The following is a 144,179-nucleotide window of genomic DNA, read 5'->3' as shown; positions in this document are numbered from 1 at the left end:
ATTTACGGCTCAAGTTCAGCCACTAGCTGTCGGGGCTGTTCCTGCCGTTGGCTTACTTCCATATGACGTGTGAGAGGGGGGGGGGGGTTGAATACAAACTTGTTAGCTCGGGGTTTTGGGCTGGATTTTGGCCATTAAGCTGGACTTTGTTGTGCAAGGTTAGCCAGCAAAAGATGTACCAATTTTACCGGGACGGGGTCCCAGGATTTTTTTTTTCCGAGTAGACCCAACTCGGAGCTGACCCAGGTCAGCTTTTGCTGCGTGAAGGCTGCCAACGAAATTTGACTTTGATAAACTGACTTGAAGGCTGTTTTGAATATTTAATTTCAATTTTAGCCCGTTTACTTGTCTTATTATCTGGGTTATTTCATTTTGACGCGTTACTTTCAACCAATTTGCTTCCAAACTCTTTAAGAAGGTTGGCATTTTCCATTGACTTTTGACTTTTGACTTTTGACTTTTGACTTTCGACTTTCGACTTTCGACTTTCGACTTTCGACTTTCGACTTTTGACTTTTGACTTTTGACTTTTGACTTTTGACTTTTGACTATTGACTTTTGACTTTTGACTATTGACTTTTGACTTTTGACTTTTGACTTTTGACTTTTGACTTTTGACTTTTGACTTTTGACTTTTGACTTTTGACTTTTGACTTTTGACTTTTGATTTTTGACTTTTGACTTTTGACTTTTGACTTTTGACTTTTGACTTTTGACTTTTGACTTTTGACTTTTGACTTTTGACTTTTGACTTTTGACTTTTGACTTTTGACTTTTGACTTTTGACTTTTGACTTTTGACTTTTGACTTTTGACTTTTGACTTTTGACTTTTGACTTTTGACTTTTGACTATTGACTTTTGACTTTTGACTTTTGACTATTGACTTTTGACTTTTGACTTTTGACTTTTGACTTTTGACTTTTGACTTTTGACTTTTGACTTTTGACTTTTGACTTTTGACTTTTGACTTTTGACTTTTGACTTTTGACTTTTGACTTTTGACTTTTGACTTTTGACTTTTGACTTTTGACTTTTGACTTTTGACTTTGACTTTGACTTTGACTTTTGACTTTTGACTTTTGACTTTTGACTTTTGACTTTTGACTTTTGACTTTTGACTTTTGACTTTTGACTTTTGACTTTTGACTTTTGACTTTTGACTTTTGACTTTTGACTTTTGACTTTTGACTTTTGACTTTTGACTTTTGACTTTTGACTTTTGACTTTTGACTTTGACTTTTGACTTTTGACTTTGACTTTTGACTTTTGACTTTTGACTTTTGACTTTTGACTTTTGACTTTTGACTTTTGACTTTTGACTTTTGACTTTTGACTTTTGACTTTTGACTTTTGACTTTTGACTTTTGACTTTTGACTTTTGACTTTTGACTTTTGACTTTTGACTTTTGACTTTTGACTTTTGACTGATTTGATTGGTTTGACTGATGAAGATTGGTCATTGGTCATTGGTCATTGGTCATTGGTCATTGGTCATTGGTCATTGGTCATTGGTCATTGGTCATTGGTCATTGGTCATTGGTCATTGGTCATTGGTCATTGGTCATTGGTTATTGGTTTTTTAGGATTTAAAGATTTGAAAATATCAAAAAGATAAATAAGTTTCAAGGATTTGAAGATTTGAAGATTTGAAGATTTGAAGATTTGAAGATTTGAAGATTTGAAGATTTGAAGATTTAAAGATTTGAAGATTTGAAGATTTGAAGATTTGAAGATTTGAAGATTTGAAGATTTGAAGATTTGAAGATTTGAAGATTTGAAGATTTGAAGATTTGAAGATTTGAAGATTTGAAGATTTGAAGATTTGAAGATTTGAAGATTTGAAGATTTGAAGATTTGAAGATTTGAAGATTGGAAGATTTGAAGATTTGAAGATTTGAAGATTTGAAGATTTGAAGATTTGAAGATTTGAAGATTTGAAGATTTGAAGATTTGAAGATTTGAAGATTTGAAGATTTGAAGATTTGAAGATTTGAAGATTTGAAGATTTGAAGATTTAAAGATTTGAAGATTTGAAGATTTGAAGATTTGAAGATTTGAAGATTTGAAGATTTGAAGATTTGAAGATTTGAAGATTTGAAGATTTGAAGATTTGAAGATTTGAAGATTTGAAGATTTGAAGATTTGAAGATTTGAAGATTTGAAGATTTGAAGATTTGAAGATTTGAAGATTTGAAGATTTGAAGATTTGAAGATTTGAAGATTTGAAGATTTGAAGATTTGAAGATTTGAAGATTTGAAGATTTGAAGATTTGAAGATTTGAAAATTTAAAGATTTATTTAGTTCCAAATTTTGGACCTTAAATTGACATAACAACACAAATTCATAACTCTCTGGTTACTGCACCCAAAACTTTCCACAAACCTGCACGAGCGTCGAAAATCGCGCTAATTTCCCCAGAGCGGGACAAGTTTTCCAATCGAACTAATTCAATCCTCTTACGGTCATCGTTAGCGTTTAATTTGGGCAAGCATCCGCAAATTTTAGAGCCGCTTAGGGGCTGCGCAAATATGACCACAGACGTGGGCACCACCTTCTGATGGCCGAGAGGAGCAAGTTTTCCGCCACGCGTGTGTACGTGAAATTTGCACCGGAGAGTGCATCATATGAGTTGGGGAATGTTTTTTGGGCAGTGCTGCCAGATTTGGTAATGTTTGAAATTATCTATTTGGAAAATTAATTTAAAAACGGTAAAATTTCAGCGATTAAAATCTAAAATAACGTATTTAAAGAATTAATTGGAAGTGTTGCCAGTTTTAGAAATTTTGGAAATTTCGACAAATAAAAATCAAATCTTCCAACACTGCCTAAAACATTCCAGAACCTTCGAAGGAACGCGTAACAAAGTCCAAAAGATCGAACGTCTTGTGAGAGAGAGATAGTAAAACCTGCCAATCGAGGCAAATTTCGCATCCAAAGATGGTGATGAGAGGTTTCCATGTACTTCTCAAGAAGTAAATTTCCAGCAAACTCAAGCATATGTGAAAGATCTGCCACCCTAAAACGTGATTAGGCACACCTTCGAGAAGGAAGGTCTATTTGAGCTGCTACAGTGAATGTTTGAAGAAGGGAAATAAACGATTGATTTAAGGTGTATTTGCAAAAAACAGCAATATTTTTAATGATAAATCATCACAATTAAAATTAAGTCGACGTTGTTCAATGATATCAAGAAAACAATCCAAACAATTTTAATAAATCCAAAATTATCTAATGACAGGGTTGCCAGATAATCAAATTATGTTATATCTCAAATATCTTTCAGTCGATGAAAAAGTAGTCATTTGCATTAAAAATAGCAATAACAAACATTGAAAGAATCATTGAATTGCTCTTAAGTATTGATGTTTAAAGACAGTGTTGCCAAACTGTACCAATTTAATTTATCAAATTCATATATTCAGCGATTAAAATTTTTGTCACAAATAAAATAATTCAAACACTACACATTTAGGTTTAGATTTCCTATTGCAGGGTTGCCAGATCTTCACATTTTGTGTTTGCTCAAAATCTGTCAAATAATGGTAAAATTTTGAATTAAAATTAGAAACTCCAGCCTATTTTTTTCATTTTACATTGGTTAATCAATACAGTGTTGCCAGATAAGCTTACCTATTTAAAGCGACCTATGATAATATTTTTATCGAAATTAAATACATCCAGCATTATATTTTTTTTCATAAATTCCCCTTTTATCATAATGTCTGATTACAGTGTTGCCAAAAAATCAAATTTTATATCATAACAAAAAAAAAGTATTTCAAACAAATTATTAGCGAAACACAGAAAGTTTGTTCTGGAAGGACATGAATAAATTAATCTTAAGAGTTCATTAAATCTGACAAGGTTGCCAGATTTTCAAATTATTGTTTTATATACCTTAGACGCAAACAACACTAATTTAGTTAAAATTGAAGAAATTCAGAAATTTAAGCTCACATTAACATAAAAAAAGAGAAAATTCTTCAACTAAGAGATCCAAAACTCTACCTTATAAAAATTCCTTTCCCAATGTTTCAGCTTCCTCTCCCCACCTTGAGCTTATGTTAATGGGCAAATTCTAAATCTCATCAATCTACATATCATTCCATCGTCGTCTCTCAAGTTGCTCGTTTGTCCAAGATTTACCCCCTCCACTCCTTGAAATTCTGCTACATTTCCCTCCATGACAAGCTCCGTGCCTTGCTCTGTGATTAGAGTAACTGGGTCAGGATCGTAAATCAGACATTAGAATCGGAATTGGAATTGTATTTTACAGTTTGGTCCGGCACATCGCCGGGCAGCTCCTTTCGGACGTAAACAACTCTCCAGGAAGAGGCGGTTCCACTGACCACGACGACGACGACGACGAACATGTTGTTGTTCACCGTTGTGTTGAGGTGGTCAAGGAATCCGGTTGCTGGAACAGGGTTGAATTTTTGAAAATATCCAAAGGACCTAAAAAGTAAAAGAACTCAAAATTTGCTAAATTGAAAAAAAAAACAAAATTTCAAAACGTTAATATAAATTGCCTTCGAAAACAAATCATTAAAAAGATATTTTTTTACTTATTAGAGAAGCTTACAGAATATGGACAGGAAAGTTAAAAATAAAATAGAGATAAAGAAAAGGGTTAAACAATTGAAAAAAGCCAAACAATATGACATGAAGAGAAAAAAATTTCAAAGAATGATCGAGAACAATCTTCAATGAACGGAAAAGTTGGAATGTCTAAATAGTAAATATTCAAATTTACAGGAACTAAAAAGAAAGAAAACATTGTAAAGATTTGAGCAAAAAAGAAAAGGACAAAATAAGACAGTATAGGTTAGGTCCTGAACTTAAATAATAATTTTTATTCACTTTGATATAATTTTATAATGATCAAATATAAATTTCAAAATATGAAAAGATCATGGAAGATTAAAAAAAACACAATTAGACTGAATAAAAACATGTTACTTGCAAAAATTAATCTGCGAAATAAGTAAAAAAAAACAATGTATTTTTATTGTATTACGAACAAACATTAAGAAAGGTCAAAATTGCAAAACTTATATTTAAAATGGTTGAAATTAGTAAAAGATAAATAATTGAAAGAAGCCAGGTTCTGAAAAATTTACATAAAATGTTTAAAACATTGGACGTGTGTTCAAAATTTGAAATAGGTAAAAAATTTATAAAGGGCAAAAATCGAAAAAGATAAAAAAAAATAAAAAGAAGAACAATGGAACGTAAAAAAATGATAAACTAAAAAAATCGAATATAAAATTTGATAAAAGTTAGAAAATTAATATGGTTAAAAAAGATAAAAAGCTAAAAATTGAAAAAGGCAAACATTTAAAAGGCGAAAAATTGATAAAGTTGGTTAAAAAAGGTAAAAACTTTAAAAAACATATCAGAAATTGAAAAAAGTCTGAATTCGAAAATGGCAAAGATCATGATTTGAAACTGGTCAAAATTTTGAAAAAGGTCACTAATTTAAAGAAAAAAGTCAAAAACTTTGAACGGTCGAAAATTGTAAAACTTCAAAAGGGCCAAATTAAAAAAAAAAGTCAAGTTTCTGTGTAGAAACTAAGGTGAAATGAGATATTTAATGCTAAATAAGCAAACATTATGAAAGGCCAACTTCATCTTAAAGTTTGGACAAAAAATGAAAAAGGGCGAAAATGGAAAATATTGAAAATATTGAAAAAGATCAAAAATTGAAAAAGGTCATAAAGTGAAAAGGTCATAAATTGAAAAATATCAAATATTGAGAAATTAAAAAAAAAACAGAAAAGGTCAAAAATTGAAAAAAGTCAAAAATGGAAAAAGGCAAAATATTGTAAAAAAAAAACAATTAAAAAGATCAAAAACTTACAAGGGACAAATATTGAAAAAATCAACAATTGAAAATGATAATTATTGAAAAAGGTAAAAAAATTTAAAATGTGAGGTCAATGATTGGAAAAGGTCAAAAATTGAAAAGGTCAAAATATAAAAATGGTCAAAAAATTAAAAGAGTAAAAATATTGAAAAGATCAACAATTAACTAGGTCAAAAAAATTTAAAAGGAAAAAATTTAAAAATTGACAAAAGTAAAAACTGGAAATGGTAACAAAATTAAAAAATTCAAATTGCAAACGTCAAATATTGAAAAAATCAACAATTAAAAAAGTCAAAAAATGAAAAAGGTAGAAAATGACATTAAAAAAGTCAATAACTGAAAATGTAAAATTCAAAAAGGTCAATAATGAAAAAAGATAAGATATTGAAATTGAAAAGGTCAAAAATAGAAAAAGGTAACAAATTTGAAAGAGTAAAAAAAATTCAAACATTGAAAAAGGTTAAAAAAATTACAAAGGTCAAATATTGAAAAAAAAGATCAATATTCAAAAAGGACAAAAATTGAATACTTTTAAAAAAATTAAAAAGTAAAAAGTTTACAAAGGTCCAAAATTTTAAAAGATCATAAAAATGAAAAAGGTCAAAAATTTAAAAGTATAATAACTCTTAATAAGTCAGAAAATAGAAAAAGATAAAAAAAATAAAAAAGGTCAAAAAATTTAAAAAGGTCCAAAATTTAAAAGGTGAAAAATTGTAAAAAGTCAAACATTGAAAAAGGCCACAAAATTGAAAAATGTTATAGAGAAAAAAAGTCAAAATTGAAAAAAAAAGTCAAAAATTGATAAAGGGTAAAAATTGGATATCGTAAAAAATGAAAAAGGCTAAAATACTGGAAAAATTTACAATAGAAAAGTCGAAAATAGAAAAAGGTTATAAAAATTGACAAGGGTCAAAAATTGAAAATGTCACAAAATTGAAAAATGACAAACATTGAAAAAGGTCAAACATTAAAAAAGGTCGATGATTCAAAAACATATAAAATTGGAAATGATCACAAATTGACAAAGGTAAACTATTTAAAAATGCCATAGATTGAAACAGATCAAAAATTGAAAATGGAAAAAAATTAAAAATGGGTAATGATGAAATAAGGTTAAAAATTGAAAAAGGTTCAAAATTGAAAAGGGTAAAAAATTCAAAAATGTCGCAAATTTAAAAATTTCAGAAGGTCAAAAATGGAAAAAGGTAAAAAAATGACAAGAGCCAAAAATTGCAAAATTCCACAAAATTGAAAAATTATAAACATTGAAAAAGGTCAAACATTTTTAAAGGTTGAAAATTCAAAATAAGTCGAAAATTGGAAAAGATCAAAAATAGACAAAGGTCAAATTTTGAACAATGTTATAGATTGAAAAAGGTCAAAAATTGAAAAAGGAAAAATTTAAAAAGATAAAATATTGAAAAAATCAACAATTGAAAATTTCAAAATTTGAAAAAGGTCAAAAATTGATCAGGGCAAAAAATTGAAAAATGACAAACATTGAAAAGTTCAAACATGAAAAAAGGTCAAAAATTCAAAAAAAGTCAAAAATTGGAAAAGATCAAAATTTGAAAAAGGTCAAAAATTGAAAAATCTCAAAAACTGAACTGCCCATGTTCGCAAAAATGTCCCGTATGCAAAAACAGCAAGCTGAGAAAAAACGCATTTGAAGTTTGTCCCATACATAAGGCTACGTGTTAAGTTTTCGCAAAAAAACTGGATTTCCTCCTGATTCCTAGAACAATGTACTGGATGTTATAGGCTCTTTCAAAAGAGCACACAATTTTGAACCAAACTGCATCAAAAACTCGAAATCGATAAAAATGCATATGGGACATTTATGCGATCAGGGGCAGCGAAGAAGGCCAAACATTGAAAGTTCATAAATTGATAAAGATATAAAATAAAAAGGTAGAAAATTGAAAAAGAACAAACATTTAAAAGAGGTTGAAAATTAAAAAAAGGTCAAAAATACAAGAGATCAAAAAATCATACAGCGTGGAAAATGTTGTATTTTTGAATAATTTGATAATCAGCCAAAAATCACAAGAAATCAGAAGCCAAAATGGTTTAAATATTGAATTACATAAAAAAAAAAGATCTTTGAAAAGGTCAAAACGATAATGATCCAGTCAAAGGGGCAAATCTTAAAAAGGACAAAAGTTGGCAAAATTAAATAAATATCAACATGAAAAGTTGAAAAACATTGAGAACATCCGAAAAATCTAAAATAGAAAATGTCAAAGTTTGTCAGACGTTTCAAACCCGTTACAAACCGCCTTCAACCTTTTCTAACACAGTTCAACAAAAAATCAAATGTTTCTTATCTCTGAGACGAGAATATGTGTTCCTAGTAGAATTTTGCCTGCTGAATCCGAATCCGGGTCCCGAATTGCTCCAAATGGTCCCAATTTTGAGATACACCCGTTTGAAATGTTAGTTTAGGCTAATATTAGCTACTTTGTCGACTATTTTACAAAAGAACTATTGAATAAACAACTAAACCAATACATGTATCTTAAAGTACACGTTTTTCCCTTTCTGAAACACCCCTGTTATTTTAAATTTGATTGTTTCTACGCATATTTATAGCCATTTGAAAATTAGAATTTGACTTGCATGCAAGTTGGAAAAACTTGAATGAGAACCAACTGAAAATATAATTTTAAAATGGCTATAAATATGCGTAGAAACAATCAAATTTAAAATAACAGGGGTGTTTCAGAAAGGAGAAAACGGGAACTTTAAGATACATGTATTGGTTTAGTTGTTTATTCAATGGTTCTTTTGTAAAATAGTCAACAAAGTAGCTAATTTTAGCCTAAACTAACATTTCAAACGGGTGTATCTCAAAATTGGGACCATTTGGAGCAATTCCGGACCCGGATTCGGATTCAGCAGGCAAAATTCTACTAGGAACACATATTCTCGTCTCAGAGACAAAATCTTGTTGGACTGTGTAATCTAATCTAATCTAATCTAATCGAACACAAGCGCAGCCAGTCCGAAGAAAGCATCCTGGAAGAACTTGTGGTAAGATTTCGCCTCAAGTCCTTTCTTGTCAATATTAATGATTACAGTACATCCGAGTTACCCCGAAAATGTATAGCAAAAAAAAATATTGAAAAATATTGTATTTTTGAATAATTTGATAGTCAGCCAAAATCTCAAAAGATCAGAAGCCAAATTTTTTTAAATAATGAATTAGATAAAAAAAAGATCTTTGAAAAGGTCGAAAAGGTTTAAAGGTTCAAAAAATAACAAACATAAAGAAAGGGTATTCATATTCAGAGATCCATACAAAAAGGCAAATCTTTAAAAAAAGTTATCATTTAAACGGCAAAATCGAATAAATATTAACATGAAAATATGACAATTATTGAGAACATCCGAAAATTGATAAAAATAAGACAAAATGTCAAAGTTTGACACTTGATTCATACCCATTACAAACCGCCTTCAACCTTTTCCCATCAAAACTCCAGGATTATCTGCATCGTGTTGATTCGACAACACGACGACGGACTCCCGGATTAATCCGGACCATCGTCCAGCCTGCCCGTCTGGCCGTATTTATGTGACATGCGCTGCAGATGTCGTTAGTAGGGAACCCTGGGAAACATGGACTCGGGCCGCAACCGGCAGCAGCTGCTGTGTTGTGTTCGCTCCGGGTAATGCATTTAATTATGGTCTCATGGAAGCGCCTTCCTTCCGCGCCAAGGAGGAGTGAAATAATTTACTACTGCCTGGCAGAAGAAAGGGGGGGGGGCATTGACGTGTGGCCATAATTTTGCACGTGATTTTACAGCTCCTTCGAGGAGAGCAGCAGCGAAACGCCTTAAGGTAGGCCACGTGTGAGTGCTAATCAGTACGCCTCGAAGTAGGCCGATGGTGGAAGACGATGACGACGATGGGATAAGTTGTCTACAATTAGAGTAATGGGCCAGCAAGAGCCGAAGATCTGGGGAAGATGACCGTTGGAGTGATATATTGGCTTGAGTTGGGGGTTGTCCCACTTTATGTGACGGTTGGACCGAAGCGGTTGTTAAAAGTTTGATAAATGGCAAGAGTAGACTGTTGTTTTCAATGCATCATCAAAAACGATAAAAACGATAACAAAGTGAAGTACTGAAAACTGAAGTTTTCTCTAACCAACTTTAAGAAATTCCCCCCACGTAAACAAATTAAAGCAAAGCTAAATCGCTTCGCTTAACACTTCCACCGCAAAAAGAGCGCAAGAGGAAAACGCCAGCAAAAAAGGGAAGCTAAAGCTCATCTCACTTTATTGTGCTCTCTCGTGTCAGTGTCACATTATGCATACATACATGAGCCTTAAGGGAGTGGAAGGAGGTGAGACATGTTTACGTTGGCAAAGCAGCTCATCTGGCAAGGCCAGAAGCATCCGTGGGTGGAGCTAAGTAAATTTTTCCATTTTCATTACCCTTACACAAACACACACAGGAAAACGACGGCGAGGACCGTCGTCGACGCTTTCCCAGATTAATGCACAATCCCTTTGCCGCTTCCTAGCGAGCTGGGAGGTCCCTTGGGTGTTGGGAACACTTTACAAGGGTTGGGGTTTCAAAATTTGCTGAAACCAGCTTTTTTAACGTTTTGATCGTTTTTATCGTTTCTTATCGTATATATCGTTTTTGATCGTTTTTGCATTTTCGAACTAAATTTTCAAACCCCAGCATCGCAACGAGTTTCCCGCTCGATTCGCGCCGATTCTTCGCCGTAAAACCGTCCTTCCCGGTTGACCAGCGATGACCATGTCGTTTTTCGCCCGGGAAAAAAGCCAAAGGAATAGAATTACACTAATCGAATTAGTTCCGGACCACCACCGGCATCTCGGTGCCTCTGCCCTCACGATGAAAGAGGAGCTTTAATTTGCCATCGGCGGCGGCGTCCGCCACCACCACGTCAGTGATGTGACCACGAAGATGGATTCGATTCCTGGGAAGGATGGCCACAACGCGACGCCGAGGTTGTCTCTCTTTTGGCATCGCGCGTAATTGAATGAAAATAATGTAACGTAAATATGCAGCTTTTATTGAATCACATTAATTAAAGGAAAATAGAGAAAACGGAGAAAAAGACGAGACCAGAGCAGTGATGCCAACCAAACATGGGTCCGGAAAATTTATGGTCAATCAGGCGAAATCGCTGATGCAGTTCTCGGGCTGCGTGGTCAAAGCCAATCGCCATTTGTTTGTCCCCTCCGTTCAATGTGTCTTGAAGATACACTCGGGTCTTCCGGCACCGTTTGTTGAGAGTTGGTCCGATCTGGCAACACTGTAAAACAAGGGACATGAGAGTAGGTACACCACAACGATTACGGATTAGTGATAAACATGTTACGGATCTTTGGCGAGAACAGATTCTGGAATCTAATATCAAACTAAAAACTAAAAACTTAAAACTAAAAATTAAAAACTAAAAACTAAAAACCAGGCCCGTAGCCAGGGGGGGGGGCTTCCGGGCTGCAGCCCCCCCCGAAATTTTTTCCAATTTTTTTTAAAATTGAACTACCTTAAAAAAATCTTAAATCAATGATTGTGTGTTCTCTTCCCAGAAATAATTTGTAAGATAGAGAATCAAGAATTGATTGATCAAACTAAGTAATTTGCCTGTCCATTGCCGGGCTCAGTTTTTGTAGATTATGGATCCAAAATTTGGATATTTAAAAATTGAGCTGCAGATTTGAACATTGTTCCATTCAGTAACATCTCATTTATCTTGTAGTTTTAGCATTACATTGGTTAGGATGGTCCAAATCTGGGCTTACTTGGGGCTATCCCTGAAATCAAAGATTTACGCATCACTAGCCTAAGTTCCAAAATTTGAGCTTTTTCTGACCACTGACCACCAAGTTTGGGCAAAATCGTCAAATTGTATGGAGAAAAGCAACTGTTTCAGTTTTTGACCAATGGAAGGCGCAATAACTATCCAGTTCTTATCAATTTTCAGAACTAATATCTTCTTTAAATTTGGAAAAACTTTCCCGAAGACACCTTATTTTTGGGTTTTTTGCTAAAAAGTTATTAACCTTCGAAAATAGCAATTTCCTAGCGGACTGCTCTAAGGGGCTACATAGAAATAATTACCGTCATCTGGGGCAAATCGGGACTACAGTCTGAATAGGGACAGCAAAAATCCTTAGATCTTGTTGTCTTATTTTTGATTGAAGAACTTAAGTATGACCCCTGAAGAACCATAAAATAATTTAGAATTTTTGGATTCAATGTGGCGGTCAAAATGGAGGTCAAGAAATATTTCTGGTGTTTTTTTTAAAGGTCTAATAAACCAAATTTCCAGATTTTGCTTTTTGGGTGCTTTTGAAACCGTCAGGGGTATTAAAAAACACCCAAAAAGCAAAAACTTGGTGTATTGGACCATTAAAAAACAGATGCCGAATTTGATGTTAAAAACAAGCAAATAAATCATGCCGATTTCATTTGTTCCTGATTTGGTTATCCGAAGTCCTTCGAACTTCGGATAATCGAAACTTTGGATAATCGAGGCTTCGGCTAGTCGAATTTGGATTGTAAAATTAATAGCCCTCCTTTATTTGCATTAAAACCTTTAAACTGTTAATACATGTTTTTCTCTACATTTTTCAAAATTTATCATAATTTCTCAAAAATATTTAGATTTTGTTTTCAAAAACGAAAGCATTTAATATGAAAAACATTTGAGTGAATTTTGACTATTATCAGAAATACAATTCTAATTTTATCGTTTTGGTTTTAAGAATATGGTTAGTTACATATCTAAGACCTTAGAGAAAAATGCTTGAGAAATATCCTTGTGTATTTTTTTATTACTTTTTCGTAAACCTTTTTTCCGAAACCACTCGTCAAAAATGCTTTCTTTTGGTCACATTTTTTAGTTTCCACCGTGGCCAATCTCCAATTTTTATTTAATATATCAAAAATCGGAAGATCAACTAAGTGAATACTTATTATCAACTAATTTTCACTTTGTGCATGAGCTTGCGATTTTAAAGGAAGAAATAAAATGATAAAAATATTCAAAACGTTATAAAAATTAAGCTTGGATTCAAAACTCTGAAATTAAATTAATTAAACATCACTTTCAAATTATATAATTTCTGATCAATAATTCATTTTTAAACTATTTAATTTCTATTTTTTGGATTTTACAGATTAGAATTTGCATTTTGAAAATTTTAAAATTTCTTTATTATTTTTTTTATAATTTCTTATTTCTGAATATCAATTGTAAATATTTTCCAAAGTTTATGTTGCCACCTTTTCAAAATGGGCCAAAAAACAGAGAACAAATACAATATTTAAAAAAAAATAGCTTCACAATTTTAATGGAAATAACTTATTTCGATTAAGTCTTTTTAGGACCAGCGACCAGGTCGGTCCGGAAAACAAATTTGAAATGTTTTTCCTGCTTTGACAATCATATACGACATGTTTGGGCTCGTTTAAAAATATTTAGAATTTTTGTAACATGTCGCGGAACCGCGGAAAGTTTTCTCACGAAAAAGGATTTCGCCATCAGCTAGATATTTTGAAAACTAATGATGCAAAACAACTGTACTGATTTAAAGTGTGTTTTGAACACTTTTAAAATAATAAAACCAAAGCTTGTAGTTTTGATTTGTAACCCTCTCAACTTTGGTCAGAGTTTAGTGACATAAACTTCAGAATAATATTCGCAACGGCGTATTGAAGATTTAAAAATTTGTCACTTTCAAATTTCTAAATTTTCATAATTTTTGATTTAAATTTTTTTGGTATAAGACAAAGAAATGCTAGAAATCGAAAATAAAAATATGAAAAACATAAAAAAATTATGATAGCAATTCAACAGAATAATATCAAAAAATCTGAAATTCCAAAAATAAAAAATCTATAACTGAAAAATTAATAAAATAATTGATACTTAAGAAATCCTAAACTAAAAAAAATATCATTTTAAAATTAAGTAATTCAAAATCCAATAAATTATGTTTTTTCAATCTTAATTTTTGGATGCTATTTTTATGTTTGAATTCTAGTATTCCTAAATTATTTTATATTTACCAGAAAATTAAGTAATTTTTGTAATGGCTTTTCCCTTATTTCAGCATTTTTAGATTCAGCGTTTTGATAGTCAGCTTCATGAGGCAATTCTTCAATATTATTTAAGCGAATACATTATTTTCAAACGTTATTTTCAGTCGCATCCAAATAAACAAATCAAAATCTCATCAACACATATTGCTCCCGAAGAAATATCAAACGACGCTTTTTGTTTCTGTTCCTTTTCAGCTGCGTACCGCTTAAGAGAAGTCTTTTCGTAAACCTTTTCTTGACCGTTCCTTGAGATTTTTTTGTATGGAGTTTTAAGAGTCTCCGTACTACAGGACATTTTTTAAAATTTTTGTTTGAAAGTAAAATATAGTTCTTGTAGCAAAATTCAGACTAAGATTTGTTTTACAGGAAAAATGTAATTGATTTAAGAATTCTTACATAAAGTATTCTTTACTTTTAAAACAAAAATTTAAGATAATAATTACACATGATAATTTCAAAAAAATCAGAAATTCCAAAAATGAAAAAAATCAAATACATAAAAAAATATAAAATAATTACAACTAAAAAAATCCTTAAATTATAAAAAAAATGTTTTTATCATATTTAAATAAAGATATTCAAAAAATAATTTTCAATCATTTCAATAAATTATGTTTTAATAATCTTATTTTTTTGATGCTTCGAATATTGGTATGTTTGAATTCAAGTGCAGACTAAGATTAGATTTACAGGATAAAACTAATCAATTTATGAATTCTTACATAAATTTTTCTTTATTTTTAATTTAGCAACGTTTCGTAAATATAAAATTTCTAAACCATAAAATGTGCAGGATTTTGTTCCTAGAGTCAAGATATTGCTTGAACAAACATCGATTTTAATAAATGGTTGCAATCCTAAATTATTAAACATGTATATAGATTAAAATTTTATTAAAAAATTATCTTTAGAATTGAGATCTGATTAAATTTTTTGTCATGTTTTAAAATTTTATTTTTGCTCAAATTCTGGACCAATTTTCAGAATACAATGAGTAATGAATTTGAAAATGGCGTTTAGTCGGAATATTAAAGTTAAACATGATTCGTTTTGATTTTTGATGCAATCGAGGAAAATTTTAACGGTTACATATGCATTTAAAAATGGTTACATATGCATTATTAACAACTTTTCCAGTGAATATTTTGGCGTTAAAAATTAATTTAATACATTTTATCTAAATTTTTTAACACATTAAAACTAAACACAGGCACTGATTTTTTTTCTTCAAATATATATTTATTATAGGCCTACACAGAAAAAAAATGTGAATTTACTCGACACGGAAAAAATGAATCACATGTAAACTCAGTTGATGTAAACTTGTATTCCTATAATTAATTCGACGTAATTTTTTTTTGTTGCCATGGAGACACTTCAGAAGCTGAAATTTCAACGATTATATTTTTTTGTATTTCATTAAAATTATTTATTTTTGAGAGCACCAGGAGCTTCGCAAAATATAAAATGGCTTCAATAGCTTAGAACAATTAAAATAAAACATTGTTTAAGTTTGTTTATAAAATTTTAAGAAAAACAAATATTCCAGTTATGAGTTTTATGTTGTGCTAGAAAAAATGAAAAATGTTAGATAAACCATCACAATTATCACACAGCTGAAAATGTAAATCCAGATGGTTTAAAATTTATCTCAGTATAAAATACAGAAAACATAATACTTATGGTTAGATAAATCGATATTTCTTTTAAAAAAAAATTATGCTTTCAAAAATTTGATTCAAGTTAAGTATATTTTAAATTTAGCGACGTTTATCACGAAATTGGATTACAATTAAACAATTCAAGAAAATGTAAAAAAACACTTTCTCTACTCCTTTAATACAAACTAGCTGTTAAAATAAAGAAAAAAAATGACGAACGAGTTTCTTCAATAAATACATTGATAACTTAATATGAAAATCTTCGAAAACTTTTTTGCATACATTACATTACATTCATCTCAATAATTATACCACAAACCAAGTGATGGTATAAATGATTTGCTGATTTTTATACTCCTTGAATTTTTGCACCCAAGCCCCCCCCGAACAAAAATCCTGGCTACGGCCCTGCTAAAAACTAAAAACTAAAAACTAAAAACTAAAAACTAAAAACTAAAAACTAAAAACTAAAAACTAAAAACTAAAAACTAAAAACTAAAAACTAAAAACTAAAAACTAAAAACTAAAAACTAAAAACTAAAAACTAAAAACTAAAAACTAAAAACTAAAAACTAAAAACTAAAAACTAAAAACTAAAAACTAAAAACTAAAAACTAAAAACTAAAAACTAAAAACTAAAAACTAAAAACTAAAAACTAAAAACTAAAATCTAAAAACGATTAAACACGATAAAAACGATTAAAAAGATAAAACGGATAAAAACGATAAAAACGATAAAACCGATGAAAACGATAAAAATGATGAAACCGATGAAAACTTTTAAAACGATAAAAACGATTTAAACGATTAAAACGATTAAAACGGATAAAAACGATAAAAACGATAAAAACGATAAAAACGATAAAAACGATAAAAACGATAAAAACGATAAAAACGATAAAAACGATAAAAACGATAAAACCGATGAAAACGATAAAAATGATGAAAACTATATAAACGATAAAAACTATTTAAACGATTAAAACTATTTAAACGATTTAAACGATTAAAACGGATAAAAACGATAAAAACGATGAAAACAATAAAAACGAAAAAAACGATAAAAACGATAAAAACGATAAAAACGATAAAAATGATAAAAATGATAAAAACGATAAAAACAATAAAAACAATAAAAACAATAAAAAATATAAAAACGATAAAAACGATAAAAATGATAAAAGCGATAAAAATGGTAAAAACGTTAAAAACGATTCAAACGATAAAAACAAAAAAAAATGATAAAACGAATAAAACGATGAAAAGGATTTAAATGAACAAGTCTTTAAAAACGATAAAATCGATAAAAATGACAAAAATGACAAAAATGACAAAAATGACAAAAATGACAAAAATGACAAAAATGACAAAAATGACAAAAATGACAAAAATGACAAAAATGACAAAAATGACAAAAATGACAAAAATGACAAAAATGACAAAATGACAAAAATGACAAAAATGACAAAAATGACAAAAATGACAAAATGACAAAAATGACAAAAATGACAAAAATGACAAAAATGACAAAAATGACAAAAATGACAAAAATGACAAAAATGACAAAAATGACAAAAATGACAAAAATGACAAAAATGACAAAAATGACAAAAATGACAAAAATGACAAAAATGACAAAAATGACAAAAATGACAATAATGACAATAATGACAAAAATGACAATAATGACAATAATGACAATAATGACAAAAATGACAAAAATGACAAAAATGACAAAAATGACAAAAAAGACAAAAAAGACAAAAAAGACAAAAAAGACAAAAAAGACAGAAAAGACAAAAATGACAAAAATGATAATATTGTCAAGATAGGGGAAAAAACATAAATGTAGTGCTGCCTTTCAACACCAAAAACATCTTGCCTCATTTGAAGCGTCTCAATTTCAGTGACAGAAAGAAAAAATGCTCCGAAATTGCGGCCAGGAATGCCACGATTGAAGGCAATTGAGTGGAACGAACAGTATCGAATCCTTTGGATGTTTGCTCTATTGGAAGACAATTTGGAGACTTTCTTTTGACAGGTTATGAAGACATGAGCGTTAGAATACGGCAAAAAAAATTTGAAATATTTTATTTATTCAAATTAATGGTTATTACTAAATTTTGAAGTGTATTTTTTTTCCAAAAGGGAACATATTTTTAAAACATTCCCACTTATTCAAAACAATTGACATCACCTTTCGTTACAAACTAGCTGACAAAAGGGTGAAAACAGAACTTCGATACCCACCCGAATGTTGTCCCAAACTCATCACTTCCAGCGAAAATCAGTCACCCCGAATTTATCGAACTCGTTTAGGATTTGTACTCGAAAAGTTTCTTTTCTTCGTCGCCATTTTCCCCCCAACCTCTGCAACATTTTCGTTCGAGGATGCAGTTGGGGCACAAAAGTTTGCCTCACCTCATCGGAAGAGTGCACACAGAATGCATTCCGGGGGAAAAAAAACTTTTCCCCTCACTCTCTGGAACCTTACGTGGGAAAGTTTAGATAATGTGCAGAAGGCGTGCAGGGCTTCCAGTGTTCCAGAATATGCAAACGTCTTTTTTTTCGGGGAAGGGGTGGAAGGATATTCCGTTCTCTTCTAACTCGGAAAAGACCAACTTTTCTGAAAACTAGAAAACAACAAAAAAACGAGCAAAAAAGAAACCTGAATGGCAAACATTCCTTCTCAGTGCTTTTATTAGCATCGCTCCTCTCAATAATTTACTGCGCCAGAGTCTGACTGCTGCAAAATTCCTAGCGATCTTCGCTCGGTTTGACGGTGGAATCTAATTTTGCGAAGCTTTTCCTTAGTTTTTGTTTTCTTGGGCGAAATTAGTTCGCCGGAAGCTGCACCTCCCGAGCGGAGTCGAATAATATGCTGGTTTAGGTTGGGAAAAAAATCCATGAGGAAACTGATTACTCACGTAAAACGCTTTGTAGGTTTCCAAACTGTTTTTGGACAAAGTTTAAAAAATCTTTGAGGCTTTTAAAGTCTTTGAGTCGTCATATTTCTCAAGTCTCCAAATTAGTCACGTCTTTAAGTCGTCAAGTCTTCACATTCTTCAAGTCTTTAAATTCTTCAAGTAGTCAAGTCTTCAAACCTTCAAGTCTTGTTTTCCAATGTTTTCCAATGTTTCCAAGACTTTAAATTTTAAAGTATGAAGTCCGTACAAGAAGTAAGCAAATTGTCAAAAGACAAAAAATTGTAAATATTTCCATTTTACCAGTTCTCTAAATTTCATGTGTTCAAGCTGTCTTGTATTTTTGTCTTTAAAATTGCAAATTCTGATAAAGTAGTACTTTTGAAGACTATACTAGAACTTAAAAAAATTAAACTTTTGAAGATCAACAAACTTATTAAGTCTTCCAAGTAATTACAGACAGTTTTGTAAAATAAGTTTTTCAAGTTTGTCAAGTCAAAGTCTACTAGTTTGCCATAATTTGAACTTTAAGAATGAAGTCCGTTGTAGAAGTAAGCAAGTTGTGTAAAGAAATAATTTTTAAATGGTTTCAACAGCTTGGTGTTTGAGTATTCTAAGTTTGGTTTGTTCATGTTCGCTAGTCTTATTGTTGATTATGTTTGGAATTTTCCGAAATCAGTCTTTTGTAATGTTCATGCTTGGAGAAATTTATAAATTTGGAAAAATTATTGATACAAAGGTTAGGTTCGCTGTTCCAGTTTGGTCAGTGCCTAATTCTGATAATATTTAAGATTTGATCTTGAAATCGAGCTATTTATTAGCACACTGTTCTGTCAAATCCTTGTCAAACTACTTGAAATACTCTCTCTCTCTCTTTCTCTCTCTCTCTCTCTTTCTCTCTCTCTCTCTCTCTCTCTCTCTCTCTCTCTCTCTCTCTCTCTCTCTCTCTCTCTCTCTCTCTCTCTCTCTCTCTTTCTCTCTTTCACTTCCGGTTATATTTGTATTTTTATTAACTACTTTTCGGACTAATTCCGAAGACAACAAGTTTTACTCTTTTTTTCTAAGTCAAACCCTTTCTGAGCTCAAATGGCAACAAACTTTCCTTGGACACACTGTTTATTTCAAATTAATTTTGGACGTCGTGGTCAAATTCTCAAATCAACAATTTTTGGACTTTTATCTTTAGTCAGAATTGTTCTTAGTGACATTCTTCGTTCAAAATCTTTCGAACAGACTTTTGGTCATGTTTTACGCACAAATTTTGGTAAGACTTTCGGTAAGATTCTTCATACCTTTAAGTCAAGGTCTTTTTGGACACATGCATTGGTCAAATGTATCTTAGTCACACTCTTTGGACAAGCCATGTGTATTTTTTTTCAAGACACGCTCTTTGGTCAAAGTCTTCAGTCAAATTCTTCTTAGACACACCCTTTGTTCAAACTGTTTTTGGGCACACTTTATTTATTGAATCTTATTTTGGGCACACTCTTAAGTGAATTTTTATTGACTTGGTTTTGGTCAAATTCTCAGGCCAACATTTTTTTTTTTCTTTGATCAAACTCTTTGGCCAAAATTTTTGGTCAAAATTTAGTTGGGCACACTTTTTGAAAAAACTCTCAAGTCAAACTGTTTTTTTTTTGTTTTTCTTTAGTCAAATTCACACGTTTTGTTCACAATTTTTTGTCAAGCTTGTTTGGTAACAATTTTTGGTTTATTTTTATATTTTTCAAATTCTCAAGTCAACATTTTTCTCTTTGGCCACAATTTCCGGTCAAAATTTATTTGGGCACACTTTTTGGTCAAAGTTCTTTATATGGACACTCTTTGTTCAAAATTTTGTTGAGCACTCTTTTGGTCTTGTTTTTGGGCACATTTTTGTCAAACCCTTTTTGGGCATAACATTTGGCGAAACGGTTAAAATTATCTTTTTTTTGGGTACTTTTTTGTCAAATTTATTATTTTTTTTTTCGTTACTGACGAGTCTTTCTGGAATTTGTCATGGGTCATTGGTTATAGGTCGCCGGCCTTGTCGTTTCAATCTCAGCTACTTATAATACACAAAGTTTGAATTTTTGTTGACAAACAGTTCCTCAATTGAACATAAAAAAAACTCTTCACAATTTATGTAAGATCAAATGCTGTTCTGTGAAAATACATTTTTATGTTTTTTTGTGCTCTTTCTATCACTACTTTTTTCAGCTATTTTTTCCTAAAGATATAAAAAATAGAATCATATCGATAGTTTCCGTAGTTTTTAAGAAACTAAAATTTTCACCGTTAAATAATTTTTTATATGTTTTTTGTTGTTGTGCTCTTTCTGTCATTAACAAAAAAAAAATATTCCTAAAGATATAAGAATTCGTTTTCTTTTTTGCGTTCAGCTTTTTTATAATCCCTTTATCTTTATTTTTTTTTAAACAAAACTTTTTTAATTATTTTTGATTAAATCAAACAAATTGAAAAGAACAATAGAAGTTCAATTTATTTCGCAATCACAAAATCAAAATTTTTGTATGATTCGTTTACTCATGATTTCAAAACATCAATCTTTTATTATAAATTATTAAATACAAAATTATGTTATTTATTCAATTTTACCAACAAATAGCTAAAAAGAGGAAGGCGGGAAATGAAGGTCTTTCAAATGAGCCAAGGGGGGAATGCAACGAAAAAGGTTGAGAACCACTGCTCTAAATTTAAACGACATAATATTTTTGCAATCTTTTTGAAACAACTTATTCGTCTTGTTCCAATCTACAATTAGCTTATAAACTAACTTAATCCACCTATGTGGTTGGTGCCTTCCTCACTCTTTTCCAACAATGGGTGATATGTGATATGATGGGTTTGGACACAAGTTTGGTCAAATTTTGTTAACTCGCTCAAAGATTTTTTGCACAACCTGGAAATTTCTGAAAAGTTGGCATTTGATGTCCTCTAAAACATATCAAAAAATTAAAAAATTAAAAATAGTGTTTTTTTGCAAATCAAGTTTTAGTAACAAAAAGTTTAATTAAAAATCACCAAATGTTTTTTACCGTGCATCATTTTTTTTCAGTGTAGTCCATATCCATACCTACAACTTTGCCGAAGACACCAAATCGATCAAAAAAATCCTGCAAAAGATACAGATATTTCAATTTTCATGCATCATTTTTGTATGGCCAGCTGCCAAATTTGTATGGAAAATAAAATTATATGGACAAACTAATGATGCAAAATGGCTTCTTAAGGCATACCAAAGGCACCAAAAAAGTTTCAGTCGGATAAAAAAATACAAAAAAAAAATCGAATGACCGAAATCTGAGAGAATTGCTAATTTCAAATTTCGCGGCATTTCACGGTATTTCCCAAATTTCACGGCCAGGGGCGAATTTCACGGATTACGCGGCTTCCGTGAAATCGCGAAAAATCACTAGCCCTAGTCATAGGTTATGTAGACCATCTCGACGGGAGATGTAATTTATAGATTTGAAATAGTTGATTCAGTTTACTTACCTTTATTTTAATGCCTATAGATAAGTTTTAGGTCACTTTAGGTCATAATTTATATTAAAAAAAGAAATAAATCTTATTTTAAAGTTAAAGGTCACGTGTAACCGAGATTCAAATGAGATTCATCTTCGTACCAATAAACAGAAAAAAAAATCTTTAAGTTCACCGCAGGTCACGGCCATAGCCGCCATGATGGGGCAGTCATAGTGAGGGGCAACAAAACCGCACGGAAAACAGACAGGAAACATGATACACATTTCCGCAGCTGGTACCCGAAAAAGCCCACTAACGAGAGCGATTAACGTGTCAACAAGCTTGTATCGCTCGACTTTGTCGGAGTGAGTTGCGTTGTAGTTTCGCTGTGTAATTGTAGTGAAGTCGGTGGCCTTGATGAATATCTCTGTAATTTTGTAGTGTTTCTTAGTTGGTTTCAGGGTTGATGTACCTATTTTCGACCTAAGTTTAACATATTTTGAATCATTTTGAAATTCTTAGTTGACGTTTGAACGAATTTATGTTTTAAGAAATAGCTGATACCAAATTCATCTTGGTAGTGCCTAATCATTTAGAGTGGTTTGCTAATTTGTCAGCGATTAATCATGGATTCGATTTCAATGGTCGCTTGGCCACTAGGAAATATTCCCCCCTCCTCTGATGAAATGCTGACTGACTGACTGCAGTCAGGACTCGGAAACTGATTGATGAGATTTTAATGTTGCGCGCGCGCGAAACGTCAGGCCTAGCAAATCGATCATCGGTGACGTCGCGATTTAATTGATTTCCGAGTGATTTCGCCGCGTTTTTGTCTCCCTCTGGTTGATGGTGGTGTCAGTCACCGAGAGAGTTTCGGAAAGCGGTTTGAATGCTTTGCTTTGTTTGAAATTTTGTATTCAAACCGGAAACATTGTGTCATTTTGCGGAAAAACCAAATTGTCATCCTTCTGGAGCTTTCCCATCTAAATGCCAATCTCAGCTTTCGCGTGGCGACAATCGTCCCGGACTGTCTCCAATTAGTGCTTCAGCAAATTGTAACTTGTAATCACCAGCAATCTCGGCATCCCTTTCTTCCCAAAATCTCGTCATCTCACTAGAAGCGGGATTCCTTTGAAGGAAGAAATGGAGGTGTGTTTCCATGGGGAATCATTACGGGTTTTCGGGAGGTTTCACCCACAATCGCATAGGTGTCAGCACTAGTTAGTACATTCACACAGACGGCTTTATTTCGACGACCCATTTGATTTAGTTTGATTAACTTTACGCCCCGGTCGACACTAAATACTAAGCAGATGAAGAAGACGAAGTGATGGTGTTCACTGGAGGGAATTGTAAGGAGAGGGTTTTCCTGTGAGATTGTAAGGGTTCAAACGAGAGTTCAGAGTGGGTTTGAAAAGGTTAACGTAAAATACTTCTTCAATTGCGGACTTCAATTTCGATGGGACGTCCAGGATTTGCAGTACAGAAGCCTTCCAAGTCTTCCAAGTCTTCCAAGTCTTCCAAGTCTTCCAAGTCTTCCAAGTCTTCCAAGTCTTCCAAGTCTTCCAAGTCTTCCAAGTCTTCCAAGTCTTCCAAGTCTTCCAAGTCTTCCAAGTCTTCCAAGTCTTCCAAGTCTTCCAAGTCTTCCAAGTCTTCCAAGTCTTCCAAGTCTTCCAAGTCTGCCAAGTCTGCCAAGTCTGCCAAGTCTGCCAAGTGTTCCAAGTCTTCCAAGTCTTCCAAGTCTTCCAAGTCTTCCAAGTCTTCCAATTCTTCCAAGTCTTCCAATTCTTCCAAGTCTTCCAATTTTTCCAAGTCTTCCAACACTTCCAACAATTCCAAGTCTTCCAATTTTTCCAAGTCTTCCAACACTTCCAACAATTCCAAGTCTTCCAACACTTCCAAGTCTTCCAACACTTCCAAGTCTTCCAACACTTCCAAGTCTTCCAACACTTCCAAGTCTTCCAACACTCCACGTCTTCCATCCAAGTTCTTCAAGTTTTCTATAATTTGAGGTTTAGTTATCTACTCATTGAAGTCCGTATTAGAAGTGAAATAGTTGACAAATTTTGGAATTTTCTTCAATTCATAATTTTGCATTAATGCATTGAAGTCCGTACTTGAATTGAGCATAAAAAATTCTTACTTGATCAGTATTAAAAGTTTAACATTCAAATAACTGAGCACACCGTGTCCATTCCAAATCTCTTCACCATGTACATCGACCAGAATCGACCGTCCAATTTATCCTATTCGCTCCCAAAACGGGCCCCCCAACAAACACCCAGCATAACCAACTTAAGTTGAACCGTGTCTTACCTGCTCATAAAGGCTTCGTCTTCGAATCGAAACGTGTTACGCACATTGGTTCACGAACAAAAAAGGGTCACAGAAAGCGATTAAACTGAGCCCACCCAGGGAAAACATCTTCTTCGTTCGGGGTTGGCCCCCGCCGAAAAAGGATTCGATATCCGGGCGAGCGAAACCTTCCTGCGAGATTGATCCCTTTTGCCCCGGCCAACAAATAAGGCATATCGTTGATGATAGAATTAGGAAGACATCACTTCAAAAAGGCGATTCAATTTCGAGGCAGGAAAAGGTGCGTGCGCCCGGGAAATGCCTTACTTCGGGGTCTGATTTGTCCTTTTTGGGGGTTTTTGGTGGAAGGTATGTAGCTATATTTGAAGGCAGGATAAAGTTATCAGAAATATAAGTACGAAAATGCACCTTTTCGTAATTAAATTTTATTTTTAAATTGTTTATTAATAGCAAAATCGCTTACGGGTAATCCTTTTTCATAATTGATATTTTTCGTTCCAGTTCATAACGACAAGTCACCGAAAATGTCTTGTCAAACTTACCTGCGAGGACAATAACCATCTGCCGATCCCAAAACGACCAAACGAACCGAGAAGTCAATCAGGGCAGTGAAATTTGATTCACGGGGGGTAAAGAGAGCAATAAAAGTATCCATTCCAAAGGGGTTCCCTGGGTTCAGTTGCAAGCCTTTTTGGTTCAAGTTGAAATGTCAACTTGATCCGGAACTTGGGTCATGGTGGAAGGGTTCCGTATCTGATTTCAACGCCGTGTTCACAATCTTAGTTTGTGTTGACTGAAATAAGAAGTAAAAAAAAAATATTCTGAAAATTTAAAAGTTTCCAAGTCTTCCAACACTTCCAAGTCTTTCAACCTTTCCAAGTCTTTTAACACATCCAAGTCTTTCAACACTTTCAAGTCTTCTAACACTTCCAAGTCTTTCAATACTTGCAAGTCTTCCAACACTTCCAAGTCTTTCTACACTTTCAAGTCTTCCAACACTTCCATGTCTTTCAACACGTTCAGGTCTTTCACCACTTTCAAGTCTTCCAACAATTCGAGGGTTTTCGAGGTCGATTGAACACTTCAAAGTTTTCAACACTTTCAAATCTCCCAACACTTCCAAGTCTTTCAACACTTCCAAGTCTTCCAAAACTTCCAAGTCTTTCAACACTTCCAAGTCTTTCAACACTTCCAAGTCTTCCAACACTTCCAAGTCTTTCAACACTTCCAAGTCTTTCAACACTTCCAAGTCTTTCACCACTTCCAAGTTTTCCAACACTTCCAAGTCTTTCTACACTTTCAAGTCTTTCAACACTTCCAAGTCTTTCAACACTTCCAAGTCTTTCAACACTTCCAAGTCTCCCAACACTTCCAAGTCTTTCAACACTTCCAAGTCTTCCAAAACATCCAAGTCTTTCAACACTTCCAAGTCTTTCAACACTTCCAAGTCTTTCAACACTTCCAAGTCTTCCAACACTTTCAAGTCTTTCAACACTTACAAGTCTTCCAACACTTCCAAGTCTTCCAACAATTCCAAGTCTTTCAACACTCCCAACACTTCAAAGTTTTCAACACTTTCAAATCTCCCAACACTTCCAAGTCTTTCAACACTTCCAAGTCTTCCAAAACTTCCAAGTCTTTCAACACTTCCAAGTCTTTCAACACTTCCAAGTCTTCCAACACTTCCAAGTCTTTCAACACTTCCAAGTCTTTCAACACTTCCAAGTCTTTCACCACTTCCAAGTTTTTCAACACTTCCAAGTCTTTCTACACTTTCAAGTCTTTCAACACTTCCAAGTCTTTCAACACTTCCAAGTCTTTCAACACTTCCAAGTCTCCCAACACTTCCAAGTCTTTCAACACTTCCAAGTCTTCCAAAACATCCAAGTCTTTCAACACTTCCAAGTCTTTCAACACTTCCAAGTTTTTCAACACTTCCAAGTCTTTCTACACTTTCAAGTCTTTCAACACTTCCAAGTCTTTCAACACTTCCAAGTCTTTCAACACTTCCAAGTCTTCCAACACTTCCAACTCTTTCACCACTTCCAAGTCTTCCAACACTTCCAAGTCTTTCCACACTTCCAAGTCTTCCAACACTTCCATGTCTTTCAACATTTCCAAGTCTTTTAACACATCCAAGTCTTTCAACATTTTCAAGTCTTCCAACACTTCCAAGTCTTTCAACACTTCCAAGTCTTTCTACATTTCAAGTCTTCCAACACTTCCAAGTCTTCCAACACTTCCAAGTCTTCCAACACTTCCAAGCCTTCGAACACTTCCAAGTCTCTCCACACTTCCAAGTCTTTCACCACTTCCAAATCTTCCAACACTTCCATGTTTTCCAACACTTTCATGTCTTTCAACACTTCCAAGTCTTTCAACACTTCCAAGTCTTTCACCACTTCCAAGTTTTCCAACACTTCCAAGTCTTTCTACACTTTCAAGTCTTTCAACACTTCCAAGTCTTTCAACACTTCCAAGTCTTTCAACACTTCCAAGTCTCCCAACACTTCCAAGTCTTTCAACACTTCCAAGTCTTCCAAAACATCCAAGTCTTTCAACACTTCCAAGTCTTTCAACACTTCCAAGTCTTTCAACACTTCCAAGTCTTCCAACACTTTCAAGTCTTTCAACACTTACAAGTCTTCCAACACTTCCAAGTCTTCCAACAATTCCAAGTCTTTCAACACTCCCAACACTTCAAAGTTTTCAACACTTTCAAATCTCCCAACACTTCCAAGTCTTTCAACACTTCCAAGTCTTCCAAAACTTCCAAGTCTTTCAACACTTCCAAGTCTTTCAACACTTCCAAGTCTTCCAACACTTCCAAGTCTTTCAACACTTCAAGTCTTTCAACACTTCCAAGTCTTTCACCACTTCCAAGTTTTCAACACTTCCAAGTCTTTCTACACTTTCAAGTCTTTCAACACTTCCAAGTCTTTCAACACTTCCAAGTCTTTCAACACTTCCAAGTCTCCCAACACCCAAGTCTTTCAACACTTCCAAGTCTTCCAAAACATCCAAGTCTTTCAACACTTCCAAGTCTTTCACCACTTCCAAGTTTTCAACACTTCCAAGTCTTTCTACACTTTCAAGTCTTTCAACACTTCCAAGTCTTTCAACACTTCCAAGTCTTTCAACACTTCCAAGTCTTCCAACACTTCCAACTCTTTCACCACTTCCAAGTCTTCCAACACTTCCAAGTCTTTCCACACTTCCAAGTCTTCCAACACTTCCATGTCTTTCAACATTTCCAAGTCTTTTAACACATCCAAGTCTTTCAACATTTTCAAGTCTTCCAACACTTCCAAGTCTTTCAACACTTCCAAGTCTTTCTACATTTCCAAGTCTTCCAACACTTCCAAGTCTTCCAACACTTCCAAGTCTTCCAACACTTCCAAGCCTTCGAACACTTCCAAGTCTCTCCACACTTCCAAGTCTTTCACCACTTCCAAATCTTCCAACACTTCCATGTTTTCCAACACTTTCATGTCTTTCAACACTTCAAAGTCTTTCAACACTTCCAAATCTTCCAACACTTTCAAGTTTTCGATACTTCCAAAACTTTCAACACTTCCAAGTCTTCAAAATTACCACCTTTTCCTTCTACTTACCTTCTAAAACTTTGAGAATTAATCTTCTAGAACATTGAAGGAAGAATGTATTGAAGTCCGTACTTGAGATGATCGAACTGTTATTTTTTTACATAAATTTTAGTTTTCTTGATGGAGCGATTTATTCTTTGAAGTCCGCACTAGAAATGAGTATTTCAAGTGGTTTTGTTTGCAACGTTAACTTGAACTGATATTTTTAGTGATTAATGTATTGAAGTCTGGCTTAGAAGTAATGAAACTGACAAATTAAAACAAACTCAATATTTTTTTTTAATTCTACACTAAGCACTAATTAAACATGAAGCCCGTTCTAGAAGTGAGAAACTTAGTTTAATTTCAAGCAATTTTCTGTCTAATTTCGTTTCAATCCGTCTCAAAAACATAACCGCAAATTCGCAAACAATCAAAATTCCTCGAGTGTAATAAATGCAACTCAGCTCTCCTGGCAGTGTTACTCCCATGGCAGTGCCAATCTTGGTGTGGGTCAAGTTTTTGCTCCCGTTTAAAACTTGTGGTGCTCGGTAGTAACTCTTCTGGCAAAGTTTTTAAAAAAGTTCAAATTGAGCAAAAAATTCAAAAATATTGTTAAATCTTTTTTGTGCTTGTTGAAATTCAGTTCAAATTTAACTGTCATGAACTTTAGAAATTTATCATCCTTTTTTGAAACATACACTGAAAAGCCTTTAAGGACAGTTGAAGTAATGTTATAAATTTCAAATTCATAACCACTGTAGATGTACTTGGTTTTATTGTTGGTTAAAGGAAAAGGGCAGTGGTTTTCGAGAGATTCTAAAATACGCCAACAAAACCAGCAATTACCAAAGTCATTCAAACTGCTCTGACTGCAAACAAATGTTGGCTAAGCGCTCAATTTGCATACAAATTCAAATATTTTCAGTCCGACAGAAAAAAAAAAATCTCGCCACTCACACCAACTGTCAATAGTTGTACCTTTTTCATTCAGTGAACGCGGTGTTTGCTCAACTGGTGCGAATTCCCAGAATGACACACGCACTCAATGGCAGTGTAATTATTTCACGCGTGTCATTTTATTTTATTTAGTTTTTTTTTTTTTGTTGTTGTTTCAAATTCAGCGTGTGCAACAAAAACACACTTTCCCCTGGACTGTTGATTTTACAATCGAAACCACTCACACTGGTGCAAATGTTTGCGACTCTTCTTTTTTTTTTTTGTTGATCGTCTGAATTTCACCCGAATCCACTCATGTGCAATAATTTCAATAAATTTTATTTCCAGCAATCACCAAACTCTGAACATTGTTATAATATGAAATGAATTGTATTGAGTTTCACCACTAAATTACACTTGAAAACCGCTCTTAACAAGTGCTCACAAATATACACACTCACTTTGAAAGGGTCAGCTCGGTAGTGCCACTAAGCTGGCAACACTGCCTGGAGGGAGAGAGTGGAAATTTTAGGGGTTTTCGAGGTCGATTGAAACTGGAAATAAATCACCACCGGGGCCGGAGGCCCCTTGAATTTAGTTTGTGGTTCAGAGGGCACACACACATACACATAGAGCTTGGGACAGTTATTGGACCGCGAAAAATGACGCCAATGTGGCTAGGTGGGAATGTATGTGTGTGAGTTTGATATTTTCATAAAGTACACAAAATTTTGCTGATTTTATTGTATAACAGAATTGTGAAGCCTTAAATGTTCCAATGACCAATGACCAATGACCAATGACCAATGACCAATGACCAATGACCAATGACCAATGACCAATGACCAATGACCAATGACCAATGACCAATGACCAATGACCAATGACCAATGACCAATGACCAATGACCAATGACCAATGACCAATGACCAATGACCAATGACCAATGACCAATGACCAATGACCAATGACCAATGACCAATGACCAATGACCAATGACCAATGACCAATGACCAATGACCAATGACCAATGACCAATGACCAATGACCAATGACCAATGACCAATGACCAATGACCAATGACCAATGACCAATGACCAATGACCAATGACCAATGACCAATGACCAATGACCAATGACCAATGACCAATGACCAATGACCAATGACCAATGACCAATGACCAATGACCATTGAAGTCCGTAATAGAAGAGATCAAACTAGCACTCAGCATAACAAAAGAAAAGCAATTTCATGAGTCACGTTTCTTGACAAATTTTCAACTCAATAGTCATCCAATTTGTCAAACGAATAAATCTACCATCTTTTCCAGAATTCCCATCGGCAAGCCACAAGACAACTGCAGTAGCCCAACTGCTCAGCAGGATTTCCAATTTTTAGTCCGAAAGCCAGTCTGCTCGAAAAACATTCCGATCAGGAACAATTTCATGAATTCCCAAAATTAAACTCTCTCTATCTTTTCGTCAGCACTTTTCCCCCCTTTTTCTTGCAAAAAGACCACATTTCTACAAAAACAATAAACCTCCAAGAATTTGTTTTCCCTCAAAATTACTTCTGAGCAAATGTCCCTCCTGCTAGCTTTCTTATGCACTCGGCATAAAAATAAATCTCGGAAATTTTATATTCCTGTCGCTTCCGCTCTTTACCGAGAGTTCCGGAACCACGTGTGTCCAGTCGTCCAGCAGTCCGTCTGGAACTGGTAGTCGGAGACACTGACTGCAGCGTGTTGTACTCGAGCAAACATAAATAAGTCGACAAAACATGCATTCCATACATCTGGCTCCCGCAAATCTACACACATACTTACACATTACACAGTTTAGACCGCACACACACACACACACTGTAAGGCTGTGGCTGTGTGTGTGTGTTACACCATACCTCGAACTACTCGTTAAAGTGATTTGTGTAGCCCCCGATGGCCATCGTTCTTGCACACTTGCCTTGTAACAATTTAAACTCATAAATTTGACTACTTTAGTGTATAGAGGAAACCCCTGAACACACACACACACACACACCGACACATGCAAAGATAAAGGAGCTTGGTTTATTGCGAAATTCCTACGCCGCGTAACGGACACACAGACACGTCTAAGGATGCGGTACGCATCAAAGTTGGACCACGAAGGAAGCAGGTGTGAAAATCTCTCAAATTTACTCTTTACTCTTTACTCTTTACTCTTTACTCTTTACTCTTTACTCTTTACTCTTTACTCTTTACTCTTTACTCTTTACTCTTTACTCTTTACTCTTTACTCTTTACTCTTTACTCTTCTCTTTACTCTTTACTCTTTACTCTTTACTCTTACTCTTTACTCTTTACTCTTTACTCTTTACTCTTTACTCTTTACTCTTTACTCTTTACTCTTTACTCTTTACTCTTTACTCTTTACTCTTTACTCTTTACTCTTTACTCTTTACTCTTTACTCTTTACTCTTTACTCTTTACTCTTTACTCTTTACTCTTTACTCTTTACTCAGAGTCAGCTCTTTGATTTTTTTTAAATTCTTTTATTTTTTAACCTTCCTACGGTATTGGGGTCCTTTTCGGCCTTTTTGAAAATTAAATTTGCCATAACTTTTGCTATATACATGCTAAAGCCTTGAAATTTTCTGACATTAAATTTATAGTATAAATACACATTTCACAAAACAAACAAACCTTGGACGACCCCTAGGGGAGCGTCCATAAAAAAAGTTACTTTAAAGGTATTGGGGTCCTTTTCGACCCCAAACTTTAAAAAATCGTCAAAAATCCAGTTTTTGACCGATTCCGGTTCTTTTGGTCACAAATGAAAGCTTAGGACGTCCCCTTTCCGAAACCGACCTGGAAAACTGGATTTGGTCACTGTGGCCACCGGGAATCGGCTACAACCGAAAAAGGACCTTTTTGAGACCCCAACTTTGACGACCTGTATCTCCGGCAAATTTCAACCAATCAGGATGCTCTGGGTTGCATTCGACAGGTATTTACCTGTACTTTGACCACAAATATTAATATCAGGGCCAGGTGACCTACCGGTTCCGGAAATCCGGAACATCCGAAAAGTTCATATTTTACTGTTTTTCACATATAAGCGATACCAATACTCTCATGATAGTTGAAATTGATCCATAAAACTTACTAAAAACACAATACACGACTGCCAAAACCACTCTGGAGTGTTAGTGGCCACTTCCGGGTAACCTGGAACCGGTTCCCGGGTACCCGATGAACGGCCAACTTGACTTTTTTGGTGAAAACCCATCATGTTGCACATCAAACTCCATGAAATTGATAGATATGTCCATCTTTGGTAATGTCGTTGTTCGCTGAGCCATCCTGGCCAATCTGGAACCGGTTACCGGTGGCCCCTTGGGGACACTTCCGGAATATGAGAGAAACACTATCATCCGACATATCATACTTCATGGAATTGAAAGATATGTCAATCTACGGTCATGCCGTTGTTCGCCGACCCATTCTGGCCAATCTGGAGCCGGTTACCGGTGGCCCCTTGGGGACACTTCCGGAATATGAGAGAAAACCTATCATCCGACATATCAAACTTCTTGAAAATAAAAGATATGTCAATCTACGGTCATGCCATTGATCGCTTATCCATTCTGGCAATTCTGGAACTGGTTCCCGGCGGCCCCTTGGGGACATTCCCGGAATATGAGAGAAACCCTATCATTCGACACATCAAACTTCATGAAATTGAAAGATATGTCAATCTACGGTCATGCCGTTGCTCACTGATCCGTTCTGGCCAATCTGGAACTGGTTACCGGTGGCCCCTTGGAGACACTTCCGGAATATGAGAGAAACCCTATCATCCGACATATCAAACTTCATGAAATTGAAAGATATGTCAATCTACGGTCATGCCGTTGCTCACTGATCCATTCTGGCCAATCTGGAACTGGTTACCGGTGGCCCCTTGGAGACACTTCCGGAATATGAGAGAACCCCTATCATCCGACATATCAAACTTCATGAAATTGAAAGATATGTCAATCTACGGTTATGCCGTTGTTCCCTGATCCATTCTGGCCATTCTGGAACTGGTTCCCGGTGCCCTTTGGGGACATTCCCGGAATATGAGAGAAACCCTATCATCTGACATATCAAACTTCATGGAATTGAAAGATATGTCAATATACGGTCATGCCGTTGTTCCTTGGTCCATTCTGGCCATTCTGGATCTGGTTCCCGGTGCCCTTTGGGGACATTCCCGGAATATGAGAGAAACCCTATCATTTGACATATCAAACTTCATGAAATTGAAAGATATGTCAAGTTACGGACATGCCGTTGCTCGCTGATCCATTCTGGCCAATCTGGAACTGGTTACCAGTGGCCTTTTGGAGACACTTCCGGAATATGAGAGAAACCCTATCATCCGACATATCAAACTTCATGAAATTGAAAGATATGTCATGTTACGGTCATGCCGTTGCTCGCTGATCCATTCTGCTAATCTGAAACCGGTTACCGGTGGGCCAGAATGGGTCAGCGAACAACGGCATGACCGTAACTTGACATATCTTTCAATTTCATGAAGTTTGATATGTCAATTTACGGTCATGCTGTTGTTCGCTGATCCATTCTGGCCATCATAGAACCGGTTACCGGTGGCCCCTTGGGGGCAATCCCGGAATATGGGAGAAACCCTATCATCCGACATATCAAACTTTATGAAATTGATAGATATGTCAAGTTACGGTCAAGCCGTTGTTCGCTGACCCATTCTGGCCATTCTGAAACCGGCTACCGGTGGCCCCTTAGGGACACTTCCGAAATATGAGATAAACCCCATCATCCAACATTTCAAACTTCATGAAATTGAAAAATGTGTCAATCTACCGGTCATGCCATTCTTCGCTTATGCATTCTGGCAATTCTGGAACATGTTCCCGGTGGCCCTTTGGGGACACTCCCGGAATAATAAAAAAAGAAACCCAATTATCCGACGAATCAAACTTCATTAAATTCATGGATATGTCAACCAAAGGTCAGCGAACAATTGCATGACCGTAGATTGACGTAGTTTTCAATTTCATGAAGTTTGATATGTTAGATGGTAGGGTTACTTTCATATTCCAGAAGTGTCCCCAAGAGGCCACTGGTAACCGGTTCCAAATTGGCCAGGATGGCTCAGCAAACAACAGCATGACCGTAGATTGACATATCTTTCAATTTCATGAAGTTTGATATGTCAGATGATAGGATTTCTCTCATATTCCGGAAGTGTCCCCAAGGGGCTACCGGTAACCGGTTCTATGATGGCCAGAATGGGTCAGCGAGCAACGGCAAGACCGTAACTAGACATATCTTTCAATTTCATGAAGTTTGATGTGTCGAATGATAGGGTTTCTCTCATATTCCGGGAATGTCCCCAAAGGGCACCGGGAATCAGTTCTAGAATTGCCAGAATGGATCAGGAAACAACGGCATGACCGTAGATTGACATATCTTTCAATTCCATGAAGTTTGATATGTCAAATGATAGGGGTTCTCTCATATTCCGGAAGTGTCCCCAAGGGGCAAGGGACCACCGGTAACCGGTTCCAAATTGGCCAGAATGGGTCAGCAAACAACAGCATGACCTTAGATTGACATATCTTTCAATTTCATGAAGTTTGATATGTCAGATGATAGGATTTCTCTCATATTCCGGAAGTGTCCCCAAGGGGCCACCGGTAACCGGTTCTATGATGGCCAGAATGGGTCAGCGAGCAACGGCATGACCGTAAATTGACATATCTTTCAATTTCATGAATTTTGATATATCGGATGATAGGGTTTATCTCATATTCCGGGAATGTCCCCAAGGGGCCACCGGGAACCAGTTCCAGAATTGCCAGAATGGATAAGCGATCAATGGCATGACCGTAGATTGACATATCTTTTATTTTCATGAAGTTTGATATGTCGGATGATAGGGTTTCTCTCATATTACGGAAGTGTCCCCAAGGGGCCACCGGTAACCGGCTCCAGATTGGCCAGAATGGGTCGGCGAACAACGGCATGACCGTAGATTGACATATCTTTCAATTCCATGAAGTATGATATGTCGGATGATAGTGTTTCTCTCATATTCCGGAAGTGTCCCAAGGGCCACCGGTAACCGGTTCCAGATTGGCCAGGATGGCTCAGCGAACAACGACATTACCAAAGATGGACATATCTATCAATTTCATGGAGTTTGATGTGCAACATGATGGGTTTTCACCAAAAAAGTCAAGTTGGCCGTTCATCGGGTACCCGGGAACCGGTTCCAGGTTACCCGGAAGTGGCCACTAACACTCCAGAGTGGTTCTGGCAGTCGTGTATTGTGTTTTTAGTAAGTTTTATGGATCAATTTCAACTATCATGAGAGTATTGGTATCGCTTATATGTGAAAAACAGTAAAATATGCACTTTTCGGATGTTCCGGATTTCCGGAACCGGTAGGTCACCTGGCCCTGATATTAATATTTGTGGTCAAAGTACAGGTAAATACCTGTCGAATGCAACCCAGAGCATCCTGATTGGTTGAAATTTGCCGGAGATACAGGTCGTCAAAGTTGGGGTCTCAAAAGGTCCTTTTCGGTTGTAGCCGATTCCCGGTGGCCACAGTGACCAAATCCAGTTTTCCAGGTCGGTTTCGGAAAGGGGACGTCCTAAGCTTTCATTTGTGACCAAAAGAACCGGAATCGGTCAAAAACTGGATTTTTGACGATTTTTTAAAGTTTGGGGTCGAAAAGGACCCCAATACCTTATGTGTGATTTTTTTTTAATACCAAGGGAAGGTTAATAATCATTCTAAACCGAAATCAAACAAAGTCATTTTTCCATCACTGCCGTCAAGAAAAACTGGAAAACTTTCATCCCCTCCTACGACAGAACCCTAAACTTTCATGTGAGGTGATGCATCGAATGTCCTCACACACTTGCTGATGCCCGCTGGCTGGCTGGCTGGCAAATATCAACTATCATAATTTTTCGATCCAACCGACCGAATGCGAGCAAATGAAACGAACAGTGAGCGGAATTCAAATTGAATTTCTGACTCTGGGCTGCACTGGCGAGGAGGGAATTTCGAGAGCATTGGTGTGCAAAAGAATAATAAAAAAATGTGTTTATACCAAATTTGTATGAATCCAAAATATCAAAGCAAGAAAATGAAATAAATGAATAAAGCTTAATAAATAACAAAAAAAAACAAATATTCGTTAATGATTCCAAATAAAATAAAATAAAAAAAACAACATGATTGTAATTTCCAAATCAATGTCATTTTTGTCATGTTTGTCATTTTTGTCATTTTTGTCATTTTTGTCATTTTTGTCATTTTTGTCATTTTTGTCATTTTTGTCATTTTTGTCATTTTTGTCATTTTTGTAATTTTTGTCATTTTTGTCATTTTTGTCATTTTGTCATTTTGTCATTTTGTCATTTTTGTCATTTTGTCATTTTTGTCATTTTTGTCATTTTTGTCATTTTGTCATTTTTGTCATTTTTGTCATTTTGTCATTTTGTCATTTTTGTCATTTTGTCATTTTTGTCATTTTGTCATTTTGTCATTTTGTCATTTTGTCATTTTGTCATTTTTGTCATTTTTGTCATTTTTGTCATTTTTGTCATTTTTGTCATTTTTGTCATTTTTGTCATTTTTGTCATTTTTGTCATTTTTGTCATTTTTGTCATTTTTGTCATTTTGTCATTTTTGTTATTTTTGTCATTTTTGTCATTTTTGTCATTTTTGTCATTTTGTCATTTTGTCATTTTGTCATTTTTGTCATTTTTGTCATTTTGTCATTTTTGTCATTTTTGTCATTTTTGTCATTTTTGTCATTTTTGTCATTTTTGTCATTTTTGTCATTTTTGTCATTTTTGTCATTTTTGTCATTTTTGTCATTTTTGTCATTTTTGTCATTTTTGTCATTTTTGTCATTTTTGTCATTTTTGTCATTTTTGTCATTTTTGTCATTTTTGTCATTTTTGTCATTTTTGTCATTTTTTCTTTTTTGTTATTTTTGCCATTTTTGTCATTTTTGCCATTTTTGACATTTTTTGATTAAATTTTCAAAACAACCTTTCCGTCATTGGTATCCTATGTGGATGGGACCTTTTGAAAATTTAAGCTAGATTTTTGACAATTTTGACAATTTTGACAATTTTGACAATTTTGACAATTTTGACAATTTTGACAATTTTGACAATTTTGACAATTTTGACAATTTTGACAATTTTGACAATTTTGACAATTTTGACAATTTTGACAATTTTGACAATTTTGACAATTTTGACAATTTTGACAATTTTGACAATTTTGACAATTTTGACAATTTTGACAATTTTGACAATTTTGACAATTTTGACAATTTTGACAATTTTGACAATTTTGACAATTTTGACAATTTTGACAATTTTGACAATTTTGACAATTTTGACAATTTTGACAATTTTGACAATTTTGACAATTTTGACAATTTTGACAATTTTGACAATTTTGACAATTTTGACAATTTTGACAATTTTGACAATTTTGACAATTTTGACAATTTTGACAATTTTGACAATTTTGACAATTTTGACAATTTTGACAATTTTGACAATTTTGACAATTTTGACAATTTTGACAATTTTGACAATTTTGACAATTTTGACAATTTTGACAATTTTGACAATTTTGACAATTTTGACAATTTTGACAATTTTGACCATTTTGACAATTTTGACAATTTTGACAATTTTGACAATTTTGACAATTTTGACAATTTTGACAATTTTGACAATTTTGACAATTTTGACAATTTTGACAATTTTGACAATTTTGACAATTTTGACAATTTTGACAATTTTGACAATTTTGACAATTTTGACAATTTTGACAATTTTGACAATTTTGACAATTTTGACAATTTTGACAATTTTGACAATTTTGACAATTTTGACAATTTTGACAATTTTAACAATTTTTGAGAATTGAGAATTGAGAATTGAGAATTGAGAATTGAGAATTGAGAATTGAGAATTGAGAATTGAGAATCGAGAATCGAGAATTGAGAATCGAGAATCGAGAATTGAGAATAGAGAATAGAGAATTGAGAATTGAGAATAGAGAATTGAGAATATAGAATAGAGAATAGAGAATTGAGAATTGAGAATTGAGAATTGAGAATTGAGAATTGAGAATTGAGAATTGAGAATTGAGAATTGAGAATTGAGAATTGAGAATTGAGAATTGAGAATTGAGAATTGAGAATTGAGAATTGAGAATTGAGAATTGAGAATTGAGAATTGAGAATTGAGAATTGAGAATTGAGAATTGAGAATTGAGAATTGAGAATTGAGAATTGAGAATTGAGAATAGAGAATAGAGTATAGAGAATTGAGAATTGAGAATTGAGATTTGAGAATTCAGAATTAAGAATTCAGAATTAAGAATTGAGAATTCAGAATTCAGAATTGAGAATTCGGAATTCAGAATTCAGATTAAAAAATGTGAAAAACAAAATACGCCAATGACCTCCAGAATCATGCAACCTACCCGGCGCATTCCATCCCTTCAAAAATGTACCCCCTTTTTGCAGACCACAACCTTCGCAGCAGTTTCAAACGCCTGACAGTAGGCTTTTCCCCCTCCAATGCAAAGGATGAACCCGGCTTCACCACCGATTTCATGCCAATGTGCACTCAATTTGGCCCGGTGCCGATATTTGGTGGTGTGTTCTTCCACCGATGGCCATCTCTATCAGACGCAGAGAACTGGAACCTCCTGCTGAAGTACGTACTGAAAAACACACAGCACAAGGAATGCTTTCTTTGAGTTTTGCATACGTTCAGGCGTATCACGCTTCGGGGGCAGGAATGCGCCTAGAGTGCTGCAAATGCATGGCTAACCCTCAGCTTGCAATTATATTAATTATTAATTATTTTGTATTCTAAATAGGAAATGGAATGAAACAATTTAATTTAAAAAAAATAATTGTAAAATGAAAGATAAACCTTCATAACAACTTTTGTTTACATCAAGGGTTTCAGGGATGACGTCTGTTCCGAGTCTGTTGAAGGTCTGCGGTCCAATTTCAGTTGATGCGTGCTCAATGTTGCAGATGATTTTCCACTTCCAACAGATTCAGTTCGTATTTGCAAAGTTTCTTCAGAACATGAGCCTCCGAGAAACTACTTGAATTGATGAGGTTCTGTTGTTATACGAGTGGGTTAATTTTCTAGAATCGAGTTAAACAAATTTTTCAGATCTAGAAAGTAGACTCTGTTTGCAAACTTCAAATTTCATTTTTGTTCTTCGAAATATCGGAGATCAAATTTCCTCCTCAAATCACTGCAATTTCCCCCCAAAATTTGACCCACTTTCATCGCGCCAAAAATCCTTAAATCCACGTGGCACCGTTTTATTGCGTCGTCGCCATTCAGGTCGATTTGGGGGCTTGTTTAAAATTCCAAATATGGTCCACCTCCCCCCCTTCACATACTAACTTTTCAATTGTCGTGCTCCGAGGTGGCAATTGTTTCAACGAGTCTGTTTTTTTTTTCTCTCTCGTAGGGGTAAAGGCAGGTGGGGTCTACCAACTCTGGTGTGACACACGTGGAAAATGCCGTGCCGTGGCGGGGATTGTTTTTATTTCTTTTGGCAAGCGACAAAAAGTGAATCCCCAAAAGTGGCGTTCGTGGAGTTGGCAAAACAATTTTATGCGGTGGCATCATCATTACCGGGCCGAAAATGTTTAAATAAAATTTGAATAAATATTTTTCGTCCCGCGAAGGTGAGGAGCAGGCAGTCGACGTGCTGCGCTGTTTTGACTTTTGTGGCGGGGTTCGCTAGACTAGCGCGAACGTGGAACTACGACAGGAACAACGACTACGTTATGGTGTGTGTGTCAACCTAGAAATGAAATTTTGGCCAGTTTTAGATTGAGAGTGGGAGTAAATACAGTGTGGATAGGAATATTTCAAACATTTATAAATAAATTATAGAATCATTCATTTTCAACATTTAAAAAAAATAGTAAAAACATATTCAGAAAAAAGTAAGCAAAACGGGATTTAAATTAAGTTTTTTTTTGCGATTTTGAGTAAAGTGCACCAAATTCAATCTGATTTTTGACCAAAAAAAGTTCTTTTTTCGTTTTAAAAAACTTAATAAAAAAATAAAAATAAAGAAAAAAAATGTAGTTTTTTGTAATGTAGTAATTCTACCATTTCTCAGAAAACCAAAGTAATCAGTAAGTCCCTGCTAATGATACAAATTTTTGCATATTAAGATAAGTACTACTTAAACTGAATTTTAATTTATTTAGACCATCAAAAAGTTCAAAAGAAGTTTGTAGGTCATATGTGCAGTAACCATAAAAAGCTTAATAAAAAAACAACAAATAAAAAATCTTTTTCAAAATCTGCTGAATACGTTAAGTAAAAACTAATTACAAATTGCGAATCAAGAATTTCGAATTTTGAAGGAATTTTCTGATCGATTTGGTGTCATCGGCCAAGTTTTGTAATATTTATGAAGACCATTCAGAAAAAATGTACACGGAATTTTCGCCGATTTTTGAATATTTTTTTTTAGAATTTTTTTGTATTTTAGGGGACAAAAAATCACAACTTTTGAGCCATACAAAAAAAAATTGCAGACGAGTCCTGATTCTTTTAATAGTGTTTTTTGAGAAAAAATGAAATGTCAGTAAAATTTTGTTTTTTACCTCGGTTTTCAATGATTTTTTTTTTTTTTTTTTCAAAGTAAGTTTAATTTAAGTGAAAAAATCTCGATTTTTGTTTTTTTTTTTAAATAGTGTTCAGGAAATTTAAAATGAAATTACCTAAGAGACATTGAAGATTGAACCTCTTATTGCTGAAACACTTCAATTGAAGAATTTTGGCAGAACAAAACATTCAATGTAACCATTTGAAATGTTAGTTTTGATTCCACAATTAATTTTTTTTTAGATTTTTTTAGAAAGGATAATTTTTTTCACATTTTTTTTATTTTTTAGTGTTAAAAATTAAACAATTAGTTGCTGAGATATTGGCATTACAAATGTGGGAATGTTATAAAAAGAGACTTAAAAAACTGTCATTTTCTTGTTTCTTGTTTCTTCTTTTTTTTTCTTTTTTTTAAGTCTTATGGAATCATTCCCACATTTGTAATGCCAATTCTCAGCAACTAATTGTCCAATTTGTAATGTTAAAAAATTAAAAAAATGTGAAAAAATATCCCTATCGCTTTTGCCTTCCTCACTGAGGTAAGGCTATAATCCTGCTCTAAAAATGAACTTTATATGGAGAGCTCAGAGACACACCTTCATGCAGTCATGCTTTTGAACGGGTTCTCCGTTCGTTCAAGTTCACACAGCAACACGGAAAATAACAGCTCTGAGAACGAACGCTCGTCTCTAAGAAACGTTCGTTCAGTAGGCTTTTTTGAAACGAACGGAGAACCCAGTTCAGAACTCTAGCTTTTTCCTTTGATGGGACCTCAGTAGACCAGCTAAACTTCATTCACTTTTAATCACCCTTGACATATCAGCCCTGCTAGCTCAGTGGTAACACATAAGTGTAGTAATCAAAGGTAGTGAGTTCGAGAATTCGAATGATTTGTTTTTGTTTTTTGTGTAGTTCGAATCATTTTTTTTCATAAACTTGAAAGCTTTAAATTTGTTCAAAACCACGGTGGTCATAAGGTTTCGTCTGTTTCTTAGTTGAAAGCTTCAGATGCATTTTTAAATATAAATCGTTTAGCTTTAGTTTTCATAGCCTCTCTACCTGGATTTTCCTTGAATGGTATAATAATTTAAGTCCAAAAGTTGTTTCACTACCCAACTAAACACCAAATAAAATAAATGAATTCAACAAAATAAGATTCGAACTCACTTTCTCTGATTACCAAACTTTCATGTTACCACCGATCTAACCAAGCTATATGAAAGTCAGTCTACTGATTGTCAATATAAGTCAAACTGTCGTCATGGAGAACCTTTGGCTACAGGCGGTTCACAGAACGCGTTCCAAATGTTGAAAGAGAACGGCACGAAAAAGTGACGTTCTGTTTTTGGAACGAAAACCAATGGCTCCTGCGCTGTGGGTTCAGTTCACACTGAAGAACGAGAACGAACGCAGAACGGGTTCCGTGCAAATTGCATGACTGCCTTCATGTATACCTATCGACTCAGAATCCAAAACTGAACAAATGTCTGTGTGTGTGTGTGTGTATGTATGTATGTGTTAAAAATTCTTGCCAAGTTTTCTTAGCACTGGCTTGACCGATTTTGATCAAACCGGTTGCATTCGACTAGGTTTAGGGTCCCATACATCGCTATTGAATTGTTTGAAGTTTCGATAAGTAGTTCAAAAGTTAAATATAAAAATATGTTTTCACATATATCCGGATCTCACTTATATGCATGAAAACTATGTCCGATTCCATCATCCAACCCATCGTTGGTTAGGTAATGAAAAGACCTTTCCAATGAGTCTAAAACATTGAAGATCTGGCAACCCTGTCTCAAGTTATGACCACTTAAGTGATATTTATGAACTTTTTTAAGCCGGATCTCACTTATCTGTATGAATACTATGTCCAGGTCCATCATCCGACCCATCGTTGGTAAGGTAATCAAAAGACCTTTCCAATGAGTCCAAAACATTGAAGATCTGGCAACCCTATCTCGAGAATTGGCCACTTCAGTAATATTTATGTACTTCGTGGAAGCCAGATCTCACTTAAATGTATGTAAACTATGTCCAGATCTACCATACGACCCGTCGTTGGTTAGGTTATCAAAAGCCCTTTCCAACGAGTCCAAAATATTGAAGATCTGGCAACCCTGTCTCGAGATATGTCCACTTAAGAAGCCGGATCCCAATTAAATGTATGTAAACTATGTCCGGATCCATCATCCGACCCATTGTTGGTTAGGTTATCAAAAGACCTTTCCAACGAGTCTAAAACATTGAAGATCTGGCAACCCTGTCTCGAGATATGTCCACTTAAGAAGCCGGATCCCAATTAAATGTATGTAAACTATGTCCGGATCCATCATCCGACCCATTGTTGGTTAGGTTATCAAAAGACCTTTCCAACGAGTCTAAAACATTGAAGATCTGGCAACCCTGTCTCGAGAAATGGCCACTTCAGTAATATTTATGTACTTCGTGGAAGCCGGATCTCACTTAAATGTATGTAAACTATGTCCAGATCCACCATACGACCCGTCGTTGGTAAGGTTATCAAAAGACCTTTTCAACGAGTCCAAAATATTGAAGTTCTGGCAACCCTGTCTTCAGATATGGCCACTTAAGTGACATTTATGTAGTTTTTGGAAGCCGGATCTCACTTAAATGTATGTGAACTATGTCCGGATCCATCATCCGACCCATCGTTGGTTAGATAATCGAAAGACCCTTCCAATGAGTCCAAACCATTGAAGATTTGGCAACCCTGTCTCAAGTTATGACCACTTAAGTAATATTTATGTACTTTTTTGCTCCCGGATCTCACTTAAATGCATGTGAGCAACTCTCTACGAAATCGGCCGATTTCACCCATTTTTTTTTTTTTTTTTTTTTTCATTTGGCTCAAACTTTGTGGGGGCCTTTCCTATGACCAAATAAGCTATTTTGCATCATTGGTTCACCCATACAATTTTGGCTGCTGTCCATACAAAAATGGTATGTAAATATTCAAACAGCTGTAACTTTTGAGTGAATTTCCTGATCAATTTGGTGCCTTCAGCAAAGTTGTAGGTATTGTTGAGGACTATTGAGAAAAAAAAAGTACATGGGAAAAAATTGCAGTTTTTTTATCAACTTTTTTTTTACAAAAACTCAATTTCCCAAAATACGTATTTATTGATTTTCGAGATTTTTTATATGTTTTAGGAGGCAAAAAACCGCAACTTTTGAGCCATACAGAAACATGGTCAAAAAATCTGCCGCCGAGTTATGAATTTTTGAAAAATAGTGATTTCTTGAAAAAATTGAAGTTTCATGCTACAACAAATTTGACGTTATTGTTTAATGCAAAATTGAATTTGCAATCGAAAACCACTTTACAGATTTTTTGATAAAGGGCTCCGTTTTGACCATTTCTAGAAATATTTTTTTTTTTAGAAGTTCAGAAAATTTGCTATAAAATTGTCTAAGAGACATTGAAGATTGGACCTCTGGTTGCTGAGATACAGCCACTTTAAGAAAAAGAAACAGGAAAATTTAAGTTTTCTTAGTCTCACCGAAACAACCCACCAATTTCTAATGTCGATATCTCAGCAACTAATGGTCCGATTTTCAATGTTAAAACATGAAACATTCGTGAAATTCTCCGGTATCTTCGAAATTTTTTTTTGAAATTTTTAAATCAAGACTAACATTTTAAATGGGTGTAATATTCAATGTTTGGCCTTTTTAAACTGTTAGACTTGATTTAAAAAAAATCTTTTTTTTCGAAAAGATCAGAAAATTTCACGAATGTTTCATGTTTTAACATTGAAAATCTGACCATTAGTTGCTGAGATATCGACATTAGAAAATGGTGAGTTGTTTTGGTGAGACTACGAAAACTTCAATTTTCGTGTTTCTTTTTTTTAAAGCAAATTTTATGAACTTTTCAAAAAAAAATATTTCTAGAAATGGTCTCTTATGGTCACTATTTTTAAAAATCGAAAAACTGCAAATATGTGTACAGTTTTTTTCGATTGCAAATTCAATTTTGCATTAAAAAATAATGTCAAACTTGTTTTTGCATGAAACTTCGATTTTTTTCCAAAAACCACTATTTTTTCAAAAATTCATAACTCGGCGGCAGATCTTTTGACCATGTTTCTCGACGGCTCAAAAGTTGCGGGTTTTTGACCCCTAAAACATATCAAAAAATCTCGAAAATCCATTTTTTTTTGGGAAATTGAGTTTTAGTGAAAAAAAAGTTAATAAAAAAATCTGCAATTTTTTTTCGTGTACCTATTTTTTTCTCGAAAGTCCTCAACAATACCTACAAACCTTGCCGAAGACACCACATTGATCAGAAAATTCACTCAAAAGTTACAGCTGTTTGAATATTTACAAACCATTTTTGTATGGACAGCAGCCAAAATTGTATGGAGACTTGTATGGGTGAACCAATGACACAAAATAGCTTATTTGGTCATAAGGAAGGCCCCCACAAAGTTTGAGCCAAATCAAAAAATACAAATAAAATCCATTTCCGGTTTTGGTGGCGAATTGCTCACTTAAAATGTCAAAAATTGAGACAGGGTTGCCAGAGCTTTAATTTTTTGGTCAGAAGCTGGATCCGGACAATGTTTTTATACAGATATAAGTGAGATCACCATAACTTGAGACAGGGCTGCCAGATCCAACGATAATTATGCGAAAACAGATTTTTATACATAACTTTTGAACTACCTATCGGAAGTTCATAAAATTCCATAGCGACGCATGAGACCCCAAGCCGAGTCAAATGCGACTGTTTGATCAAAATCGGTTCAAGGAGTGCTGAGAAAAACCAGCGACATTTGCTCAGTTTTCGATTCATGAAGGTTAGTCAGTGGTCATGAAGGTGGGTCTAAGAGCTTTATGTGAGAAGTTGATTTTTAGTGCTGGATTATAGCCTTACCTCAGTGAGGAAGGCAAACACGATTGGAATAATTTTTCTCAAAATTTGAGCGTGTCAAAACTTTTTTATTCTGCACTGTAAGCTAGATTAAAGGATGCTCTATTCCCGTCATTGAAACATCCATTTTCGCCATGCCACCAGCAAACCAGGTGCTGGCGTGATGATGATGGCACTCTAACAAAAGAAGAAGTCTTGTTTTCATCCATATTTTTTGTTAGGTTCTGTTTTTATTCAGCTTTTCTGGTATTATTTTATTTTTTCTTTTTATTTAAAAAAAGTTTTCAAATCTTTATCTTCAAATTCAACATTAATTTAATTTATTTGTTTAGTTTAAAATTCAATAACATTACTATTTCTTCAAAGCAAAAGTAAAAAAATAGGGTGTTCCATCTCTTTCCACTCATTTTATAAAAAAAAGTCAATAACAGGAAAAAAAACAAAATAAAACAACAACAAAAAATACACTCCAGAGTGGGAGTAAAGGGCTAGACAGTGAAAAAATAAAGCCACACACGCGACTTCAGCTTGTGTTCAGTATGTGTGTGCCATGAATATGCAAAGCCACTCTTTCTAGGAGTGGCCCACCCCGAAAAATGGGGGATAATAGTAATATAGAACGACACGTGGCATTCCGAAAAAAGGGTGAAGTGTGGGGGGTTATGATAAGCCAACAGAAACGAGTCAAGCCCAACCTCGAAAAAAAAACACAGTCAGACAAATAATTTGCGTCGAAATTAGCGTTATTTGGGAGACGTGCCCCCTTTTTTCAGTCGCTTTTTTGTTCGTTTGAAGGTAGTTTTTTGCTGGTGACCTGTTCACGAGCGGCAATTTTATGGCAAAGGATTGCCTGGTTATGGGGATTTTATTACTCAATTTTGCTGTGTTGAAAGTTTCCCCCTCCTCCCAACTCACGTTTAAGCCCGGAATGAGTTGCACATGGGACGTGTGGTTTTTGACTGGGGAAATTTGTTTCCCTTTTTTTTGCTTTTTTTTGTTGTTTCAATGTGGTGAAACTTGAAAAATTATTGCGGAGGTCAGCGCGTAAAGTTTTTGGGCTCAGCAAATTTACTGACTGCAGCAGCAGTTTGGGTGTAGTTTTTGAGGTTTGAAGAACTCAATTCGGGCTGATTTGTGAAGTTTGCAACGTTAATGTATTTCTCATTTCTATACAGACATGAAGTATTATAAAATTATTAAAATAACCTAGTTCAAATGCTTATAATAAACCATTTTTACACATTAAACAATTGAAGAACAGTTAATGACTTGAAATTCCAGACGACTTCAAATTCCACTGAAATCCCTCAGATTACAAATGACCAAGACATTTTGCCACAGAATTCCAGCTCCAATTGCAATCCCAGCTTGGAATGCGGTGGTCTTCTTCAAAACCGTCCATCATAGCTCAACTGAAATTCCCACGTGGTACTGTGTGTGTGTCCTTTAAAGTCAGTATGTGTGTTTGTGTTTGTGCGATGTTGGTGACGGTAAAATTCCGTAATTGCAAGCGCTTGAAAATTAGACTTGACTCCTAGGTGGGTTCTCTACGTCGTCCTGCAAGTTGCCTTCCAAGGTCTGGGTGGACCTCACCCCAACTCCACAATTTCATGACTCTTCTAGCAGCTCAAGAAAACAAAAGCGAAGAGAATGTTTTCGCTCGTCTGGAAGTGATTAAATGACACTAAACATATCCTCAAATTGCTGGCTATCATTATCTAATCTTCTTATGAGTTTCCCCTGCTTAACTTTTGCACAATAATGGCAGTCTGGCATGAGGGAGAGCAGGTCAGGTGGGGGTAATTTACTTTAGAAATTATGGTTTTTAGTCCGCCCCTCCCTCTCCGAAACTTTTCAGGGAGCAACTCATGTGCGATCCTTTCTTAAGGTTTAATGTCCTTCTCGAACGGAGGGGAACCTTACAGGGGAAGCTCATTAGGTGCTTGGAAAACGGAAAAAGGGGATTAATCCTGAGGAGAACAAGTTTTGATTGACAAAGTGCTCTCTCCGACAACTTGCCAGACATGGTTGGAAGGAGCAGTTGGTGGGTTTGGTTTCCGACAGGACGAAGGAGCAAATTGTTCGAAGACAATGTGAGCAATTTGTGCGTTGATTTAATGCTGTCTGTGGAATAGTTGTGAACTTGATTAGTTGAATTCGCATTAATTTGAGCTTTAATGGGGTATTTATGGTAACGACATGGGGTGTTTTTATACAGCAGAAAGAGTTTTGTTCACCTATTTTCAATTCTCTATTCTCTATTCTCTATTCTCTATTCTCTATTCTCTATTCTCTATTCTCTATTCTCTATTCTCTATTCTCTATTCTCTATTCTCTATTCTCTATTCTCTATTCTCTATTCTCTATTCTCTATTCTCTATTCTCTATTCTCTATTCTCTATTCTCTATTCTCTATTCTCTATTCTCTATTCTCTATTCTCTATCTCTCATTCTATCTTTGGCTCTCAATTTAAGATTTTGATTGTTTTTTGTTTTCCTTTTTTTCATTTTGCTACTTTTTTGATTTATTTTTTTTTATTCTGAATCCTTCTCAAATGCTTCTTTATCTATTTTACATATTCCATGCCATGGAGGTTCGTATTCTTTTAACAAAGTTTTATTTCATTTAGGCTTCAAAAAGGTTTTATATTATTTAGGCACGTTCAAAAAGTTTTTACTGTTTTCGTTTCTCAGCTCTGGTCCAGGTCGAAATGAGGGAAATAAAACGAAATTTCGAAGGTTGTTAACGAAAAAATCATGGAGGCTCGATAACGATAACGATGATTCTATCGTTATCGTCATTTCGATAATTCTATCGGCGATAATCATATCGCCGATGTTGGACAATACCTCCTTTTTAAAATCTTTCTAAAATCGGCTTAACGTGAAGACTTCCATCATTTTCATGATTTTTCGTTCAAAGATTGCCAACTAGGACGTCAATGATTGTACCACTAAATTATATAAATTTTTAAACGCATTTGATTTAGATCGCAAATTAATTCAGTGGCTTGAAGAACTCAAGATCCGGCACATGCTGATTCCTTTTGGTGCGGAAATTCGTCAAATTGAATTTAATACAGAATATTTTATAGTGATGATCAATTTTCTTCGAAAATTATCAACGGCTTCACATTAATGAGAGACTGTTTGACCGAGTTACGTAGCCTAGTGGTAAGGCTTCCACCTTGTAAGCGGTAGATCGGGGTTCAAATCCCGGCTCGGACCAACACAACTGGTGATCGTTTCTTTCTGGATTCGATTGCAAAGTTAAGGGAAGGTAGTGCATCGTCACAAGCTGGATCTTATCAACGACACCTTAGGAAGGCGACCTATGGAATGTTAACATTAACCTTAACATGTTAACATTAGTTAAATTGAAAACTGCCACTGAATCCGCTTTGTAAATGCCGGCCCCGATACTCTTCAAGGGTGTTCCCCTCAGGAACAGGGAAAGATTTACTTTTCACATTAATTCAACCATATCATGTTAAATTTTCAATGCTTTCACTTAGAATATATTTTTCGAAAATGTAGTAAGTTCGATCGTATGAATGCTAAAAATTTGTTCACAAAATACCTTTTTTCAAAAATACTCAAATTTTTACAATTTTTAGAAAATATCGTTTTTTTTCTAAAATACTAATTAAAAAAATGCAATATGGGAAACAAACGAAACAAAAATTATTATGCTTTTTCACTTTTTTATAGATTTATTGAAAAATATTGATACAAAAAAACGTTATTTTCAAAAATGTCCAAATTTTCAAAATATGCAAAATGGATATCAAACGAAGCGAAATTTTGTATGCTTTTCACCATATTTAACATTTTTTATTTATTTTTTTGAAAAATACTAAAATTTTCACAAAATACTGTATTTTTTCTAAAATATTATAATTTTCATGATTTGCATTATGGGTATAAAACGACACGAAATGTTGCATGCGATTTCACTTTGTTAGGGTTTTTTTGTTAAAATTTAAAATATTCACAAAATACAGTTTTTTCGAAAGTAATCGAATTTTAATAATTTGCAATATTGGTTTCGAACGACGCAATTTCTGAAATTACTGTAAAAATTTAAAATTTTCACAAAAACCTTATTTTTTCGAAAATACACAAATTTTAAAATTTTGAAAATTTTTGGGTATCAAACGACGCGATATTTTGCATGCGTTATCACTTTATTAAGGCTTTTTTTTGTTGAAAACTAATATTTTCATAAAATACCATGAGCATGAGCATGAGCATGAGCATGAGAGATCACCCATGGTTGCCCCTCCGTTGCTGAACAGAACCGTAATATCCTTTCAGCACTACTGATTATAGGCTTCGACGATCTAGTGGTGTTTCCCTTATCAACAGCATGTATGAATGCGCTGAAAAGATAAAACACCATGATTGCTAAAGCTAGATCAGTTGCGAATAGGTAACAGTCATTGGCCACCAACGGCGCCCGCCATGTCAGTTTGTAGACCTCGATTTTAAGGGACGGGAATGTTAGTTAGCGCAGGTTGCTACTAGGGCAGCTGATTTACTCTGTGCTTACACCCCACGAGCGCCAGGAACCTGAAAACTTGTTAGTAGGATAGGGTGTTTGGTCAGGATTCATCATAGAAGATGATGATGCGACCCAAAATCATAGTGTTTGGTGAAAGGTATTATATATTATTCTCAAGGCAAACAATCGGATGCTGCGGATGAGACATTTCCCGTTTATCGTGTGTTGTGTGTGTGCAACCAACCAAACGGGACCACGCGGCCGCTTCTTACAAATTGAGTTGTTTCCATGTATTTTTAGATCTACATTCTATACATGCAAATAACTCGCATAGGCATTTGGAAGGTGTTAGCTCTGCCGAGCTTCGGTGACCCATTTCTACGCTGGCTAGCCGAGCGCGAAGTACTTCAGCTTTATCGACAAGCCCCGCTCTGAAGAACGTTTGGACCAATCGGATTCAAACGTTATTTAGAACTTCCGAACCCTTGTCAAATGGATAAGGACCCAGCGCGTATATAGTTGATAGTAACAGTATTCCTAATTCCAGTCAGAGCTCACCAAGTCGCGATGGCCTAGTGGTTAGCATTTTTTGCTTACCAATCCAAAGGACGGGGGATCAAACCCCGACTCGAGCGACTTCGATTTTTCGTCCATGTTCAGAGTTTCAAGATTTATATTTCCTATGCTTTCTCGTTGGGAGCAGATGGGAATCGAACCCAGGACCATTCGCTTACAAAGCGAACACCATGACCAGTAAGCCACGGCCGCTCCTTATGAGACATTTCCCGTTTATCGGTTGTTAAATTTTAAATGAAATGGTCTAGCCTTAGACAGCCGGCTGTGGAAAGATAGAACAAAAATCATTTGTAATTAAAGAGTGAAGGATTAAACAATGTAACTTTTAACTTGAGATGATTTTACGAGTTTTAAATGATTTTTAGTGATGTTTAGTGAGGTACTGATTAACGGTGCGAACGACGAGTTTCGATGTGTATCGAGCTGAAATGGTATGATAGGGTGTTGATAGGGTCAAATCAAACTGGCTAGCTGTCATCGGGACAGCCAAAGCCAGCCGCACCTTCACACGCACACACGCAGGCGAAAAAAACGAAAAACACACCGACGGCGGACGCGAAAATTCGACGACCCTACGGAAAGGAATCGCAAATCTGACTCACTAATATTTTCACAAAATACCGAACACAAAATTCGAAAATACACAAATTTTATAAATTTACAATATAACTATCAAACAAAACGAAATTTGTTATGCATTTTCAAATTATGAGAGTCTTTTTTGGAAAATACTTAAATTTTCCCAAAATGCCATATGTTTTCGGAAGTACTCAAATTTTCAAAAACAAATTTGTCGAGCTACCGTGGCCGAGAGGTTTCGAGTATTGCCTTAAAGCGGAAGGTGATTGAATCGACTCCTGTCTGGCTCGACAAAGTCAGATCCCTTCAAAAAGTATATCTGCTCACTGGGAATCCAGACCGGTATGGGATGGGTTTTGACTAGCGGCGTACTGGATTTCCAATCCAGAAATTGTAGTTTTCAACAAAAAAAACTCTAATAAATATATAAAAAATACGCCCCATATTGCAGTTTTTTTAATTTGATCATTTTTGAAAAATACGGTATTTGTGAAAATTTTAGTATTTTTCAATAAAACTATAAAAAAGTGAAAACGCACACAAAATTCTCGTTGATTGATACCCATATCATGAATCATGCAAATCATGAAAATTTTAGTATTTTTGAAAAATACTGTATTTTTGAAGTTTTTTGGTATTAAAAAAATAGCATGGTGAAAAAGTATACAAAATTTCGCTTCGCTTGATAACCATATTGCAAATTATGAAAATTTGAGTAATATCGAAAAATTACGGTTTTTTTGACAATTTCAGTATTTTTCACGTTATTCATTGTAACCGTAATTCTACTATTACAAGTTTACAATATTAATGAATTTATTTTAAAAAAAAACTACAATTTTGCGTCTTTTTTCGATGTGTGGTCCTATTAAAAAAATATTGAAATATTTAAAAGACTTCAGTAGATTGAAAATAGATAAATCCACATCATACAATGTATTCTGAAAATTTTCAATGAGCATTTTAAGTTAACCCTCTACAACTCAACCCCGCCTCTAGACGGGCTTCGATTTAAAAAATCGCCAAAAATCCATTTTTCAACCAATTTTTGATCTTCAAAAAGCATTGGAAAGAAGAACTTTTAAAATTTTGGAAAAATTTTAGGGTTGGAAGTTTGACTTGTTTTATGAGACTTTGCCAATGTTTTTAAAAATGTCAATTTTTAGGGGTCAACTTTGGCTGTGTTTTTTACTAACATTTCCTATATTTTAAGTAAAAAGAAGTATGCAGTAATTTTTCTAGTGCCCCAGACTATGCCTCTACGCATTTATTTACAATTTAAATGATAATGGTTCCATTTTATAGCAGAAAATGTGAAAAACATGCAAAAACTTGAAAAAGTTACTGTTAAAACATGAAAAAAATTAGATAGGCAAAATGTAATGATAGGAGGTTGTAGAGTAGGCCAAATACTAACAAAAACAAACATAAACTAAACAAGATAAATGCAAATAAAAATACTAAAAATTAAACAAGAAAAACATAAAACAAGAGAAGTAAAGTTTTTCGTACAACAAAAGTTGCTCAAAATGACCTCCTGAACACGGGAAAAAAAAAATTTCGAAAAAAAAATTGGGGCAGTAGAGGGTTAAGCAATAATCATTTAGTTTTAATTTCGAAGTGTGAGAAAAAAAACTTTCAATAAGATTTGGGCTTATAATTTAAAAAAAGAAAAATTGAAAACCGTCCTTGTAACGTTTTCAAATCTAAAAAAGATCATGCAGAAACAAATACTTGCAACAAGCGACATCTTACCGCAACAGGAAACGTTAAGGGCATGCGCCAAATTTTGTTCTATTTTGCCCTCTGCTGGCAGGCAGCAAAAATGCTATGGATAAAAGCTTACTGTTGAAGCTTTTCCTAACTCTTCTAAGCTCTTCTAAACTGTTCTAATTTATTAAAAGGTGAAACATTGGTTGTTTTGGAAACAATTCGGTTGGTGAAATATTTCGTTCCAAGATTTTTCAGCACCACTTCGTAATAAAAATTTACTTCCTAAAAAAATTACAATCAATCATACATGTTTTATTTTCATTGAAAATGTCTTTTGCTGAAAAAATACTTTTATGTTTTCTAAGAAAAACAAATTTATAAATTAAACTCTCCTCTAATTCAAACTTTTAATCGAGTCAAAAATCAAACCAATAACTCCACTTAATCACCAAAGGAACTAATTAAAATGCTCGTCCGGCTATTTCACGAGAGTCGAACCATGAAAAAGCTTTTTATAATTAAACATTTTCCACTTTGCTGGAAATCATCACCGGTTACTTCAGTCCTGAATTACAGACTCCCTGAACGCCGTGATTATTTGTGGCACTTTGGTTCACTGACTCTTCATCATCTCTGGCTGCCACCAATTATGATTACCATTTGCGGAGGGTTAATTTAGTGCAAAATTGTGGCACCATTTCGGTGGGAACCCTTTTAATCTTTTTTTTTAACTTTTATTTTTCGATTCCCCAACCGCAATTTAATTGCACTAATTGTTTGTGTACTATATAATTATTCTAATAAATCAACCGAACGTCACCGGAAACCCCACCAGAACAGCCCAGCGGAGAGGGGAGTTGCTCGTAAATTTCACAACATTGACAGTACACATTGGAACTGTCCATCGCAAAACCACAACGCGACAAGGATCACCAACCATAAATTATCCTCCTCCCTGGAAGGGTGGCCAAAGTAACGCCGCCTGCATCGCTGCAATTTCAATTAAGCTGAGCCTGGGAAATTCCCCAAAGTGGCGCCGATCGGATCGAACATCACGTTTTTTTATCATTTCAGTCCGTTTTACTTTTTTGCAATCAGCAAATATTCAGTTCATCTGTGAAATTGGCACACATACACGTACGTGTAAAAAACACACACACACAATTACAATGGGAGGCTCAAAGATGAAATCCGTGCCTCGCATTAAATGGCATAATCTTGGATCATGGAGCGGGTTCAGCGTCTGTGTGTTGTTTATTGGGTCGGCGGATTCCGGCAACTGGGGTAGCGACTCCATGTAGCGGTCGCCAAATTACCTCGACCAGTTCAGTCTCCGCAATCATCCTATCAAGAATTCAAATTTGTGGAGGTTGTGTGTGATTTGCTTGAGCGAGTGTGCTGAGTATTTTATTTTGCGAAGAAAAAAATTTCGAAGAAATACCTACAAAAAGAGTTACTTAATTCAACTCTCTACTGCACACATTTTTTTCGATTTAAAAAAAAATCGATGTTTATGAGGTCGTTTTGAGCAACATTAAATTTTGTTCTATGAACAATTTCTTTTCTTTTGTTTTATGTTATTCTTGTTTCATTTTTAAGTATTTAATTACCCGGGCAGACGGTAATAACGAAATTAATAATATTTTAATAACAAATCCTGTTAAAATAACAAAAAGTGTTATTATTTTATCCTGAACTTCAGCAGACGTAAATAACTTGGAAATAACATTTTTTGACATTTGAAAATACTAGGCCAATAACATTTTATGTTATTTATAACAAGATTTGTTATTCGTCGTTATGATTTTTTTGTTATTGGATTGTTATTGTAATAACAGACTAATATCATTTTAAATTATTCTTCGAACGAATCTTTGTTATTATTTTTTGTTATTTTAACAACTAATCCGATCATTCCAATAACAGTTGGCGGTATTCTTCCATAACAAAAAATGTTATTCCAAAGTTGTGTTGGCTTTCAACCAATATCAGACAAATAACAAATTTTGTTTTGATAACATAACTGTAATTAAACCCTTATGCAAAAATGTTTTTTTTTCAGAAAGATTTCATAACACTATCAGTTATTTTTACAGTATTTGTTATTGAAATGGCATGAATTTTGTTATTACCGTCTGCCCAGGCTTCAAGAAGAAAAAATAATATCAGTTTCTGATAAAATAACAAGATTTGGTATTGAAGTGATATTATATTGAAAATGTTTAATAACACGCTAATAAGAGAAAATGTTACACATCTTAAAAACTCTCCTAATAACAAGATTTGTTATTCGTTTGGTATTCTGACTTAGAAATAAAATTACTATAAATCGCACAAATGGAAAAGTTTTTAAGTGTCCATGACACAATCTGTTATTATTTTTTCTTTGGTTAAATATGTTTAGATCTTTGGGATAATTTTGTCCAATTTCGTCGGGGTCATTGATTTGGCCATGAAATGGGATCCTTAAGCTAAAATTATTCTAAAAAAATGAAATTTTGAAAGTTGATTTTTTTAATTAATTGATATACCCCCTAGGGATTTTGAAAAAATTGGCTAAAACTATGGGATAATTTTGACCATTTTCGTCGGGGTCATTATTTTGGCCATGAAATGGGGTCCTTAAGCTTAAATTATTCTACAAAGTTTAAATTTTTAAAGCTGATTTTTTTATTATTTGATATACCCCTTAAGGGACCTTTCTAAAACTGGCTAGAACTATGGAATAAATTTGACCAATTTAATACTTGAAGTTGGCATCTGTGAAGTCGGGTATTTTTGAAGATCTGAAGTCGGCGTTGAAGTCATATCCTGCATCCAGAGTCGGAGTTGTCTTCTAAGTATGGATTCAAAGTCGCTTGAAGGTACCCGACTTTGCAGCCTTGACTAGTACAGAAGAGTTATGGCAACTGCAGAATAACTTTTTTTGTTATGGAGACAGTTCAATAACAATTTTTGTTATTATGCTGCTCCACCTCTCCGCACAAAATAACAAATCTTGTTATTCCTTCATGATTCCTTCTGTGTTATTGGTTTGTTATTGCAATAACAACATAATAACAGTTTAAGTTATTCTTGGAACAAATCTTTGTTATTGATTTTTGTTATTTTAACAACTAATCCGATCATCCCAATAACATATTTCGATCTTCTCACAATATCAAAAACTGGCCTTCCCAAGTTATTTCCGTCTGCTCGGGTATCTATTTATCATATTTAGTTTTTATTCAGGCTGCAACATTTTGGATGCATTCCGTATGCCGAAAGAAGCCTTTTCCATATGATACAAATTTGGCAGTTGTTCATAAAAAAAATAATATGTGAAAATACAAAAATCTATATCTTTTGAAGGATTTTTTTTATTGATTTGATGTCTTCGGCAAAGTAGTAGATATAAATATGGACTACACTGAAAAAAAATACACGATATTTTTTGTGATTTTTAATTCAACTATTTTTCACTAAAACTTAATTTGCAAAAAAACACTATTTTAATTTTTTTCTGATATGTTTAAGGGGGCATAAATGCCAACTTTTCAGAAATTTCCAGAATGTGCAAAAAATCATTGACCGAGTTATGAATTTTTGAATCAATACTGATTTTTACAAAAAAAAACGAAATATTGGTCGCCTAAATTTTTTAACTTGTACACTGTTTTAAAGTTAGAGCCATTTTTAGATATTTTTTTAATTCTCTATATTTTGCTTTCTCTAACTTTGTTGATACGACTCTTGGTGGCTGAGATATTGCCATGCAAAGACTTAAAAACAGGAAAATTTATGTTTTCTAAGTTTTACCCAAACAACCCACCATTTTCTGATGTCGATATCTTAGCAACTCGACGCTGTCGTGCTATCTTGTCGCACCCGCCATTTCGACGTTCCTTGACTAAACAAAAACTTGAGAACGAAATGCAAACAATAACAAACACGTTTTGTTTGGCTGAACAAACTGTGCATTGTCCCGAAGTTTAGTTGAAGTAAGTTGCTGGAGTCCCGAGTTGTAATTACAATTTGTTACGGTAGTCTAACTTGTACACGTGCGTCAACGCGTTCTGACCTGAAATTCCTTTGCCCAGTTGTCGCACTTACATCAATTTTCAGGGAGAGACAAGATAGCACGACATGATTGAAACTTCTTTTATATGTAGACCCGGGCAGACGGTAATAACAAAATTCATGTCATTTCAATAACAAATACTGTTAAAATAACAAAAAGTGTTATGGAATATTCTTGAAAAATCCATTTTTGCATAAGAGTTTAATAACAGCTTATGTTATCATAACAAAATTTGTTATTGGTCTGTGTTGATTGAAAGCGAAAACAACTTGGGAATAACATTTTTTGTTATGGAATAATAACTCGAACTGTTATTGGGATGATCGGATTAGTTGTTAAAATAACAAAAAATAATAACAATGATTTGTTCTAAGAATAACTCAAAATGTTATTAGTCTGTTATTACAATAACAATCCAATAACAAAAATACCATAACGACGAATAACAAATCTTGTTATAAATAACATAAAATGTTATTGGCCTAGTATTTTCAAATATCAAAAAATGTTATTCCCAAGTTATTGCCGTCTGCTCGGGGAGTAACATCAATGCACGGAGTTTTTTTTCGGTTTTTATTGAATATATCAGGATTGTGATTGAATTTCGGGGATCTGTAATGGTAAAAAGGGTAAGCATTGTTTGCATAGCATAGCATAGCATTGGTGTCTACCCGTAGCTGCTACTTCGTTATTGACCAGGACCCCCAAACATTGGTCCGTGGACCACAGATGAAAAGTAGGAACCAATCATCACCCCTTCGCAATTTTCAAAGGTCCCTATCGTGCTGATCAATACCGACGCCGGCCACAACCAGTGGTAGGGTCACAGGGAAGTGGATGGGAATGTTAGTCGATACTTGAGTGATGGGACCGCTAAATCGGCTGCGTCTCCGACAAAGTATCACATGAGTTTTGAGGGGTCAGTGAGATGGGTATGAGGCCAGGATTCACTGTGGTAGGTGATGCGACCATAAGCAATTTGTTTATCGGTTGAAATTTTAAAAATCATAGGCAGCCGGCTGCGGAAAGATAGTTATCTAGAGATTTAAATATAGTATTAATTCGACCGCGATTCTCCAGAAATTCTTCGTCGGCGTGCCTTCCGATCAACGGTGATGTAGGAAGGGCTTCATTCATTAAAATGATTTTATATCATAAGCCTTAAGGGGTTACATACATGTAAATCGGCAAAAATGTCAGAGGTTGGTTTGAGCACAAACTTTAACTATTTTTAAATCTGTTTTCAGGACATTGAAATATACATTTTCAACTATTAACAAAATGAATTTGAAGACATGTGGATGTATCATTGCCGAGATACAGCTATATGAAGTTAGCATTTTCAAAAAAGGGTGCCACGATATCTCAACACTGCCTTGGCCAAATCGGCTCAAAATTTTGGTGAATACTCGTTAAACCGGTCCTGTGTGCATGACGAAGGCCGATTTTCGAAAAGTTTTTTTTTAAAAAAAGATAAAAGTATTTTTATGTTTTTCATACAAAAAATCAAAGTTTTTGATTTTTGTATTTTTGAAAAATGCAAAATTTCAAAATCAAGCTTCGTCATGCACACGGGATATGTCTTGCGAGTATTCACCCCAAATTTTAGCCAATTTGGTCTATCCCATCTCGAGATATCGTGGCACCCGTAAATCAACTTGGATTTCAGAGAAAAACGCTTGCAAAGTTTGACAGTTCGCTTTGCGCATGGCAACATTTTCAGCTTAAATCGTCTGTAACTTACTATAATCATAAAATATCTTCATAAAACTTTCAGGAGTGATTGGAAATCATCTTTTAAGTTGATTTAATAAATTTTCTATAATATGAAATTTTGTGATTTTCTACATGTATGTAACCCCTTAAAACATATTCGTCGACGTGCCTTCCGATCCTCGATGATATGGAAGGACTTTATCTAGCAATACGACATGCTTGTCTCAAAAAAAAATTCGGCTCGTTTCTATCAAAAACTATAAAAATAGAACAAAAAAAAACTCATCGGCCAACGAACGCGCGAACAAAAAAAAAGTTAAAAAAGAAGAAGAAGCAAACCAATCACACGAACAGCGACACAAAAGAGACGGAAAATAACACGAAAAAACAGGGCTGCGCGTCCCCACAGGCACCGCCCAAATGATCAGGTCAAAAGGGTAAGCATTGTTTGCTGCACAAAATGGCGTTCTTAACTCAATTTGGCAAAAAAAAATGCACCTGCGACAAGTTAGCACGACGGTGAAGAACTAATGGTCCGATTTTCAATGATAAAATATGAAATACTCGTGAAATTTCCCAATTCTTTCGAAAAAAATATTTTCATTATTTTTTTAATAATGACTAACATTTCAAAAGGACCAAACATTCAATATTAAGTAAGACAAACTGATAATGAAAAATGATTTCTCTGAGCATAGCATCGTACTCATTGAAGGCACCCAAAAAGTCTGGGCTAACCAGATTAAAAATACAAAAAAAAAATATTTTTTTAAAAATGCTTAGTTCGTAAAAAAATGCTCAGTAGTTCCAAAATGTATCGTGAATCGGCACATTCGAATGCAACTGCATTTAAATTAGCAATTTCATAAATCGTACAACTGACTGCTAAATTTTGATGTTTGAGTGCTATAAATTCACATGAATATATGAATATGTTTAAATGAAATTCCAATGAGTGAGTTTCAAATTATCAAATCTTCTATATTCTTCATAACAAAATATTTCTAGTTTTATTTTCTCTTCTCTTTTCTACGGACACTTTGATTTTTTTTTCTTTCTATAAAAGAAGAGATAATCCACTAAACTCACAAAACTCTTGAACTTAAGCGATCTCATTTCCAATGTTTTAAATTATTTAAAAAAAACTAGTACATTTTGTATAGCTGAGCAATTTTCTACGAAATCGGTCTTTTTTTAGCATTTTAATATTTGTATTTTTTAATCCGGCTGAAACTTTTTTGGTGCCATAAGTTTGTCCATATAATTTGCCCATACAAATATGGCAGCTGTCCATACAAAAATGATATTTCTAAATTAAAAATCTGTTTCTTTTAAAGGAGTTTTTTTGATCGGTTGGTGTCTTCGGCAAAGTTGTAGATATGGATAAGAACTACTCTGAAAAAAATGATACACGGTAAAAATAAAATTGGTGATTTTTAATTTCAATATTAGTCTCTAAAACTTGATATGCCAAAAAACACTGTTTTTTATTTTATGATATGTTTTCGAGGACATCATATGAAAACTTTTTAGAAAACTCCAGAATGGGCTAACAATCTTTGACCGAGTTATTCATTTTTGAATTTATACTGATTTAAAAAAAACTAATTATTGTTCGCAAAAATATTTAAACTTCATTTTTCAATGTAAAATTAAATTTGCATTAAAAAAAAGTGCACCGTTTTATAACTTGCCATTTTGAGGAAACATTTTTGAAAATAGTAGCAGTTATACATTTTTTAGAATTAGTGAACATGTTTGGCCACTCTCAACTAATGGTCCGATTTTCAATGATAAAATATGAAACATTCGTGAAATTTTCCGATCTTTTCGAAAACATTATTTTCAAAATTTTCAAATAAAGACTAACATTTCAAAAGGGCCAAACATTCAATATTACGCCCTTTCAAAATGTTAGTCTTGATTTGAAAATTTTGAAAATAATGTTTTCGAAAAGATCGGAAAATTTTACAAATGTTTCATATATTAACATTGAAAATCGGACCATTAGTTGTTGAGATATCGACATTAAAAAATGGTGGGCTGTTTGGGTGAGACTTAAAAAACATCAATTTTCCTGTTTTTAAACCTTTGCATTTCAATATCTCAGCAACTAAGGGTCGTATCAACAAAGTCCGAAGAAGCAAAATATAGAGAATTTTCTCAGCTTTTCAAAAATATTTTTTCCAAAAGTGTGCAAACATGTGCACTAATTTAAAAAAATGAAAAACTGTAACTATTTTCAAAAAAGTCACCTAAATATGGATTTAACTTGAAAACGGTGCACTTTATCAAAATTTCAATAAAGTACTTTTTGATTGCAAATTTGATTTTACATTGAAAAACTAACTTAATCCACCTACGTGGTTGGAGCCTTCCTCACTTATTTCCAACAATGGCTGATGTGATGGAATTGTAAAAACATTTCATCTATTTTTTAGATCCGGAATAAAAAAGTACATAAACATCACTTAAGTGGCCATACCTCGAGACAGGGTTGCCAGATTTTCAATGTTTTGGACTCGTTGGAAAGGTCTTTTGATAACCTAACCAACGATGGGTTGGATGATGGACCCAGACATAGTTTACATACATTTAAGTGAGATCCAGATATATGTGAAAACACATTTTTATACATAACTTTTGAACTACTTATCGAAACTTCAATCTGTATAAAACTCGATCTATGGGACCCTAAACCAAGTCGAATGCAACAAGTTCGGGTCAAATCGGTTCAGCCAGTGCCGAGAAACTTGAGCTAGTTTGTTGGTCACATACATACATACACACACACATACACACAGACATTTGTTCAGTTTTCGATTCTGAGTCGATATGTATACATGAAGGTGGGTCTACGACGTTTTTATACAAAGTTCATTTTTTGAGCAGGATTATAGCCTTACCTCAGTGAGGAAGGCAAAATGAGGTTGAAAAAATTTTGCGACCAATATTTCGATTTTTTGAAAAAATAAGTATTGATTAAAAAATTTATAACTCGGTCAATGATTTTTTGCACAACCTGGAAATTTCTGAAGAGTTGGCATTTGATGTCTTCTAAAACATATCAAAAAATGAAAAAATTAAAAATAGTGTTTTTTTGCAAATCAAGTTTTAGTGATAAAAGGTTAAATAAAAAATCACCAAATTTTTTTTACCGTGTATCATTTTTTTCCAGTGTAGTCCGTATCCATGCCTACAACTTTGCCGAAGACACCAAATCGATCAAAAAATTCCTTCAAAAGATACAGATTTTTGAATTTTCATACATCATTATTGTATGGACAGCTGCGAAATTTGTATGGAAAATTATATGGACAAACTAATGATGCAAAATGGCTTCTTTGGGCATACCGAAGGCACCAAAAAAGTTTCAGTCGGATTAAAAGAAACAAAAAAAATCGAATGACCGAAATCCTAGAGAACTGCTCAATATAAATTGTTTCAAACAGTATCCATGGAAAAACCACATATAGGGTAAAGGACCCAGAAAGCGCCCACTTTATAGTGGCAATCTAGGAAATTTGATGAGAATTTGATGACAATTTATGGTTTTTGGTTCTATTTGTTGTAGAACGTTGATAAACTATTTGATTTTAAGTTTCCACAAGATTTTTATCATTTTTTATCATGTTCATTTTTGATAAAATTTTGCGTTTTAATAAAGTGCTCTGAAGAGCCTATTTTCGCCCTCCTAAATCCAATTTTCGCCCACCCTTGGAACCAGTTTTCGCCCACGACAAAAATCAAGAAATCAAATGAAATTATGACACAAAGCTAAGCAAATATGGTCTCTTATTGATACACAACATGTTCCCGAAGCTAAATTTCATTGATGTGCACATATTTTGTCGTACATATTATAAATTGAGGTTCAAAAAATCCTAGGAGTATTTTTTTCAGATATCTTACTTATTTTGAGATTCTCTGTCTATTATAACTTAAAACCAAAACATGTTCACCCTAGATAAGGGCACACAGTTACAATTAGCTCCATGTTTTTGTTGATTTTGTTAGGGGAGCTTTATCCCTATGGGTCATTTGCTCCCGTATTGACTCAATATAAAACATCGAGTACCTCCTAATAAAAATATTAAAGCACATGTGTAACTACTTCTCCATCCTCTGCTTAATTTCTTCTCCTATGTACTAGTAAACTTTTACAACATTTGAACAAAAACCCCTTATGAATTAAAGTAATTAAAATGATTATTTAACCTTTAAAAATAATCTAGAATGTTCCAAATATATTTTCAAGCACATTTCGCTGCGATTAGAAAAGTTTTTATGGTAAACGAAAACTGGTTCTAGATAAAATCTTAAAACACAATACTAGATTTCGCCCTGGTCGAAAATTGGATCGAATGTTTTTTCATGACCCCAGAAATCGCCCACTTTATTTTATTGAAATAACCTTTGGTAAACGTTTAAAACAGGTAAATCACTAGATTTTCATGAAATTCAGGCATACAGTGAACTAATGAATTATTCATTCACATTATTTTCGGACAAAATGAGTTGAATTTCTCTTATTAACATTATTACCCGCTGTAGTCTAAATTGACAAAAATATGGCGGCTGCAGTAAGGTTTTTTTTGAAAAGCTTATAAAAACTTAATAAACAATAGAAATTCAATAGGAAAGTTTCAATTAGTACTAGATATGAATGAATATGTAAACCTGCATAATAAATTCAACCAAAAAACGGTATGAGTTTGCTGAATACAGATTAAATCCAGTAGGTGGGCGAAAACTGGAGCAGGGCGAAAACTGGGTCCTCTACCCTACATACAAAGTTTTTTTACAAATTAAAAATGTTGGTTCTTCAGATCGGAAAAGACTAATATATTTTCATCCGTTTATTGAAATTTAACAATTCTAAAATAAACAATATTAAAATAAAAAATTTAGAAGCAAAACAGTTTTTTTGCTAGCAAAATTATTTTATTTTCCTTTAAGGCTGGTACAAATACACTCCCTTCCATTTTCGGGCCGAAAAATCAGGAGACACATTTTTTTTTCAGAAAACTTCAAAATTTCAATGGATCAGCTGAAATTTATGTGTGTGCTTTTTGAGATATCAACAGTGCCGCTCAATTTTGTAAACATTGCACACAGAAAAAAACATATTTTACTTCTGAAAGGTTGTAAATTTGGTTGGTTAAATATTATTTACATAAAATGATGAGTAAAAATTTTGATTTCAACAGCAACTGATGTAAAATTACTCTTTTTTGACACAAAATCTGTCACTATTCCTAGATATAATGTTACCATTTTTTAACTGTGTATGATAACAGTTTTAAATAAGTAGAGTATTGAGTATTTGAAAATTATTACTAAATTCTTGAAGATCAATTTGGAAGGCAGAAACCACTGGGGAATTAAACAACTTCGTTTATCAACTTTATAAAGATTCAAAACTTACTTCGTTAAAACATTTCCGGAGGCTATCAACGATAAAAATAGAACAGTTATCCTTATCAAACTTCTTCCTTTGAAACAGGTTCAGACCAATTCCCTCGCGCTCATCAAACCACCCTCAAAGGAGCATTTTCCACCAAATTTTACCACCCATTTCAGAAGTAAATTTTCACTTCACCACCTTCAAACGTCTTCCAAAAGCCGGAAAAATGCGTGCCTCAGCGAGTGGGCTCATCTTTTGCTTCTCAACCTTGTTTTTCGTCACGCCAACAAGCGATGAAAACCCAAAAAGAAAAACATTTTCCACCAGAAAAGTTTGATGCAACAATCGGCACCCCACACTCTCGCTTTCGGAGATTTTCTCTGTGCATGGTGAAAACCACAATCACGTCACGTCTTGGCGAAAGTTGTGCCGAAATCGAGCGGAAAGTTAAAGTGATCGTGCTTTCCTGGGTTGAGAGGAATATTTTTTTTATCTCTGAAATAAGTGTTAGATTCCATCCCAACCTAGTTTAGTAATTTTTAAATTTTAGTTAAATACTAAATCACTAAATTACTAAATTACTAAATTACTAAACTACTAAATTACTAAATTACTAAATTACTAAATTACTAAATTACTAAATTACTAAATTACTAAATTACTAAATAACTAAATTACTAAATTACTAAATTACTTAATTACTAAATGACTAAATGACTAAATTACTAAATAACTAAATTACTAAATTACTAAATTACTTAATTACTAAATGACTTAATTACTAAATTACTAAATTACTAAATTACTAAATTACTAAATTACTAAATTACTAAATTACTAAATTACTAAATTACTAAATTACTAAATTACTAAATTACTAAATTACTAAATTACTAAATTACTAAATTACTAAATTACTAAATTACTAAATTACTAAATTACTAAATTACTAAATTACTAAATTACTAAATTACTAAATTACTAAATTACTAAATTACTAAATTACTAAATTACTAAATTACTAAATTACTAAATTACTAAATTACTAAATTACTAAATTACTAAATTACTAAATTACTAAATTACTAAATTACTAAATTACTAAATTACTAAATTACTAAATTACTAAATTACTAAATTACTAAATTACTAAATTACTAAATTACTAAATTACTAAATTACTAAATTACTAAATTACTAAATTACTAAATTACTAAATTACTAAATTACTAAATTACTAAATTACTAAATTACTAAATTACTAAATTACTAAATTACTAAATTACTAAATTACTAAATTACTAAATTACTAAATTACTAAATTACTAAATTACTAAATTACTAAATTACTAAATTACTAAATTACTAAATTACTAAATTACTAAATTACTAAATTACTAAATTACTAAATTACTAAATTACTAAATTACTAAATTACTAAATTACTAAATTACTAAATTACTAAATTACTAAATTACTAAATTACTAAATTACTAAATTACTAAATTACTAAATTACTAAATTACTAAATTACTAAATTACTAAATTACTAAATTACTAAATTACTAAATTACTAAATTACTAAATTACTAAATTACTAAATTACTAAATTACTAAATTACTAAATTACTAAATTACTAAATTACTAAATTACTAAATTACTAAATTACTAAATTACTAAATTACTAAATTACTAAATTACTAAATTACTAAATTACTAAATTACTAAATTACTAAATTACTAAATTACTAAATTACTAAATTACTAAATTACTAAATTACTAAATTACTAAATAACTAAATAACTAAATAACTAAATTACTAAATTACTCAATTACTAAGTTACTAAATTACTAAATTACTAAATTACTAAATTACTAAATTACTAAATTACTTAATTACTAAATTACTAAATTACTAAATTACTAAATTACTAAATTACTAAATTACTAAATTACTAAATTACTAAATTACTAAATTACTAAATTACTAAATTACTAAATTACTAAATTACTAAATTACTAAATTACTAAATTACTAAATTACTAAATTACTAAATTACTAAATTACTAAATTACTAAATTACTAAATTACTAAATTACTAAATTACTAAATTACTAAATTACTAAATTACTAAATTACTAAATTACTAAGTTACTAAATTACTAAATTACTAAATTACTAAATTACTAAATTACTTAATTACTAAATTACTAAATTACTAAATTACTAAATTACTAAATTACTAAATTACTAAATTACTAAATTACTAAATTCCTAAATTACTAAATTACTAAATTACTAAATTACTAAATTACTAAATTATTCCTTTTCATTTAGGGGAAAATTACTTCAAAATACAAAAAAATTGTTTATTTAAATTTTTTGCGTCTTTCTTGAACCCCTTTTTTTAATTTTCATGAAACATATTATTCTTATTTTCTTTTTTCCATATTTCTTCCGTAAAAACGCCGTCCCCAAATTACCTTCAATCCCAAACCTAACCTCCCCTCAAAAAATCACGTCATTCTCCGATCCACCAAAAACCCCGTCTCCACAACAGACTGCGTGCCATCCGGGGAGACAGACATGCTTCTGCGGTTGACCTTCAAGTGCCCTTCTTCTGCCAGGGGGACTGCTGAAACGCGAGGCCGCACCCAAGACCGGCAAGAAATGAACCCCACTTTCACTCTCGCTCTCTTTCGCCATCCAACTTTCTCTCCGAGTTTTCCCCCCAAACGCAGAAATTAACGGTCTCAAGTGAAACGTCTCCGGAATGTAGGCAACACACACACACAGAAGGTGTTTTCCACGTGGTTTTCACCGGGAAAAAGGTGGAAGCTGCGGTGTACTGAACATAAATTTTCCCCCTAACCTCGAAATCCTCTCCGGGTTTCCTCCTCGAACGTGTGCGATTTGCATTGATTGAGGTTATGCTATGAGAGTTATCCGAATGTTTATCTTCATATTTTGTGCTGTGGTTTGTCTTTGATCTGAGGTTCGAATCTGCTCTTTTTGGGTAGATGTTTGTCGTAAATAGATTCAATTTCGATCCCAGTCTGATCTGCTTAAATTTGGGCGATTTAGATAAGGTAGCGTCTAGTCTTGCCCTTTTTGAAGGACTTTTAAGCGATGGCATTTTAGCAGATATTTGAAGATTGCTTTTTTGTCCTGAACATTATGTTCAAATAATTGATTTTTTCTTCATCAACATGTTTGCCAGAAAAAATCAAATTGGAATAACAGAAAACCTCAAAGTATATTCGATCCACTTCGAGTTATAGATTATTGAAACCATTAAAAAAATTCTTCATTTTCCTTACGAAAATCACTGAATCTCTGAAACAGCTTGCTTTATTTTGAGGTTATGACTGTTTTTGGAGTGAATTTTTCTGGGGAACAAGATGAAGATAAAATAAAAATTTTTAGTGCATAGGTTCAACGTGAAATTTCCGATTTAAGGTAAAACCAATAAAAAAAAAGTACACGTCTTCGAACAAGAAACTTTTACCGCACACGTCCCGACTGTTTGTCTTGCCGGCTTATCGGCTTACGGAAAATAAGAATCTAGCTCCATTTATGGCGTAAATCACCTCGTCAAAAGTTTCTCCCCCTGCCCCTGCAATCCTCCCAGAATTTGTAGGACACGTGGGACGACACGACCTAGACACGACGAAAAGGGGGGCCCATTTCTGGTGTACAAGTTTGATCTTGCCGTCTCTAGCTGCTCTGAACGTAACAAATCCTGAGCACAGAGAAAAAAAAACGAGGACGAGACACTCTGCTGTCGACCTTAGACCGCAGGCAGTACCAGGGTCGGAAATGAGACAGAAGGGTTATGTCCTCATTCGCAACACATTCGGTGCGGAAATGTTGGGAAAATCAGCCCTGCGGGCTGCGGGAAAGCTGTTGCGCATATTTTATGCCACTTTTCGAGGGATCATTCTGAGGGGGGGGGGGAGAATTTAAACAAATATTTAAATGGAGCTGGAATTGGTTGTGTGAAGCTGAAGTCCACTTCGAAACGCTACAGAAAATAATCCTCGATATTACTATAACTCATAAACTAAACCAAATAATTTGAGTTTTTCAATAATTTTTAAATAAAACTTTCTGGAGAAAAAAAACAAGTACAAAATTCGAAAAAAAACATATTCTATCAAAAAAAGTTAATAAAAGAAAATTTCAGATTTGGCAACACTGTTAAATTTCCATCCTTAAAACTGGCAACAATCATGTTTATTTTTTTTTGTTTTTTTCTTATCGTGAATCTTTTTGGAAAGCATCTTATCCCATTCAAATCTCATTTTCATCGTTCTTTTACAGGAAATCGGGCATGGAGTCTTCTACCCTGCTCAATTTGACTAAATTTCCCAAAATTGGAGACCTGGCTCAACATCGGAGCAGGTTCACTGCTGTCAATGAGCAAAAATCCCCTCTCCAAAATCGATTCGATTTCCGGGGCAAGGTCGCCGTCGGCTTATCAGAAAGGCCGGAAGTCTCGAATTAATAATAAGAAGCGACAAAAAAAGTGTAGGGATTCCCCCCTCCCCGTTGGGAATGGTCGACCGGTGTCAGGTTCATGCGTCCTAGGAAGAAGCAAAAAAACGAAATTTGATTGCAATAAAATGTGGGAGATGCTATAGCTGGGTGATATTATGGGGTGACATTGCGTCATAGATTTATTTAGTTTTGTATCTAACTTTTCGAATTTCATTGAAAATGATCTCAAAGAAGTGTGCATTAAATTCGTAAATAACTTACCACCTCCAAATAAATTACGTAGTTTATAGTTTATAGACAACTCTTTAAATCTGCTAAAATCACTAAAAAATATTAAAAAAAAAACAAACATTAAATCATAAATGACATTACAAGTTGAATTTGATGCAAAAACTCGTTCGTGGCCTGGAGCATGATCTTGAAAAATTTCAATATTGAAAAAGAACAAATTTAAAGGCGAGGCTATTTTATCCTCATTATTTAGTGCTAAATTAATGTTTCAATCATAAAGCAGTTTTGAGTAAAATTTATAACAAAAGTTCGTTCGTGGCCTGAAGCATGATTTGAAAAAGGGTTATTTTGAAAAAGAACGATTTTAAAGTCGATGCTAATTTATCTTCATTTTCCGTGTAGAACATAATTTTAAGTAAAAAAGCCGTTTTTGAGTAAAATTTGTTGCCATCTGAAAACAAAAAATATTTTGAAAAAAGACAAATTAAAAGTTAGAGCAAATTAATGAACATTTTAGCTATTTTTTTCTTTCTTTAATTATAAAGCACTTTATTAATAAAATTTTATGCAATTGCTTGTTCATGGTCTGGAGCATGATTAAAAAAAAATGCAAAACGTTGTATTAAAAATACAACCAAAGTTATCTTCTAATGAAATTTTTAATTATAAAAGACTCTTAAAGTAAAAATTGTTTTGATCTGAAAAAAAAAAATATTTTAAAAACGACGAATTTCCAGACCAGCAAATTTAACATCATTTTAGGTAACAAAATATTTTTTAAATCATAAAGCACTTCATGAGCATTTTATTTTGCAAAAACTCGTTTATGGCCTGGAGCATGCTCTGAAAAAAGGATATTTATTTTGAAAAACCACGATATTGAAGTTTAAGAAAATGTATCTCCATTTCGGATGACAAATTAAATTAAAATTCATAAAGCATTTTGTTAATAAAAAATTTTATGTAAAAGATTGTTCGTGGCCTGGAGCATGCTCTGGAAAAAGGATATTTATTTTAAAAACTACGATTTTTAGGTCCAAACAAACTTATCTTTATTTTAGGTTTAAAACTAAATTTTAAATCATTAAATTTGCGTAAAATAATATAAAAAGCACACTCGTGGACTGCATGATCTCAAAACAGATATTAATTTTGAACAAATTCGATTTTAAACTAGAAACAAATTTTACTTCATATCAGGTGAAAATTTTGTTTTAATCATATTCCTTTTTTTAATCAAAGCTAATTTACACACATTTTAGGTGTATAACAAAGTTTTAAATCATAAAGCACTTTATAAGAACAAATTGTTGGAGAAACTCGTTCATGGTGATCTGACAAAAAAATATAAAAAAAGACGAATTCATAGTCGTAGCATACCAATCTATCACAGATGTCAAACTAATTAACAAGTCATAAAGCACTTTCTAATTGAAATTTGTAGCTCGTTCATGGCCTGGAGCATAATCTGAAAAAAATGTTATTTTTAAAAATTGCCAATTTAAAGCAGAAACAAGCAAATTTCGAAGCAAATATATCTTCATTTTCGGTGTAAAACTTAATTAAAATCATTAACTGGAAAACAATACTATTTTATTTTTATTTTTTTTCAAAAAATATAAATTTTAAGTTGAACCAAATTTATCTTCATTTTACGTGTGAAACCCATTTTAAATCATTAAACATTGATGAGTAAGATTTGTTACAAAACCTTGTTCGTGGCCTGGAGCATGGTCTGACATAAATTTGTCTTCATTTTGTGTGTAAAACTAAACTATGCTACTAAAGCTAATTTATCTTCATTTTAGGTAAACAAACTAAATTTTAAATGATAAAAGACTTTTAAAATAAAAACTGTTGCGAAAACTTGTTCGTGGCCTGGAGCATGACATGGAGAAAAAATATTAAGAAAAACGGCGAATTTAAAGTCGAAGCAAAATTGAACGCAGTGTTAGGTGTAAAACTATTTTTTTAATTATTAGACAGTGTATGAGTAAAATGTATTGCAATTGCTCGTTCATGACCTGGAGCATGATAAAAAAATAATAAAAATATTTTAAGAAAGGCCGAATATTATGTCGAAGCTAATCTTTATTCATGTTGGTGTAAAACTAAAATTTAAAACTCAAAAGACAACATTTGTTTCTAAAGCTCGTTCGTGGCCTGGATCATGACCTGGAAAAAATATTTGTTTTGAAAAATGACGAATTTAAAATTTATCTTCATGTTAACGTAAAACAAAATTTTAGAGTTTTTATTTCTCAAAAATTATCATTATAGCCGTTAAATCTCCAATTCAACTTGAAAAACATAACCTGTTTCAACAAGAGGAAAATTTCATTAACCCTATTTCCGTTTCACCTTTTTGTTCACCTTGCTTCACCCAACATCCAGACGGAAGCCAATTGAATCTCACTGCCCTCAGAGGTTTTTTCTGTACTTTATTGACCTGCAAAGGTAGGTCCTTTTATTCCATCAGGATGTTTTTTCTCCCTTGTCATGATTTCCTCCCTCAGACACATCCTCCCAACTCCAGCCTGTCATTTGATTTTGGATCCATTTACGGCAACTTTCCCCTGGACCTGGGAACCATACCGGAAGGCTTAATAAATGAGAAGGGAAGTCGGCCATGTGCCAAATACCACCATGTGGGCCACCTCTCTGCTGGGCAGGAAATTGAAAGTGATATCTTCTCGGAAGGGATGCTGCTGGCAGACAGACAATGACAATGAGAAGGGTTCTCTCCGGAAACTGCGGACCCCCTTTTTTGGTGTTTGTGAAATTTAATGATAATTCGAAAATTATAATTTTAAACGATTGCTGTCAGTTGGATTATCGAGCATTTGGTAGAAAATTGGTAAGCTATTGGTTTTAACCAAATTCTAGCTTATTAAAAATAGCAGTTATAAAAAAAGGATTGAAAAATAAAATTTCAAATAATTCTAATAAAAATAAGAGCACATTTCAAAAAGGCTGTTCTTTCAGAACTTGGTTATCCTCATGATTTAACAGATTGAAACCGCTAAAAAATCCAACAACAATGAAAATACCCAATCCCATCAACCCCAAAATCGCTGATCAAAGACAAACTGCGAAAACAACTCCCAAAGGTAAACATACCAACTGTGAGCTTACCACCCACAAACCACAACATCAAAACAAAAAAAAAGAAAAAAATAATAATTGGAACCGAAATCATTTACGACAGGTAGAAACCCAAACAGAGATCAATAGCCTTTATACACACGCTTTTAAACCCGAATACACCACCAGCTGGGAGAGATTTTCCCCCATTTTTCTTCAACCAACTTGTCAGAGAAGAAAAGCGAAATTCCACCGAAACGACACCGCACCGCGACACGCGATTTACACGTGTTGACTCTCGCCAGTGGATTTTCTTCATGTTCTTTTTTTTTTCCTTACAGAATTCGATTCATTTCTCGGAAGGAGATGGAAAAATCAACCCGTAAAATGAACCACCTCCTTCTTAACAAACTGGCGTTGTTTCTCAGGAAAATCAAAATTTATCAGCTGACGGCGTCTTCACGCGATGAACACGAGAATTTATTTTGGCGCAATTTACTCACGCTTGTGGAAGAAAAAATATCAAGTTGGCGGAAAGAGAAAGAAAATGCTCTCTTTCCGCCTCACGATGCGCTTGCGAAAAATATTAAAATGCTTATTTTATAACAACGAAAAATTGTCTAAAGAAGGTGGCTTTTCAAATCCAAGTAAAAGGACTCTCAAAGTAATTATGGAATTATTTCACTCGAGAACAAAAATAATCATTTTTGTCATTAAAATAATGATTTTTGTCATTTTTATCATTTTTGTCATTTTTGACATTTTTGACATTTTTGTCATTTTTGTCATTTTTGTCATTTTTGTAATTTTTTGATTATTTTTGTCATTTTTGTCATTTTTGTCATTTTTTGTCATTTTTGTCATTTTTGTCATTTTTGTCATTTTTGTCATTTTTGTCATTTTTGTAATTTTTGTAATTTTTGTAATTTTTGTAATTTTTGTCATTTTTGTCATTTTTGTCATTTTTGTCATTTTTGTCATTTTTGTCATTTTTGTCATTTTTGTCATTTTTGTCATTTTTGTCATTTTTGTCATTTTTGTCATTTTGTCATTTTTGTCATTTTTGTCATTTTTGTCATTTTTGTCATTTTTGTCATTTTTGTCATTTTTGTCATTTTTGTCATTTTTGTCATTTTTGTCATTTTTGTCATTTTTGTCATTTTTGTCATTTTTGTCATTTTTGTCATTTTTGTCATTTTTGTCATTTTTGTCATTTTTGTCATTTTTGTCATTTTTGTCAATTTTGTCATTTTTGTCATTTTTGTCTTTTTGTCATTTTTGTCATTATTGTCGTTTTTTGACAATTTTGACAATTTTGTCATTTTTGTCGTTTTTTGACAATTTTGACAATTTTGTCGTCTTTTGACAATTTTGACAATTTTGACAATTTTGACAATTTTGATAATTTTGACAATTTTGACAATTTTGACAATTTTGACAATTTTGACAATTTTGACAATTTTGACAATTTTGACAATTTTGACAATTTTGACAATTTTGACAATTTTGACAATTTTGACAATTTTGACAATTTTGACAATTTTGACAATTTTGACAATTTTGACAATTTTGACAATTTTGACAATTTTGACAATTTTGACAATTTTGACAATTTTGACAATTTTGACAATTTTGACAATTTTGACAATTTTGACAATTTTGACAATTTTGACAATTTTGACAATTTGACAATTTTGACAATTTTGACAATTTTGACAATTTTGACAATTTTGACAATTTTGACAATTTTGACAATTTTGACAATTTTGACAATTTTGACAATTTTGACAATTTTGACAATTTTGACAATTTTGACAATTTTGACAATTTTGACAATTTTGACAATTTTGACAATTTTGACAATTTTGACAATTTTGACAATTTTGACAATTTTGACAATTTTGACAATTTTGACAATTTTGACAATTTTGACAATTTTGACAATTTTGACAATTTTGACAATTTTGACAATTTTGACAATTTTGACAATTTTGACAATTTTGACAATTTTGACAATTTTGACAATTTTGACAATTTGACAATTTTGACAATTTTGACAATTTTGACAATTTTGACAATTTTGACAATTTTGACAATTTTGACAATTTTGACAATTTTGACAATTTTGACAATTTTGACAATTTTGACAATTTTGACAATTTTGACAATTTTGACAATTTTGACAATTTTGACAATTTTGACAATTTTGACAATTGATAGGGATTTGGTTGGTGTGGTTAGGTCGGCCAAAACGGTTCGCGAATTGAGATGCGTTTTTTCGGTGAATTTTAAAAGTTACTGCCGCAAAAAGTGTTTTAATCGTCGCGAGTGTATTATTTGTGTGGAAATAAGTTGGAGTTTGTCCAATTTCCCAGGAAGAAAAGTAGATTTTCGTGGAAATAAACTTGGTTGCCGAACGACTTCAAGATGGCTACTTGAGTTTGAAACGGCAGCAAAAGCAAAGAGTTTTAATGTGTGTGAGTGGCACGGAGATTCAGTGTTGGTGCGTCCCAAGTCTGCCACTCGGTGTTTGGGTGGTGTGTGTGCGTCATTCTGGGCACCTTGCTTTCGGTTTAGGTGGCCTTCCGGTGGCATTATATTGAGTGGTCGCTGCCGCACAACCGGCCTGGAAGTGCTCACTTTGGTGCAAAGATGACACGTTCCAGTCTCCTTCGGTTTTTAGAGAACCGAGAAAGCGGAGCTGCATGGAATGTGCTGGTGCCCTGACGAGCGAAATGCTGGCCACGAAGAGGACAAAGTGGTCAGGTTATCAGCGGGAGCCGTCATATTTCTTGAATCCGGTGAGTCCGTTCTTTGTTGGATGTGTGTGTATGATTTTGAATGCCAATAGTGTGCGTGAGTTGTGTTGCGAGAGGGAGTAGGAGTGTTTGTGCTCATTTGGCGATAACCCTGCATCGGTGTTGGTGACTTCACCAGTAGAGAGTGGACACATACGGGAGTAGAAAACGCGCTCTTTCGGCGGACAAGTTGCGTGGCGGATGATGGTGGCAACAACGAAGCGTGGATGAGGGAATGTGTTCTTCTCGGTAGAGGCTCTCGAGCAGCGGTGGGGTCAAATTTTTAGTATCGGTTCGCGCGTTCCTTTTGTGCTCTTTTTGTGCGAGTCAGTGTGCTTGAGTGTTTGAATGTGTGTGAGATGGAGAGGTTAAGAGAGTAAGAGATCGAAAGGAAGACAATTCTGCAGTGTTGCCAGACGAACAGACAGGGACGAACGTTCACGATAAGCTTCTGTATTTATTTATTTATTTTTTCTCAAATTTGATACACTGTATGTTCCGCGGATCAGGGTAAATCAACTTTTTTATTTTGCTGCGTAAACGCGTTCTTTTATCATGTAACATAGATGCGGTAGTATTTTGATTTGTACGCATCGCGAGACCGAATTTGTCGATACAATATCTAATCATTTATAAGCAGGAAATGCGCCAAATCATTTAACTTAAAGTTGTATTTAGTTGTATCTGATACCGTAGAAATCCCATTTTGTTTTTGGTTCAATCTTTACACAGCCGGCTGTCTAAGAAAGAACTTTTAGTGTCGTCGACGGAATACGAGTTCGAAATAATATGATTCTCGTTTTAATCATATCAAAACAATAATAATTTCACCTGACTCTCAAAACTAAACTTAATATCATTTAACTCAAAAGAAAAATACACGATGTTTTTGTGATATGATATTTCTTAAATGTATTCAAAAGTATTTAGGTAAGAACGTATTTTGGGTTTAACTGGTGTCATAGGTGGTATGTAAGCGTTTGTATGAATGAGTTCGTTTAATGTTTATCAATTTATTTTCCAGGTTTTTCGAATTGAGTCGATTTTTGTTGGTGGGGCAGCGCGCACGCCTTGCAGGATTATTCGTGTTTCGAGCGTCATTTTTTTTCTTTTTATTCTTTAAGTGATTTTTTTTTTGTGCTTTAATTAAGATTACATTAATTGTTTTGTGATTTTAAAAGCCCTTCCTATATCATCGTTGATCAGAAGGCACGGCGTCGGGTAAATTGTGCATAAATTTTCAAATAATGTATTAAATTTTCACGGTGCAAAAGACATTTGTATAGAATCGGTTTATTTTCATAAGTCCTTCTTTTATCATCGTTGATCGGAAGGCACGCCGCCGGTTTAGTTTGTTTAAGTTATTGTTTTAATTTCATCACAATCGTTTACGCGATGTAGTATTTCTCCTACGCGATTGCCAAGCCCTTCTTTTAGCTTCGTAACTCATCAGTTATCGGTCGCTATTCTTATAATTATTCAAAACTTGAAATCGTCTATGATCCACTCGAACTAAACATTTTACGAGGAGTTTAATATCTTACCTGCTAAATACATTTTTGTGGTTTTATCTTTCCACAGCCGGCTGCCTAAGATAATCCATCTAATCGTAAATAAATCACAAATAAACGGGAATAGTCTCAACAGCAGCATCCGATTGCTTGCCTTGGGAATAATACATCACCCCATTAAACAAAACTTATCGATTATTTGGGTCACATCATCATCTTCTATGATGAATCCTGACCATTACCCTTCCCTACTAACAAAATCCCAAGTAGAAGTAGTTTTCCGGCACACGCGGGGGTGTGGATATCGTATAGAACCCACCCTTGGTAGCAGCCTGTGCTAACTAACATTCCCGCCCCATCCCCTCGAGATCTACAAACTGACATGGCGGGCGCCGTTGGTGGCCAACGACTGTTACCTTTCTGCAGCAGTTCTAGTTTTGATGATCTTGATGTTTTATCTTTTCAGCGCATTCATGCATGCTGTTGATAAGAGAAACATCACCAGATCGTTGAAGCGTATGATCGGTTGTGCTGACTGGTTATTACGGTCCTGTTCAGCAACGGAGAAGGACAACCATGGGTGGTCTCTCATGCTCATGCTCATGCTCAATTTTGACAATTTTGACAATTTTGACAATTTTGACAATTTTGACAATTTTGACAATTTTGACAATTTTGACAATTTTGGCAAACCTGAAAAACTGTTTGTAATGTCGCAACATAAAATCTTATTAAAAAGAGTACAATCATCAGCAATTCTACATAAAATAACATCTGATGAAACAGGAAGCATTTAGAAAAAGTCAAAGATAAAAAAACATTGTAAAGCAAACTATAGGAAGCCAAAAGTTTGATAAGTAAAGGCAATTCATATCAGCTCGACGAATCCAATACTAGTCACCCTTCCTCGTCAGCCTTACAAGTTCACTAGCAAACATTCCAGAGCACATAAAAAAATCTACCAATTCACAAGTATCAGCAGGTACGTCACACTTTTAAGTATATGCACTTGAGATTTACATCATATTTAGTCTCTGTTTAACTTGCAGATATGCCATTCAATCAACCGCAGAATTGTTCAGAATTTTACTCTCTTCTTTAATGCGCTCACTCTCTAAGCATTCATCCTCTCTCTCAAACCACCACGCGTTCATCTCTAAGCAAACTGACAGCCCTCTCCGCGTTTCAAAAACTGACAGCCAAACAGTGTTTCGAGCTGTTGCTTCCGGACGGCGCGCCACGCCGACTTTAGTCGCTCGCGGGAAAATTCAAAGGAAAGTCCAACTTTCATCCTGCTCTCCATCGTCGGTGTCGTCGAATTAGTCTGGAGCTTAGTCGGAGCTACTAAACGAAGTCGTGCCTCAGTGCCGCCGTGGATCTCGTGACGTTAGGAGGTTTTTTGATGGTTCTGGGCAGGGGGGAAAAGTTTCCTTTTGAAGAAGTGTGACTTAATTGACGGAGGGATTAGTTTGAAAGGTGGTCATTAAAAAGTTTTAAATACCCCTCGGAATATTTGGTGGCCAAGAGAGTGTGGGCAACAGGTGTTGATAATCTGCCAGCATCAACCCGGAGTGGGAAATTGGAGCCCGGATTATCACTGCTAATGGAAGATAAGTGATAATATCGGGCTGACAGATAAGCTGGCTCAGTGCACGGTTAAGTGAAAGTGGTCATTTTGGTGGAAAAGAACTGTCAAATTTGACAGTTGGAAAAAAAACTTCGCAAAAAATAGTTTCAACAAAGTGACAGTTTGATTGCCAAAATTGACAACTCAACAAAAAAAATTGTCAGAAGAAAAATATTTTTTAGAGTGTAACACAATTATCACTAACGAAAGTAAAAAAACTACAAAAATCTGCATGTTTTTCTCGACATTCTCTCAAGTGGCATTTAAATTTCATCTGCAGTCAGCGAAAAAAAAACAAACAGCCAAACAGTGAATGTCAGTTAGGGGGCAACCGTTTAAAAGTGTGCAAAGAAAATTAATTTCTGTGAAATTTACCCAAATTTGCCACACAGTGTAAGGTCGAATGTTTATGCTAATTGGTACACAAGTCTGGAAAGTGGTGTGAAAACAAACGAAATACATAAATAAATAAAATTTCCAGCAGCAGCTTGCCCCCCCCGGAAGTTGGGTGGCATCTGTTAAGCGTGCAAATGTGACGTTTCAGCTGGCAGGCGGACAGATCGATTGGATTCGCGAGAAGAAGACGAAAAAAAATAGTGCTTCTGGTTAATAACTTCCTTGAGCAGAGCAGAAAGGCAGAGTGGCAGAATCTTTGGCTAAGGTCAGACCTGGAGGTATGGAAATTAATATACTTAGAACGGGTCTATTTTTGGGTTTTTATTGGCACTCTCTCACTCGCTGGATAGCGCAGAAAACCGGAAGCTGCGCTGAGAGGGATGGTTGATGATGTTGAATAGATTTAATTAGAGCGATTGATTTATTTTGGGCCTGATGAAGGCAAGGTCGGTCTGAGTGGGTGGGAAGTGCTTTTTAAAAATGGAACAGTCATTCACACTGAAATTTGTTAGGTAACTTTCCTAAATTTTAATTTTATTTCCCTCAATTATGGGATACAAGAGGTTTAACAACACAGATATGCTATTTCTACAATCAAATTTGGTTCGTAAATAAAACTACTACTTCAAAAAGTTTATTTTTTAATAATTTTGATTTACCTTGAAAAATATTTACATGAAAAAGTTCACAAAATTGGTTTGTTTAAACGAATCCTATAAAATAAGATCATTATAAAGCTGGATATGCGACAAAAGATCGAAAGACATGACGCCGAATGGACAAAACGTAAGAGATATATTTTATTAGCATTATCAGTGTAAAAACTGAAGAAATTCAATAGAAAACTGTTGAAATATAATTAGCAATTTTTCCTTTTGTTTCATTGATTTTCGTTTTTTTTTAAATATGTTAGTTTTGAAATTTTATGCCACTGATGATGAACAGCCAGAGAAATGTTTCAAAAATACTTGTGTTTTTAAAATAATATTTGTAAATTTTTTAGTATTCAAGGTTTTGGGCATGGAATTTAGAATGTTAAAATCATGGAATTTAAGGATTTCTATTTGTTTTGGGATCACAGTATTTTTAATATTGCGTGTTGTGGAATTTTTGATATTTTAAGTTTTGGAATTTGAATGTTTTGAAAATGAGAATGATTGAATTTTGGAACATTTTAAATTCGGAATTTTGATTTTGAAATTTTGGAGTTTGAGTAATAGTTTAGAAGTATTGTAGTTAAGGAATCTAGGTACCGAAAGTTTTCAACCTGCAGTTTTTGAATTTTGAATTGAGGACTTTTGAAATTTATGAATTAGATAATTTTTAAGTTATGAAGTTGCTGAAGGCTGAAGGCTCTATAATAAAGAATAAAAACAAAAAATAGTCATAGAGTTTTGGAATTTTGGAATTAAGGAGTTGAAAAAATATTGAATTCGTTAATTTTGCAAATCTGTAACTTTTGGATTTTGATTTATGTATTATAGAATTTTGTGATTTTTCTGTTTTGGAACTATGGATTATGGAGTTTTTTAAAATGATTGTTTGGTTTTCTGGGATTTTCAGTTATGGAACTACACAGCAAAAACAATCATGGTTATATTACATCTGAGAATGACTACATCTTTTATGTCAGAAAATGTGTGCTACTTTTACTGCTTTTCAGTCTTAATTGAGATAAAATTGCAACATTAAAAAGGTTAAATTAAACCTTACAAAATTCAAAAAAATTGCCAAATGACAATTGTAGCTCTTAAAAGTTGAATATTTCGCTGACGTTATGTTTATAAGTTTCTGAGGATAAATTACGCACGTTTTATGTCTTTGTGTGTAAGAAACTTGTTTTCATCTTATTCTATATAATTTTATTCCTTTACATCAATATTAGTTATATAAATAAATTTCTGACTCACCTTTTTTTACTGTGTAGAATAGAATAGAAATTATGATAAAAACATAAAAAAAAATTAATGTTTGAAAGTAAAAAAAACAATTAATTTAACAAAACCAATCTTTTGTAAAATTTACTATATTTTTCGATCCAAATTTGTTAAAAATTCAATTGGTTGAAAATTTCCAGCAAAAAAACTAAATCAAAATTGAGATCAATCAGAAAAAAAAATAAAAATAAATCAATAGAAAAAAAAAAGTTTGTGCATTCAAAAAGTGATTGTTCATTTCATTGAAAAATTCTCCCAAAATTTTCTCGTAAACAAATTTCCATTTACTTAAAACCACTTTAACTATCATTTACTGACTATTTAAACATTTTTCAACCCTGTTAGATGTCAGAAACTTTCACTATCTGGCAACCCTGTCATGTCATTTCATCACTGAAATGAAATTTATGTGAATGAATTAACGTTTTTTTTAAGTATATTTCAATGAAAATGTTTTCGCAGCTGTCTAACTGTGCATCAAAAGAGACTTCTTGAAATACTTTTCTCGAAGCTCGTGAGAAAATCTGAAAATCTGGAAACATTATCGTAAAGCCATCTAGGTATGAAAATTTTAACAACTTCTTAGAGTGATTTTAATAGCAGTTTGTGCAACAAGTTGCAAAAAGAGATTTTTTTCAGCACGAGTCGTACATTTATCAAACGAGGTTAACCGAGTTGGATAAATACGAAGAGTGCTGAAAAAATAAAGTTTTGCAACGAGTTCCATACAACATTTTTTGCAATTCCAAAAAACACACACTGAGTGAAATTTTATGTCAAATTTTCATTTATTTTGTCAATAAATCGTTTAAATCAAAAAAATGTTGCAAAGTGTTACTTTTCGAAACAAGTGCTAAAAAGTTCAACTTTTCAGCACCCATTTGAGTGCTGATAAGTAGAACTTTTCAGCATTTATCCTGAAAATTGTTGCTATTCGATTCTGTTATTTTTGGTACAGAAAAGTAGGCTATTTCGTCGTTCAAGAATGACAGGAAAAGTAAGTAGTTTCACGACGGAATTGCAAAAAAATATTTTTAAAATCAATATTATTATTACTATAAATCAGCTTTTTTAAAGATACTTTTTAAGCTCTTCTCAAATGTTAGGTTTGATTTTAAATTAGTTATTTTTTACAGAAAATCTGCAAATTTCACAATAGTTTTTGTTACATTTTACAAAAAAATTTACAAATCGATTCAAACATTTCAGAAATATCAACAAATGTGTGATACTTAAGTGACACTGAGAAAAACATATTTTTCATAAAGTTTTATATCTCAGCAACCAGCAGACAGATCGACTGAGTTCAAAATAGAAATTTTGTTGTAAATTTTCGCAGCTTTTTGAAAATGCATTTTCATCGTGATATAATATTAAATTGCAAAGTTAAAAAAATCTTCTTAATTTTTACATATTTTTTTCCTAATTATGCCTTATACTGATACAAAAAAATGATTATGGCTGCTTATTTGTTCAAAATTTTGCATAAATAATCATTTTAAAAAAACTCATAACTTCAAATTAGAGCATTAAAATAATAATAATAACATCAAAATAATATACAAATTTTTTAAACTAAACTTTTTAAAATCAAAAGAATTTGTATGACCAGCCAGTAACATTGTAATAGAGTTGAGTTTCAACAATATAAAAAAGTGCAATAAAAAAAAACATCTCGAAAAATAATTCGTCAATTTTTAGAGACGAAAATTAAATTTTGGTATAGGTTTTCGTTAATATCAAATCGAATGAAGACCAAATTGCAATAACAATAATAGATCGACTTAATTAACAAAATCGAAAAAAAATCTGTTTCTACCTCTCAATAATAAAATCAAATCAGACTGTTTCGAATAAAAGTGAAATAAATGCTCTGAACTTGACCTTCAAATAGTAAACGAAGAAGGAAACCTTTTTTTTGCCTTCTCTTTTTCTCAAAACTCCTTTAAACTCTGCATATTTATGAGTGCCATTTGCTGCGCCATCTTTATAGAACTTCGCGCGCTTTTGAAGTGTAATGGTTGCGATAAGAAATCCAATTTTCTCTTTCACGCCAACCAAAAGGCAGATCCAAACGTGGGATATCACTACAAATTATGTCACTGCCACTTTAAACTTCACGTGATGATGATGCTGTCTCAAGTTCTGTTTTCCTGTCAGAATAAAAAAAAGTGCTCATAAAACATGCACAACAGCTAATCGTTTTTCCGTCTTCCCAACCCTCAATTTTCGTCAAACTTTTTGAGAGCACCAAAATTTGCATTTTTCATCCAATTTATCTTCAGAACACCATCTCTTGAGTCTGTTTTTTTTTCTTCTTCTGAAAGACGCCTTTCATTTGCAGCCAAATAAACAACAAAACACCCCCGCACTTTTCCACGCCAACACTTTTCTATTCTTTTCATTTTCCCTCAAGTCAAGCAATTTTACGGACGTTGTTTTGAGGAAAGCTCAAAGCTCTCCCCGCGGGGATCGTCAAATGAAGAACTCGAATTTTCCCACGGATTTTGTTCTGCAGCCGCGCGCTATCAATCGCGCGTCGTGTTTTGTTTTATATACTGCGACGGGTGTGAAATAATGATTCATGCTCGAGATGGGAGTACAAAAGGTCCACCCACCGCCTTCGACATGAAAAGGACATTTTCATGTGGCTTTCAGGGGTAGTTTGTTATCTCTTTGAAAGGGCGAGTGTGGTGAGAGAATGGAGGCACTTTTTTGATTTTTTAGCTTGAAAAGCTTAGGAAAAATTTTTGATAAAAGGCCATTTTTAATTTATTCATGGTTTTGTAATTTTGTTTTTGTTTTTATCTTCCAGATATAATTGAAAACGAAAAATGTTGGCATAGGTCGCCAAGTGGGGTTTCACCTTTTTCAGAGAATTTTTTACAAAATTTTCAATCTTTTTGAGGGATTTTTTGCTTAAGAATCACATTTAATAAATTTGAAATAGTCAAATTTCAACCATATTTCCAAGAAAAATCAACCATCATCTTGGTTAGGTCAAGCAAATCAGCTTTCAAATGAACCGAACGATAATAAATTTTAATTATTTTGAACCATTTATAAAAATCTGTACATATTATAACAGTATCGACTGAAATTTTTTAAAATATCATTGAAATATATAACAAAAATCCTTAAATTTCAAAGTTTTTTTTTAAATCTGTGGTCCAAAAATTTAAAACTGACAAAAAATCACTGTAATTTAAATTTTCAGTAATAATATTTTGTTTTGCTTACAAAATACAGTGACTCTATTAGACCTTTTAGAAAATAAAATACACGAAAAAAATTATCAAACCTATTTTTTCACATTTATGTACTAAATTTTCATTCCCAAAATGCGCTTATTAAAGTTTTTAAGGGGACTGAAAAATGCATACTTATGAAACAAAACAAAAAAAATATAATCAATTTGAAGATTGAAAATAAAGTTTGCATCGTCAGGATGTCTACTTTCAGAAAAAAATATTTGTACTATTGGATTTTGGGGCGGGGCTTGGGGGGAGGGGGTGCTCGAAAAAAACCCCGTGCAAAATGCGTTACAGTAAATTTGTAAAATTCATATCGCATACAATACATGTTCAAACCTCAATGTTTTTTAGTGTTTTGGATAGGGCTTCATCTGTACTTTACGTAAAAAAATATAATTTAAGTACCTTTTCTTACAAGTTTTACATTAAAAGTTTGATAAACTTTTATTGTATATTGCATTTACTTTAGTAAAACAATGGAAACATTTTTTGTTCAGAAATTCACTCATGCGACATATCAAACTTCATCAAATTTCATGAAAAAATAATTTGTATTAAAATTAAATCGATTCAGCTTAACCGGTTCACCAACCGGTACAAAAGTTGAACCGGTTCACCATTACTATCACGAAGTGTATCATTCGACATATCAAACTTCATCAAATTGCACGAAAAGTCATTTTGAATCAAAATTAAACCGATTCAGCTGAACCGGTTCACACAACCGGTACAAATGTTGTACCGATTCATCATTACTATCACAAAATGTATCAACCAACATATCAAACTTCATCAAATTGCACGAAAAGGCATTTTGTGTCAAAATTAAACCGATTCAGATTAACCGGTTCACCCAATCGATACAAAAGTTGTACCGGTTCACAATTACTATCCCATAATGTATCATCCGATATATCTAACTTTATCAAATTGCATGAAAAGTCATTTTGTAATATAATTAAACCGATTCAGTTAAACCGGTTTTGCCCGACAATAGTTTTACCGGTTCACTATCACATTTAAAAGGTTAAACATTTTCTATGTAACACAACGGCACTGACTTGTGAGAGCTTGAGTCTTTTTGGTCAAATACAAAGAAATTGCAGGGACCCGTGGTGTAGGGGGTAAGCGTGGTTGCCCCTCACCCAGTCGGCCTAGGCTCGATCCCAGACAGTCCCGGTGGCTTTTTATTTTAGAGGAGATTTGTCTGATTACGCCTTCCGTCAGACGGGGAAGTAAATGTTGGCCCCAGTCTAAACTTGAGACTAGGTCTTTAGCTCAGCCCAGGTGTAGGAGTCGTCTCCCTGGGTCCTGTCTCGGTGGAGTCGCTGGTAGGTTGGTCTAACAATCCTAAGGTCATCAGTTTAAATCCCCCCCCCCCCAGAGTCCAGCTACATAAACTTCAAAAAAATATTTGCAACGGCCTAACTGATATTTTGCAAACTTTTAGTACAAACTGTTATAATGTGTACAGAATTTTTAAAATGGTTGAAAATAGCATTAATAAATGATTCATAATTTAAAAAAAAGCGTTTATAAATTAACGGGATTTTTTTTTCTGGTCCCAAAATTCAAAATTTGCGAAAAGATTAAATGGTCTTTATTTCATAATCAAAAATACTTAAATAAGCATTATGCCATGCATTATGACAATCTCAATCGATTTTACTAGTTTTTTTTAATGAAAATTAAATTTTTTGTCAATAATGTTTTTTATCTGCCCGGGAACCCTCTTTTTTAATAACACAATTTATGCCATTTCAATAACAAATACTGTTGAAACAACTGAAAGTGTTATGTAATCTTCTTGAAAAATCCATTTTTGCATAAGGGTTTAATAAAAGTTTATGTTATCTTAACAAAATTTGTTATTGGTCTGATATTGGTTGAAAGCCAAAACAACTTTGAAATAACATTTTTTGTTATGGAAGAATATCTCCAACTGTTATTGGGATGATCGGATTAGTTGTTAAACTAACAAAACAATAACAAAGACTAAAAATGTTATAGTCTGTTACCGTAAACCGGGGTGACTTTGATAGTATTTGAATTTGTTTTTAGAATATTTTCCAACAGGTAAGGTTTTTCTCAAGATTATTATTTTAATAACATGTACAGGGGTAGACCACACAAAGTCCATGCACTATTTCGGAAAAAAAAATTCAATAACGTTTAGAAAAATAGTTACGTTTGAATTCCGGGGTGACTTTGATAGTCATAGTTTTTCTTGTTAAAATCATATTTAAGATGTTCAAACTTCATTTGTACGTTAAATGTACCATCACTAAAGTAGCTGATATAATTTTTAAGAAAAAAAAATCAATGTTCATATTTAGTTAACTAAGTGTATAAGCTTTTAAGCAAAATACATAAAAATTTTAGGTAAAATTGTTAAAAAGTCGGAATTTTGCCTGAAATTTGTTAAAACTAGTTTTGTTTATAAAATTATCGATTTATATTGCATTTTATACAGAATTCGAAGCACAAATCACAAGTTTTCACATTTTACAGGAAGTTTGTTCAACTGAAATTGCCTTTAAATTAAGAGAGTTTTTATAATTGTGTTTCAAAAACACATATTATTTATTTTTTACAAACTTTTTTAACCTTCTCCTAGTGGAAAATTGTCCAAAGAATCCGAAAATGCATTCCGTTTTCCGATTAAAAATCATGTTCATTGAGAAAATCATGACACTTTGAGAAGTTTAAAATAATGGCTTTTATCAACATTTTCTTAGCTATAGTTAACTAACTTTTTAAACTTGTCAAAATTTTATGAAAAGTTCTTCTTGAGGTACTTTGAACACTTCTCTACCACGGTCAGTATGTTTCTGAACCATTCCTTACGTATTTTAATTGTACTCTTCATTTTGCGGAAAAATCGCAAGCCTATCAAAGTCACCCCGTTTTACGGTATTACAAAAACAATCCAGTAACAAAAAATTCAAATCGACGAATAACAAATCTTGTTATAAATAACATAAAATGTTATTGGCCTAGTATTTTCAAACATAAAAAAAAATTATTCCCAAGTTATTTCCGTCTGCTTGGGCAATGAACAAAATTAAGCATTTTTATTTCAGTTTTCAAATTTACAAACCTTTTCACAGTTTAAAATTTTGAAATTTAAGGACTTAAAACGCGATTTTTTAAGCGAAAAAAAAACAGTTAAAAGCTCAAGCTTTGAACCAATTCAAACAAATTTCATTTAACAATGTGTTTAATTTGCACCCTTTTGAAAGACATTTTAAGAGCCAATCAAACAACAAATCCACCATTCTTCAAACACCTTTTCAGCACAAAAATATCCCGCAGTTAATTTCCGCATTTTTTTTTTTTGTTTAATTTTCCCAACCACATGAGAGAAAAAAAACAGTTAAAATAAAAGTAAATATAAACGCAAACCAGCCCAATTACCGGGCGCGCGAGCGAGGTTAATAAAGTTGCGACCTGTCGATTGCAGCAGATTTCACCTCTTACCCAGTTCGATCGAATCAGGATCGCCCGAAATTAAAAACCCCAACCAATTCACTTGTGAGGAAGGGGGGCGGATCGACTTTTCGCTTAACAAGCATAATTATTTTTATTAATCCGTCCCTCCCGAGTGGGTGGGGTCTCAATTTTCGAGTGTTTTCCGGAAATTGTAATAAATGTGGAGTTTAAAATTTGCCCTTTTTTAACTGGCTGACTGTTTTTTTTTTTTTTTTTCGGAAGTTGAACGCGAGCAAATTCAAATTTACTGAAAAGTAACGCTGGAACCCGGGAAAAAAGTGCTTTTAATGATTTTCACCCAGCTGGGTCAGCGGGTCAATTTCGAGGAAATCGGGAGAATCGGTCGGAATAACCAATCGAAATTATTCGCAATTGAGGCATGCTAATTGAATGTGACAGAAGTAAAGGTGAGTCTGACCGTTTAATTAAAATTGATTGCTTTATTTTTCAATTAGGTTTACATTTCAATTGATTATTTTTTATTTTTTATTTTTTTTGAAACTTGTCTGAATTGCTGCGCACATAATTTTCCACGAAAATAAATCTGATAGCAGGTATCAGCAACAAAACATCGACCAAATTTTCTTCAGCTGATAAGATAAGAAGTTCATACAAAGCTATACTAAACCCGGGCAGACGGTAATAACAAAATTAATAATATTTCAATAACAAATCCTGTTAAAATAACAAAAAGTGTTATTATTTATCCTGAAGTTCAACTTCAAGAAGAAAAAATATTAACAGTTTCTGATAAAATAACACAATTTGGTATTGAAGTGATATTATATTGAAAATGTTTAATAACACGCTAATAAGAGGAAATGTTATACATTTCAAAAACTCTCCTAATAACAAAATTTGTTATTCGTTCGGTATACTGACTTAGAAATAAAATTACCATAAATCGCACAAATGGAAAAGTTTCTAAATGTCCATAACACAATCTGTTATTATTTTTTCTTTTGTTAAATATGTTCATATCTTTGGGATAATTTTGACCAATTTCGTCCGGGTCATTATTTTAGCCATGAAATGGGGTCCTTAAGCTAAAATTATTCTAAAAAGTTGAAATTTTAATAGATGATTTTTTTAATTATTTGATATACCCCCTAAGGAACTTTGCTAAAATTGGCTAGAAATATGGGATAATTTTGACCATTTTCGTCGGGGTTATTTTTTTGGCCATGAAATGGGGTCCTTAAGCTAAAATTATTCAGAAAAGTTGAAATTTTGAAAGTTGATTTTTTTAATTATTTGATGTACCCCCTGAAGGACTTTGTTTAAAATGGTTAGAACTATGGGATAATTTTGACCAATTTCGTCAGGGTCATTATTTTGGCCATGAAATGGGGTCCTTAAGCTAAAATTATTCTGAAAAGGGATTTTACTAAAATTGGCTAGAATTATGAAATAATTTTGACCAATTTCATCGGGGTCATTTATTTCATCATGAAATGGGGTTTCAAGCTAAAATTAATCCAATAAAATTAACTTTTGAGAGTTCTTTTTTTAAGTTTTGTTATATTCCCTAACGGAATTGATTTATTTATTGAGAATTTTTGAAGTGTGAATAACAAAAACTGTTATTATTTTCGCAGAGCCAGGAAGTCGGAGCTGACGTTGAAGTTCGAGCTGGAGTGAGACCTCGGAGACTGCAGCAAATTTTCAGCAACTTTTACTTGGAGTCGGAATCTGTAAAGTCGGGTATTTTTGGAGAGCTGAAGTTGACGTCATATCCTGCATCCAGAGTCGGAGTTGTCTTCAAAGTATGGATTCAAAGCCCCTTGGAGGTACCCGACTCTGCAGCCCTGACTAGTACAGAGGAGTTATGGCAACTGCAGGTTTATTTGCAAATTACAAATAAACCAAAACAATAACTTTTTTTGTTATGGAGACATACCAGTTCAATAACATTTTTTGTTATTATGCTGCTCCACCTCTCCGCACAAAATGACAAATCTTATTATTCCTTCATGATTCCTTCTGTGTTATTGGTTTGTTATTGCAATAACAACATAATAACAGTTTAAGTTATTCTTCGAACAAATCTTTGTTATTGATTTTTGTTATTTTAACAACTAATCCGATCATCCCAATAACATATTTCGATCTTCTCACAATATCAAAAACTGACCTTCCCAAGTTATTTCCGTCTGCTCGGGTTAAGCCAGCCAATTTTCGCGACCCCCCCGGTCGAAAGCCATTAATAAATTATTCAATAACTCGTCAAATCTTGCTCGGCTACAACAATCCCACACCCAACTTGATCCAAAACAGCTCGAATTAATAACAACATCAACTGATAACCAACTAACCCTCAAGTGAAAGTAAACAACGTTTTTTTTTTCGAACTTTCGTGACTCAGCCACTTTATCACTCTATCATTATCGTCCCCCCTCCTGCTAAACCCACGAAAAAAAGTGAAGGTTTTATCACAAACAACTTTTGAAGAACCTCCCTTAATTCCTTCCACAAGAACACACCACAATGTCACGTGACTAATATCAGATTAAACTTGAACTTTGCACAATAACTGTTTGCACGTAGTATTAGCGATGAATAGAGGAGGAGGGGGGAAACTTAATATGACATCCTACTTGAAGCAAGTGCCTACTACGATGAAAATAACAGTTCAAGGTCAATTTGCCAAGAGATGGCGCCACCACCACAAAAGAGTTTTGCATAAATTTAGGCGATTTAATAAAAATCGACACCTTCCCAGTTGATCGTCTTGACAGCTACAATGTAGTGTCCCCCACCCTAACGAAGGGGGGGGGGCGCACTTCACAGGTGACATTTAGCCCTCGGTCGAGGGGTTTCCTGTTTCAATACAGAGCGTGGCAAAGTGGTTCTGAGGCCACAAATAGGAAGGAAAAGAAGTGCCTCCTCCTCCTCGTTGAGAGCGGGGTTAGAGGAGGAAGAGCTCTAAATTGTACTATTCAGTCAATGTTGTGACGTTAGAGCCCCGGTGACGTCAAACGAGGGGTGGCGCCTTGACCTATGACGTTTTTTTCGATTGTTTTGTGTCCATTGGTTCTGTCAATCTGAAAATAATTGTAAAACAAAACATGACATTTTCAAATAAGTAAACTTTAAAATGACAGAAGAATGTTCAAGGCACGACAAACTCCAAAAGAAGCTTCAATTTATGTCTTTTTTACACAATTTGCTCGATTGCACTTTCTTCGAACACCTTATCAATATGGGGAAAAAACAATTTTCCAGCATGAAAAAATACAATAAAAAAAATCTCCCCAAAGCCGGGTTCAAACGCGTAGCGAATTCCATTAAATTCAATCACCAGGAGCAATAATTTAATCTTTTCCGTACGAGACCATCACGGAAAATCCATACCGACTTGGGAGGAGATTCCCTCCAGGCTGACGATAGAGTGCGATGAACGAAAACGCACGATATGAGTGGAAAACGGGTCATATATTTTTCCCCCAGGAAAATGATGACGATTGCTACTCGGTTGAAATATTTATTGTGGACGTGATTGGACTAGCATAACTTATTTCCTTAAAAAAGGGAAAAGTTATGAAAGTAAAAATATGATCCGAAAGTTTCACACAGGTTTCATTAATATTTGTCATTTTCTTCTTACGGTTTTTTTTCTGTTATTTTTGTCTGAATTAAGCCATCTTGATACTGTTGGTAGTTTAGGTCATTTTAGTAATTTTAGTAATTTTAGTAATTTTAGTAATTTTAGTAATTTTAGTAATTTTAGTAATTTTAGTAATTTTAGTAATTTTAGTAATTTTAGTAATTTTAGTAATTTTAGTAATTTTAGTAATTTTAGTAATTTTAGTAATTTTACTAATTTTAGTATTTTTAGTAATTTTAGTAATTTTAGTAATTTTAGTAATTTTAGTAATTTTAGTAATTTTAGTAATTTTAGTAATTTTAGTAATTTTAGTAATTTGAGTTATTTTAGTAATTTGAGTAATTTTAGTAATTTTAGTAATTTCAGTAATTTTAGTAATTTTAGTAATTTAAGTAATTTTAGTAATTTGAGTAATTTTAGTAATTTTAGTAATTTTAGTAATTTTAATAATTTTAGTAATTTTAGTAATTTTAGTAATTTTAGTAATTTTAGTAATTTTAGTAATTTTAGTAATTTTAGTAATTTTAGTAATTTTAGTAATTTTAGAAATTTTAGTAATTTTAGTAATTTTAGTAATTTTAGTAATTTTAGTAATTTTAGTAATTTTAGTAATTTTAGTAATTTTAGTAATTTTAGTAATTTTAGTAATTTTAGTAATTTTAGTAATTTTAGTAATTTGAGTTATTTTAGTAATTTGAGTAATTTTAGTAATTTCGACAATTTTGACAATTTTGACAATTTTGACAATTTTGACAATTTTGACAATTTTGACAATTTTGACAATTTTGACAATTTTGACAATTTTGACAATTTTGACAATTTTGACAATTTTGACAATTTTGATCATATTGATCATTTTGATCATTTTGATCATTTTGATCATTTTGATCATTTTGATCATTTTGATCATTTTGATCATTTTGATCATTTTGATCATTTTGATCATTTTGATCATTTTGATCATTTGGATCATTTTGATCATTTTGATCATTTTGATCAAACAGGGGCCGAACAGCCTGCACACCGTCACGAACGACAACGGCCAGCGGTGCATCAACTTCGCAGCCTCCCGCGGTATGGTGGTACGGAGCACATTCTTCCCCCGGAAAGACATCCACAAAGTCACCTGGACATCGCCTAACCAACGAACAAAAACACAAATCGACCACGTCCTCATCGACGGCCGATTCTTCTCGGACATACGGAACATCCGCACGTACCGCGGTGCGGACATCCACTCGGACCACTACCTGTGGGTGCAAGCATGCACTCAAAACTGTCGACGACGTATCACCGACGACGGAGCCGGCTCCCACCGCCGTTCAACACCGAGCGGCTGCAGGACACGGCTGCGGCTCAGCACTACGTGCAGCAGCTGGAAGCGAGCCTGCCAACGGAGGAGGAACTCGGCGCTGCCTCGCTCAACGATGGATGGAGCAGAATATGCTCGGCCATCGGCAGTGCCGCTGAAGCCTCGCTAGGTAGTACGGTCCGAGTTGGAAAGCAGCGCTGGTTCGACGAGGAGTGCCAGCGGCTACTTGACGAGAAGAAAGCAGCTTATGCGGTGAAGCTGAGAGCTGCAACTGATGAGAACGTGGCCAGATACAAACAAGCGCTGAAACAGCAGAGAACGGTCTTCAAGCTCAAGAAGCGCCAGCTGGAAGATCGCGATCGCGCCGAAATGGAGCAGTTGTTCCGGCAGAACGAGACGCGTAAGTTCTACGAGAAAGTTAACCGGTCCCGCAAAGGCTATGCGCCGCAAGCCAACACTTGTCGGGACGCCGAGGGAAACCTTCTTATGGACAAAGGCGAGGTGTTGAACAGGTGGCAGCAGTTCTTCAACGAGCACCTCAACGGCGATGTAGCGCATGGAGACGGCTTTGAAGCCCAACTTGGACCGCCCGCTGCTGACGAACAGTTCCCGGCACCTGATCTGGAGACGGTGAAGAAGGAGATCAGGCAGCTGAAGAACAACAGGGCCGCCGGTAAAGATCGGTTACCCGGTGAGCTCTTCAAATATGGAGGAGAGCAGTTGGCGAGGGCGATCCACTTGGTGATTTCTAAGATCTGGAGGAGGAGAAACTACCAGCAGAATGGATGGATGGTGTCGTGTGCCCCATCTACAAAAAGGGCGATAAGCTGGACTGCGGCAACTACCGCGGTATCACGCTTATCAACGCGGCCTATAAAATCCTCTCCCAGATCCTCTGCCGTCTGCTGACACCGTACGCACGGAGGTTCGTGGGCCCCTATCAAGCGGGGTTTACTGGCGCTCGGGCCACCACGGACCAAATTTTCTCGCTCCGGCAGATCCTCGAGAAATGCCGTGAGTACAACGTGCCCACACATCACATCTTCATCGATTTCAAGGCAGCGTACGATACAGTCGACCGCGAACAGCTATGGCAGATCATGCACGAGAACGGATTTCTGGACAAACTGACTCGGCTGATCAAGGCTACCTTGGATCGTGTGATGTGTCACGTGCGAGTGGCAGGGGAGCTAGCGGACCCCTTCCAATCGCATCAAGGGTTACGACAAGGTGACGGCTTATCCAAAGCGCTGTTCAACATCGGACTTGAGGGAGTTGTGCGAAGAGCGGGTATAGACACGAGAGGCACGATTTGCAACAGGACAGTCCAACTTCTTGCTTATGCGGACGACATTGATATTATAGCGAGAGACCTAGAGACGGTGAAAAGGGTTTACACCGCCTTAAAGACGCAAGCAGGACGAATTGGATTGGCCATGAATACGACGAAAACAAAGTACATGAAAGGGAGGGGCTCAAAGGACGTTGACCCCCAAGACTCACCCTCTAGCTGTGGATGGCGATGTGCTGGAGGAGGTGAGCGAATTCGTGTACTTGGGATCGCTGGTAACGGCCGACAACGACACCAGCTTAGAGATCCGGACTCGTATCCACTCCGCGAATCGCGCCTACTTTGGATTACGGAAAACCTTGACATCTGATCGAGTGCAACGCGTCACGAAGCTGACCCTGTACAAGACACTGATTAGACCGGTTGCCCTCTATGGCCACGAGACCTGGACGCTGCGGCAAGAGGACGAACGAGCCCTTGGAGTTTTCGAACGGAAGGTGCTGCGAACGATCTACGGTGGAGTACGTACAGCTCAGAACGAGTGGCGAAGGCGCATGAACCACGAACTGCACGCGCTGCTGGGAGAACCGACCATCGTCACCCTGGCGAGAATCGGGAGGCTCAGGTGGGCCGGCCATGTCGCGAGGATGGATGAAGACCATCCTGTCAGGATGCTCTTTGACCGCGCGCGACCGGATGGCGGCACTGGCCGAAGAGCAGGAGCGCAGCGTGCACGATGGGGTAATCAGATCGAGGCGGACCTAAGAAAGATCTGCAACCTAGGAGACTGGCGAGCTGCAGCCCAGAACCAAGCAACATGGAACAACCTTCTTGATACAGCACGGGCACCGCGTATGGTGTTCTAAGCTGTTTGGTATGGTATGATCATTTTGATCATTTTGATCTTTTTAATCATTTAGATCATTTTGATCATTTTGATCATTTTGATCATTTTGATCATTTTGATCATTTTGATCATTTTGATCATTTTGATCTTTTTAATCATTTTGATCATTTTGATCATTTTGATCATTTTGATCATTTTGATCATTTTGATCATTTTGATCATTTTGATCATTTTGATCATTTTGATCATTTTGATCATTTTGATCATTTTGATCATTTTGATCATTTTGATCTTTTTAATCATTTTGATCATTTTGATCATTTTGATCATTTTGATCATTTTGATCATTTTGATCATTTTGATCATTTTGATCATTTTGATCATTTTGATCATTTTGATCTTTTTAATCATTTTGATCATTTTGATCATTTTGATCATTTTGATCATTTTGATCATTTTGATCATTTTGATCATTTTGATCATTTTGATCTTTTTAATCATTTTGATCATTTTGATCATTTTGATCATTTTGATCATTTTGATCATTTTGATCATTTTGATCATTTTGATCATTTTGATCATTTTGATCATTTTGATCATTTTGATCATTTTGATCATTTTGATCATTTTGATCATTTTGATCATTTTGATCATTTTGATCATTTTGATCATTTTGATCATTTTGATTATTTTGATCATTTTGATTATTTTACGCCATTTCGGTCGTTTTGATTATTTTGGTTATGTTGGTTAAGTTGGATTTGTGATCCATTGATTTTTGTTTTTTTGATTAGTTTGATCATTTTATTAAAATTGTTAATAATGATCATTGGGTCGTTTTGGTCACATTAGTTAGCTGCTATTATGGTAGAAAACTTCATTTTTCGAATTTTGGTTATTTTGGCCATTTTGATCATTTTGATCAGAAGATTTTATATTTTTTGGAACTATTTTTGATATTTTGCGGGCTAGTGATTTTCGCAATTTTTCGAAAACCTTGTGATCTGCAAAATCTACTCTTGGTTGTAAAATTTCGTAAATACCGTTAAATATCACGAAATTTACAAAAAAAAATATATCTATTTCGAATTGCTCCATTGTGTGTCTAAATTTTGGTTTTGGTTAATTCAAAGACTTCACGAGATTTTAAACTGGGATTCTGAAAGCAGTAGTAAAAAAAGGCATAACAAATTCAGATTTTTTTTTTTGAAGATATTGTTGATTACAATATTATAAGAAACGCAGATCATTGTTTGTAATTTTTTAGTGAAAATAAATCGGATTGAACATGATACAGAATTGTACAATGTAAACTTTAATGCATCACATTATAAATTTTCTTTATTACACGAAATTCCTAAATAGCCGAATCGCGAATTTAGCAGATAATTTTCGCAATCTTTCAAGGCGATAGTAGCTAATTTTTGTGTAAATGCTATCTGCTATCATTAAATATATATTTTTAAGGTGAAACGGGAAGGCAGCGCCATATTGAATCTACGACTCGATTTATTGGAAGCACCTTTGAGGAAAACGCTGTAAAGATAGCAAGCAATCTGTCGAGTTCAGAATTTGATTTAAGTTGTCCAAGAACTGGCGCCCGTTTCACCTTAAATGAAACATACATTTCGCTGATCTGGCAACACTGTAACGAGTTTTCGAAAATTGCGGAATTTTTCAAGGCTTTCTGCTGTTATAAATATGGATGAAATTTCCTTCCAGATTCACAATTTTGTGCATTCTTGGATTGGCACTGATGAACTAAAAAATTGGCAACCCTTCTTAAAGAAAGGTGAATAAAGTAACGATTTCACTCCGCAACTGTCTTTTATTCTGGAGCTTTCGAAGATGTTTTCACCAGGTGACGTTCCTAATGTGACTTTAACCTCCATGGTTTTCAATTTCTCGGTTGAACTCTCGCTGTCGCACCCGTTTAACTTCAAAAATTCTTAAATTCCCATTAGCAAATGTACAGCAACACAAAACTGCCAGTCATCATTTATTGTTTTACCTTCCAGCTCTGGGTCACCCCAGCAGAACCATAAAAGGAAAATGTATTTAAAAAAAAAGGAAAATTGTCCTCCACAACCCAACATATCGTCGCAGGTACTGTTGCGAGTTTACAGTCATGCGTGTGTGTAAAATAAAGGGGGAACCAACCGAAACGATACGAAAACGCAATTATACCTCGATTCGATTGCCATTTCGAGCGCGTACACGACATTGAGTGAGCTTTTTTTTGTTGTTGCTCTCCCCAAAGTGGTGTCCTTTTTCCCACCGCTGGAAGCTATTTTGCACAGACAAGCGGACGTTGATATCGTTCAAAATCAATCAAAATACAATATAACGGCCAATTTAAATCAAACTTACCACGATGAGTTAAATTCACCACCGATTATTTGCATTTGACAACTAGATGGCTCTAGTGTGGAGTGATTGAGGTTTTTTTTTATATAAAGTTATGAACCTTTTTGTCTGTGATTCAGATGTTAAGTTTCACACAATGACGGGTCAAAATTTTCAATAAATTAAAAAAAAATATTTTCAAATTTGTTTTTTTTTTTAATTTAACAGCATGATTTATTTTTAAAAAATTTGGCCTAATTGTGCCCAGTTGACCAGCAAATTATCCCACTATCCAACGCAAAAAAAAAGTGTTCGCACTCGAAAAAAACTCCACTGATTTCCCACTTTGCAGACAAAAATCCCCAACCAGCAAACGCAGGTCCTGTCGCAACAGCCACAGCAGTTTTTCCCAACTCCCAGAGAAGAAAATTTACAATTGGCGTTACGTGCAACGCACACGTACAACATCGACCCTCTGGGTCGAAAATGGTGTAATGCAGAGTTTTTGATATTTTCTCGTCCACGCTGTATCCCTTCTGGGAAGGTGGTTGTTCAAACAGCGAATTTAAACTCCATCCACAATTTAATCGCACAAAACGGGGTCAACACTTTGGTCCAAGGTCGAAGGCCCGAAAAATGTTTGTTTAGCGGTAAAAATTAGCCTAATCGTAAGGTAGCAATTATTCAATTAAGGGGGGTCTAAGGGCCTGAAGCAAGAATTTGTACACAGACGCCAATTAAGGGTAATCATCATTTGCTGACGGTTCTTCGAACCGTGTAAAACTTTGTCATAATTGTTTTAATAACTAACGACCGAGAAGACTAAAACTACTTGGCTTGGAAGCTAATTAATTACCCCGCGCTCCCACTTTTGTTTGTTGTTGTTTGTTCGGTTGGAAATTTTCCGAGACAATGTCCTGAATAATTAGCGTTCACCTCCTTAAGGAGTACTCATTTGTCAACACGCGCCAACAAGAAAGATACCGTCCTGGATTCGACCTGAAAGTGTATGTGTGTGTGTGTTCAACCACGGAGCAAACCTGTCAGCGACAATTGCTCCAAATCAACACTAATTAACGGGATTATGTGTGTCAAATGCTTTGCGAAAGGAAAGGGAGGTTTTGTCTTCCACGAAATTTACTTGGTTGAAGTTGAGAAAGAAATTTGCTAGCTGTTTCGAATTTCGTTTAAAAGTTATGAATTTTATAAAGTAATTTTTTGACAAATTCTAAAGCAAATGACTTTTTCAAAATTTTGTATTTTTGACAAACAATAATTATATTACAGGGTTGCCAGATAATCGAAATTTGTTTCAAATTACTTGAAATGTCACGGCTTCTAAGGGCAATGTTGCCAAGAAATTTTTTTTTTTTTTGGGACTTACGAATGAAGACCAATTTTTTTTTGAAAATTTCATTTTTGTTAATTTTTTTAGTTTGGATGAAATTTTTTGTGTACAGTTGCCCAATTCAAGGGTTTTTTTTTTTAAAGGTCTTATAAACCAAAATTGAGTCTAAGGTATTCAAAAACACACAAAAAGCAAAAAATGAAAATTTGGTTTATTGGACCTTTTCAAAAAAAAAAACTCTGGAGTTGTTTTACAATTATTAATTTCCAAAATATCTAAGTATTGATGATTTTTTTTTTGCTATGCTGTACAATGCATTTGTCTGCATTAATAATCGTATTTAACATGTGAATGTTGATCAATTTGTACACAGTAAAAAATGTGTAAATTTGAAATGTGTAATTTTGAAAGGTTGAATATTACCTCTATTATGATGTAACTTTACCTCAATTTAGACTGAAAAAAGGGACATTAAACCAGAAAAGTGATAATATTATATATTTTCATACGTACAATTACACCTTTTTTCTGACATATGATGATGCACCCCTTGCCTTATGGGAAATTTCCATGATTGTTTTTACTGTGTGCCATAACTCAAAAATTGGCATTTTTTATCATCTAAAACATTTCTAAACATGAAAATAAAAAAAACGCTTTTTTTGTGAACCGTTTTTTTTGTTCGGAAAAGTTAAAAATGCTCCCTCGTCACGCAGTGAAAAATTGTTTAAAAAAATACCTCAGAAATATGACCAAAATTTAGGGTCATTTTTCAAAACAAATCGTAAAAAAATAAAGAAAACAAATCAAACAAATAATTAATAAAATTAGATAATCTAAGAACAAAGAAAACAAATCAAAAAATCAATAATAAAAATAAGAAATCTAAGAACAAAAATTAAAAAATATAAGAACTAAAAAAAGAATAAAATAAAATAATAAAAATATTCAGAATACAAAAAAAGCTAATTTTCTTCATTTTAATTAAAACGGAAAAAGTTTTCAACATATTGTATTGAATTTTTCAACCACAGATCGAAAACATATCAACTTCGTTTAAAAATAATTTCCTGTTTTTTTTTTTAATATTTTTCAAATTGACAGTAATGCATAACTCTCAACTCTGAGTTTAACATGTAAAATACGAGATTTTTTTAAATCGTCTCAATTGACTGTCAGGCCTCGTTATTCACTCAACAGACTTTTTTTACGTTTTCCATCGCCTTTCGCCTTTCCGGTAATGTCTCCGACATAGTTGAGTTGACATTTTATTCCACTGCTTAACACACAAAATGAAATAAATGAATTGCTTAATTTTTTTTTTTTTTTTTTGAGTTTTTACAGAAGGTCATAATTGTTGAGCAACTCTCTACGAAATCGGCCGATTTCGAACATTTTTATTTTTTGTATTTTTTTATTTGACTTAAACTTTGTGGGGGCCTTCCCTATGACCAAATAAGCTATTTTGCGTCATTGATCCAACCATACAAGTCTCCATACAATTTTGGTTGCTGTCCATACAAAAATGGTATGTAAATATTCAAACAGCTGTAACTTTTGAGTGAATTTTCTGATCAATTTGGTGTCTTCGGCAAAGTTGTAGGTATTAAAGAGGACTTTTGAGAAAAAAATAAGTACACGGAAAAAAAAATTGCAGATTCTTTTATCAACTTTTTTTCACTAAAACTCAATTTCCCAAAATACGTATTTTTTGATTTTCGAGATTTTTTGATATGTTTTAGGGGACAAAAATCCGCAACTTTTGAGCCATAGAGAAACATGGTCAAAAAATATGCCGCCGAGTTGAGTTTTTGAAAAAATGGTGATTTTTGGAAAAAATCGAAGTTTCATGCAAAAACTTTTTTTAAATGCAAAATTGAATTTGCAATCGAAAAGTACTTAACAGATCTTTTGATAAAAGGCTCCGTTTTCAAGATATAGCCACCGAAAGTTTGATTTGACCTCGGGTTGCTGAGATAAAGCCGCTTTAAGAAAAAGAAACACGAAAATTGAAGTTTTCTTAATCTCACCAAAACAATCCACCATTTTCTAATGACCATATCTCAGCAAATAATGGTCCGATTTTCAATTTAATGCATGAAAAATTCGTGAAATTTTCCGATTTTCCGATTTCAAAATGTTTTTTTCGAAAAGATCGCAAAATTTCACGAATTTTTTTTAGCAGTGTTGCCAATCAAAAAAAGTACCTAAAATTATCAAAACTCATTTTTAATTAATTAAAAAAAAATCGCATTTATTGGAAAAAAACAAATATAAATAAAGAAATGTGTTTCAAGGTTGTAACTGTCCTTTCCAGAATTTTTCTCACCAATAACTACAACTTTGCCGAAGACACCAAGCAAAACAGATCTAAAGATATGGTGTGTAAACAGCGACCAAAATTGTAGAAAGAAATAACAGAAATCTTCATATTGAACATACAACAACAGTGTAAACAGTCGGAAAAAAAATCTTGCAATTCAAATAAATATAAATCTAAATGCCACTGCAAAATCACGCTGCACCAATTCAATTTAAATCGCTACATCGCCATTATCCCATAAAAAGCGTTTATGAATCACTCCCCATTTAAGGCGCAAGTGTTGCCATTATTCCATTTCTGATTCTGCCTTCCTTCCAGCTCATCTGCCAGCAAACAGCAAAAACCAACCGGCGTTGAAATATTATTTTTGCGTGATGTTTACTTCGACTTGACTTAGACCTGAATGCACATAAAATTCCAATAAATCGGATCGAAATGCCAACCACCGAGAGAATGTCAGACCACCCCTCATAAAATAAACACACTGGCAACACGTGTGTGCAGAGAAGGTGCCCCCCTCCCCCCTCGTCTTCTTTTCCCGAACCCCCGCAACAGGTGGATTGGCCAAATCGTCGGTGGCACGTGATTCAATAGAGAGTTATAATTTAACGACTGTTGGTCGGTGGTCAACGGCAGTGTTGCCAGTTTTTCATCTTTTTAACTTTAAATTAAAAATTTTGAAAAGTTTTTTTCTGGCATCACTGCCGCGCAACCAATAAATTGTCGGCATCACTTGCGCACTAAAGAGCGAACACACAATAATGACAGTGGCTGGCTGGTGTGAAATAAATCCATTGATTGTGATGGTCAGAGAGCCGTGAAATCGTTGCCAGTTTATTCAAGTGATGATTAGTTGCTTCCGGCGATCATCGCAGTGTGGCCATTCATGCCTCCTCCGTATAAACTTAATTATTTTCCCCTCCGCCTCCTCCTTCTATAAAGAGTAGGACTATTTGGATAGAGTTGGACTAACCACCCCCGCACCAGCAGTTTGGCAACACAGTTTATTATTCTCACGTCCGATTATGATAATTAAACGCTCTCGGCATTTGGTTGGCTGTGTTTGAATGGGACCGTACTCAACGTTGCTTCTGTTTTTGTCAATGAGGGATGCTACTTGGAATTATTAAATATTTGAACGAGAAAAGGGCCGAGGAATTGAAGTCTAAGAGTTGCATTGTTTTGATGGAGTGTCAAAACAAATGGAATTTATGTTAATGAACAGATAAAATCAATAATATAAGATAATTTTGCCATAATCAAAAATTTGGGTCATGTTTGAAACATGTGACAAAAGTTCGAAAACACTATCAGCTTAACAAGAATTAAAGTCATTATTTTTTTAAAAATCTTGGAAATTCTACATTTGTAATTGTTTAATTGTTGAATTGTTTAATTGTTTAATTGTTTAATTGTTTAATTGTTTAATTGTTTAATTGTTTAATTGTTTAATTGTTTAATTGTTTAATTGTTTAATTGTTTAATTGTTTAATTGTTTAATTGTTTAATTGTTTAATTGTTTAATTGTTTAATTGTTTAATTGTTTAATTGTTTAATTGTTTAATTGTTTAATTGTTTAATTGTTTAATTGTTTAATTGTTTAATTGTTTAATTGTTTAATTGTTTAATTGTTTAATTGTTTAATTGTTTAATTGTTTAATTGTTTAATTGTTTAATTGTTTAATTGTTTAATTGTTTAATTGTTTAATTGTTTAATTGTTTAATTGTTTAATTGTTTAATTGTTTAATTGTTTAATTGTTTAATTGTTTAATTGTTTAGTTCTAAAGTTAAATAAAATATCAAATAGTTTTTAAGGAATATTTTTAAATTTTGTGAAAAATGTTTTCAAATTATTTTAGACAGTTTTTGTACCATTTTATGAACACTATGTTCAGGACTTCCTGGACCAGTTTATCAAAAATTGCATGCTGACCGATCCGGACCTGCTCAAGAACATCATCAACCTGTGCAACAGTTGGTGCTCCTTCCGGTTATCCCCACGGTCAGCTTTCCCCAGCAGCAGCAGGAGAAGCAAAACGTCGTTGGAAGCGATTCAAATCCTAAAACTGAGAATCTTTACATTGGAAGCCGGAAGTGAAGTTCGTGTTTCAAAATTTCTTGAAAAATGAAATGGACCAGGATCCGATTCCAAATTTGGTGAGCCCGTTCTTTTTTTTTTCAACCCAAACACTTTATCACTTATTCTATCATACTCTCATAACAATCAAGACAAATACGCCAACCTTATTATATACGCGGTAGGGTGTTCCCTTGGTCGTTCGCTGTGAGTTGTGGATTGCCTGCTTCTCTAATGAAGGTTCGACTGGGGGGGCATGCTTATTAATTTCTCGTCGCTCCATACCCTCAGTGACGTGATGGGAGCAAGGGCGTCTATGCGAAGTGTCCCTACACCCGCTACAAATTTCCGGCGCTTGGGGAGGGAAACTGGAAACTATTTTGATTTATGCGCCGGTATTTGTAGCATTAAAATTCGTGCAAAAAAACTTATGCACGTGGGTGTACAGATTATGGAGTAAAAGATGATCGAATTGTTCACCTAGCGCTCACATGTGTTCCAGGACCAAGTTGCCTGCGGGTATGGGGATCATACATACATACATACATACTATGTTCATAAAATGGTACAAAAACTGCTAAAATGATGCTTATGAAATTAAAAAAGAAATGTTTTTAAATGCTAGAAAAGCGTTAAATATGTTTAAAAAAAAGTCTAAAATTGGTCAAAAACTTGCCTCAAAACAGTTTAAAGAAATGTTTCGTATTTGTTTAATATTTTTCTAAAATTTGTTTAAAAAATGTTAAAAAAAATTGTTTAAAATTGTTTCAAAATAGATTAAAAACTGTTCAAAAATTGTTTAAAAATTGTTTGAAAATAGTTTGAAAATAGTTTTAAAATTGTTTGGGAACTGTTTAAAAAATATTTAAAATTGGTTAAAAATTGTATAAAAATTGTAAAAAAATTGTTTAAAAATTGTTTTAAAATTGTTTAAAAAATTTTTAAAAAATATTTAAAAATTGGTTAAAAATTGTTTAAAAATTGTTTAAAAATTGTTTAAAAATTGTTTAAAAATGGTTTAAATGGTTTAAAAATGGTTTAAAAATTAATATTTTTTTAAATTAATTTTTAAACCATTTTTAAAGCATTTAAACCATTTTTAAACAATTTTTAATTTTTTTTTTTGTTTAAAAATTGCTAAAAATTGTTTAAAAATTGTTTAATAGTAGTTTATGCAACAAGTTGCAAAAAGAAGATTTTTTCAGCACGAGTTGTACATTTATCCAACGAGGTTTACCGTGTTTAGTAAATTCATCGTTCAAAACAAAACAATATTGAAAAATGTTACTTTTCGAAACTAGTGCTGAAAAGTTCAACTTTTCAGCACCCATTTCAGTGCTGAAAAGTAGAAATTTTCAGCATTGTTATCGAAAGGTATTAATTTTCCATTCTGTTATTTTTGGTAGGGAAAAGTAGGCCGTTTCGTTTCTCCAGAAGGGCAGGAAAAGTTGACAGTTTCACACTGGAATTGCAAAAAAATTGTTTATTTTTTTTTAAATTGTTTAAAAATTGTTTAAAAATTGTTCAAAAATTGTTTAAAAAGTTGTTTAAAAATTGTTTGAAAATAGCTTGAAAATTGTTTAAAAATTGTTTAAAATTTTTTTAAAAATTGTTTAAAAATTGTTTAAAAATTGTTCAAAAATTGTTTAAAAATTGTTTAAAAATTGTTTAAAAATTGTTTAAACATTGTTTAAACATTGTTTAAAAATTGCTTATTTTTTTTTAAATTTTTAAATTATTTTTTAAATTTGTTTAAAAATTGTTTAAAAACTGTTTAAATTTCTTTTATTTTTTTTTTTGTTAATTGTTTAAAAATTGGTTAACACATTTTTTAAAACTTGTTTAAAAATTGTTTCAAAATTGTTTCAAAATTGTTTTAAAATTGTTTTAAAATTGTTTTAAAATTGTTCTAAAATTGTTTTTAAAAAGTTTAAAAATATTTTTTTAAATTGTTATAAAATTGCTTAGAAAATGTTTAAAAATGTTTTCAAAATGGTTTAAAAATTGTTAAAAAGTTGTTTAAAAACTGCTTAAAAATTGTTAAAAAATTGATTAAAATGGTTTAATTTTTTTTAAGTTTTTTAAAAATTGTATAAAAATTGTAAAAAAAAAAATAATTAAAAATTGTTTAAAAATTGTTAAAAGATTGTTTAAAAATTGTTTAAAATTTTTTTAAAAATTGATAAAAATTGTTCATTTAAACAAATAACTCAAAATGTTTAACTACAATATCCAAACATTAAACCCCCAACAATCTATTAAACCTCAAATTGCCTTTTCCTTTCAACAGTTCACCACAATTTTCACCTCAATTCCTCGCACAACCCCCTGAAAAACTCCACCCTTAATAAAGTAGCTTTCTTCACTCCGCTGCGGATCATTAGCCTTCAGCCGGAGAAATGGATACACTTCCATCCCAAAAGCCATCAGACAGCACACTTTCAGCACTTTTCCAGCCCATCTGGTCCGCAATCGGATCGGGAATCGGTTCCGGGTGTAAGGGTCGCATTAAAAATTTATGACCCCGCCGCTCTGCTGAGAAAAGATGGCCGGCTGCTCATATTTCTGACCGAGATTTATCGGATTTCACTTTTTATTAGCGAGCTCCGGACGAGTAGACTTTCTTTTCCTGGAGAGTAGAGTTCACCGATAGGCAGGGTGTCAAAAGGGTACACCACAGACAAATAGATGTAAAATGTGTTTACGAAGAACTGTCAATCGCTGTGGTGAATTCAAACCAGTCGTGGTGAGTTTTATTTAAATTGACCGTTAATGCTGCTAGTTGAACTCTGGTGGCGTCGCATGGTACTTTTTTCATTTTGTAGCCGCTAGGTCAAGTGTAAATCAACACTTCAAGCAAGAAGACACCACCCCCCAAGAAGAAGAAGAAGAGGTCGTTTGATAATCATGCCACTATGGGCTCCAATTAATCTTAATAACAACCTCGGGCGCTCTGATGGTGATAGCTCATGTATTTTGCGACGACGACGACGACGACGCCGACTTTGTCGGGTTTTCCTTCATAAAACGGTGTTTAGGCCGACTAGAAGAAGGGGACAGTGCCGCCAACCGACAATTACAAATTATCAAGGAGAAGAAGAGTATATTTTTTATGTTTTATGAACTTTTTTTCTCCGAGGGGAGCAGAGACACTGTTCAAAATAAGCCACAGTAATCGATTGCAATTCGTTACTGTCAACGGGGATGTTATACGCGGTGCAACAAGGGAGAAAAAAGGTCGTAAACCAATCGTTTAGTGAAAGCAAATAAACATTTCAGCTGTTGTTTTCCTCGTTGGGGATTTTGTAAACTGCATTAATCTTACTTTAGATAAATTTCTGACAGAAAACAATTTAAATTTATTGCATTTGTTTGATAATAATTACAAATTCACCACTACAATCTAATACATCATTTTTGTCATTTTTGTCATTTTTGTCATTTTTGTCATTTTTGTCATTTTTGTCATTTTTGTCATTTTTGTCATTTTTGTCATTTTTGTCATTTTTGTCATTTTTGTCATTTTTGTCATTTTTGTCATTTTTGTCATTTTTGTCATTTTTGTCATTTTTGTCATTTTTGTCATTTTTGTCATTTTTGTTATTTTTGTCATTTTTGTCATTTTTGTCATTTTTGTCATTTTTGTCATTTTTGTCATTTTTGTCATTTTTGTCATTTTTGTTATTTTTGTCATTTTTGTCATTTTTGTCATTTTTGTCATTTTTGTCATTTTTGTCATTTTTGTCATTTTTGTCATTTTTGTCATTTTTGTCATTTTTGACAATTTTGACAATTTTGACAATTTTGACAATTTTGACAATTTTGACAATTTTGACAATTTTGACAATTTTGACAATTTTGACAATTTTGACAATTTTGACAATTTTGACAATTTTGACAATTTTGACAATTTTGACAATTTTGACAATTTTGACAATTTTGACAATTTTGACAATTTTGACAATTTTGACAATTTTGACAATTTTGACAATTTTGACAATTTTGACAATTTTGACAATTTTGACAATTTTGACAATTTTGACAATTTTGACAATTTTGACAATTTTGACAATTTTGACAATTTTGACAATTTTGACAATTTTGACAATTTTGACAATTTTGACAATTTTGACAATTTTGACAATTTTGACAATTTTGACAATTTTGACAATTTTGACAATTTTGACAATTTTGACAATTTTGACAATTTTGACAATTTTGACAATTTTGACAATTTTGACAATTTTGACAATTTTGACAATTTTGACAATTTTGACAATTTTGACAATTTTGACAATTTTGACAATTTTGACAATTTTGACAATTTTGACAATTTTGACAATTTTGACAATTTTGACAATTTTGGCAATTTTGACAATTTTGACAATTTTGACAATTTTGGCAATTTTGACAATTTTGACAATTTTGACAATTTTGACAATTTTGACAATTTTGACAATTTTGACAATTTTGACAATTTTGACAATTTTGACAATTTTGACAATTTTGACAATTTTGACAATTTTGACAATTTTGACAATTTTGACAATTTTGACAATTTTGACAATTTTGACAATTTTGACAATTTTGACAATTTTGACAATTTTGACAATTTTGACAATTTTGATCGTTTTGATCGTTTTGATCGTTTTGATCGTTTTGATCGTTTTGATCGTTTTGTTCGTTATGATAGTTTGATTGTTTTGATCGTTTTGATCGTTTTGATCGTTTTGATCGTTTTGATAGTTTTGATCGTTTTGATCGTTTTGATCGCTTTGGTCGTTGATGTTTTTATAATTTTGATCATTATTGTGAGTGAGTGAGTGAATGAGTAAGTGAGAAACAATTTCTTCAAGTAAAACATCAAAGAAAACTTTCAAAAACCATGAACATCTACAACATTTTAGTAATCAGATCCCAAAATTTTCAACTGTGCTCATGATTGCTTCCAAACTTGATGCAACCAAACATAACATTAAGACACGAAACACCATCTGGCCTTAACGTCTTCTTTCACCTCCTCCTCTTCACTCAACTCACTCCCCCATCATACTCACTCTCATTCCAGGCATTTTTACCCACTTTTGACTGAAAACGTGCGCCATCGGTCATCTTTGGCCTCGTTCTTCTTCCTCTTCCTCTCTCTTTCCCCCTTCCCACTCTGACCATCTCTTCAAAAGGCGACAACGCGGCGTATACAAAAGTCGTTAATTAACTTTGATACGTCAGTGTCTTGCGAACCTTCGTGGTGAACGGACACTAGAGCTGCGGTATTTTTTACTACCTAAGCTCAGAGTTATTTCAAAACAAAATTCACAGTCTTTTTAAAGACTACCTGAGTTATTTTCCAAAATTCTAAACAGTCTTTTCAAGGCTAACCCCACCTGAAATTTTGTTGTATTTTACAAACAAGGCCATCTTTTTAAGAGAACTTTGCTTGCAAAATGCGTCAAAACAAAGGTAAACGCAAATCTTCTGAAGATTTGGTCGTTACGTCGGTGAAGCGTTTGAACGCTAAACCGGCTAACGGAAACAGAAAAAGAAAACAGCCTCTTCTGAGGTCTGATTCTGATTCTGAATGTGAGGTCAATCCTCCAATTCCATTGACAAACAGTTTCGGTGTTTTATCCGAAACTGATGACAAGGAACCTTCTCCTCGTACTGAGCCTTCTGCCGTCGAGAAACGAGTAAAGGCTCCGCCAATTGTTGTGACTTCCGTCTCCGATTTGGCCAGCTTTCGAACGCAACTGAAGAATTGCAAGGAAACTTGCAATTTGAAGGTTTCGTTCCAGCTTGGTCGAAGAGGAGAATGTCGCTTGTTGACGGAATCTTTACAAGATCACCAAACTTTTGTTGGTTATTTGAAAAACCACAAACACAATTTCTACACGTATGAGACCAAGAATGCTCGGCCATTCAAGGCGGTCCTGAAAGGTCTCTCCAACGACTTGTCGGTGGATGAGATCAAAAACGAACTTAAGGTGTTGCTTGGCTTTGCCCCATCCCAAGTAATACCAATGAAGAAAAAATCAAACGGGAATATTTCTCGCTTTGGTTTGACTTCACAATTTTATCTGATTCATTTCAACAGAAATGAAATCAACAATTTGAAACTTTTGGACAAAGTTCAGTTTTTGTTCCATGTACGGGTAAAGTGGGAGCATTTTAAGAAACATGGCGGTAATGGCCAGAATCTGACCCAGTGCCGGCGTTGCCAGGCATTCGGTCACGGTACTGATCATTGCGCCATGGTTCCAAAATGCATGGTTTGCGGGGATTCTTCTCACGACAAGGACAATTGTCCCGTGAAAGAAGTCACCCAATTTAAATGTGCAAATTGTGGTGGAAATCACAAATCAAATTTCTGGGATTGCCCCATCAGAAAAAGGTTTTGGATTCTCGTGCTAAGCATCAGCCGAAATCCAAACCGAAATTTTCTCAAAGTCAGGTTGTACCTGCATCTTTAAATCAAACGTTCGTGCTGTCTCACTCGAACAATTCTAGAAATACCCCTACCGTGGAAAAGTTAGGTAACAACAATGGCATTTCTTATGCTAACGTCGTTTCGGGTTCATCCACGAATTTTAAATCCTCTACCAATCTTTCTGAAATTGGGCAGGTACCTCAAATCTCATTTGAAAATTTTTCTGCTGGCAACGCTTTGGGATCTTCTGATCTCGGCGATGTTACGTTTGAAAAATGACTTTTTGCAAAACTCACTGTTTGGTTTGATTCAAACAATGAGTAATGCTACATCCATGATGGAAGCAATCCAGATTGGATTAAAATTTGCGAATGATGTTGTTCTTACCCTGAAGTTTAATCATGGATCTAAGTAATTCCATCAATATTATGAATTTTAATGCTCGCTCTTTAAAAGCGAAAGAAAATGAATTTTTCAACTTTTACGAGTTCATAACGTGCATGTTGCTGTTATAACCGAAACATTTTTAAAAACTGGCACTTATTTGAAAAGTGATCCAGATTATAAAGTTATAACTAATAACCGAATGAATCGAAATGGCGGTGGAGTTGCAATAGTTATCCACCGTAGTATGACTTATAGCACGTTACGTGACTTTAAGTTAAAAGTTATTGAAAGTTTGGGCATTGAACTTGAAACTTCTTTTGGGAAAATTATGATTGCAGCTGCATATTTGCCTTTCCAATGCACTGGGGAAAATAAAAATTATTTCAAAGGGGATTTGAATAAACTTACTCGGCATAGATCTCGATTTTTGATCATCGGTGATTTTAATGCCAAACACCAATCTTGGAATAATTCTAAAGTAAATTCCAATGGTAAAATTCTGTTCAGAGATTGCACTTCTGGTCTTTATTCGGTTTTATACCCGAATGGGCCAACTTGCTTTTCTTCTGTTAGAAATCCATCAACAATTGATTTGGTGTTGACAAATCAAAGTCAGTATTGTGGTCCTTTAGTGACTCATGCTGATTTTGATTCTGATCACCTTCCAGTAACTTTTTCACTTTCTCATGAAGCAGTTACCAGACCCAATAGTTCTGTGTTTAATTACCACAAAGCTAATTGGGACAGGTATCAGCATCATATTGAGAATAATTTAAATCATGATTTTGTTTTAGAAACCAAAGCTGATATTGATTCAGCCTTGGAATCTTTAACTAATGCAATTTTGGATGCTAGGAATATTGCTATTCCTAAAGTCCAAGTCAAATTTGATTCTCCCATTATTGATGACGATCTTCAGCTTCTGATTCGTCTGAAAATGTTCGCCGAAGACAGTATCAACGTTCTCGTGATCCTGCACTGAAGCGAATTCAAAAGATTTGCAAAAGGTTATTGACCACAGATTCACTCTCCTGCGAAATGAAAAGTTCGCAAGAGATGTCGAACAAATTAAACCTTATTCCAAACCTTTTGGAAACTTTCAAAGGTTCTTAAGAAACCTCAAAACCCATCCCTTCTTTAAAAGATGGTGATAATATTCTATTAACTAATGGGGAAAAAGCTCAAAACTTGCTCAGCAGTTTGAGAGTGCTCATAATTTCAACTTGAATGTTTTGAGTCCTATTGAAAATCAAATTTCAATAGAATTTCAGAATATTGTTGAACAAGAATTTTCATCAGATGAAGTTTTTAATACGGATCTGAATGAAATAAAATCTATTATCAAAAATTTAAAAATATGAAAGCCCCTGGTGAGGATGGCATTTTTACATTTTAATTAAAAATTACCAGAAGCAACTTTAAGTTGCTTGGTCAAAATTTTCAACAAATGTTTTGATTTGGCATATTTTCCCAGTAGTTGGAAAAATGCCAAAGTAATTCCGATTTTGAAACCGGATAAAAATCCTGCTGAAGCCTCAAGCTATCGGCCCATTAGTTTGCTTTCATCTATTAGTAAATTATTCGAAAGAATAATTCTTAATAGAATGATGACGCACATTAATGAAAATTCAATTTTCGCTGATGAGCAGTTTGGATTTCGCCTTGGGCATTCAACTACTCATCAGTTGTTGAGAGTTTCAAATTTAATTCGAAGCAACAAATCTGAGGGCTATTCTACTGGCGCTGCTCTTCTAGACATAGAAAAAGCATTTGACAGTGTTTGGCATAAAGGTTTGATTGCGAAATTGAAAAGGTTTAATTTTCCGATTTATATCGTGAAAATTATTCAAAATTATTTGACGGATCGTACTCTGCAGGTATGTTATCAGAATAGCAAATCTGATCAACTACCTGTACGTGCTGGCGTCCCTCAAGGAAGCATTTTGGGTCCAATTTTATACAATATTTTTACTTCTGACTTGCCTGATTTGCCCCCAGGATGTCAGAAATCACTTTTTGCTGATGACACAAGCATCTCCGCCAAAGGCAGAAGCCTTCGTGTCATCACAAGAAGATTACAAAAAAGCTTGGATATTTTCAATTCTTATTTGAAAGAATGGAAAATTACTCCAAATGCTGCAAAACTCAACTTATTATTTTCCCTCACAAACCAAGGGCTGATTTTCTTAAACCAAAAAGTCATCACATTATAAAGATGAATGAGGTAAATTTAAAGTGGGAGGATCAAGTGAAATATCTTGGACTTGGTTTTGACAAAAACCTTACTTACAAGGATCACATTGAAAGTATCCAGGTTAAATGTAACAAATATATCAAATGTTTGTATCCACTTATAAACAGGAATTCTAGACTTTGTCTCAAGAATAAACTGTTAATTTATAAACAAATTTTCAGACCTGCCATGCTTTATGCTGTGCCGATCTGGACAAGCTGTTGCTTAACCAGGAAGAAAAACTTCAGAGGATTCAGAACAAAATTCTGAAAATGATTCTGAAACTTCCTCCCTGGTTCAGCACCAGTGAACTTCATCAATTAGCCGAAGTTGACACTTTGGATGTTATGTCCAATAAGATAATTGATGCATTTCGACAAAAATCATTGCAGTCTTCAGCTGCATTGATCCGCTCTTTATATAGTTTATAAGTTAGTTTTAAGGTATCCCTTTTCCCTTTTGTACATGTAGGACCTCCTACATTTGAAATCACTGAATAGCGAAAGCCACAATATTTCATGAATAAATGAAAGTTGCTAGTATTTAAAATTGAGGTGAAAAGTCATCATTTGTGATTGGACACTCAATAATATTTTAACTGAATGAATGTACATGGAAAAGAAATTTGAATAAATATAAATTAAAAAATAAAAAAAAAAAAACTTTGATACGTCACTTCCTTTCCTCTGGCCACTTTTCGACGGCGAGTTCCGTCTGCGTTTCGAGAGTGGCTTTTCCTCACTTTAGATTTTTTTTTATGAAAAGGTTAAGGAAATTAGTAGTTTTTTCAGGTTTGGAATTTTTAACAAAAGCGAATTTCGATTGAAAAGAGTTGAATATCAAATTGTGCCCAAAATAGACCCGTCGCCCTTATTTTGGACGCAAATGATGGTCGTCGAATAATTTCGACGATTGTGAGGAGGTAGTAACGACGGCAAGCTCTCGAGTCAACTCGGATAAAGTGGCCAAAATGTGAAGCTCTTCAGTACGGTTGGGCAGTTTTGTACTCGGCTGAAGATGGTAGACTGGTGCGGGTCTTTATCAGTCTAATTACTTGAAGGATTAAAACTTTTCACTGTCGCCGTTGGAGTTGTAGTTTTGCTTCTTTAGCTAGAAGATAATTTATAATAATCTCCTGATTTGCGGATTACAGAATCTTCAAGATAAGAAGTAGTTTTGGCATATTCATTTGACATTTGAAATTAAAAAAAATTAAAAAGTTTTTATTTTTGAAGTCGCTGCCTGAAAAAATATTCTGGTAAATTAATATTCTGAACAAACATCCTTAAATCGTTGAGCAATAATTTATTTTAAAATGGTAACATTAAAATACTTTAAGTTAAAAGGAAAAACATAAAATTCAAGCATTTATATTGCTCTTCCTACCACAACATGGCTTTATCCTGATAGCTCAATTACCTTGTACAAATGTCCAAGTGCAACCGCCCTGGCAGGAGGTGCAATTCATTGCATCACCGTCCGGGAAAGAGTGTGCAATTTGATTGATTGCAATAGCAGCAAGGGTGCGCCCACTGACACGACTCAAATGACAGTTTTATGCCCTACTATCAGATGACAAGATAAACGGTGCCCAGCGCGTTCAATGTCAAGTGCAAAAGGGGCTCGTCACTGTTGCCTACTTTGAGGCGTTCAGCGTTAGTACGGCTAGTCGCCAATAGGTGGCTTCAAGGTTGAATGACTTAAAATGCTTTAAAAATGCCTTCAATTCAACAAAAAAAACGCAATTTCCAGTGGTTTACCACTGTCTCGCTCGCGACTATCGCCACGCGTGCCACTGTCGATGAAACAATTTGTACTAATTTGACAGGGCCAAGTGGCCACTTAATTTGCGATTTCGCCACAAGCGCGCACCAGTCATTGGCCACGTTGACACTTTTGTGGTTTTTAGCCGACTCGGTGGGAAATGATAAATATTCGAAGAGCTTCGCGGGGGGTTGAGGGTTAAAAATTCAATATTTAAAATGGAACCGGATCGTTTGAAAGGTGGTTCGCTGATGGGAGCGACGAGAGAAAAAAAAAACAATTAAAAACGAATTAATGATGGCGTTCGAATCGCTGACACACGTGAAATCGGGATAATGAATCGATTATAGTTAATTAATTTGGGGCATACATTTTCGTTTCACGGTCCCGTGGAAATCGAACCCTGGGTGATTCAATATTTATATAAACTGGCCTGGGCCCGGCAACGAAATGAATTTTTGTTATGTTTATCTTCTTTTTTTTGTTGAAATCGAAATTGAATCAACTTGATTGAAATGCTACGTCGAACACGTTCCCAATCGTCGTCGTCGTCGTCGTCGTTTATTTGATATCCTATTAAATCACGCATAACTCTAGGCGCAATCGGCATGCAAATTGGATTATTCTTTCTCGTGAGTGATTTTTGTTGTTGTTAGTTTTTTGCGAAATAGACATACACCCGACGCTATTAATAGGTCCATTTCTGTCGGTTTCATTTTTGTGCCGTCGTCGGCGAAAATCTCGCTTGATTGATAGATGGATGAGGTCGAAAAGTTTTCTTTGCCAAGCTTCTTCTTTGACTTCTTTTGTGGCGAAAGTTTTTCCAGACTGAGTGGCGGGACAGTTAAGCTGGCTCTGATTCTGTGTCATGTGGAATTTGTGAGACGAATGGCACGTGCCTCTTGTTTCACAGGTGAGAAGAAAAAAAACTTTCATCTTTAACGAAAAACACCTGTCATGATTGGTTTTTATCCCGGCTGGCAACACACTTTTTGACAGAGTAAAATGACCTCACTTTAGTTTGCCTTAGAAAAGAAATGTTTCCTTCGAGCTCAAATCCTAAAGCAAATTATATTTGTGCATCTAGATCACGTTTCACGGTTGGCTTGAGTATCAATTTGGCTGACGAGTGCAATAAACCATATATTTATATTGCATCCAGCAACTGGTCGTAAATATTATGGCTTAGTAGCAGCAACAGCAGTGAGAATCTCAGTGATTTATTTTATGAGTGCCACAAAAAATAAACTCTTGGTACTTTGTAACAACAAAATTTGTTTTGACCTTTATTTAAAACATATTTTTTCTACCTTTCTAACAATTAAACTTTTTTTTGTACAATAAAGCGATACTTAGAGCTCAGGGTTCCCAGATTTCCAATTTTGACATAAGTGGCAATATATCAAGACAGGGTTGCCAGATCATCAAATTTGGAAACAAAAACGATCAATTGGAAAATAGAAACGATCCAACAATATACTGAAGATTTTCAAACAAAATTATTGTTCTTAAGTGACGATACATCATGACACGGTTCCCAGATTATCAAGACGACATTGTTCAATTTATTATTTTTTAAATGTCAAAAATTAATTACAGAGTTGCCAAATCATCAATAAGTATGACCATTGTTGCCAGATTTTAGATATCTATAGATTTTTGTGATCCGTTCATTTTATTATTTTCTCTACATTGATCGTGAGTTTTGCAGGACAGGGTGGCCACTCAAGTCCAGAAATCGGATTAAATTGGGACTTTGACAAAATTCGAGAAAAATCGAATTTTGTGGGAATTTATGTTTTGTCATCAAAAATTCGCTATTTGAAAGGATACTTCTTTGAAAAATATTTGCTAGTTCGCAATAATCTCAATATTTTTTTTTATCAAAAAAAAAGAATTTATTTGTGATTAAGTTTATAGTTTAAAAAGTAAAAGCCAAAACACAGGAAAGTTTCTATCTTCATTTTTGTTACCTTTTTTTGCAGACATTTCAAAATGTTTAACAAAATTTATTTAAACGTTTCATTTTTTCACCCTTTTTTTCCTAGCAGAAATGAACCAATGCGTTTTTTCTGAAAAAAATACTATCTATTTCAAATATAAAAAATTTCGACGGTTTTGTTAAAACGCGAATCAGTTCAATACGGAGCTTCGGATCGAGGAGCTTTTTGTTGCGTTTGGTTGCGGAAGGTTCTTACGCTAACTAATTGACATTTTGGCCACTCTGGAACCGATTCCGGAGCATCGGTAAATTGTATGGAGAAAGTTACCGAAAAATCATATGTTGATCACAGTGCATGTTGAATAAGCAAAAAATCAAAAAAACGTCAACAAACGAAAAAAAAGGCAAAACAAAGTTTGTCGGGTAAGGCTTGTTTCAAATAAAATCAAAACTTTTTCGTTTGCTAAGAACATCGATCAATATTGTCTCCTCCAAATTTTCGCCAAAAGAATGGAAAAAATTATACAGGAATTTTATTAAACCCTAATATTTTAACCAAACTGTTTTCTTGATGACAACTCAACGTCAATATTTTTTTATTTCACATTTTTTCAAATTTCATAATTTTGACTCACATTTTGAGAAAGTAAACTTGATAAAAACATATTTTTCAGAAATTCTAAGATAATTGAATCTCTGCAATTCTAAAATTTTAAAATCTTTTGAGGTAAACTTATTTAAAGCATTTTTTATTCCACCGGCCAAATGTAGGCCTCTTACAAATTTTCACAAAAATTAGAGGATGAAACATGAATATTTTTAAACTGGATTATTTTTGAAAAATAGCTGAATACATAATGAAACTACTGGTTAATATTTTTTTTCATTTTTCCTGATTTGTTTTGCTAATTTGATAACTTTGACAGAAAAAAGAATACTTAATAAAAACAGAACTTCTATGATATAGAAATCTTTTCAATTTCTGGAGTGTAATAAAAACAATATTGAAGTATGAATTTGATAATTTTTACTTAGAAATTAATAAAACAAAGATTTTTTTATTATTTTTGCTACCCTATCCAGGAAAAACGAGGGAGAAAAATTTATGCAAGGATATTTTAAAATGTACTTGAAAATTTGATATTTTGTTAAGCTATTCGATTCAAAATAATTCTTTGAGTAAGAAATGCCAATTGTCTAAGGTCCTCAAAGCATCGGAAAAATTCGAAAAAAATGGAATTTCGGTAATTTGAGGGTTTGAGTAGCCACCCTAAAAGAGAGGAAACAGTTAAAATTTAAAAAAGAGACTAGTTTTTTGGAAGAACTGGGTTTTTTTAATTGTCGATTGAACTAATATTTTAAAGCTAATATATTTAAGCTATTGATTTTGAATTGAAATACAAATAGATTTCTAAATTTGCAAGAAATTAAAAAAAATGCCCTTTTCAACCTGCCAAACATATTGTGCAGCAAATGTTAACCACTTTTTATTTCAAAAGTAAATTACTTTTAATATTACGGTGATATTTTTTTGTTTGTAGCTATTGAGGTTTTGCAGCGCGACTGTATTTCAAATGTAGGTGGCGCCAACATGAGGTTACTTGCCAAAAATCGTATTCCTTTCTGCTGAATTGAAGAACAAAATCGCTTATTTCTCATGATTCCCTGCAACAATCTTAATGAAACTGGTTGCAAAAGACGAGAAATTTTTTTTACTTTAAAAAAATGAACATCAATTTTTGGGCGCGCAAAAATTTGTGAACTTTTTCTTTAAAAAACATGTTTTGGACACGAAAAAATGAGTTTCCCCGTATATATAAATGAAATAAACAGTTATATAGTTGATAACAGATGTGGTAACGTATATCCATCAATTTTCATTGATTTTAGACAGACTTTCTTGCCTAATAATCCAAATTACTATCTTTTTATAAATTTACAGTTTTCTCATAGAAAAATCAAACAAATTTTGGAAAGTTGTACACCAAATAGTTGGAAATAATTTTTCTCGTCCGAATCTGGCATAAGTTTTGTAAAAATGTTGATTATGGAGGAAAAAACACATTTTTTTCAAAAAAAAACATAGGTTTAAGCTATTTGTTCAAAGGTGGCGACATGTGTCTTTTAGCTTTGCTGCAAATCCTCTATAATCTTGCAAAAAAAATACAGTTTTTTTGTTTGAAAAATCAAAATCAAATTGTTCGCTCTACAGCATTGAGGTTTTGCAGCGCGACTGTGTTTCAAATGTAGGTGGCGCCAAAATGAGGTTACTTGCCTAAAGTCGTATGCCTTTCTGTCGATTAAAGAACAAAATCGCTTATTTCTCATGATTCCCTGCATCAATCTTCATGAAACTGGTTGCAAAAGACGAGAAAATTTTTTTGCTTTAAAATAATGAACATCAACTTTTGGGCGCGCAGAAATTTGTGACCTTTTTCTTTAAAAAACATGTTTTGGAACACGAAAAAATGAGTTTCCCCGTATATATCAATGAAATAAACAGTTATATAGTTGATAACAGATGTGTTAACGTATATTCAACAATTTGTATTGATTTTTGACAGACTTTCTTGCCAAATAGTCCAAATTACTATCTTTTTCTAAATCTACAGTTTTCTCATAGAAAAATCAAACAAATATTGGAAAGTTATACACCAAATTGTTGGAAATAATTTTTCTCATCCGAATCCGGCATAAGTTTTATAAAAATGTTGATTAGGAAGGAAAAAACACATTTTTTCGAAAAATCATAGGTTTACGCTATTTGTTCACAGGTGGCGACACGCGTCTTTTAGCTTTGCTGCAAATTCTCTATTACCATTGAGGTTTTGCAGCGCGACTGTGTTTCAAATGTAGGTGGCGCCAAAATGAGGTTACTTGCCAAAAATCGTATTCCTTTCTGCTGAATTGAAGAACAAAATCGCTTATTTCTCATGATTCCCTGCATCAATCATAATGAAACTGGTTGCAAAAGACGAGAAAAATTTTTTGCTTTAAAATAATGAACATCAATTTTCGGGCGCGCAAAAATTTGTGAACTTTTTCTTTTAAAAACATGTTTTGGAACACGAAAAAATGAGTTTCCCCGTATATATAAATGAAATAAACAGTTATATAGTTGATAACAGATGTGGTAACGTGTGGTAACAATTTTCATTGATTTTTGACAGACTTTCTTGCCAAATGATCCAAATTACTATCTTTTTCTAAATATACAGTTTTCTCATAGAAAAATCAAACAAATATTGGAAAGTTATACACCAAATTGTTGGAAATAATTTTTCTCAACCGAATCCTGCATAAGTTTTATAAAAATGTTGATTATGAAGGAAAAAACACATTTTTTCAAAATATCATAGGTTTACGCTATTTGCCCATAGGTGGCGACATGCGTCTTTTAGCTTTGCTGCAAATCCTCTATGGCGTTCTCTATTGCGAGATTTCTACTCAAAACTAGGTGTCCGACTAGTAGGGAAAATTTGTTCATTATAGAGGATTTGCAGCAAAGCTAAACGACACATGTCGCCACCTATGAACAAATAGCGTAAACCTATGATTTTTTGAAAAAATGTGTTTTTTCCTTCAAAATCAACATTTTTATAAAACTTATGCCGGATTCGGATGAGAAAAATTATTTCCAACAATTTGGTGTACAACTTTCCAATATTTGTTTGATTTTTCTATGAGAAAACTGTAAATTTCGAAAAAGATAGTATTTGAACTATTTGGCCAGAAAGTCGGTCAAAAATCAATAAAAAATTTTGAATATACGTTAACACATCTGTTATCAACTATATAACTGTTTATTTCATTGATATATATGGGGAAACTCATTTTTTCGTGTTCCAAAACATGTTTTTTAAAGAAAAAGATCACAAGTTTTTGCGCGCCCAAAAAATGATGTTCATTATTTCAAAGCAAAAAAAATGTCTCGTCTTTTGCAACCAGTTTCATTAAGATTGATGCAGAGAATCATGAGAAATAAGCGATTTTGTTCTTCAATCCAGCAGAAATGAATACGATTTTTCGCAGGTAACCTCATTTTGGCACCACCTACATTTGAAACACAGTCGCCCTGCAAAACCTCAATTGTCACATTTAAATTATCAGCCAAATAGAACATTGGCCAAAAATTACAGCTGTCAAACAGTATTTTCTCGTACATCAAAGTAATAAACAGCTCAAGTAGGTAAACACACAACTTTCTTTTATTGGATTCTCGAAAAAAATAACTTGGAAGTTCTCCTTCTTTTGTGAATATCTTGTGACACGTCTGCTGTAAAAAGATAGGAAGTGTCACAAGATAGCATAAAAGCGACGATATTATAAATAGGATTTTTATGAAAATAATTTTAGAAGGGATCAAAACCTTTTTAATGCAAGGATAAATAATTTGAAGAACAGGCCACTCAGTTCAAAAAAAAATAAGCGCATGTATGACACCAACATTACCTCGAAATAGATTTTTGAAGTTTTTTTTTGAAAAGCTATTGAGTTATTAATAAAATATATTTGATTAAAAGGAAATATATTTAACTTCAATTAGGCTGGTTGAGTAATGTTATTGTTAATAATAATAATAATTGTTAATAATTGTTAATAAACAATAAATTAATTCAATTTGCTTACACACATCATTTACACTAACAAAAATGTTACAAAAATTCCCCACACTGAAATTTCACACCACACGTTCGCAATACTTTTAACACGTGACTGACCCCAAATGAAATAACTCACAACGCGCGTCAATCAGTGAAGATATGAAATTTGACACCACGAACATCGCGGTCCCCTCCCCGGGCGTAGGTCCATTAATCTCTCACCAACTGACTGACGCCTGCTCTCATATGTCGACCCTCCCCCCCTCCCTGGACGATCCGCGAGTGTGTCCCATTAATCTTCCCCTTTCACCCACCGGATGTTCCGCACCGAAATATTCGAAAAATAATTTCCTCTTAACTGAATTTTCGCTTTTTTTGTTTTTCTTTTTTTCTCTCATTGCAGATTCTGGCAACACTGCCTCACACACACACGAGGTCATCCCCGCCAAAACCAATGAAATTTCACGGTTTATCGCACTCGAGATATTCCGGTGGAATTCTCCGGTGGAGGTGGAGCAGGATCGCCTCCTCGCTGCAAGGGGTCGGACACACTGCGGCATCCGGTCACCGCCGACGGAGTGAAATCTGTGAAAATAAATAAATAAATGTTATTGGACGGGACACGGTTGCCAAGATAACTGATAAGGTTGGGAGGAAAAATTTTGGTCAAGTGACGTTTCGTTTTGACAGTTCTCCGGTGGAAGAAGTGATATATTGACAGTTTATCCGTCAAAATGGTGCCAACCTGTAAAGTGTACTGACCTTGGCTCCGTATCGAATCGCGCGAAACCCGTCGTTATTATCAATGCAGGATAATTAATTTTCCCGACCCCGGAGAGGTTTCAGTTTCATTTTGCGCGCCCGGAGCCCAATCGTTACCGGGGTTGGCCACGTGGCCCGGTTCAATGACCTCGTTCGAACCGCTGGGAATCGTCGGCGGCCAACAACAACAACAACAACCGTATCTCTTCAACAATAATGGTTCCTCGGCGACCCTCCTGGACATGGATAGCCCACTGGTGGACGGTGACCTCGGGAACTGGACCGGGCCCCGGTTCGTCCAGAGCTCCGAGGAGGGCACCCTGGACGTGACCTACGCCGTGTTCGAGGGTCTCGTTGCCCTGATGGCCGTCATCGGCAACGCCATGGTCATTGTGGTGTTCAAACGGGAGCGGCGACTCCGCCGGAGGACCAACTTTTACATCGTGTCCCTGGCGGTGGCGGATTTCCTCGTGGGACTGCTCGGGGTTCCGTTTGCGGTGCTTTCGTCGGTGGGTCTGCCGCGGAATCTGCACGCGTGCCTGTTTACGATCTCGCTGTTGATCGTGCTGTGCACGATTTCGATCTTCTGCCTGGTGGCCGTCTCGGTGGACCGGTACTGGGCGATTCTGCATCCGATGGCGTACTCGAGGAATGTCAGGACCAAGACGGCGATTGGTGAGTGAAATTTATTTCTATTCGGATTAGTGCGTCCATCCCGGAAGTTCCCGGGACAAAAATCCCGGGATTTTTTCCAAACCCGGGAATTCCCGAATTCAGTTTTTTTTATATATTTTGTCCCGGGAATTCCCGAAATTGAAAACAAATCAAATTTTGGTCAAAAAATTCTGATTTGTTTGTGTAAATAGACCAACAGTTGAATACTTAAACTACCTGCAACTATTTTGTTCTAGCTGTTTCATTTTTCAAATAGAACTGAAACAGACCACCCGCAACGGGGAGTTGCAGTTTTATTTTTCGAGCAGTATTTTGAATCAGAAATAAAACTGCTCGACGACTTTGTTTCAAACGTGTGGCGATTTGGAACTCTGATTCAAACAAAATCAGATGACGGTTTCTTACACGCACACTATGATGCTATGTTGATAATCATACGGTCACAATCAAATGAATTTATTTGAAACAATATTTAGATCAGCGCGTTGATAGCATCGTGTTCGAGTTTCATTTTCGCCTGTTTTAAATATTTAAAACTGCTCGCAATTTAAGGTGAAGCCGTTGATCATTCTCGAAGAAAATTGATCATCACTCTAAAATTTTCTGTATTGAGTTCAATTTAACGAATTTCTGTACCAAAATGAATCAGCATATGTTTGTTGTTGCCTTCTTGAAGCCACTGAAAGAATTTTTGGTCTAAATCAAATGTGTTTCAAAATTTATATAATTTTGTGGTACAATCATTGACGTCCTAGTTGGCAATCTTTGATCAATGACAATTTCTATAACTTTGCAAGGAATGAGATAATCGTTACCAAAAGGAATCAGCATGTGTAGGGCACAATTCTAAACAACTTGTAGAAGGATTTTTTTTTTCAAAACATTGATAGCGACGCAAAATTTATATCTTTGAACGAAAAATCATGGCAATGATGGAAGTCTTCACGTTAAAACAATTATAAAACTACGCGTTGCAGGTAGTCTAATATTCAAATCAAGACTATAATTTGAAAAAGGCATAATATTTGAAGTTTGGCCCTTTTGAAATGTTAGTCTTGATTTAAAAAAATCAAAATATTGTTTTCGAAAAGATCGGAAAATTTCACGAATGTTTCACATTTTAATATTGAAAATCGGACCATTAGTTGCTGAGATATCGACGTTAGAAAAAGGTGGGTCACCCAAAGGCCAAAAATTCAATATTACGCCCTTTTAAAATGTTAGTCTTGATTTGAAAATTTTGAAAATATTGTTTTCGAGAAGATCGGAAAATTTCTCAAATATTTGATATTTTAACATTGAAAATCGGACCATTAGTTGCTGAGATATCGACATTGAAAAATTGTGGGCTGTTCATAACTCGGTCAAAGATTTTTTGCACAACCTGGAAATTTCTGAAAAGTTGGAATTTGATGTCCTCTAAAACATATCAAAAAATAAAAAAATTGCAAATCAAGTTTTAGTGACAAAAAGTTAAATAAAAAATCACCAAAAATTTTTTTACCGTGTATCATTTTTTTCAGTGTAGTCCATATCCATACCTGCAACTTTGCCGAAGACACCAAAACGATCAAAAAATTCCTTCAAAAGATACAGATTTTTGAATTTTAATAAATCATTTTTGTATGGACAGCTGCCGAATTTGTATGGAAAATTATATGGACAAACTAATGATGCAAAATGGCTTCTTAGGGCATACCGACGGCATCAAAAAAGTTTCAGCCGGATTGAAAAATACAAAAAAAATCGAATGACCGAAATCTGAGAGAACTGCTCAAATGTCAAAAATGGGTTATTTGATGAATTCTAACATCAACTTTCATTTAAGAGCGAGTTTTTCACCGATGTGAAACATGTCGTATCGAGGTGCTCCGATTTGGATGAAACTTTCAGGGTTTGTTTGTCTATACATAAGCAAGGGGCTGGAAACTCTAATATTACTTAGGAATACTAAGTATACTAACGATATTCCAGTATACTTGTTAGTATACTAACCGAAAAGCAATAAACTGTCAGTATACTAAGATACTTTCAGTATATTGGTAAGTATACTGGCGATATGTAAAGGAAATAATAAGTATACTAACATATATTTTGATATACTGGTCAACATAATAATTATAGCTCTAAGAGTTTCCATCCCCTTGTACATAAGATGAACTCATGCCAAATATGAGCCCTCTATGACAAAGGGAAGTGGGGTAAAACGGGCATTGAAGTTTGAGGTCCAAAAAACATGAAAAATCTTAAAATTGCTCGCATTTCCGTAAAACTTCATCAATTCCAACTCTCTTAGATGCATTCGAATGGTCTTTTGAAGCCCTTCAAAATGTGCTATAGACATCCAGGATTGGTTTGACTTTTTCTCATAGCTTTTGCAAATTACTGTTAAAAATGGATTTTTTTTAAACCTTAATAACTTTTCCCAACAGCCTCCAACACCCATACTCCCATAGGCCAAAGTTAGGGAATTTCATGGACTATAAGCCTACGGTGTTAACTTTTTGGCCAATCGCAGTTTTTCTCATAGTTTGACGATTTTTCTAGAACAAATATTTTACAACGTTAGTTTTTGCCCTGTAGGCCGCCATAGCGGCATTTTTTGGTCTCAATTTTGTCATATTCGGAATCCTCGGACAATTTCACGTAAGTTAGAAGTATTGGAGTTGTAAATTTGATTGGAAAAATTGCCGTTTAGAATGAATTAAAATATTTTTTAACAATTTGTTGGATTGGTGGTAAAACAGGTTTTCGCCTACTTGATACAGCATTTGACGTATTGGTCATAGGGTTAATATGATCTTTTTCTTTTTTCAAAAATGTTTTATTTAATTATTTTTTAAAGAAATATTACAACTCCAATACTTCTAACTTACGTGAATTTGTCCGAGGATTCCGAATATGACAAAATTGAGACCAAAAAGTGCCGTCTTCTCGGTCTACAGGGCAAAAACTAACATTGTAAAATGTTTGTTCTAGAAAAACCGTAAAACTATGAGAAAAACTGCGATTGGCCAAAAAGTTAGTACCGTAGGTTTATAGTCCATGAAATTCCCTAAATTTTGACCTATGAGAGTATGGGTGTTGGAGGCTGTTGCCAAAAGTTATTAAGGTTTTAAAAAAATCCATTTTTAACAGTAATTTGCAAAAGCTATAAGAAAAAGTCAAACCAATCCTGGATGTCTATGGCACATTTTGAAGTGCTTCAAAAGACCTATCGAATGCATCTAAGAGAGTTGGAATTTATGAAGTTTTACGGAAATGCGAGCTATTTTAAGGTTTTTTTTAAGGTTTTTTGGACCTCAAACTTCAAAGCCCGTTTTACCCTCTTCCCTTTGTCGTAGAGGGCTCATATTTGGCATGAGTTCATCTCATGTATAGACAAACAAACGCTGAAAGTTTCATCCAAATCGGAGCACCTCGATACGACCTGTTACACATTGGTGAAAAACTCGCTCTTAAAACATCGATTGTTTTAAAGTTAACAGCTTATTTAAGACCTAAAGAATGCCATTCACTAACATTTCAGTCCAAATTTGTGCGATTCATTAGCAAAAACGAGTGTCCGGAATTCGAAGCAAAAGTGTCCTGATTTCGAATCAGCTTTTATCAGTGTCCGGGATTCGAAGCACAACAAGTCATTTTAATTTTCAAATTCTGATGAAAAATTGTTAGAAAAGACATATTTTGCATGCATTCTCTTAAAACTGACTGTTAATACTACATCCTGATGATATTTCTTCATTTCCAACTTATTACATGTTTTTTGTCAACTATAACAAAAACGATATGCTACTAAGTGTCCGGATTTTGAATCATGACGTAATGGAAAATGAAAATCAACCTATAGGCAAATTTACAGCATTATTAACTATTGGTTTTTTAAACATGATTTGTAGAAAATATCTAATGTTGTTAGATAGGTGAACAAAAATATTTGCCTTATTTTTGTTTTTGATTTTTAGATTTTTTGATAAGTTACTTTTTTATGGATGGACAATAATTGATCGAAACAATCGCTTGATTCTGATTCAAAAATAAATATTGCTTTATTTTCGAGATACAGTCACAATAAAATCCGTAGTAACAGTTCAATAGGGTGAATCTGCGTCAGTAAACAAGCAGTCTTTCTCCCTCTTATTTTACGTGAACTGTCACTTGAGCAAAAGAGATAGACTTCTTGTTTACCAACGCAGATTTGCCCTACTGAACTGCTGCTACGGAAATAAGGAAAATAATGTTTCTATTTATTTATTTATTTACATTATTTAATCAGAAATAATACAAAAACTTGAGAATTTAAATTTGAAGTTTTATTTTGCGGGATTAAAATGTAAAAATTAAAACATTTTTTATGCCAATTTCTCAAATGTTGTACTGAAACGTAAAAAAAAATCTGCAAAACTATAACCAAAGAGTTTATTCAACCTTCCCATTTATCTGCCATCTCAAAACAAAAACAAAAGAAACAAACATCATAACGCGCTGACTGCTGCGACCACAACATAAAGACATAATACATCCGAAAGAAAAAACGGCGATGATTACCGAACGACGGCGGCACAAGGTTAATAAAATCCTCCGCCCATCATCCTGTTAGAAAGTCATAAATTCTGTTTTTAAGTCAATTGCTGTCACTCTCACTTTTTTACGAGAGAGTTGGTGAAAAGTCGTTTGTTTTCGGGGTTTGTTTTTCTCTCTGTTTGGCAGAAAATTGTTTCAGGGCAAAACTTGGTACCTTTACCCTACCTTTTTTCGTTAACAAATGTTCAAACAAGTGGCCGCCGTGGCCGCAGTTTGGCCACAGTTAGTTACGGAATGTGTCTAAAAATGCCATTATGGTCAATCTAGTGTCTGGCTTGGAATGTGTAGGTTAGAAAAATATTGCGTTTCCGTGGAGACGCACGGTGGTCGAAAGTGTCAGAACATGATTTGTGAAACACCAGGCGTCTCCATAAAATAACAATAAACAAACAATTTCTGCTCGGTATTTAAAAAAACACACAAAAGGCAGCACATTTCAACACTTTAAACAAAAACGTAATTAATTCTCAACCGCCACCATATCACAACCAGAAAGTCAACAAATGACCGTTTGTACACCATTTAATTACTCCCACGCCGGAACAATCGGTTAAAAAACCACAACACAAGAGCCGTTGTTTGACAATCGCTTTACGAACACAGCAAATTAATGAAAAATGCCAACGGCACGCAACCTCGGATTGTCAATAATGATGAAAATGCGAGCTTCAATTAAATCCGTTAAATTTGGCTGTTTTTATTGAATATTTTCCGTTTTTTTCAGTAATCATCAGCCTGTGCTGGCTCGCCGGCTCCATCATCGGGTTCCTTCCCCTGTTTGGGTGGCACGAGAAGCCCCAGATCGACACGTGTCTCTTCACCAAGGTGATGGACTACGACTACCTGGTGTTTCTGTACTTTGCCACCATCATCACGCCGGCCCTCATCATGCTCGGCTTCTACGCGCACATCTATCGGGTGATTGTGAAACAGGTGAGGACATTTTTTGTTGTGTATTTTTTAAATTCCTAATAAAAACGCTTGTTGTATTTTTTGCCTTCCTCACCTTACTGAGGAAAGGCTATAAAATCACTCGAAAAATTAACTTCTTAATTCGACCTCGTAGACCCACCTTCACGTATACCTATCGACTCAGAATCATGTTCTGAGCAAATGTCTGTGTGGATGTGTGTAGGTGGGTGGACAAAAAAATTGTCACTCGATTATCTCCGGACTGGATGAACGGATTTTGACCGTATTAGTCTCATTCGATCCGTCTTGGGGTCCCATAGGTCTCTATTTAAAATCAGCAAGTTTAGTTAAGTACTTCAAAAGTTATGCTAAAAAACGATTTTGGCGTATGTCCGGAAGATTGTAAAAAGGGTGATTTTTGCAAGAAACCCTATCATGTTATACATTTTCAGAAAGGTATTAAAAAGACCTTTCCAATGAGCCCAAAACATTGAAGATCTGACAACCCTATCAAAAGTCATTAGCACTTAAGTGTTATTTGTACACTTTTTGGAGGCCGGATCTCAGATATTTCAGTAAAAATTATGTCCATCATGCGACCCATCGTTAGTTAGATAATCGAAAGACCTTTCAAATGAGCCTAAAACATCAAGGATCTGACAACCCTATCAAAAGCTATTGGCACTTCATATACTTTCTGGAGGCCGGATCTGAGATATTGTGATAAAAATATTGCCTGAATCTTCCATGTGAACTTTCGTTGGATAGGTTTTTTTTATCAGACCTTGCCAATGAGCCAAAAAAATTGAAGGTCTGCGAACCCTATCAAAAGAAATCAGTAATCAAATTGATTTGTTAAACATGTTAAGGGAATATTGCTATTTTTACTGAATGTATTGACTTTATGAATGTGAGGAAGGCACCAACCACCTAAAGGTGGATTAAGTATCGTTTTTAATGTATTTTTTAAGTATTGAAGATCAAGTAAAATGCTCTAATTTTTTTATATTTTCAAAAAAATAACATTTTTCATGATTTTTCAACTTTCAGACTCGTCAACAACAATATTTTTTCTTGAATTACAGTCGACTCTCTGGTTGTCAATATCCAAGGGCCCGTCGAGGAAGAGGATCATCAGTTTACAGAACAATGCAAAATGAAAACTCGATTGAAATTTTTTTTTTCTTGATACCCAGCTTTGGGAGAGAATCATGGCAACGTCCATCAAACAAAAACAAACTAATGTCAAACACCCTTCAAAGCTTCGTTTCGCCAAGAAAAATGTCTATGCAAGCCATGAGAAAGTGAAATTATTGACAACCGGAAGAGATTTTTAAAGCAAACAGAATCCAAGGGGCCGTCGAGGAAGAGATCCTTCAAGCAAGGGAAAATATTGAGGAATGAAGATAATTGAAGTATGCAGATTGAAGGGACTGAAGAATTCATCGATAGATGGAGAATTATTGATATCGAGAAGATCGACAGCCAAAGAGTCGACTGTACTTTATGAATAACTTTCAAAAAAGATTTTTTTTTAAATCATCTTGATTGTTGTTTTTAAAAATATGTGTACTAACCTAAATAGATTTTTGGAAAAAGAATGATGCAATCTGGATGAAAACTTACTTGTTTCTAAAATATTTCTGTTAATTTATTATTTTTTTTATTCTCTCGATATGATTTATTCTTTTTTCAGCTGTAACCTTGTTGTTTTATTTTTTCATTTTTTGAAAAAAATATCTTTGTTGATCTTGTGTTTATGTCAAAATTCAAACCATTTTCATTTCTCACTTGTTCTTAAAAATGTTTCTGCGCAACTCTTCTTAGAATGAGAAAATTGACTACAATAATAGAGAATTTGCAGCAAAGCTAAAAGACACATGTCGCCACCTATGAACAAATAGCGTAAACCTATGATTTTTTAGAAAAAATGAGTTTTTTCCTTTATAATCAACATTTTTACGAAACTTATGCCGGATTCGGAAGAGAAAAATTATTTCCGACAATTTGGTGTACAACTTTCCAATATTTGTTTGATTTTTCTATGAGAAAACTGTCAATTAAGAAAAAGATAGTAATTTGGACTATTTGGCAAGAAAGTCTGTCAAAAATCAATAAAAATTGTTGAATATACGTTAACACATCTGTTATCAACTATATAACTGTTTATATCATTGATATATACGAAGAAACTCATTTTTTGCATCAGGGGGGCGACTTCTATATCTCACTACAGGCAGCTCACCCGCAGCCAACACAAGCTGTCAACTTCGGCACCAGAACAAAAGGGAGCTGTCAATTATGGCGCCAGCACAAAAAAAAAGCTGTTCGTTACGGAACCAAAACAAAGCTACTGCGCACTGTAAAAAAAGTACAAAAACTGCAGGCATAAAATGAAAATAAAGTAATTATTGTTTTTATGTAAAACGTATGTTTTTGAGGTGATTTTTATCAATTTATTTGCAAAATAAACTACTAAAGTTGGGATATTAAGCACACATCGGGCCGATGACCTCATTTAAAGTTGTACTTTTATAACAAGAAACGTTTAACTTAACTACTGTGTAATTTGACTTTTACTCTAGCTTTTACTACAGTAATTCTTATAACAAAAAATTAATTATTATTAAACAAAATATTCTTGTTTTCACTGTGCACAGATTACGCGTGTATCAATCTCAATCACCCAAGATGGCGGCCTTTAGCATCCCCTTGGTTTGCATCATCAGCTGGCTTTGCTTTCGTTTAGGACCACGTGGCGCGAAGATTTTGACATAAGCGATCTCGCTTGCGCAGCAGGGATGCCACATTTGAAGATTTTCGAGCACAGGCTCAATGCTCAAACGTATTGTTTTGCCATGTTATTCGATGATTTTTAATTAAATGAATTACTCACGAAAAAGATAACAATGTTTTGCTCTTTTTGCCAAAAACAAATTTGTAAAATATTATTTTGCCAACAAGTTAAACTCATTTGCGTTTTTTGTGATGTGCCCGAAAATCTTCAAAATCTGGCATGCCTGTTGCGCAGGTTTCCACCAAGAAGAAATAAAAGAAACCCTGCTTCACTTTTTGAAACCCCGTGTCATGTCATTGTCATCCGAGCATTCGTTGGTGAAGGTTGTCTGAATCAACATGACTCGTCGCGTCCCGGCGCAAAACGCCGGCAATATCGCCCTACCTGCGGCTCAAGCAGGCAAAAAAGTGGGAATTTCCAAAAGGAAGGTTGAGGCCTCAACTGATGGCCAAAAACCGGGGATTTCCAAAAGGAAGGTGCTTTTGGAAGTGACATCGAACAGCAAAAAGACGAAAAAGAGCGACGGTACTGTACCGATGGATGAGGAGGAGGAGAACTCTTCGTCGCACGAGGAGCAGCTATTGAAGAACAACAAGTTTGCTGGACTGCCTGACGAGGACCAGGTAGCGGAAGCAAAGGAGAATGAAGTGAAACAGCGAAAGGAGAAACTGCCTCCTTTTTATGTGCGGCAATCAGCAGCAACGATCGACTTTCGTGCGGGGCTGGTTGAACTCATCAAGTCTGGGAAAGTCCAAGGCAACATTCGTCTGTGTCAGGACGGATTTAAGGTGCTGGTGCAATCCAGGCAGCACTATCAACTGGTCAAGGATTACTTGACCGAAAACGAGGCGGAGTACTTTACCCATGATGTCGTCATGGATAAGCCGTACAAAATCGTCGTCAGAGGTCTGTACGACATGCCAGTGGAGGAATTAGCTGCCGAGCTAAAAGTTTTGAAACTGGATGTGTTGGCCGTGCACAAAATGAGCCGACGCAACAAAGACATCAAGTACCGTGACCAGCTCTACCTGCTGCATTTGGCTAAGGGATCGACGACGCTTCCTGAGCTGAAGGCAATCGAGCGGTTTTCAACATTATCGTGTCGTGGGAGCGATACCGACCAGTGCATCGTGACGTCACACAATGCTTCAACTGCCTGGGTTTCGGGCACGGAGGTAAGAACTGCCACCTGAAGCGTCGTTGCGCCAAATGTGGTACCGATGCGCACATCACATCCCAGTGCATCCAAGATTCGCTGGTGAAGTGCCTCAACTGCAACGGTGAGCACTCGTCAACCGACCGAAAGTGCCCCAAGAGAGCTGAGTTCGTGAAAATTCGGCAGCAAGCATCGACGAAGAATCAGCCTCAGCGTCGTAGAACTCCTCCAGCCCTGGTGGAGCAAAATTTTCCACCTCTTCAACCGCGACGCCAGGTCCCGAACTTGGCACCGTTGCCGTTGGATCCCAGGAAGAGAGCTGAGATGAATCATCCACGGCCGGGTTCCAGCCAGGAGCCGAGACCGCCACCACCGGGCTTCAGCCAGGAGCCAAGACCAACCCAAGAACCAGCAGTTGAGGAAAATGGTAATGATCTTTACACCTCAACCGAACTCCTCAATATTTTCAAACAGATGTCCGCTGCACTGCGTGGATGCAAAACCAAGACCCAGCAGATTGAAGTGCTGACCTCGTTCGTCATCCAGTATGGATCGTAGGTCCCTCAAGCTGCTGAATTGGAACGCTTGCTCCATTAGGAGGAAGAATTTAGAGCTGGTGGATTTTCTTCGCGAGAAGGAGATCGACGTAGCTGCCATCACGGAAACTCATCTGAAGCCCGGTGAAAAAGTTTATCTGCAAAACTACAAGATCGCGACGCAGCTCGATAGGACCACCTCTGGAGGAGGAGGTGTGCTTGTCGCTGTTCATCGTGATCTCAAGCCACGCCGGCTGCCACACTTCAAGCTGGACATCATCGAGGCCGTTGGGGTGGAAATTCCCACTTCGGTTGGCCCAGTACTCTTCATTGCTGCATACTGCCCACGTCAGGTGAATTCCAGAGATGGTTCAGCAGCAAAACTGAAGAGCGATATCCAGAAGCTGACACGGCGGAGCGCAAAGTACATCATCGCTGGTGACCTCAACGCGAAGCATGAAGTTTGGGGCAACAGCAGGAGGAATCGGAACGGAGTGATTCTGCACAACGATCTGCAAAACGGATACTACAACGTTGTGAGTCCGGATCGTCCAACGAGGGTGGCTCGGTCTGGGAATCACTCAATCATCGACTTCTTCATTACCAATATGGCTGAGAACGTGGCTCATCCTGAGGTGTTTGAAGAGTTGAGTTCTGATCACTATCCGGTGGTTGTGGAGGTTGGAGCTTCCGTTACTCCGCAGCGGCAACCAACCCGGAAAGATTACCACAACGTTGACTGGCAGCAGTTTCAGCAAGTGGTAGACAGCAACATCGACTATGATCAACACCCGGAAACTTCTGCTGATATTGATCGTTCGCTGGAGGTGATCCAGCAGGCTATCAACCAAGCAGAGGCTGCCAACGTTCGGGAGGTTCCTGTTAATTTTAAGGTAACTGATATTGACGTAGATACTAAACACTTGATTAGACTTAGGAATGTTTATAGGAGACAATATCAACGGACTGGGGACTATGACAAAAGATTTCAGTTAACAATTTGAACAAAATCATACAAGACCGACTTGACAATATCAGAAATCAAGAATTTTCAAAACATGTAAGCCAGCTTGGGAATTATTCAAAACCATTTTGGAAACTTTCAAAAGTTCTTAAAAACAAACCAAAGCCTATTCCTCCTCTTATTGTTGAGGATTCTCCTTTGATTACATCCGAGGAAAAGGCAAATGCACTTGGGCTTCATTTTGTTAGTTCACATAATCTTGGCGCTTCCATGACCAGCCGTAAAGAAACATCAGTTGCCAATAGTATTTCAACAATCAATGACTCTACCTTTGAATTTCCTGCAGATTCCCATGTTTCTGGTGAGGAAGTCAAAGTTGCAGTTAAACAAATGAAAAATATGAAAGCTCCAGGCTTTGATAACATTTTAATCTAGTGTTGAAAAAACAGAGTGATCAGTTCTTTCAACATCTAGCCAATATTTTCAATAAATGTTTGCAACTTGGTTACTTCCCCACCAATTGGAAACTGGGCAAAGTCATACCAATTTTGAAGCCTCAAAAGATCCAACATCGCCAACAAGTTATCGTCCCATTAGTCTTTTGAGTAGTCTGTCCAAACTCTTTGAGAAGGTCATCTATTCAAGGCTTTTGGATTTTACCAACGATAATAATATAATTTTGAACGAGCAGTTTGGCTTCCGAAAGGGACATAATACTGCTCATCAGCTTACGAGAGTAACTAAAATCATCAAGCAGAACAAGCTTGAGTCTAAATCAACTGCTATGGCTTTGTTGGATGTTGAGAAGGCTTTTGACAATGTTTGGCATGATGGTTTGATACATAAACTGTATTTATACGGTTTTCCAATGTATCTTATCAAAATTATCCAGCACTATCTTTCGGAGAGATCGTTCAGGTTTTTCTGAATGGGATTGCTTCTGGATTATTCAACATTGATGCTGGGGTTCCCAAGGAAGTATTCTTGGCCCACTTCTGTACAATATTTTTACATCTGATTTGCCTACTCTTCCTGGTAATGGTGTGTTGTCACTTTTTGCTGATGACACTGCCGTTATTTATAAGGGTAAAATAACCAGATATTTAGTTGGCCGTCTTCAGAAGGGTCTTGACGTTCTTTCCGAATACTTTGGCGACTGGAAAATTCGCATAAATGCAGCCAAAACTCAAACCATCATTTTTCCACTTTCCAAATCGGCCCGATTTGTCCCAAAGGATGATGTTTTGATTAAAATGAATGATGTTTCAATACCCTGGTCAAAGGAAGTTGTCTATTTAGGTCTCATACTTGACTCGAAACTATTGTTTCGGCAGCATGTAGATAAAATATTGAACAAGTGCAGCATTCTCATCAGGTGTTTGTATCCTTTAATTAACAGAAAATCAAAGCTATCTTTGAAAAATAAGCTAGCAGTTTACAAACAAATAATTTACCCCGTTATTGAGTATGCAGTACCTGTTTGGGAGTGTTGCGCTAGAACTCATAAATTGAAGCTCCAGCGTGTCCAAAACAAGGTACTCAAAATGGTTTTGAATGTTCCTGGCTGGACAAGATCAAGTGAGGTTCATGAATTAGCAGAAGTTAAAATGTTGGATCAGAAGATTCAAGAAAAATGTTTGAAATTCAGGGAAAAATGTGCTATATCTGAATACCCCTTGATTCAAGGATTGGTTTAGTTTATGGTAAGTTTAAGTTAGTTTTAGGTTAGGTTATGTTTTCTTAACATTTTTTTCCTCATTGTACCTAGTGTTACAAAAATGATAAATCATATACTTTTAAAGTTATAAAAATGAACAGTGTTTAAATCACGAAAAGCAAAATAAAGCTGAAGAGCCACAGCTAACCACTTATTATGTAAACCAAATGTAATTATTATAAGAAAGATTCAATAAAGTATATTTAATTAAAAAAAAAAAAATTCCGTGTCATGTCCGTTCGTCCGTGATTCAATTATATGTTTCTTGTGAATGGATTTTCTTTTTTTCGAAAAAATGTAGGTATTGCTTCGGACGTCTAAAAATATTACACTCAAACCCCGATGGTTTGACACCAACTGTTGTCAAACGAACGGGGTCACGTTTAGTTTGACATCCCTTTTACACGGAGTTCACACACACTACCAAACGTTTGTTTTGATAGTGTGCGTGAGCGCCGTGAAAAAAGTGACAGTTCGTCACTTTTTAGTTTGACTTTGACCAACCAACGGGGTACAAACTAAAAAAGTGTCAAACGAAAAAGTGACCAACCACCGGGGGTTGAGTGTACCCACTTTTTATAGACAAAAATTGGATGCGCTAAGCTACCGTATTTAAATGAAAAAAATGTTTATAGAATTTTTTTTTAAAATAAATGATTTTTGGAAAATATGAAAAAATAATATTAACTTTATGTTATGATGTAAAAATAAATTTAAAAACCAAAAAAAAATCACTGTAATCGCCAATTCATCAAAATAGCATTAAATGTTCAAGTGACAATAACTTCCGAACATAAAAAAATCCAAAAAAAATAATCAATTTAACATAAGATTAGGTTGAAAATCAATATTGGCAACACTGCCAAATGAATTTTGCCAACTTTGTTACGTTACTCCGAAGATGGAATTTCTTGTCATCGTGAAGTGACGTTCTTTTCTGATTTTCTGATCGATTTGGATCGATTGGTTGGATTGTATTTTGGTAAGGTTTTGCTCAAAAAAAGGTCACTTTTTATAAAAATGCCCATATTTACAGTTAAATGCCCAAAATGACTTTGGATTTTCTTTGGATATATTACGATAGGCCTAGTCCATACCATTTTTTTGTGTATGGTCAATTAATTTTTTTATTAATAATTAATTATTGTCCACGAGAGGGGTGTTGAGATTTCAAAAAAAAAAAGTGTGCACTTGGTTTATGGATGGGCCCTAAACAAAATTTTCAATTTATGCTTTTTGGGTGTTTTTAAGGGATGTGCGGCAAAAGGTCGAAGGACATAAGTTCGGATGCCAAAAGGTCGAAAGAGACATAATGACGGAAGGCATAAGGTCGAATGAACAAAAGGTCGAAAATGAACAAAAGGTCGAATGGACAAAAGGTCGAAGGACAAAAGTCGAAAGGACAAAAGGTCGAATGTGAAAAAAAGAAACAAAAAACAATAATAAACTTCGAAAATATTCTCAAAAAATATACTTTTTTACTAAAGAGTCCTGTCATAATATTTTTGTGAGTTTTTCCATTCTGTCAAACATGAGCAGTTCTTTAAAAAATAGTTCACAACTTATTTTTGTTTGTCGTAATGTTTTTGTGAGTTTTTGACGACCTTTTGTCATTCATTTCTGCAACCACAGGTCCAATCTTCAATGTCTCTTATGTAATTATAATTTCTCAACTATTCGAAAAACATGTTTTCGAAATATCTATTTTTATTCTATTTTGCGGTTTTCAAAACATATTCAGAAAATTATTTTAGTTAGATTAAAAAATCTGAAAAAAAAATCCGTGTACCATTTGTTCTGAATAGTGAACCGATAAGAAAATTCCTTCAAAGATACAGATTTTCGAATATTTACGCACCATTGTTGTATGGACAGCTGCCAAAATTAGAGCCTTGTATGGGTGAACCAATGACAAACAATGGGCATAGGGCCAAATCGAAAAATACAAAAATTAGTATGCACGAATTCGACCGATTTCGTAGAAAAATGCTCAAAGGAGGATTCAATGCAAACATTTTGTTGAGTCAAACCTTATCCAGGTTTTTAAGCGAAGATGGCGTTCGCATGACAGCCCCATTTTTTTCTAATGTTGGTGCTACTGCGTGATTTTGACATTCCGGACGTTCACCATTCGAACGCCATTTTAAAAACCTGGATACCGGCTGATTTTACAAAACATTTTTTTGCATGAGTTATTCAAATTGACCGTTGAATTACTTATTGATGGTTTTGAAAGCGTTTTAAATCTGTTTGCTGTTGTTTAAGCCTTACTGGCATGAATTAAAAAAAAAAAAAGTTTAGTTAGAGATGGGAAAATGATCCTAAGGACCTACGCAAATTATAGGCCACTTAAGGAAATTTTTCTTCTTGGGTCTTATATGACCCATCAGACCTGAAAGGTTTTAATCTTTATAAAATTAAATTGAAAAAAATATTAAACTACGTTTTCATAACAAATCCTAAATTCCTCTTCCCCCAGCTCCGCCAAATCGTCACGATGAACCCGTCCGGCGGCCTTTCCTCCTCCTCCTCCGAGAGCCGCCGCCCCTCGGAAAGCAGCCGCATCCGGATATCGACCACCCCAAGCGGCCGTCCCGGCAAACACGGCCACGGCGGCGGCACCATGCTGCGCGTTCTCGGCGCCGCCCAAAAGCGCGAAGTCAAAGCCACCCAGAACCTCTCGATCATCGTGCTCTTCTTCATGATCTGCTGGATCCCGCTGTACACGATCAACTGCATCGTGGCCTTCTGCCGGGACTGCCAGATCCCGCCGACGTTGATGCTGTTCTGCATCATCTTGTCCCATCTGAACTCGGCGGTTAATCCGCTGCTGTACGCGTACCACCTGAAGGACTTCCGGGCTGCGCTGCGCAATCTGATCATGAGCATGCTCGGGTACGACGTAACCACGCAGGATCTCAACTATAGGGCTAGTTTGGCCAGCCAGCAGCAGCAGATTGCCCAGCGGCACTCGATCATGGACAAGCGGCTGTCGCTGCAGCCCAAGATTTACATTGGTAAGGGGTGTTGTGCTTACTTGGATTTTTTCGAATATTTTAATTTTCAATTTTTTATTTTGAACTAAAAACAGAGAAGCGTCCTTCAGTATATTAGTTCTGTAGATATAGAAAGGCAATTCAGCATCAACACTCAATTATTTGCACCACAACTAAAATTGTAAGGGAAGACTGGTGTTGGACTAATCTTTGCTAACAACACTGCCATCTAGCTGTCAAAGTGAAACTCCACAGCGCCAAGCTAAACTGCTTACTTTGATTAATTTCTTTAAGTTTCCAAAATGTAACCAATTTTTTTTTTTTTTTGAATTAAATATACTTTATTGAATCTTTCTTATAATAATTACATTTGGTTTACATAATAAGTGGTCAGCTGTGGCTCTTCAGCTTTAGTTTGCCTTTCGTGATTTAAGCACTGTTCATTTTCATAACTTTAAAAGTATATGATTTATCATTTTTGTAACTCTAGGTACAATGAGGAAAAAAAAAAATGTTAAGAAAACATAACCTAACCTAAAACTAACTTAAACTTACAATAAACTAAACCAATCCTTGAATCAAGGGGTATTCAGAAATAGCACATTTTTCCCTGAATTTCAAACATTTTTCTTGAATCTTCTGATCCAACATTTTTACTTCTGCTAATTCATGAACCTCACTTGATCTTGTCCAGCCAGGAACATTCAAAACCATTTTGAGTACCTTGTTTTGGACACGCTGGAGCTTCAATTTATGAGTTCTAGCGCAACACTCCCAAACAGGTACTGCATACTCAATAACGGGGTAAATTATTTGTTTGTAAACTGCTAGCTTATTTTTCAAAGATAGCTTTGATTTTCTGTTAATTAAAGGATACAAACACCTGATGAGAATGCTGCACTTGTTCAATATTTTATCTACATGCTGCCGAAACAATAGTTTCGAGTCAAGTATGAGACCTAAATAGACAACTTCCTTTGACCAGGGTATTGAAACATCATTCATTTTAATCAAAACATCATCTTTGGGGCAAATCTGGCCGATTTGGAAAGTGGAAAAATGATGGTTTGAGTTTTGGCTGCATTTATGCGAATTTTCCAGTCGCCAAAGTATTCGGAAAGAACGTCAAGACCCTTCTGAAGACGGCCAACTAAATATCTGGTTATTTTACCCTTATAAATAACGGCAGTGTCATCAGCAAAAAGTGACAACACACCATTACCAGGAAGAGTAGGCAAATCAGATGTAAAAATATTGTACAGAAGTGGGCCAAGAATACTTCCTTGGGGAACCCCAGCATCAATGTTGAATAATCCAGAAGCAATCCCATTCAGAAAAACCCTGAACGATCTCTCCGAAAGATAGTGCTGGATAATTTTGATAAGATACATTGGAAAACCGTATAAATACAGTTTATGTATCAAACCATCATGCCAAACATTGTCAAAAGCCTTCTCAACATCCAACAAAGCCATAGCAGTTGATTTAGACTCAAGCTTGTTCTGCTTGATGATTTTAGTTACTCTCGTAAGCTGATGAGCAGTATTATGTCCCTTTCGGAAGCCAAACTGCTCGTTCAAAATTATATTATTATCGTTGGTAAAATCCAAAAGCCTTGAATAGATGACCTTCTCAAAGAGTTTGGACAGACTACTCAAAAGACTAATGGGACGATAACTTGTTGGCGATGTTGGATCTTTTGAGGCTTCAAAATTGGTATGACTTTGCCCAGTTTCCAATTGGTGGGAAGTAACCAAGTTGCAAACATTTATTGAAAATATTGGCTAGATGTTGAAAGAACTGATCACTCTGTTTTTTCAACACTAGATTAAAATGTTATCAAAGCCTGGAGCTTTCATATTTTCATTTGTTTAACTGCAACTTTGACTTCCTCACCAGAAACATGGGAATCTGCAGGAAATTCAAAGGTAGAGTCATTGATTGTTGAAATACTATTGGCAACTGATGTTTCTTTACGGCTGGTCATGGAAGCGCCAAGATTATGTGAACTAACAAAATGAAGCCCAAGTGCATTTGCCTTTTCCTCGGATGTAATCAAAGGAGAATCCTCAACAATAAGAGGAGGAATAGGCTTTGGTTTGTTTTTAAGAACTTTTGAAAGTTTCCAAAATGGTTTTGAATAATTCCCAAGCTGGCTTACATGTTTTGAAAATTCTTGATTTCTGATATTGTCAAGTCGGTCTTGTATGATTTTGTTCAAATTGTTAACTGAAATCTTTTGTCATAGTCCCCAGTCCGTTGATATTGTCTCCTATAAACATTCCTAAGTCTAATCAAGTGTTTAGTATCTACGTCAATATCAGTTACCTTAAAATTAACAGGAACCTCCCGAACGTTGGCAGCCTCTGCTTGGTTGATAGCCTGCTGGATCACCTCCAGCGAACGATCAATATCAGCAGAAGTTTCCGGGTGTTGATCATAGTCGATGTTGCTGTCGACCACTTGCTGAAACTGCTGCCAGTCAACGTTGTGGTAATCTTTCCGGGTTGGTTGCCGCTGCGGAGTAACGGAAGCTCCAACCTCCACAACCACCGGATAGTGATCAGAACTCAACTCTTCAAACACCTCAGGATGAGCCACGTTCTCAGCCATATTGGTAATGAAGAAGTCGATGATTGAGTGATTCCCAGACCGAGCCACCCTCGTTGGACGATCCGGACTCACAACGTTGTAGTATCCGTTTTGCAGATCGTTGTGCAGAATCACTCCGTTCCGATTCCTCCTGCTGTTGCCCCAAACTTCATGCTTCGCGTTGAGGTCACCAGCGATGATGTACTTTGCGCTCCGCCGTGTCAGCTTCTGGATATCGCTCTTCAGTTTTGCTGCTGAACCATCTCTGGCATTCACCTGACGTGGGCAGTATGCAGCAATGAAGAGTACTGGGCCAACCGAAGTGGGAATTTCCACTCCAACGGCCTCGATGATGTCCAGCTTAAAGTGTGGCAGCCGGCGTGGCTTGAGATCACGATGAACAGCGACAAGCACACCTCCTCCTCCAGAGGTGGTCCTATCGAGCTGCGTCGCGATCTTGTAGTTTTGCAGATAAACTTTTTCACCGGGCTTCAGATGAGTTTCCGTGATGGCAGCTACGTCGATCTCCTTCTCGCGAAGAAAATCCACCAGCTCTAAATTCTTCCTCCTAATGGAGCAAGCGTTCCAATTCAGCAGCTTGAGGGACCTACGATCCATACTGGATGACGAACGAGGTCAGCACTTCAATCTGCTGGGTCTTGGTTTTGCATCCACGCAGTGCAGCGGACATCTGTTTGAAAATATTGAGGAGTTCGGTTGAGGTGTAAAGATCATTACCATTTTCCTCAACTGCTGGTTCTTGGGTTGGTCTTGGCTCCTGGCTGAAGCCCGGTGGTGGCGGTCTCGGCTCCTGGCTGGAACCCGGCCGTGGATGATTCATCTCAGCTCTCTTCCTGGGATCCAACGGCAACGGTGCCAAGTTCGGGACCTGGCGTCGCGGTTGAAGAGGTGGAAAATTTTGCTCCACCAGGGCTGGAGGAGTTCTACGACGCTGAGGCTGATTCTTCGTCGATGCTTGCTGCCGAATTTTCACGAACTCAGCTCTCTTGGGGCACTTTCGGTCGGTTGACGAGTGCTCACCGTTGCAGTTGAGGCACTTCACCAGCGAATCTTGGATGCACTGGGATGTGATGTGCGCATCGGTACCACATTTGGCGCAACGACGCTTCAGGTGGCAGTTCTTACCTCCGTGCCCGAAACCCAGGCAGTTGAAGCATTGTGTGACGTCACGATGCACTGGTCGGTATCGCTCCCACGACACGATAATGTTGAAAACCGCTCGAATTGCCTTCAGCTCAGGAAGCGTCGTCGATCCCTTAGCCAAATGCAGCAGGTAGAGCTGGTCACGGTACTTGATGTCTTTGTTGCGTCGGCTCATTTTGTGCACGGCCAACACATCCAGTTTCAAAACTTTTAGCTCGGCAGCTAATTCCTCCACTGGCATGTCGTACAGACCTCTGACGACGATTTTGTACGGCTTATCCATGACGACATCATGGGTAAAGTACTCCGCCTCGTTTTCGGTCAAGTAATCCTTGACCAGTTGATAGTGCTGCCTGGATTGCACCAGCACCTTAAATCCGTCCTGACACAGACGAATGTTGCCTAGGACTTTCCCAGACTTGATGAGTTCAACCAGCCCCGCTCGAAAGTCGATCGTTGCTGCTGATTGCCGCACATAAAAGGAGGCTGCTGTTTCACTTCATTCTCCTTTGCTTCCGCTACCTGGTCCTCGTCAGGCAGTCCAGCAAACTTGTTGTTCTTCAAAAGCTGCTCCTCGTGCGATGAAGAGTTCTCCTCCTCCTCATCCATCGGTACAGTACCGTCGCTCTTTTTCGTCTTTTTGCTGTTCGATGACACTTCCAAAAGCACCTTCCTTTTGGAAATCCCCCTCAACCTTCCTTTTGGAAATTCCCACTTTTTTGCCTGCTTGAGCGGCAGGTAGGGCGATATTGCCGGCGTTTTGCGCCGGGACGCGACGAGTCATGTTGATTCAGACAACCTTCACCAACGAATGCTCGGATAACAATCCAAAATGTAACCAAATTCGCACAATTATAGGAAAATCTCAAATTTGTCCGCCATTCTAACCCGCTTCCATCCCTCCACAGATTCCCCCGTGTACCACCGCACCCAGCAGCAGCTGCTCCGCTCCCAGCAGCACTCGCTGGTCCAGCAACACTCGCTGGAACGCTCCGAAAGCGGTGCCTCCTTCCAGAGTCTCAACACGGCCACGGCCACCAAGAAGCGCCTCATCAGCAGCACCCGGTCCGACCCCGGCTCGCCAAACGTCATCGTCAGCACTTCCGCCATCAGCCCCTCCGAATCCAACTGCTCGACCCCCCAACGGTACGAACCTCCGCCGACGCGCGGAACCTTCGAAATGTGGGGCATTGCCGAGGTTTCCAGCATCAACGAGGACAGCGGCCACCGGAAGTCGCTCGAAGACCTGGCCCCGGAGCGGGCCTCCCTCGAGGTCGACTTTGACGATCTGGGCGCCGAACTGCAGGAAATCCTCGACAACGCCAAACATCACCCGCCGGAAGAAGACCGCAACGTGAGCGCCCTCTACAGTATTGTCACCGCCAAGCGGCGAAGCCACAGCACCTGCTGCATCATGGCCGAACCGGAAGTGCCCTCCTCCCTCCCCGACTCGGTCTACCTGATAGAGAACGACTCGCCGACCCGAATACTCGCCAAAACGACCTGCAACGGAGCCGACTCCGTCAACAACAACAACAACTTCAAGGTCAATTCTAGTCCCGTCGGGAACCGCCCAATCAGCAAGTCATTCTCACTGTTTGCCAACGTGGCCGCCACGACGGCGACGACGGCCAAGCCGACCTCACATTCCAGCCTTTTCAAGCTGTTTGCCAGCGGGCCAGCGGGCAAACACCAGCGGATCCTGCAGCGCAGCTTCAAGTTCAACCGGCGGTCACTGTCGAATGACAAGTGAGCGGAAGTGGCGAAGGAAGACTCTATTGTTCTCTGCAGCTCGTAGCGTGACAGTGACGGCTTTAGGATGAGCCTCTAGCTTGTATTTACTTGTGCGATCTGTTGAGGAAACACCCTCTCCCTCTCTCGATTTTAAGCAGTTTAAGTGAAAGTATTTAAGAAGTATTTAAGAGCCGTAAAAGTCCTGTTTTTTTTTTTCTCTTCTTATGTGAGAAATAAATCAATGTCAAATCTCTTTGGGAATTGTTTTGAATTTAAAGAACTTAAAAGAAATTGACAAAGCAGGGAGCGGCCGTGGCTGACTGGTTACGATGTTCGCTTTGTAAGCGAATGGTCCTGGGTTCGATTCCCATCTGCTCCCAACGAGAAAGTATAGGAAATATTAATCTTGAAACTCTGAACATGAACGAAAAATCAAAGTCGCCCGAGTCGGGGTTCGATCCCCCGTCCTTTGGATTGGTAAGCAAAAATGCTAACCACTAGGCCATCACGGCTTGGTGAGCGACGTCTGGAATTAGGAATACTGTTACTATCAAACTATATACGCGCTGGGTCCTTGTCCATTTGACAAGGGTTCGGTTGGCGAACGACTGGACATGGCGTACCATAGGTACTTCGAGTACCGCAGGAATAAAATAGACCCACCAAGTGGTCCATTAGCCTCCTGTCCAGTAACTCCGATACCCTGGCCTCCCCGCGGCGCTAGCCGGGATACTAGTAACCATTGGAGAGATCGGGTAACCAACCCCGGGGAACTATGGTAGTATGCTGACAGGGAAGGGGGCTCCATCCTCTTCGGAGGGTGTAGCTATACCGTTAGGCCTCGAGAGAAAGGCCCCGTTACGGTGTCGAGAGAAAACCGGAGCTGGGTCTCGGTAGCTTCAAGGTGGCAGCCCCACCCGAGACTAGGTATCGCAGCCCCAATCCGGCTGCATACCGAAATCAAAACCATTACGAACAATCAAGAAGGAATAAGGATCCGGAACAAACGGCATAGACCTAGGCACGAAAAGGACACCGATTGGAAACTCGGAACATGGAACTGCAGATCGCTACGTTTCGATGGGTATGAGTACGCTCTGTTGAACGAGCTCAAACCCCGCAACTTCGATGTTGTAGCGCTGCAGGAGATGTGCTGGAAGGAGCGAAGATGTGGGAGGATGATGCTTTGGAGCTCACCATGTACCAGAGCGGCGGAGCCGAAAACAAGCTGGGAACCGGCTTCATAGTGTTGGGCAAGATGCGGAGTCGTGTGATAGATTGGGAGCCGATCGACGACCGGATGTGTAGATTGAGGATTAAAGGCCGTTTCTTCAACTATCACATCTTCAACGTACATTGCCCACACGAGGAATCATCCGATGCCGAGAAGGAAGCGTTCTACGCGAAGCTGGAGCAGAAGTTCGACAGCTGCCCGCAGAGGGACGTCAAGATCGTCATCGGAGATATGAACGCCCGCATAGGAAGGGAGGAGATGTACAAGCCGGTGATCGGGCCGAACAGCCTGCACACCGTCACGAACGACAACGGCCAGCGGTGCATCAACTTCGCAGCCTCCCGCGGTATGGTGGTACGGAGCACATTCTTCCCCCGGAAAGACATCCACAAAGTCACCTGGACATCGCCTAACCAACGAACAAAAACACAAATCGACCACGTCCTCATCGACGGCCGATTCTTCTCGGACATACGGAACATCCGCACGTACCGCGGTGCGGACATCCACTCGGACCACTACCTGGTGGGTGCAAGCATGCACTCAAAACTGTCGACGACGTATCACCGACGACGGAGCCGGCTCCCACCGCCGTTCAACACCGAGCGGCTGCAGGACACGGCTGCGGCTCAGCACTACGTGCAGCAGCTGGAAGCGAGCCTCCCAACGGAGGAGGAACTCGGCGCTGCCTCGCTCAACGATGGATGGAGCAGAATATGCTCGGCCATCGGCAGTGCCGCTGAAGCCGCGCTAGGTAGTACGGTCCGAGTTGGAAAGCAGCGCTGGTTCGACGAGGAGTGCCAGCGGCTACTTGACGAGAAGAAAGCAGCTTATGCGGTGAAGCTGAGAGCTGCAACTGATGAGAACGTGACCAGATACAAACAAGCGCTGAAACAGCAGAGAACGGTCTTCAAGCTCAAGAAGCGCCAGCTGGAAGATCGCGATCGCGCCGAAATGGAGCAGCTGTTCCGGCAGAACGAGACGCGTAAGTT

The 144,179-nt window shown here is 35.0% G+C and overlaps 1 protein-coding gene across 10 annotated transcripts; it reads left to right on the top strand.

Moving 5' to 3' along the window:
- Positions 1 to 77,394: 77,394 nt before the first annotated feature.
- LOC6049933 (probable glycoprotein hormone G-protein coupled receptor) lies at positions 77,395 to 142,208 on the top strand. Of its 10 annotated transcripts, none has more exons than XM_038248354.1 (6): positions 77,395 to 77,628; positions 78,324 to 78,453; positions 119,768 to 120,801; positions 126,110 to 126,318; positions 135,947 to 136,484; positions 141,128 to 142,208. In XM_038248354.1, the coding sequence occupies exons 3-6, from the start codon at positions 120,270 to 120,272 to the stop codon at positions 141,970 to 141,972; spliced, it is 2,124 nt and encodes a 707-aa protein (XP_038104282.1). In that variant the 5' UTR covers positions 77,395 to 77,628; positions 78,324 to 78,453; positions 119,768 to 120,269; the 3' UTR covers positions 141,973 to 142,208. The 10 variants fall into 10 exon arrangements, with proteins under 10 accessions (XP_038104282.1, XP_038104277.1, XP_038104278.1 ...); XM_038248349.1 differs by having other exon boundaries at positions 78,172 to 78,453; XM_038248350.1 differs by having other exon boundaries at positions 78,060 to 78,440.
- Positions 142,209 to 144,179: the final 1,971 nt, after the last annotated feature.

Source organism: Culex quinquefasciatus, chromosome 1, assembly GCF_015732765.1.
Source record: "Culex quinquefasciatus strain JHB chromosome 1, VPISU_Cqui_1.0_pri_paternal, whole genome shotgun sequence".
NCBI lineage: Eukaryota > Metazoa > Arthropoda > Insecta > Diptera > Culicidae > Culex > Culex quinquefasciatus.
The sequence above is the reverse complement of the archived record's forward strand: the minus strand, read 5'-3'. Positions and strand labels throughout refer to the sequence as shown.

Excerpts from the sequence above, each read along its gene's own strand:
- LOC6049933 (XM_038248354.1), top strand. The coding sequence starts at position 120,270 with ATGACCTCGTTCGAACCGCTGGGAATCGTCGGCGGCCAACAACAACAA. Across the intron at positions 120,802-126,109 it reads CAGGACCAAGACGGCGATTG|TAATCATCAGCCTGTGCTGG; the intron begins GTGAGTGAAATT and ends CGTTTTTTTCAG. Across the intron at positions 126,319-135,946 it reads ATCGGGTGATTGTGAAACAG|CTCCGCCAAATCGTCACGAT; the intron begins GTGAGGACATTT and ends CTCTTCCCCCAG.